Source organism: Platalea leucorodia, assembly GCF_965183815.1.
Source record: "Platalea leucorodia genome assembly, chromosome: 4".
NCBI classification, from domain to species: Eukaryota; Metazoa; Chordata; class Aves; order Pelecaniformes; family Threskiornithidae; genus Platalea; species Platalea leucorodia.
This window is the reverse complement of record NC_138826.1, coordinates 92,564,432-92,708,610: the sequence shown is the minus strand read 5'-3', so window position 1 is coordinate 92,708,610 and position 144,179 is coordinate 92,564,432. Positions and strand designations below refer to the sequence as shown.

At 39.1% G+C, this 144,179-nt stretch overlaps 1 protein-coding gene across 1 annotated transcript; it reads right to left on the bottom strand.

Moving 5' to 3' along the window:
* Nucleotides 1–79,081: 79,081 nt before the first annotated feature.
* On the bottom strand, nt 79,082–122,230 carry LRIG3 (leucine rich repeats and immunoglobulin like domains 3; the record flags this gene model as incomplete). Its single annotated transcript, XM_082308062.1, has 19 exons — nt 79,082–79,675; nt 82,779–83,054; nt 83,139–83,282; nt 84,397–84,555; nt 84,767–85,219; nt 85,826–86,107; nt 86,650–86,970; nt 91,342–91,505; nt 93,877–93,948; nt 94,318–94,389; nt 95,058–95,138; nt 96,511–96,654; nt 97,655–97,798; nt 98,126–98,269; nt 100,485–100,628; nt 101,269–101,403; nt 114,248–114,322; nt 114,596–114,667; nt 122,037–122,230. The coding sequence occupies 19 exons, from the start codon at nt 122,228–122,230 to the stop codon at nt 79,431–79,433; spliced, it is 3,321 nt and encodes a 1,106-aa protein (XP_082164188.1). The 3' UTR covers nt 79,082–79,430.
* Between the last annotated feature and the right edge of the window lie 21,949 nt (nt 122,231–144,179).

The window sequence follows — 144,179 nt, the reverse complement described above, 5'->3', positions numbered from 1 at the left end:
TCTGCCAATAAACACCCTTCTGAATTCAAACATTCTTTTCAGAACAGTTTCAGACTCAAAAAATTGACATTTTCCAATTAAAAAAGGTGACAAGCCTGATGTGATTATTCCATAGACAGCATAAATGTGCTAAATTATGCAGCCATAGAAAATAATACACTATTGGTCATACATTTTAGTCCACAGTTTGTAGGCTGTTAAAAAAATTTAAAAGGAAAAAGCTGATCAGAGAATAACTGCTTTAAAAATATAAAAGCCATAAATGCATACAGGCATATTAAATATTATACATTTTATAGACACAAATATTCTACCATAATGTAAATTTGGACTTTCCAGAAACCCTACACTGCCCATAGTTTTCCCACTGGAAAGATGATTCTAAAGAACACATGACAAGTTTTTAGACATTATCATTGAGTGCACATAACTTTTCATAACATTGAAGAACTCAGTCACAGTGAGACTGAAAAGCAATATAGAAGTTGATATAGAACTGATTCATTTTCAAGTAACTGTAATTATAAAGTTACCTTCTTGTAAATTTAACTGGGAAACTCAGATTAACATCACTTATTTAATTTAACTGTAAGTCTCAATAAATGTATCACATTTGCTTTATTTAAAAAAAAAAATGGTTTTTACTTGAATGAAAAAAAGGATATAAAACTCATTTTCTTATGACTCAAGAGATGGAAGAGAAAGCTTTGCCAGAAAAAAAAAAATAATCCATGGATCAGAGTTACATTTCTTACTGATTTACAGTCAGATTTTGTCAACCTAAATTTCTTCTAAGCAAAAAGATGCTACTGTGCTAATTGCAGATCTTGGCAAATGTCTGCCTTTTGCAAACAAAACCCCCTGATTTCATATAAACGGTTTGCCTTAAACTTTTACTGTTCCAAGTTTCCAATACTCCTTAGCAGGAAAAAAGCAAATATTTTAATGTAAAGTTATTAGACTGAATAAAAGCATAGTGAGAAAGTACAGGGTGATAAATATTTTAGCTCACTGTATTTTCTGCAGAATATTAAATGTTACATTATTTATTGGGAAAAAAATAAAAAGAAACACCAATTGTTTAAATGAAGCCTGAGAAAATCCCAAAGACATTTGGTGTGCTTAAGTGCTTTATTTTTGCATTACTGCTTGAAAATGTTCTTGAGTTTCCTTCTGTAAATGCTTAGCATGAACATCTGCTTCTATTAAGTTACAAGCTGTATTTTAACTTGCAAATTCCTGGCAGTGTGACATCTAATATTTGGGGAGCAGGGCGGCAGAGGTGAAGTGCCCTTGCAGTGCACTGGAAATATCAACATAGCTCTTCTGGCTTAGCTACTAAGAGTATCAATAGCAGAGGCTGTGTTTTTAAATGAAACATTAAAAGACTGGTTCAGTTTAAAGCATTCTTACAGCATCTTGGATCCAAAGTACCCATCAGGATTAAGCATTCTGAAGGTGAAGCTACACGGGACTGATGACCCCATCTGAAAGTTTATCCAAGCAAACTTTGTTCATCTTCCCTTCGCCTGTGTTCACTTCCTTCCCTTGTCAACCTTTTTCCTCTGTTGCACTGGGTCTAGTAGATCGCTTGTCCTTTCTTCACTGAACAAATTCAGCTCATTAATCCCGAGGAAAACCAATCATTTTTATTTATGTACTGCTGGGTCAGTTTTCTTCTTGGTTAGTGAGTTGAATCTTATTATTCAGAACTAACTGACCACTTAACAGTTAATTTTAACTCACGAGGCTCCAGGCAGTAGGAAGCGCCACAACGATGACATCCTAAATTAGAGCTAACCTCCATTAGTATAGCCCTCCAAGTCATGGGGGTTGGGCAGGATGCCAACTACCTCCTCCCGGAAAAAAAATTAAAAGTTACAGAAATGACGAGCATCAACTTTCAAAAAAAACACCGAAATGGCGGAGATGGAGAAAATCAGTAATGAAGTGAGGAGGAGATGGAACTGGATCGGTCATGTCTTGAGGAAAAAACCAACAGAAGACTGCGCTGTGGCCCTTGGGACTCCAGAGCACGCAGCCACAGACCAATCGAAGTGGAAGAACGATGTTCGCGCCTTGTGTGCCTCCTGGCACTGAGAGAATTCAGATCAGATCCATTAGTATATCTTCAGGCATTTGACTTAATCGAACCTTTCCCTGAGAGTTAGGATGTTGGGTGAAAGGGTAAACCAGGATGAAACAAACACCTATCCTTCACCTCCTCTTCAGGTTGCTTCTCTCATGCCAAGTAAGTCTGAATCAGTTTAGGTACCAAGTTCTGACCTGCCGCAGTTCACAGGCAAGCAGATAAGCTTTTAATTAAATATGCAAGGCTGCAAGATGCAGTGGCTCAGGAGCAGCTCCTTTTGCTGTACAGTGCTGCCCTTCCGGAGCAGCAGTGAGGAAGACAGCTAGGAAATACTCACTTCAGCCAATCCAGGTCACTTCACAAAAACATATCAGCTGACGTTGTTTGCTCTAAACACGGTCTAAGATTCCTTTCTAAGTAATAAAATAACAGTACCTTCTTCTTCTCATTAAATAAATGATGAAAAATGGAAAATAATTCATTGGGAAAACAATAGCTAATTTGTCACAAACAGCAGGCTTTTCTTAAAAGAGACTTTGGAAATAGAATATCAAAAGCTCTGCAGTAAGTACCGCTAGCAGCTTGCATTTCATTATCATTTTCGTTTTACAGCACTAGAAGTACTGTAGCTATGTATAGTACAAAGGGAACACGGTCATTGTCTAAAGGTGCTCTGCAGTCTCAAGATAGCAATAAAACCATCAAGAAAAATGCAATTAAATTTGACTCTAGTCCTGTACGTTGAATTGTGTAGGATGGATTTTTGGGAAGTTGGTATGGTTGCAGACTCTCTCTCACTACCACCACCTGGTATATGATGCATATTTTGGGGGGTTGTATGATGAGGGAACTACCATTGCCTTGAGCAACTCCTTCCCCATCCATATCACACCTGCCACAAGTGATGTTATTGGAATCATGGCCACTTCCTGACTGTGCCCGGCAAACATCATTTGATGCTAAAGAAATAAACACTATGATGAGTAGCTCCCTTCAGGAGCAAGAAGCACATTTCAAATTGTAAAAGATGAGATGTTATTTTGTTCAGGATATAAAAATCAATATCAGTATTGTTTGTATCTCAATGACCATAAAGAGATCCCCGCAGAGATCAGAACTGCAGCATGTCTGGAGGACTGTGCACACAAAGGCAAGATCCACCCTAAAAACCACATAAATACATGCGGTAGGTAAAATCCACATTCTCATGAAACACTGAGGAGTAAAAACACTGGGATTCATGTGCTTTAACTTTAGCTGTGCAAGAATTAGGTATCTATCTTCTCTGAGGCAGTTACTTGAATTCTCTTTATGGTCAGGAGGGATGGGTGGAACCCCTCTGAGGGTGAATTAGTCCATTGTAAAATGAATCTCCAACACAGGTGGAATATTTCGCCCTATGGAGGTACCTGCTCTCGTCATTGCTTCTATAAAGAAAGCCTAGTTTGCTAACTTAGACTAGACAATTTCTGGACAACTAAGTGAAGTGAGCTGCACACAAGTCAAAATACAAGGTCACAGAGCAAGTTCCTGCAGGAACAGAACCACACACTGTGCCGTGTCCGAGATGTCAGATGATACATGCACAGAAGAGTTTTTCAAGGTAAAAATAAAAATATAAATACGTAAAATAAAGCATTGCCAAGTACTCTTTCAGTTAACATGGTGTGATAAATAACAAAGATAGGTTTTCAAAGCAAAGCCACATAAAAGTGTTAAACCTATAAGCTCTAGTACTTCTGTAGCTGTCTTCATTGAGCCATTCATGTTCACTGTTATTACATGCATGTAGAATCTCGCCTGGTAAGTAAGTCAACCTTCTCAATCACAAATTATTGATCATAGTCGCTGCAGAGTAAATGTCCAAGAGGGAATTTCTTTAACACCAGAAAATGCCTTAGGGGCATTATTGGTCTATGCCTTCCTTTCTCAAGACATTTTGCGTGTGGGAAAGGGTGATGCTGTAGTGCTTATTCACAGCATGGACAGTGGATGAAGATCTGAGTAGGTTTGTCCCAAGATTGCCTAAAATCAGACAGAACATTGACCTGGTCCTAAGAATCCAGCAATGAAATTGATATAGATGGAACCGTCTGACTGTTATTTCCTCAACTAACATTATGTGATTGACTGGCCTTTGATTCCTCAACTTCTTGGAAAATCTAAAAATCCCGCTATGTTTGGTCAAGTTGCTAGAATCCATAGCAACAGTTCAGTGAACTGAAAACTAAAGGAAAAAAAATCCCACATTTCTAGAGTGGATCAAGTATTTTAATGGTCTCAAGATTCCAACTTTTTTTTAGAAAAGATGGCAGGAGAAAGGGAAGGCCACAAGAAAATGTTAAATCTGTACTCTTAATCAGTGAAAATGTTTCCAGAGAGAAAGCTGTGTTCACATCTTCCTGCAAGCTCCCCTGAGCCGTGGAGTGCAGCACTGAAGACTGGACATCCTTTACCTTAACTATGTGTGCTATGCAGTTAGTAACAGAATGCATTTCTGATGCCCAGCAAATGTTCTGCACTGAGTTAATCCTTACTGAACAAAAGAATACAAAGCCAATATCCTTCCTTGCGAGAATCATTTAGTTTCTCTATGGAACCAGGTAAAAGAAATACTATAGGTCTGCAGTCAAAGCTCAACCTAAAGCCACTGATCTATAAAAAGGCATCTATGAAGGTGTTCAAGGTTTTAAACTGCATAGACAGAGGACTGTCTGAGGAAAAGAATGAAAAAGTACTGTCTCTCTTACACAACAAAGCCCCAAAATCCCAACAGTGAAAAAAAGACAAAAAGGCTGCAAAAAGCACAAGACTCTGCTTGTGAGGAGACAAGACAAAAACCTTAGAATTTAAGTGCCAACAGAAAGAGGGTAGGAACTGTGAAGAAATATGTTATCCTCTGTTGCAATTTCCTCTTGGGTTCTAGGGAACATAATTTGTGTGTTCTTAGTAAATAAAGAAAGATTATGCCCTAAAGATATAAGTATCAATTTTTCCTCCTAGAGGAAATAGCCCATAGAACCCTAAATTCTGGCTAACCACATGGGTTAGACAAAACAAACAGAAAAACCTCTGAAGAACTCAAATAAAACTGAATGAATTATTGTAGTTCTTATATACATATAACATAGTAATAATATAGATCAGTACACGAGACTGCCTTTGATAAAAGACAAGCTGTCGATGAATTGAAGTGTAAGACGTAGAGTGAATAGGATTTAGAACATTGCCTGCTTTATACTTCCCCTGTACCAAAAAGTAGGTAACCGGAGTACTAGACGACAAAATCCACTTCCTACGGAAGATAATGATTTAAGCAGGAACACGGTGTGGTCCTAAAGTCATTGACAGACAAATCACTGGAAAACACATTTGAAAAACCACCAAAACCTGAAAGAACAAAACCGCTATCCCACCAGAAAGCTAAACAGCAATTGTTAGTCATGCAAAATATGGCACACTGTTTCAAAACAGGCCATTTTCATTATCGTAAGACAAAAAGAAATTGAAACCATTACATTTTTTCTGATAGCCCTAAAAGTAGAAGAAGCATAACCAATTGAACCTTTGTTATCCAGGGAAAATGCGCATCTGGGCTATCAAACTGTAGAACATGTTTCAATGGCACGATCATCAAAATTAATCTCTGTATGATCAGCTGAGTCTGAGTAATTTCTCCCCTTCTACCTCTATTTTAACTCCTTGCAGTATGGGCATGAAATGAGAGGATGCACAATAATTAACTATTGTAATTTGTATGCCTCTCTCTAAAAAGACAGGAAAGTAGATCTCCGTATTACAGCAGCTTTGAATACCAATCCAGTATTTCTGTGAAAAGTTTTCCAGGACATAGGAATCATTTAACAAAGCTTCAGCCCAGAGTCCTCTGTTTTGGTTATGAACACACGTGCCACTCGTCTTCTCCAGCACGTAATGCTTTCTAACTTATTTGCAGGAAGGCTTTATAGTCAATAAAGCAATGTTCTTCTCATTACTGTGAGGTTTGTAGCGCGCCTGTCCTTGGTAAGATCTCTAACGGGATAAAGCTGCAAAAAAGGGCCATCTGCCTTCAACAGTCCTTCTGATGATAGTGCTGGTAAAGTATGCTGTTACCATTAGCGGCCAGCTGGCCTCTCACATCATTATATGTTACAAATGTTTTTCAGCAAGACAATATAACATCAAATGACATTTTTAAAAAATCATAGCATGCTTTGAATTGTAAAAGCATACTTACAGAGCGGGATTGGCTGTGATTCTCAAAGCAGCCTATCCAGGTTCATATTCGTTTATGCAAGCTTTTTAATTCTAACTTTGGGTATATTTCCTCTCTCCAAAAATTTAATGGTTCCTTTCACGCATGGAGAAGAAAATGCTGATGGAAGAAAAATGTCTAACAGAAGCTATATTTTGGATTAGAATATAAGAATTACTGCTCACAGGATTTGGCTCTTTGAGTCTTATTTTGCTTAATGAAATGTTACTCTTTGTTTATGTGTCCTGATATGCTAAACCTGTCTACAACTAATGAGAAGTAATCCTGGATGTTGACAGATATTGTCTTACACTATCTACTAAAAAATCACACCTATCTCAAATAAAAAGGAAATATACTGTCATTCTCAGTTTTTGTTTTGGAATACTAGACAGCTAATTTGTAATTACAGCAAAGAAGCCCTATCAGATAAGCAGTGGAAAACCAGCTTTTGGGAAATTCCATATGAAAGTTTTCAGTAACAGAAGAAATACAAGGAATATGCTAATTTGTTTTTCAACAAAAAAAAATTTCGAGAAAAAAATGCCTTTGAAATCAGCTGATCTGCAACAATGTCAATAAACTCTGATAGAAAGAAAATTCCATAAAATGAGAGAGGTAATTCCCCTCAAAAAGTGTAAGCAAAAAGTGGGTTTACATTGTTTTGGAAGAAACTAAAAATTAATCTTGAGATATCATAATTTCTTTCAAATTATAGTATTGCTGCCCTAGGGAGAAAATAATACAATAGCTAAGGAGACAAAGACGATAATTGAACTTATTTAACTTGTTTTGTAACTTCTTGAATTTATTTTGTAATTGTTGACAAAACAGAAGAAATTTGGTGATTCCAGAAAAAAATCTTGACTGGGAAACAAAAATTTTCTTAATATTCAGGAAAAGAAATCCTACTTTGCACTGAAGAAATGTTAGAATTATGTGGAGATGAGATATGGACTCAATATTTTAGCACAGCTCTGTTTAAATTCTGAATAGGTGTCTCACCACAAGTTTGTGATCATTATTATTTTTTAATAGAAGACACTCATTCATGCCTACTCAAACAACCGAGCCATCCTTGAGTGTCCCATAAGTACATGAGTCATTATGCTGCTTTGAATATCAGAGGCTGCTCTTCCTTTTTAAATGACACTGAAGTGCCTTGAGGAACAGTGTCTCTATGTAAGACATTCATGGGCAAATACATGCAGCCACTTTACTCCATTGTGATGAATTTTAGAGGTCATTGTTGTTTATTTCTTTCAGAAGAGCCTATAATGCTGTAGGTACAGTTCAAATATTCAAAAAGGCACATTCACAGCTTATTTGTTTTTTCAGTCTAAAAATCTCTACAGTTCAATGTCTGAGAATAATGGCAGATGTAATGAAGCCAGCTTTTCTTTGAAAAATATCCTGGCCAGGCAGAGATTTCATTTTATTGTTATTTTTGCTTTGTTGTTTAAATAATGCTCTCACTGCTAAAGAGAAAAATAGAGGTTGAAATGGAAGAAGGAATACCTCTGGCAAGAAGAAAATTACCAAGAAATACTAATATCCTAGAGATTCCTTGAAAAGTCTACAAAACCCTCACTTACAGGGGCACAGAAAAATATAGTCCATTAAGAGCCAAACAACCAATTAGAACTAAAGTGTTCTGGAAATGCTGTGAAATGATGGTGAGGTGTTTTCCATTTTTTGACACAGTATAGCTGATGGGAAATTCAGGACTTTCACTGTGCTCATATGAAGCAAAACCAACCCTGGAGTCATATTCAGTATGGCATGTTGGACAAAACCAGACCACAAGCCTGGGCTCTGCACACACTTTTTGCAGTACCTGTGTAACTTTCTTTATTAAGTGAAAATTTTTCAGTCCTCCAGACATGCATTCAACCTTACATTCAAAGCAAATGTACTTTTGTTTTGGGGTGAATGTTGAAGGTTCTTTAAAAGCCATGGAACTGTAGCAGTCCTGAGGAAGTGCCCCAGTTTTGCTTGTTTGTGGCCCTGGTAAATGGTGATAGGAGTGCAAACTGCTCCCTGTGCTCCCATTGCACTGTAATAGGAGCGGGGTTGAGCAATAATAGTCCCTTGTATGCCTTTGTCGTCAAAAAACAAGTTTATTTTCATTGGAGTACACATGACTAGTGATTCAATTTCATAATACATACACCATGAGAAACTGTTGTCCTCTGATATGTTTTACTCCTACTCCCCATAATCTGATTTTTTTTTTCTTTTTGAGTTTGTTATTACTGAACGGAATCAGCTCACATATAGGAATCAGACAAGGTCCAGTGCTGTATGTGAGGAAGCAATGACAATGAATGGGGATGAGGGGGTGAGATCACTTATTTCTCCTATTCATATTTATCATTCTACTTGCTCTCTAGGTTTCTAGACTTCTAATCAAAGAGGAGCTTGGCATTCCTTCTGTGTCATACAAACCACAGATTATAGAAGCTGACCCAAAAATTTCTGAATCAAGTATTAGTTTCTCATTGATTTGGTGCTTGTGCAACTGAAAGATATGCTAAAGATATCTAGTATTGATTAAAATATGTCAAGTGTTAAAATGAAATTATTCTGGCATTAAGTGTATGTTCCCTGTTCCTGATGTGAACTTACCACCAGTTTTCAGCATTAAACTATGTTTTTTGCCTTGTTAGATTGTAGTACTCTAATTTTCACATAACTGCACACCATCCAGTGATGCAGATTTCTCTGTAAAACTGACCTGTTCTTGTGAGTGTCCAGCTGTTGGTGGAAAGCAAGCTGTCTTCACATATTTTATAAGGGACATTTTGATATGTTTTGCAGACCTTTAACAAAGATATTCATTACATTTGAACCAGTTACAGACCCAAACACACTCATTAGAAAGCTCCCTTATTAGTTTTTGTGAGATCTCCAGTCAGTATCATTTGTCTCAATGTGATTTTTCATGTTAATACTCAATGGAAGGCTGTGTTGTACTATACTAGAGTCTGTTATTTCAAAGCATTTCTCTAGTAACCAAACTCATAATCTCATAAACATATATTTAAAAGCTAGTTATAATAGAAACATAAAGAATCGTAATATTTGTCCAACTTGCTTTTGTAAGGTATTCATCAAGTTTATGAGCATACTCATGAAAAATACTGAATGCTTTTGATTCCTGGGGATACACATATCCATCTCAGATCAGAAGCATTTGGAAAGGGTGTTCATTTGCTTATGCTAGCATAAGTTTGCTTCTCAGAACATTGGAATCAGCTGATTTAGTTGGGAGTTGAAAACTGTCAGAAGCAAGAGAAGAAGAGATACAAGACAGAAGACATAGAGAAGCATCTATGGAGGAAAGAGAGGACAAAGAATATCCCATGAAGAGCAATGGCAAATATACCTAGAGCCTTAAGGCCTAGGAGAGAGACAGAAATGAAAAGATCCTTTTTTTTTTTTTTTTCAGGACATGCTTTTCCAAAGATAGAAAAGCATCTAGGACATACTGGATGATTTCATGCAAGATCTGCAAAGCTCTGGGTTATAATCCTCTGCTTTTTCCTCTTACTTTTCACCATAAATAAATAAATAAATAAATAAATAAATAAATAAATAAATCTATCTTTGCAGGTTGCAAATGAGGGTAATCCCTCAAACACCTTCCACCTTGAATCTCAAAGTCATTACAGGTTATCAACCACATACAGCATAGAGTGCATCACCCCAGGTTTCTTGTTCTGCACAGGTATGTTAACTTTGCAATGATACTCAGGCACCTCCCATTTCTACAAGGTATAATGGCACTGTTAAAGATAGGTATCTCCTTTATGTGACAGCTTCAGGTACATAGGCACAAACCCAGGTCTCTGAGCAGTGCATGGGGAAATTATGACTGATGCTTATGCTAGTAAATCAAATAAGCTGAGGCAAATTATCCTGCCCTAATGACAACTGCCTTGGCAGGGCTGTAGCCATACAGCTACAATTTCTTACCTTTCCCCTGAAAAATTGTAGACATCAAAATGGATCCCACTGTTGTTAAACCCCAAGTTATGCTCAGAAATACCTCACTCCAAAATTGTGCCAAGGTTTATGCTAACTTTGTCACTGTAAGGATGGTTTGGGGCCATTACTCAGCCCTAACCCTCATCCTGTTTAGATTACCAAGCAGATACGACTGTAGAATACTTTGAGGCCACTCGGGAAAACCCTGAGCCAAATTTTAAAACCAAAGTGTCACAGTATTAAAGTGAAAATAAACATATAAATGATGAGGCTACTTGTGAGGGAAGAAGAGAGATTTGTACACATCACTTAGTCTGGCTGTTAGCACCACTAGTTTAGATCAATAAAATCTATTCTCTTATTACATCTGTGGCTAGCCTTACATCTTCCCTTTCCAGAGGGAATAAAATACACCATCTGTTATACTGCATCTCAGCTCTCTATCAGTCCCTAGGCTGGTTTCTTTGCCTTGTAGATCTCTGAAGAGAGATGGTTGCAGACTTTGGTTGCTCTCGTACTCTAGTCAGCACTTTCCCATGATGTTGTTCAGGTCTGTGTCTCCTCCGCAGCCGTCTCTTCCTGCCTGCCTGTGGAGGAAGCTCAGGTTGCCTATCATATTTTCTACAGATTGGCCCTCGCTGAGCCACAACCTTCCAGAAAATATGCATATCCTCACTAGAGATGACAATTTTGGTGCCTGTGCTCTGTCATTATGCTCACAGACATTACCTTGTGGCTAGAAAGGCATTGAAGTCACGTGATCCTTTATCAGAATATACATTTTGCATTTGTTGTCTCATTTTGTTTACATCAATTCACACTTGCCATTTTCAGCACGGTATGCTAGGTCCGGAGGCAGTCCAACTTTCAGTCTATACTGCTAGCTTCTTCCCTTATCTAATACTGCTTTTGGCACTTGCCTGATCATAATATCTAAGTCAATTTATTAACCTGGCAAGGTATTATCTCTGTTTTTCTTTGTTAGATTAGTTTTCCAATCAGATGAATGCCAGGTCAGGCACCATAGCAGTGGCAGGAGTGCAGATCAGGGAAAAGCAGGGAAGGGAAGGAGGATTAGGAAGGATGGGAGGTGGGAAATAGGAACAAGATCTCCCCCTTTTGGTTGTGGGGAATTGTTAATTCAGTATTATGTATTATGCTGTGTTATTAAATTGCATTTCTAGGTTCAAGGGAGGGCTGCTATCCCTTTCCTATTAGGTTATTCTGCATTTCTAAAGGTCCTTTTGAAAATTTCAACAACTTTTTTTCATAATACCAAAAGACTGTGTGTCTCAGGTTCTACATAATATGCCTAAATCACACATTTTTTCAGAATATTTAATCTAGTGGAAATGTAACTGTAACCCTTTACCTGTCATTATCATGGCAGGGATGTCATATCTAACAAGTACAGATCTTATGAGATTACCTGTCTGAGAGTCATTTTCTGTGATAATGATGTTTCTTGATGGTGAGAATAAGAAGCTAAAAACAGTATGCAATTTTTTCTTCAGTGTATACAAACAAATGTGTGCCAGTCCTAGACAGGAGAACCATAGTTTCATTAAACTTACCTACCTGCATAATAGTGAGCTAGTAATTTTTTGCCATTTCATTCACATTCTTTAACAACACCAATGTTTTTAACTCATAATTTTCTGTATGGAACCTTTAATGTTTGGGGAATTTTTCTTTTCCTTGCTATGTCTTAATTTCTTTTGCTTTAATTTCTATTTTTCTACATTTTTCTTTTTGTCTTCATGGGCTCCTCACATCTTATAGATGGCACCTCTTTCAGAGGCTCCTTGGGAGGTAAACACACCTTACCTCACTACATCTCCATTACAGACATTTTCAGCCGAACTGACCCTCTAGAATCCATTTATAGTTAATGGAGAGAAACAGGCATATCCTTTAATATAACCTCAGCCATTGATATAACTGCAGTGCCAATACCCATCTCACAAGTAATCAAGATTTCGGTTGTGTTCCAGTTTGCATCCCAGCTAATGATATATCCATCAGATATTCTTACACATAGTTTCTCTTCTTTTGCAAATTTGTTTGCTTGTTTCTTCAGCTCTGTCCAAAGTCTGGATAATGCTTAGCATGTGTTTTCTTCCACACCTGCTGTCTCCTATGTTGCCTCCCTTTGTAGTCTTTTCCTTTGTTTTGTTGACTATTTCTATGATTTTGCTCTTTGGTAACACAGCTGTTTCACACAATCTGGTCTGCCTCTACTCTATAGTCTGGGGTTTTCTACATTTAAGTAATGATTTTCTAACAGTATTTTTTCAGTTGCTGGTCCTCATTTTACCTGATGTCATATTCCATAATACTCTACAGACTGCACATTTGGCTTTACAGACTGAAGTCTATTATAAATGTCCTCGGGGTTGTTCTATCATTTCATTCTTTCACACAAAACTAACAACTTCCAAAAGTTCATTGTTGTAGGTGTGCAATATGCTTTGGGTATTGTGCCATTTAGTGCCATCCTAGCTTGCTATTCATGTGTGCTTTATTATTAAAGAAGTCTAGAGTCTCCATATCAGCAATATTAAAATAAAAAACTTCTGGCAGCATTCACTTTCATGAAGAGACAGAACTCTCTTTTGAACCTCTTCCAATTTTTGCAGAAGAAAGAGTTTTGCTCTTGATACCAGGTGTTCTTTTATCTGGTTAAAGAAAGCTCTGGATTGGCATTAAAACTCTGAGGTATCTTCCTTGCAATGGAAGATAAACAACACAGTGATGAAGGGGACAGAGGCAGGGAGAGTGACCTCTGTTGTTTAACACCTACCAGCTCAAACTGCAGCTGCTTCAAACCAGTATGTTCCATCTCCCTCAGAGAAACTACTCAGGATATCTTTACCATAGTGGCATTTCTTACACCAGTTTGGCTGCTGTGTGAAATGAGAAATAAAAAGATATGAGTTCTATCACATCTCCAATCCAATATTCAAATCACAATAGTGATGAAATGGTTGTCTGAGCCAGGATTTAGCCAGTCACCTTCCTGGAGACGCTGCCTGCTGCCCTGGGCATCACGACTTCAGTCCTGTCTTAGATCCCTGTGTTGTGAACACACTGTATGTACATCACCAAAAGCTCACAGTTTCAGGAGAGAATAAAGATCTTAGAGTCCTGGCCAGAATGGGCCCCAGGAGGTCTCTGCCCCCTTTGCCTTGCAACAAAAAAAATTACAACTTGAATATTCTGGTTGACTTAGGTGAAGGTCAGTTTTCTGAGGGGAGCTAGGAAGGGCAAGGTTCTTGCCACCTAACACCACACATTGAACCTCCCCTACCCCCTCCTCACTACTCTTTCATCATTCAGTTGTTTTCAGCTTTGGGATGGCATCAGAGAGATTTGGCCCCTCAGAGAGCCCAGTTTCAGGCAGTGTATCATGGTGTGCAGTAAATTAAATGTGTTCTCTCAATTTGTGTCCTTTCTGTGCTACAGTGTCCCTGCTTGCTGTGCTGTCCTTGAAATGCAATGTGAAATTAGCTCTCGATAGTGCAGCATGACAGAAATCAATAACAGAATTATGCCAGCACGTAGGACGGGCTGCTAAACCCTGGCAGCCCCGGCAGCACCTCCATGCACGTCATGATGAACGCTGAACTTTGGAAAAGAGCAGTGTCTCTCTTGTTAACTGATGTGGTTCTGGCTGATGTGTTTCCAGAATGGCTGAGATATTGGAAAAGTACTGAAATACATCACCTGGTGATTTCTAGCTTTTATAAGTACATTTCCTGACTATGTAAGCAGACTTTAACTCACTGAGAATACAAGCCTCTGCTTTATTACTACACTGAAAATGATCAAATAAAAGCTTCTAGAGATAAATATTTTGGAGTATGTTTGTGTGTTCTTTCAAGGAAGCAGAATAATCTGTCACAGTAGATGAAACTTCAATCAGATTTGATGGCTTTTACGTCAATTTACTAGGTAATCTGATTAAAGCCTCAAAGTCTTCTCACTATGATACTTAATGACTTGTCCTGGGAAGAATGTAATACTGTCTAAAAAGATGTGATTAGGACTTGTGATTCTTTCTGGTTTCGAAATCCTCTAGGTGCATGAATAAAGATGATATTTAGTGATATAGGTAATAGAAAATAATAATGAAATTATTTGATACTTCTGTGTTACTGTAGCTACAGAGAGACACAAAACTTAGCAGAACACGTTGTTTTCAGGGGAATGAATTCTATAAAAAGGGAATAAATGTTTTAATTGTAATGCAGTGGGCCAAATTCTGTCCTGGCAAGAATCCTTTGAGCCAGATCCCTGACACTTCTCCAGTAATTTTGTGGCATAAAAAAATACACAAATAATTTTAACAGACCTAGGAGAATTTCAAACTGCTGCAGAGACTGCAAAATTAAATTGCAATTTTTTTTAACAAAATGTTCATTCACTGGAAAACATTAACAAACTGAAGACTAAACTATTGGAGGGAAGGTGTTGCTTTGGACAAATAACTTCCATATATTATTTTATCTGAGTACAGATGTTGCACAGCTTTGATAATGTTTATTTCTTGAGCTAGTCTTGTCTTCAAGGAGATGAAGGCAGGCACTTGCATTTTCTCCATTTCTGGTATTATCAAGGATTCCAGTTTGATATTCAGGGCATTTATTTGTGGGTGATTATGTATCTGAGGACCACCTTCAGAGTGTAGTAAAAATAAAACCCAGGGGTGCCTGCAAGGGCCTTGTTTGTTAACATGTTAAACAGCCGTGGTAGGAAGAGGAAAAGGAGAGGATTTCTTCTCCTGTTCTCCTGTCTCTTCCCTCCCCTCTCTTCCTACACACCGTCCCATGTCACCCCTTTGGCTGATTTGGTATAGCCCTATGTTGTAACTCAGCTTCTAGAGGAAAACACAAGAAAACAAGTGGATGAACCGGCAAATGTTCCCAGGCAGGCTGGAGGCCACCTCGTCAGCCTGACTTCTGCGGCTGCCAGGCTTTGAGGACTTCCTCAAGTGACATGTCCTGTAAAAGCAAAAGATGTGAGCAACTTTGTTGGGGTCAGGCAATGGTCAGAAATCCTCTTCAGGAAAAGTATAAGGCTACTCTTACTCCTTATTACAACATCAATTTTTTGGTTGCCAATCGTGCTGAACTGAGCCCTCCAGTGCTACAATCAACCTTTCTAATTTTCCCTCCCATTTTCCTTCTTCTTCCTGACCTAATTGCCATGAAGCACCCTGAAATAGCTCCTGATGAGTCTCTCTTCCCTGCTGACTCTCTTCTGCCAAGTCAGTCAGCGGGGAGGAGAGGAAAGGAGGTGACGTTCCCGTGCCTGCAGCCCCAGGGAGCTGGGGCCAGCCATGGCAAGAGCTCTGCTGGCCTCTGAGGCCTGCACTCACACACACACCTTCCCACAGGGCTGCCAAAATGCTTCAGCGCAGAGCCAACATCCCAGGGAGAAGGCGGGGATGCATCTAAATTATTTCCCTCAGAAAATACCCAAGATGTTTAACTGTAGCAAATCAATTCTGATTACCACCAGGTGGATTTCAGATGGAAATTTGCTCAGCTTTCTGCCAGCCTATCCACCTCCCAGATCCCAAGGCAACCCTGCCAGAAACTCCCATTCCTGGGAAGCCTGCCAGGCACATAGCCAAAGAAGTCCTTTTGACTCTGGCTTCCAGATTCTCCTGCTCTCCAATTCCCCAGACATTAAGGCTCCTGCACCGCCCACCAGGAAAGCTTTTAGTGGCACAAAGGATTCACAGCCCTGTTGGTGGGCTGCCAGGGAGATGAAATTACTAAATACATTGCAATTTACACTTTTCCAAATATTTTTTTTCTTCCCCCCTCAATCTTCGTGGTTGAATTTGAACTAAAATATAGTTGGAAATGCAAATTTCCCAGAGCTTGGAGATTCCAGTTTTTGCACAGATTAAGTTAAAAGTTTTGTTTTGGGATGCCACTTCAAGATACGCATTAAGTTAGCTGCTGATTAGTTTGGCAGATGGAATGGTACGAAATCCCCAGCATTGAGATTTTCCAGGGGAAGGAAATGCTGTAGAAAGACTAGAGAGACAGCCAAGAAAAAGAGAAAGAACTAGAGACAGGAGGATGAGGAGTCAGAAGACAGAGGAAAAATTCAAGGTGATCAGGGGCATAGTTTTTGAACAGTATTATGAACTATGAAGCTTTGGTTTTGTTGTTCTTTTCTTTTCCTACTGTAAAATTTGTTATTTTTTCAGTTAAAAAAAAATCTGAAAAAGAATCCTAAATATATTTAAGACAGGTTTGCAAAAGTTTTACTGTATTGAACCAGCTCTAATTAATGTCCCAGGGAGAGTCTGAATGAGCCAATAAAGTCTGAATAATAAAAATAAAAAAGGTAGAAGTTCAGCTGCTACTCAAAGACAATGGCCTTGATTGCTATACAAACCTTCTTTTGCTACCACTGGAAGAGATACAGCAGTAGATTCACTTTATTCTAGTATACTGAGTTTATATCCTGCCTCCTGGATAATAATTGAGGAGTGAATCCTGCCTTTTTATAAACTAATTTTGACTTTGCTCATATAAATGAATCAAAGGGAAGAAAAGGCTTTTAAACAGAGACTTTATTTGTGCTTGAGAATGAAGGTGTGAAAAATGAGGCTGTGCTTTAAAAATCTGTCTTTGTGCAGTCTCGGAGCTAAATTACAAATTGATTTACATTCTCTCTTAACCCCGTGTCAGGAAATCACTTATAATTTGTGAAACTCTTTTTTTTCTCTCTGAATAGTTCCAAGTGCTGTCTCTGATGATGTCACCCCAATCCCAGTTCTCCAGCTGCAGAGTTCCCAGCAGAAAGAAGCAGATTCAAAATAAATACAGAAAATAAACCATTCAGGCTTTCTTCATTCATCAAAAATCAAGGTAGAATAGGCTGGAGGGGCCAGGGGATGCAAGCATAAACTATTTTTTTTTTCTCTTTGAATATCTTTTAAATGTTTTTATTAAGTGTTTTCTGGTATATTCTGTCTAAATACTTTTTAAATGTGTAGTTCTTAGTACACAGCTAAGCATATAATTCCAAGTAATGCTAAACAGGAAATGAATTTAATCAGTTCATTTTAAGATACTTGCAGCTCCTTGATATGCTTTTGGAAACCTGAAAGTTGGCCAGATCCCGAGTTTGACTATTTAAAGGAAGTTTCATTGATTTCAGCGGAGCTGCACACATTTACACCAAATGAAGATTTGACCTATACTTCCTAATAGGTTTTCTGAAAAAAGCTGCAAATAAAGGTCTGGATTCCTCTAAGTAACTGTTCCCTTTTCTTGGCTTAATATTGCACACATGTTTTCTCACTTAAACTTTGCCTCATTTGGCTTTGTTTTTTTATGTAGCCTTTGAAACCATTTCTAATGGAAAAATGCAGCTGTTAGCAAGATTTCCTAAAATGTACATGGAACTAATTTTCCAGGCATTTCTCTCAAGGACTCTGATGTATCTACAGAAGACATTCTGCCAAAAGGATTTTTAATGTAACTAAATGAGGAAAAAAGAAAAAAAGGGGGGGGGGGGGGGGGAAGAGTAGAGAGAAAACATCCACTTGTAAGGCTAACAAGAAGGAAAAATTTACTTTTAGTAGTTGACATTTACATACTTGCTTCAAAGTACATCTTGAAACTCTCTCACCAGCAAGGTTATTTTGCAGAAAATCAGTGAATTTTTAGTGTGAATTAAAATAATCAGAGATAAAAGGGTGAAGTAATGTGACGTGATCTAGAATTGTATAAATATTATCACCATGGAATCTGATTTTATACGTTGTCTCTCTCTGCATCGTGTTTTCAAAGGCACAAATGACCAAGACTATACAGTCCTCAGCACATAACTTACTAAGAGTAAGCAAGCACATCATAAAGTGCCATCTTCTCAGCCTGTATGGCAGCACAAGGCAAGGGCAGTCAAAGGAGTCAGTCCAGGGAGGAATAGGTTCTCAAGGTAAGAGGAAGCAAGATTCAGCTCATGTATCCTTCCTGTCACGGTTTCTTCTGAGACACCAGTGCTGCAAATTTATCCATGTCTACCTCCACACAAATCACAATATGAACCTCAGTTATCACAGATGAAGGTAAATAACAAAGTTATTAGGGGAAAAAGGCACGTTTTTAAACAATCCCATTGGAAAGACACAGCCATTCAATTACATTTTAAAACCACCATCTAGTCTTGGCTCTGAACTGGCTCACTACCTATTGGGAACCTGTCTTAAATTCTTTGGGACTGATTCTTCGTTGTCCTGAATTTGCATTGTGATTTACAGCTGTTAAAATTTCAAGAAACCGAACAGGAGAGGTTAAACTGGAAGGCTCTAGTCCATTCTGTGGATAAGTTAGAAGTTGCACCACAAAGTACAAAATTATAGAGAATCATAATTTCATTTTTTTATTAATCCCAGCAGTAAAATATATTTAAGATACTGTCTGGCCCTTGTAACTGATCTATATAAACAGATCATGAATTTTAATATGTTTATCCTCATAACAACACAGAAAGGAAAGTGTTATTATTCCCATTTTATCGATGAGTAATTGAGGGCACAGTTTCATGTTAATGGAAAACCAATCTGATGTTAAATTGCTGCCAAAAGGTGTGGTCCTATCCTGCCTTCTGTACCAGCTCGCTGTTTCTGCTTCTTCTCTTATGTAAATCCAAGTGTATAGGTCCCTTATGCAGCTAAAGCTGTAGGAAGCTTACCCAGCAAGGTAGGAAGACTGAAGATATTCTCCTTTCAGCATCATCTAGTCAGTAGATCAATTTAGCACCACCCTAAATGTACCTCACCCAATGGCAAGAAACTATTTTAAAATTAGGGAGCCAATTTCATCTTGCCTCAAAATGAGTGAGGCATTTGTGACAGAGCAAAAACTTAAGCTCTCACCTCCTATGCCACTTTTCTAATGACTTGGTTCCTTGCTTTTGCTGTATCTACTTTAGGAATGATATGATGGGTTTAAAGGGAAGATAAAACATGACAATGACAATCAGAATTATAAAGGTTAACATGCTTTGTTACAAGCAGGAGCAATTCCACTTATCTCAGGAGTTAGACTGAGGTCATAGTTTCATGATACTGGCACTCAAATAAATATGACCAGTTCATGGATTTCATGCTTACTTCCTGCATCTGGTGGCCTCCATTCAATAGCTCTTTACTATTCTATTTTACCGCTGCAACTGTTTGAGGGGGTCAAGCGGCAAATGGAATCAATGAAATGATCCAGGTTAAAGAAAGACCTTTTTCTATTTTGGAGGTCAGGAAAAGGTTACTTTTAAATTACCACATTTACTGCATAGTCCATAGTCATCCGTGTCAAAATAACTTGGAGGGAGGAAGAATAGCAAGACTGATCATGTTGGGAGTTTGAAGGCAATGAGATGGAAATTGTGGAAGTCATATTTCCATTACAACCAGAATCTTGTAAAATGACGCCTTTATACTATCATCAGAGGCAGAGGTGGCCAGAAGCATTTTGTGGACTGTTTTAGATCACTGAAATCCTAAACATCAACAGAAATGTTAAATGTATATTATGTGTGAATGCATATAGTAATAAATCTGGATGATTGTTAGTAATAACAGTTATTTCCAGAATATAAAAATAAAATGTAGGGACAATATCTAAGAGATTATTGAACAAATAAAAATGACATAATTAGCCAACAAAATAGACAGAGGAAAAAAACGTTTGCCGTTAAGTGGTGATCACACGCTAATAGTGGCTTCCCAGTCATATACTTACCGTTCTCCATACAGTCTTTCTAAACGACAACAGCTGGGTGGCTCCCTAAATACAACAGAGAACAAGTCATAACATGCCACTCTCTTTGAAATATACATAGAAATCTCAGGTAGTTAAAGTATCAATTAATATCATGCATGTTTGAGGAAAAGCCTGTACTAATTGTTTTCATGCGTTAAAGATGACAATTATTACAAACTAATGATCTAAGATTGTGGAAATAAAATAAAATAAATTAAAATGTATTAGAGCACAAGCAACCACATTCATCGGTAATCGATATGATTCTGACTGAACAATAAAAAGTTTTAAGAAACTATGTTTATTGAATGCTTGGCATATGCATTTATTAAGTTTAACACAAACTTACATAAAATAAAAGACCTTTTCAAGGACTCCTTCCTTCCGTAAGACAGGAGTTAGAAACATTTCATGGCTATGTCGGGTCTATAAACAAAGACTACCTCACGTTACCTCAAAAAGCAATATATACTGCATGGTGTGGCTGGGAACAAGTACTGGGTACGGGAAGTAACATAAAACTTGTTATTGCCAGAGAGCAAATATTTCATTAATCCTCATCCTGAAGTTCATTTCTCTGCGTTGAGAATGCAGTGATAAAACCTCTCTGCGTCTCATCTCCATGAAATTTTTCATCCTGTTCTCAAATTCTTGATAGTTGCCTTGCTATAAAAAACCTTTTTATTTTAGGGGTAAAAATTTAGCTTGTGTTCACCAAACAAAGAACTGCAGTGGTTTAAGATGTTATGACTATCCCGTTGTCTGTTACTGCTCCACTGGCTGCTACTGACCCATTAAGAAAACAGTGAGAGGGAAAGTGTACCTCTACTACTAGGGTTAACCGTCGGACACAAGGCTCATTCTTCTGTTCCTCTTCTACTTAAAACTGAATTCAGCCTCTTTGCATTATTATAAATGTTCTATTCTCCAAACAGTAGAGCAGAGGGACATTTTAATATTGTCAAATGAAAACAACATCTTGATTCTGAAAGAAATTACTTGGAAACAAAAAATTTGCTTTGGTTACACTATACAAAGGATCATTTATAAAATGGGCCTCAGTTATTTATGGCGGGTCTGAGAGGAGGCAGGCATTAAGATTAGGAAAGGATGTTATTTGGAAAAAGGTCATATTTATAGATATGTGTTCTCCTTGGTAATGTCAATGTAGAGACAGAACTGGCAGTGTTCCTGATTTGACTGTTTAAAGCTCACAGGTATGAGTGCTTTGTCCATTGGGTAATAAACATTATGCTGCCTGATTATTTTTCACAAAAATTTGAATCAACCAGAGATGGTTTCTAACTGTATAGTTTTCAAGTGGTTACAGTGATATAATAGTAGACTAGTGAATGTTTTACATGAAAGCAAAGACCTTTTTAGGGAGACAACAAACTAAAGAATTAGCTATTGACATGGGATCACTATGTCAAGAATTAGGTACTGGCAATGGAAGACTTTGAAGATGTTGATGGGGATGGGGATGGATTCTGCAAGCCTCCTTTTCCTGGCAGGTAGTTTATCTAGCAAATAATTCCTCAGGTCTATACAATCTCCAACTTTGTTATTTGCTTTCCCCATGTCCTGATTAGTTCTTATGGGTGTTTTTTCAGTGATATAGTTTAGACAGTTGCAATATAGATGACAATGTCTGATTTAGTGATTTGTACTCCTTTTATAAAGAAAGGAGAAAACAAACTCTTACAGCAGATGAGTCATCTGACATGTATTTTAGATATCTGCTGTGAAATTAGATGAACCTCATGAGATGCAGGTGTCTCCCTTTGGGCAGATCAATCCTACATGCTGCCGCCAGGTGTTGACTTCAGCTTTCCTTAAGCATACACCAAAGCAGTTTCTGAATTCAATTCAACATGAAGGGAAAGAAACAGAAGAAAATCATGTAATGAGCAGATAAAAAAGGGAGTGAAAACATTAACAAAGCTTTCAGAGAAAGACAGACGCTAATAGAATTATGTGCATTTTAAAATACATACAGCACAAAATGCAAGACACAAAATCCCAGCAGTACACGACCTCAAAAATTCAGTGCTATCTGCAATAGAGAACTTTTTACAGCTAGATGCCATAGTGCTTAACTTGTAGTTCCTATTCCCTAGATTTGAATACAAAAACAAAGAGAAGTAATTAAAATCTAATACCTCTAGGCACTTATGCTTACTGTCATCATCCACTGAATGGGAAGGATTTGGACAGGCCGAAAAAAACTGCAGTTGAACTAGATAGTAGAAAATGCTAAACAGAGGAATGTGCCAAAAAGCCACATTTTCCGAAGAGCCAATATACACAGATAAGGGTGCAAGAAAGTTTCTTCATCCATTTTGAATCCAGGCTTTTACTCTTCTCCTCAGAGAAGGTGTCTGATTATTCTCATCTTCTTAAGGCCCATCTAATTATTTTACAGTGCCTGGAGGAGAAAAAAAGTATTGCTGGTATCTACAGAATACATAGGGACTTGGTCTATCTTACACTCATTATTTCAGTTTTTTAGCCAATGACCGTTGTATGTACAATGACAGAACATTGCTGGGAGCAGAGGCAAGAGCACAGGTTTCCTCCTTCCTAGATGAAAGCCCCAAAATACTGAATGACAGGTTTAGACTTCCTTCTTCAAACTCTCCTTTTCCCTGTTTATGAGTATTACATTTCTTTCTACACAGGCGTGCAGTTCAACAAAAGGAGGTGGACTGAACCTTCTGAGGAAGTCACTGATCCTAGATGTCTTTTTCTGGGTCATTGCTCTAAACATTAGGTTACTTGGAAAAAAAAAAAAAAAGACGACACACCATTTTCTCCTCTAGATGTATATTTGGAAGAAATGTAACTATATCTACATTTTACTTCATCCTTCATTCAGTTACTGATTGTAGTGAGCACATAAAACATCTAAACTCTAAGATTTTGTAGAATCCAGGAATGAGGGATTTGAAGATGGTAAAAAATGTGAACCTACAGACAAAGATATGGTTTAATCTTCTTAACTTTACACATTTAACTGAGGCATACAAGCTCTGATCCATCTTCCAGGCTTCTCTCCCTAGGCAGCCGAAAGAGACACAGGCATCAAGAGCTATATTGTCCTCTAGATTGGAACATTTCTCTCTACAGATGAAAGCTGTTAAATTTGATGTCTCAGACACCAAATGTCTAAGTAACGAAGGATGAAGACGGGCCCACCCATATCTTAGCTTAGATGCCAAAATCTTTATTTTTAGATCACATCATTATTTTTTTGGATCCAGTCCTGACATCTCAAAAGAAAATGGACAAAGTAGAAAGAATGAATTAAGAAGAACAGCAGCCAACAAGAATTTTATTAGTTTACATACATCACGTTAGGTTCTCCACTGGCATATCCTGAGGCAACTCTTTTATTGGAACTATATCAATATGCATCCACTGAGATCCAACCTTATATTTTCAATAGATTATTCTGTTCTTTGAGAAATCTGTCTTTGGGCACGACTGTAATAAAAATAGAGAGATGACAAGAAAACACATTTTTATACACATTGTCAGTTGTTGTATCAGTAGAATCTCCCTCCAACAAAGGACATAAAATGGAAAATCTAAATTATTGAAAAACCGTGTGTCTACTTGGTTAGAGGATGAGTTGCATAGCAAAACAGTAGCTCCTTTATCATGTGACTGGATGCATGAGTGATTATGAAGATTAATATGTCCCTGATATGCCCTTTCTGCATAGACACTCTTCCAGACTAAATCAATTACTGCTCTCAGCCTCCATGGAAATTCTGTATAGATAGTTTTGCAGAGGTTTTTTTCCCCTTGGTCTTTAAAGAAAGTACACCTGTGAAATAAAGGTAGACCATGAACAATAAAGTGTTAATGACTTCCAAACACTTTATCAAAATGTTGCCTGAAAGTTACTTTCAAACTTAAAGCACAGAAAACTTGGAACCAGATGACAGCTCTGTCAGCCTTAAAGATTAGTTTCATTCATTTCATCTCTGTGACTGACATACCTCCGCACAGCTTTTAAGATGCTATCTGCATTTTTGACTCAAATCTTCATCATTCAACAACTACTTGTCTTTATTTTTTTAAATGGCCTCCTGATTTTTCCCACCATATCCCTCAGAATTGTGACAATCTTCACCAATACTCTAAATAGATGTGCATTACCATTTTTCTAGTAGATAAGATCAGAAAGAATAGACTTAAATTGGTGAATGAGGAAATGATGAAGGGCTGGGTGAACTAGATGACCTCTTGTAGTCCATCCCAGACCTAGGTTTTTACAACAGTGGCCTGTGGCCAAAGATAAACTCATGACAACGTGGCATGCCAAACTTGAGCCTGACAGAATTTATACCCTCTGAAGAAAAACTCCAGCCTTCTGCAGAATATCTCATTTGACAATGCAAGAACTGACAGCTGGTCTTTTGTTCAGTAGGTCCCTGAGTTCTCTGTTTGGTTTGCATGTATTGCAGTAATCCAGGGGATAAAGTCCAGAAGGAATGTTTATTTGGGCCTAGAGCTGACACATTCCAATTCAGTCCACATAAAGAATACTACATATATATCACTGTTGTACCCTTTCATCCCCCCAATGTCATAGTGAGACTTTGCTTCAGAAAAGCTTCAGATGAGCTTTCCTGTACCTTCTCTATTTTCTCCATGATATGATAGAGTGCTACCCATCCTCCTCAGGAACTGGTAGCATATATTTCTCTTCTTCCCACCTTAAGACTGTAGCTATTTGCCACTGACACACAGCCTTTTAAGCAACAGAGGGAATAACAGTTTGCTGTCAACACTTTTCTCTCCTCTCTGACGATTTGACAAGTCCATATAGGGGAAGAAAACGTTACCTTAATCTCCTTACAGCTCTCTACATGTGGCATCATTCTGAGCATAGTGTAGCTCATGCATATTTGCAGGCACAAAAAGCTATGAGCATATAGATCTTTCTGTTTCATTTGTACTTGCTTTATAAAGCTTGCTACCACGCTGTTCTCAACTCTCCAACCGTGCACTGGATTCTCTTGAAGGAGAATTGCAAGGATCTCTCTCCTTTTCTTTTTTTTTATGCCAGTCTAGAATTAAAGCAAGTTGGTGAAGGTTGACTATTTTATTTTACATTTTAAATTTAAACTGAGTCATGGGTTAACCACATTTCCACACCTGGGATTTGTTTTTCTTGGATTTAGTTTATTTCTTTAATAAGTGTTAGAGCAAATGTGCTAAGGAAATACTTTCCAGTTTTACTATTTTTATGTTGTTATACTGAACTTAGTTTCAATTTTTGTTTTGAAGTCAGTTTTATTTTCTTAACAAGTTCCTTTGAAAAGAAAAATTTCAATTTCAGTGCTGGGCTCCTCTCCCCTTCAAGCTGCCTCCTGCTCCCACTTCTTTTAAGTCTGGTGGTAATGAATGAATTCACACGCAGGTGGGCACAGAAAGTTCCCAGATCCCATGGTTTATTTTTAATGTGGTTGGAATGGTGTTCCTTACACTCTCTTCTTGCCAAGCTGAGAGTGAAAGTGTTGGGGTGATCTCATCCACAGAAAGGTGTGTCTACATGCTCCCTTTCACAGGTGCAGCAATAGAAACCCTACCCGCTCAGTAACCAAAAACCCATGTTTGCTCAGTATATTGCGGACCCGCTTCTGCTCTTTGGGTGAGTGCTGGAATTGGCTGAAAACCAACGTCAATTTCTTATTCTTGCTTTTTAAGATGAGAGATAACACCAAAATTTTGGGATCTTGATTCAAAGTTTCATTTAACATCTGAAGGAGGTTCCATGAGGATGACAAAGCCTTTCTGTTCCCAGGGATGATATAATTTCTTGTTTATTTTTATGCAATCTAATGCCTTGTAGTTCATGTCATGCCATTTCAGGCTTACTCATGACTGTTTAGTCAAGAAAATTGTTGTGTCAAGTGTAATTTAAAATGTAGCAAATGCCTCCTCTGGGATGTGCTTACAATATACGGATCCTACTCAGATGAGAATTATGTCTTCCTTGCTTTAATCTTATCACTTCTAGTTACAACCCTGTCAATGATATTAAATAATTCTTGTTCACCATTGGTGTTTACACTTAGCAAGCACATATAGCCTTTTATCCAACCTATTAAAGTGTTATAACTGAAACAAATTAGCCCATAGCTGTTAGGACTGGATAAATAACAGGGGAAATTTTCAAACAATTATTTATACCCTCTGTATGCATCCCATTTGCATAGCAGATTTTGCAAATGTCAAGGCAAGCAAAGTTCTGTATGCATAAATGTGAATGACAATGGAAATTATTTGGGAGTTTAGAGGCGAAACCCATTTCAAGTGGTTGCAGAAATCAGGTGGTAACCATACTGAGGTCTGGCTCAGCAAGACTAGTGCAGAAGGAGAAGCAGGGAAATCCCAAACAGTGCACAGCAAATTGCATGCAGCATGCATTCTTCAAGAGAACCAAATCTGCTCAAGTATGACTGGAGACAGTGAGGGGACACCAGCAGTGGGGCTCAAGTTAGGTACCTTTAACATACATGATGGTACAGTTTTGACCCTCCAAGTGAACCCAAGCAGCTGATGGTCCACAGAGCAAGTGCATTGGCTGTCATTCTCCCTGTGCTTTGGGGTCATCCAGCTGCCTCACCTGGCAGGGAGAAGTAGGAAAAGGGTATCCGCTAATTGAGACCTAGCCCTACAACCAGTATGGACAGAATTGTCACAAGGAACCCCATTGTGAACCTGGGCATAAGATCAGCTATCAAAGGCAACATGGATTCACTACCCACTTTGACAAAGGGCGTGTAAGTCGAAAGCCCCCATCAGTTACTGAACTTTGTCCAAACTGTTTTGGCCATGCACATAGGCACACATGTAACACTGGGATGGTTTACTTTCTAATTCATGAGGGCATGATGCAGTAGACATACTCTTCCCGTTTGTCTAGGAAGAGCTAGGTCAGAAAATTTTCCTTCCAGTTTTACCTCCAGCCATGTACAAATCTCCTCCCAATATCTTTGGAGAGTACTTTGGAGAGGAACCAAAAGCAGAGTTAGAAAGAGCCAAGAGGAGAAGCCAGAATCAATACTCGGGAGAGGCACAAACCTCACAACCCAGAAAGGCAGATTTATATCTCTATAATCAAGGCTTCACTGTGCTTGCTAGTACTCTCTCTTTCTCTAATCTCCAGCAGAGGCTTTGCCATTGGACTCCATTTCTGGATGCCAAATCACTGTACCACCCTAGAACTGTAGCTGTGAGACGCAATATAGAACTTAACTAATAGCACAGAGCCCAAAAGGTCAAAAGAGAATTGATATTAGCTTAATTTCAATTTTTATGCTTTTGCTTAAGGACAAAGGTAATGTAATTTTGGCAGAGAGCCATTGTCTTAAATCTGCTCACAAGCTGGAGGGGAAAAAAACCTCGACAAATACTGCATTTTAAAATGTGAAATAATATGAATAATAGCACATTAAATTTCTGTGTGCCCTGTTTACAGGAACAGGTAGGAGGGAATTAATCAAAGGATATTGTGATCAACTGCACTTCAGTAAAACATCTACCATGTGAATGTATTGGCCTACCTGCCTACCTACCTCTTAACTGAAAGTTTGTATGCAGTGAAGGGGGGGAAAGGAGGGGCAGAGGGAGGAAGTGGAAGCAGAAATTGCATGATGGAAAATTGTTTCTGCATGAAATGTGCAGGCCAAAACACCTGCATGATGAGCAGATCATCACCCCAGCACTACAGGGAGATTTATGAGACTTTTAAATACAGCTTTTCTCCAGGCCCTTAATTAACACACAGATCTGTCTGAAAGTAGAACTAAAATCTAATTAAACTTTGCATTTAAAAAGAGCTTACATTAAAAGCACTGAGCAACTGCAAGAGCAATTTTATGTGTTGCCCTTAAAGCAAACACAGTAAGTACATGCTAAAGTAAGGAATGCAGATTCTGTTTCCTTTGTGTAATATTTCTTTCATCCATATGCTCACACATACAGAAGATCCGTGTAGGTCCCTCAGTATGGCTGTATTCTTGAATCAGAGGAAGGACAGATTTACCTGATCTCTAATTTTGAGCATGGCTTCTTATGCCCACCTACTGTTTTATAACACTTCCTTGCCACAATTTATTTTACTTAACTTAATCTGTCTGAAAGCTCACTGCCTAGATTAGTTTTGTTGGGGTTCTCTTTATAGTCAATGAAAAGAGGCACCTCTGTATGGCAATTCATCCCACCTACATCAGATACTTCTTTTGGGACGACAGAAATCTCTCTGTGGAGGTGCCAGTCTTCTTCTGTTCACTGCAGAGTAAGTTTAACACAACCAGCTTAGATTAGATGTTGCCTTTGAGATGATTAAGGTTACTTGAGTTGAATCCCCAGGCATGAATTATGCACATTCGTATTTCTGTCTGTACGTTGAGATAATTTGAGGAGATACACTGTAATGAACAAGTTTGGATGTTTCCAAGGCTAGAAATTTTAATCCATAGGATCTTACCCTGGAGAAAGCTTGCTCCATACTCCAGGGTTTTTCACCTGAATCCGGAAAAGTCTTTGCTGGTTCTCACTAAGAGGAGGTGCTTGAGTTGTGAAGATCTGCATGGAAGAATAGCAGATCTGGGTAGGGTAGATACAAACGAAGGGCTGGAATTTGGGGAGCTGGAACAAAAGCTTCAAGTGGTAACAGCCTAGGAAGGAAAGAGTTAGAAAAACAAGCATCTCTCTATAAATATATACCTGTGCTTTTTGGTAGTAGGTAGGTTTGAAACATGTAGAATGATGCATGAGGGCAGGAAACAGGTTGATTTCTGCTGCCCAAAGATGTTGAAGTCATGGCAACAAAGTACAGCTTACTTTAGGTTAATGAAAATGCACAGGGCATAGTGGAAGAGGCAAGACCCAGCTGTTCTCTTGGGCCTTCTGGACACTGTTTTTTAGGTGACCTAAATATTCTCTGTTATATAATATAACTTCTGTAAATACTGGTCTGAATTTGTGACGTAAAAGGGTTGCGTACCTTATCACCTAGATAAGAGAAAAACAAATTTTTTTGTTCTTCTTGTCTCCTTAAGTGGCAAAACAAGAAAAGCCTGAGGGGAAGGAAAGCTTCTGTCAATCAATCAGTGTTGTTTTCATTTAAATCAATGATGAAGGAAGGGGAGACCTTTCAGGCCTTGGTGCTGCTTGTAAGAGCTGTTAGATTGGTTGCATTTTTAAAAAGAAGTAAGAAGGAAATTTCAAAAGGAGATAATGGTGTACAGTCTTACTCTTCCAAAGATAGGCTTAGACAGTAATATGAAATAATAATCCTCTAAATACCTGGAATATATTTTTCAGTGTAAAATTGTACCCAGACCAATTTTTAAAGTTCCTGTGGAAACATATAGAGGCATTAGCACAGAAAATTTTCCATCCAAGGATAGTTTTACTTGCAATTGAGAAGGACTTCTTGGAATTAGCTATTTGCTTGCAGCAATGTACTTCCTGTAATTAACAAAAATAATAATTTCCAGCCAAGAAAAAGCATTTTCATTACATTAAGTGTATGCAGTGATCATTGGGGTGAGGCTCACATTAGGACAGGTGAATTCATTTTGCCTGTGTTTAGACACTGATGAGATAGATATCTAATTTAAGCTAGTTGTTCAGTCTCCTCCATTACTCCATTTGAGTTCTCTCACTCATCCTTTCTCATTCTCTGTCCCTCTCTGTTGACTGTGGAAATAACTAATTTAAAACCAGGTATTTAACTTATAGGCAGCTAAGGTACATGTAATGCATTTCTGGGTCTGTGTATTTCTCTAGCCAACTGCAGACAAACTCACAGCCTTAGAAATATCATTAATAAATAATGCTAAGGACAAACACATGAGCGAATAATTGTCATACTCCTTTTTATGACTTTGCACTTTTCTTTTTCCTCTGCATTTTTAAATACTCCTAAACGTTCTACAGAGAACATAGGGGTCCATGTTTTATTATTTCAAATAATATAATTATTTAGAAGTGCCTGCAAGAATAGTACCTTGTTTTCTTATACCTTTCAGGGTGTCCTGTTACATTACATTTTACTTTAGAACAAAATCAAGACATTTCAGGCATTTTTACAAAATGTGTCAAAAATCCTATTTTTTTATTTTTAAAAACAGGTATTTTTCTTTGTTTTTTTTCTAACTCTCTGGTGAAAAGTGATTACATAATTCTACACTTCAAAAAAAATTCAGTGACAAGTTTTGTTGAGTCATACAACCTCCCAAAATGTTTATGCATTGCTAAAACAGCCATCATTCATCAATAGCATGTTTTTTACTCCAACCAGATCTACCTATAAACAAGTAGGCATGAAATGTGTTTTATCTGAATAGAATTTGACAAGAAAAAGAGAGATTTGTGGTTGAAGGCAATAACTAAAGATATGGATAATTTTAATTAAATTGCCAAAGCTGACAGAGGCTTGTGTATCCTTAGATGAGTCTGTAATTCAGATCCATAACAGCGTTCGGTTGGTATTCCATGCAATAGCACAAAGTTCAAAATTTTGGTTTAAAAGATCTTTGGCAATTTAGGTGCTTTTGGAAATGTTTGTAAAACAACAGGAGGGTGGGATGATAACACGTGCTAACATCCTTTCATTAGTTTAGACAGACTTACACCGTTGCAGTAACAGAGCACAGACTTCAGCACATGAAAACAACCGAAGTACCTGTCCTGGCCCTGGAGACTGTATGCTCTAATTATGAGCTCATTTAAAAACCGTATTGTCCCAGCTCGACTCCATTTGCTTTCTGACCTAATTAAATGAAGCTTTCACAAAGTAGCAACACATCTTCATGGTAAACATATCCCACATCTTCAGCCTTGGGGAAGCATTTCCTATCTGTGCAGCTGTGTGCCTGTGTATGTGGTATGGTGCGATGAGCCTGAAAGTGCTGATGGCAGTGGAGTTGAGGCTTTCAGCAAGGCTATGATAAGGGGAAACGTCTGGGATCCATAAGCTGGAGGACATCATAGATAATACCTGACCTTCCTCTCTCCCCCTTTTGGCTTAATGCTAATTCAGATTGTGTCTTCCCATACTAATGCAGAAGCACAGAGTATCGTTTTGGTTAAGAGTGATAATACCTGTCTTTCCTCTCTTTCCTTCCCCAGCGCACACTGCCTTCCACTAGGCATCACACGTCCTTTCTACCCAGGAGGAACAAACGATCATTAACAGCCTGGGCCCCTGTTCTCCAGCCAAGGGCCTAAAACCCACCTGGCTGGTGGCTTCACTCTGCAAGACATTTTAGGTGCCTATGGTGGGTCCAGTTCCCCCTGGCAGCATGGCAGCTGGGGTAGAAAGGCTCCCAGGACAAGGTCGTGCGTCACCTGGAGGTAACCAGCTGAATGCAGGCTGACCCAAGGGTCTCAGGATGCAGACCATGAAATATTCTCTTTAGGGGGTGCTCATGTAAATCAAGAAATGGTAGCACCAGCCTGGATGGAATAAAGCGTATGAAACAGCTTTTATGATTTTCGATAAATGTCTCTGCATATTAGCTCATTTCTGAATATCAAGAATGCCTTTCATTGCCGTTTACCTCAGGCTTACCACAGGGTCCAAGTACTCACACAGGCAGTTACAGGGGCCATTTGATACCTGAACTTATCACACATGGTTACCTGTTCATTTGCCCTGTCTTTAGCATAACACCGTGATGGAAATTTTTCTTGTTTCACGTGTTTAATATTTATGTTGGATAGCTGCAAGATATAATGAAAATTCATTTTCACAGCTGGTTTGAACCTGCTTATTTCTGCTCTTCTGAAAGGCAAGAAGACAGAGATGAGATATCTCGCATGGGAAGGTAAAAAAGAAGGGCATCAGTTAGAGAGAAAATAATGAAAGTGTTCTGCAGATAAAAACAATATGCGAGAAAAGATTGATTTTTTTTTCTCTGAAATAAGACCTCCCCAAAGCACGCTCATTTATTTATCTAATGGCAGGGTAGGTCCCTTGCTACTGCTCCTTTATATGTCACCAGTGCATGTCCACAAGGACCTGTCAGCTTGATTAGAACCCATCAATTAGCTTCAACAGGCTTTGAATCAACCCCTGCGCTGCCTATTGGCTCTATTTCTCTAACAGATCTGTGTAAAGAAGCCTCCTGCCAGCAGGGGGTGGATCTGGTCTGGAAACAGGGACAAACCAAGAATGCATCTTAATGCACCAGACACCACCCTGTTTTAATCATTATATTTATTTATAACAGTATAATAGGGAAAGTGCCAAGACATTATCTAATACACAGATGGTGCCGCAACAGCTTTTCATCTTCGTCTGGGAACCATTAGGACATTTTGCTGCCTAAATAACACAGTGAATTAAGTCTTCTCCTTGTATCAGCACCATATGTTAATAACAAACATATTTATAATGTTTATTTGAATAGCTTCAAAAGGGGATATTACAACAGATCAGTTGAACTGTAAACACTATTAAAACACTTTTTAAACTTTGTCACTAATGCCTCTTAGTAAATAGAGAAAAATACTGGTGAGAAATTTCAAAAGTACTGGGGAAAACACAACATTTCTACATATGAACCTTGAATTTCTAACTGCCCTTATTAGCTATATGAATTCACGGATGTCAATAACCTGTATGCGTACAATTCTCTCTTAGACAAATAACAGGAAAATCTGGGCTGTGTTACTAGTCTGTGGTCTTCCATCAGTAAAAACTTCTATTACAGGGAGCTGCAATGCTGACATTTATAAGTTTCTGGGTGATGTATTAGAGTTACCATAAATACAGCTGATAGTAGCAGTTGCTGTGGCCACAAATTAGGCTAGTAAATCAAATGTAAGTACTCACATGGCTATTTTTGAAAGAAAGCCGCAAATTAGCAGATTATTCTATGGAAGTTCACATATCATGGAAAAATGTTAGTGAGTTCAATTCAAGTGACACTAGTTTTTTCCATTCTCCTTGTTTGTTAACAGTACTGCCATCAGCATTTTTTTGTCCTTTTTCAAAAAGAGAGTCACCATTCATTTCCAAAGGCATTATCAAACAGCAGGTCAGATGATACATTTTTTTTTGTGTGCTGTCTCCTTTAAATGCATTCTTGAGTGAACCCTGGTAGCTGTTCAGACAGAGATGGGACTACTCAGTGGGAAAGAATATTCAGCCTTCTGCAACACAAGGAGATGCTGATTTTTTGTATCTATATCCAGCCAGGGTAGTCAGCAGAAAACCTGGCTGCACAATGAAAATGTTTTCAAAGGTTTCCACAATGGATTAAAAATTAATGCCAGAGGTTCATGCATCCTGAGTCAGTCATTTAAAAGAAAAAATCAGTGATGCCAAAGTTTTGATCTAATGCAAGGAAACAAGTAAAATATTACATTGGCTGGGATTCACTTGCCTAAACACAGGCATCTAGTGTCATTTAAAATGTGCTAAGATATGTGAGACAGTTGCATGTGGCTGGTGTATATGATATAGGATCTATAGGGGACTCTTCTATAAAATCAGTTGGAGGTCTGAGAGGATACCACAGAGCATCTGAAATGACATTACACTCCTATGCATCGGCAAATGAATCCTATCCACACTGACAAAACCCCAGTTGCCAGTAAGTACATTTAAATGTCTAGGTAGGTTCAACAGTTCCTTTCTGCTTATGCTGCAGAGACATGTCTCCCTCCTTGGCTATTTCCTGCAATTTCAGTCAGTCTGAGAAACTGGGTTCTTTCTGCATAGTGAAAACCTCCCCACATATGTGACTGGGCCAATTTTCTGTCCCAAATTTGAAGGACTAGTTTTTTGAATGAGGACTGTTTCTGGCTACAGGACTGCTAGTCTCAACTTTGTAAAGGAGTCCAGGAATGAGTTTATGGGCTAAGAGCTTGCTTGCTTGTAGAAATGAACTCACTAATCGTAGTGTTTCACCGTGCCTCACACAAGTTGTATATGCGAAGCTCTTTAAAACAGCTGAGCCCTTCTGCATCTTCCAGTCTTCTACAGTGAAGTTTGTGTACCAAAATGGAGAGCCAGCACTGAAATAATTCAGCTGGACCTGGCAACTTTGAACATAGTTGCACAAGTACGATATTTTCCATCCAAATCCCTGAAATTTCATGACCTAGACATAGATGCTCACTGGCTGTTTCAGCATGTGTGGATGGATCTAGGGCACTGTATTGTATGGATCTGACTTTTAGTACCAATTATATAAACTTTTGACGTCAGTGCAAATTCAGAGTAATAGTAAAGACATTTTGACATATGAACCTTAAAAACAAGCTGTCTGAAGAGCATTAAAAGAATATAATATTGCAAAGTCAAAGACTCCAGAAGTCAGCAAATACCAGAATTGGTCTGGTACTGGCCATATACGACCCTAATTTCTTTTTCTTCAGGTATATTTATTATAGCATGGCGTGTGATTACATTCAAATCTGTCACAGAGCATGAGCTATTGCAGTGCACAGGACAGCACAGGTTCTGAACAAGAATAAAACCACCAGGCAGCTACTTGTGCAGTAAGCACTGTCTCTCAGAGACTGAAAAAGAGCAGTGTAAGGCTTTGTTTCAGTCTATTGGTTTGCTGTGTTCCCAGGCCACAGGTTTTAGCATGTTATATGAGCTATGAAGGTGGAATACAAATGAAGGTTATCACTAGCCATAAACTGGATAAGGGGTCCCTAATCAATCCTTGCACCTTGTCTCCTAACAACCCCATTATTATACTGTATGTGAACTCCCTTTTAATACCTGTAAAAGGTCAGCTGTATGTTCTTTGTCAAAGGTGGCTTAAGATTTGTTGAGTACTTTTCTTGATATCATAGTTTCAGAGTGTGGCAAGAAAAGCTAATACAAAATATTGTGATTAATGCTGCATTTCATATGGGCCTTAATCCATATTTATATTGTTGCAAATAGTTTGCTGCTTTAAGAATGGTTCTTATCTTGTATCTCTAAACCAACAGAATATTTCTGAATATGTGGATGGCATCGGGTTGCTTGGTGCGGTTGATTCACTTGAGGGAAGGGATGCCACCCAGAAGGTCCTGGTCAGGTTTGAGGAGTGGGCCTGTATGAATCTCATGAAGTTCAGCAAGGCCAAGCACAAGGTCCTGCACCTGGGTCAGGGCAATCCTCAATATCAATACAGACTGGGGGATGAATTGATCAAGAGCAGCCTTGTGGGAACCTTGTACTTGGGGATGCTGGTAGATGAAAAAATGAACATGAGCCAGCAATAGGCGCTTGCAGCCCAGAAAGCCAATCATATCCTGGGCTGCATCAAAAGAAGCATGGCCAGCAGGTCAAGGCACATGATCCTCCCCATCTACTGCTCTCTCATAAGACTCCATCTGCGTCCAGCTCTGGGGTCTCCAGTACAAGAAAGACATGGACCTGTTAGAGCGGGTCCAGAAGAGGGCCATAAAAATGGTCAGAGGGCTGGAACATCACTCTTATAAGGACAGGCTGAGAGAGTTGGGGTTGTTCAACCTGGAGAAGAGAAGGCTCCAGGGAGACCTTGTTGCAGCCTTTCAATATAAAAAGGGGGCTTATGAGAAAGACAGAGAGACTTTACCAAGACCTGTAGTGACAAGACAAGGAGTAATGGTTTTAAACTGAAAGAAGGTAGATTTAGATTGGATATAAGGAAGATATTTTTTACAATGAGGGTAGTGAGACACTGGAACAGGTTGCCAAGAGAAGTTGTGGATGCCTCATCATTGGAAGTGTTCACGGTCAGATTTCAACAGGGCTTTGAGCAACCTGATCTAGTGAAAGATGTCCCTGCCCATGGCAGGGGGTTTGGACTAGAAGATCTTTACAGATCCCTTCCAACCCAAACCATTCTGTGATTCTATGAATATAGCAATGTCTAAACTAGCCCCTGATTTCTGTCACTCCTTTCCACTTCCCCTTAGAGCAGCAGGAATACATCTGCAAATGGCATCCTTGCTTCAGGGGCATGCAATAGGTAGGTGCTTCAACCAAACCACAATAAAACAAACATCCATATTGTTTTGCAATCCATGAGTCTGCAGACTGAGACTTGAGCTTTTGAGCTGTGCTACTTACTTATGACACCTAGCTGTGAATTCTGCAGTCCTGCTGGACTCCTCTTGGATCATTGGAAAGATCAGGTCAAGCTGGGGGGTGTGCAGCGGGGGGGTGTCAGTTCCTGAATTTGCCTCTTTCCATGCACTGTTGGACAGGAAAGAACATATGTTGTGACTACAATGGGATTATTCACTTAGCATGGCAGGATCAAATTGCTGTTTTTAAATAATGTTTCCTGTATTAGACATGCTAACATGCAGGAAGGAAGAAATAGCTCATATGAGTACTCAGGTCATCCTCCAAGATGCAGGAATGGCACCAGTTTTGACTTTTGCTATTTTCTCCAGTCTTATAGCCTCTCATGCACTTTTGATCTGATTACCAGAATCAATTCTGAGTGCTTTGGGGAAGTCCACAGGGTACATGGCCAATCTCTACAATGGCAGAGTTATTCTAAATATAGGTTGTAAATATTATATTATTTGGGTATTTTTTTCATTATATTTTTTGAAGTGGAGCCACTCAGTCTGCCTTGTGCAGTCTGCCAATTTTTAATCACAAACTGAAATTTGAAATACTTATTTTATTAGAGAAAAAAATGCCAACATTGAAAATATGATTATTAATTAAAAAATGTTTTAGTTATTTTGCCTCCAAAAATGCAATCAAATTTTCTGTTCATAAATTTAGAAATGTACGTAACTTATTTATTTTGCTTGTTTCTCTAAGAATGTAAGAAGTGTTCTATTGTAATAAAATCTTTACATGATTAGAGACAGAGTATCCAGCAAACATGTTATACCCACAAACAAGATGGATATGTGTGCTACTTAACCCATATTAACCCATTATGTCAAAACATTTAACAGCTGCCTACTCTTCATTTTTGTTCTTCAGTTTAATGGAAATTCCTCCTGCTAAATTCTTTGCTATGCAGACATTTTCCATTGCACACTTTTCTGCCATTGTTCTTTAAAAAGATTCTTTTTACCAGTGCTTATTGATATTTAATGACAGGCAAGCCACCAAAAGTTCAAGTCTCAGAATGACCTCATTACTTAATTTTGGCTTCACTCTACTTCCATATTTGAGACAGGCTAGTAAAGAATTCATTCCACTACCCTATGGATCACCATGACCTCGAAAGCTATATTTTTCCCCTTCATGTCACCACCCATATTTTTCATGCAAATAGACTGCTTTACCGACTTTGCTTGTTGTTTCCTCAGTAAGATACTTGACCAGATCTATCTCATTGTCACATTTTCTGCCACTTTTAGGTCTACTGCTGTGACTCTATGAATCACGTTTCTCCAGTAAATCTCTAATGATACTGGCAATTATATGGTAGGTTATACTACTGACAAGTCATATTCATTTAAACATCTTAAATATTTTAAGGGATCTCACAGAACTTTGCTACTGCCTGAAAACCATCACTTATCTAATGATATAGAGTATATATTTGCATTATAAACACTTTAAGTTTTGGCTTACCATAAGAATTTTTCACTCAGGGTTAAGTGCAACCCATTACCTCAGCTTATTGCTATTCTTAACTCAGGATATGTTTCATGGAAGTCACAGAAGTGATATACCCTTAGATTTTCTTATGCAATTTCTTCTCAGTCCTTCCAGACTTTGACAAAGAAAGCCCAAACACACCAGAAAAGAAAAGCCAAGTGCACAGGTAGTATTTTGCAACTGATGCAGAAGAGACAGAAAGGTTAATGTACAAGAAGCAACATCCTTTTTCATGAGAAAGGTACACCTTTATGGAAAAGTGTGATATTTTCAGCTCCATTCAACAGTGCTTTCCATGCCAACATACCTGAGCTAGTTCCTAGAGGACTAGGTTTTACACCATATCGCATAACCATGCCAGGGCATCCTTCTATTCAGGTCGTGTGGGGGGAAAAAAGGAGACATCTCAGAGTGGGGTTGACAGCAGCAAGAGGCAGAGGAAGCATCCACTAGGAGGAAAACAATAAGGAAAGCTGTGCATAGATCTGTGTCAGTATGTATGTATGCCAGTATTTCCCTGGGACTTAGCTACACAGCACGCACCTTGGGACTCACAGGTCAGCATCTTCTCTTGAGGTAAGCCCTTATGTGCTTCACCCCAGGAAATTAAACATAGAGAACTCTTCTCTTTTTAATAATTTTATGTAATACCTTAAGGGCTATTAACACGGGATATTGGCAATGATTTTGTGAATCCCCTAACCACCTTGAGGAGATTCTGACTTACAATTCTCACTGTACCAGAGGGTGCCCTTACTATTCTGGTAATTTGTGCTCTTCTTCCTCCAGTTAAAAGCCTGCTGCTATGCACTGAAGAACTTAAGAGCTATTGAGTTAAAAAGAAGGAATGAGGAGCAGACTGACCCTAGCTTTCCAAAAGGAAGGGTGTTGGTTCTTCCTCAGGACAGAAATTATAAGGATTCCATAGATCAGAAGCCAGATTTTTCACCTGCCAGCTCAATACCCTTAAGTAGCAAACTGGGAGAAGCAGAGTCATATTCCACTGTTTCATTTCTTTATTCACGCTGGCCCAGGACCATAGTTATTGGCTCCACCACAATCCTACTTCACTGAGAGCAATGAATTGCTCCCTGTCTGGACTACCTTACAGCTTGGTGATAGGGGCATTACCTGGGAATAAAGGGAGCGGAATTTATCTGACGAGGGAACTGAATCCAGATGTCCAGCATGGAATAACAATAACAGCATTCAGTGTCAAAGGTCTGTGGCTCCTTGTCTTTTAGAACTGACCTTCTGTTTCTGTTCCATAAAAACTGTTTTAGAAAATATAAGCCCATATTAACTGATTGTCTCTGACAAAAAAGCCTCCATATTCTGAATCCTGAGTGGAGAGCAGAGAGATACAGGTCTGTGCTTGCTATTTCTTAGTGGCTAAGTCTAAACAAGCCTTCACTCTGGGTGGAGGCTTTCTGGTTCTTTGAAGTGCCTGATTTCCTCCTATCAGCTATGCAAGGTATCAAGGTACTTAGCCTGTTTTAATTGCCTTGACAGTCCCTACATTTTAGGCTTTGCAACATTTTTACACACAAAACAAAATCTCAGGATAAGATACTGACATTAGTGAAAATTTTACAAGAACTAATATTCTTTGGAAATATAACCAGCTGAAGATATCTGCTATAGAACTACACCTTATATGGGATGTTAGGGGCAAAATCACCTTCAAAACACATTTTTGTTTATGCAGCTTGCATAAATACGATCCACAATTATGATTCCATTTTTATCAAACAGATAAGAATAACTTGTCAAAAACATTTCTAAAATCCCTTGCATGATCCTCTCAAGTCTATTATATTCTTGACAACTGAAGGATATAAGGTATTTAAGTAGACATGGAAATTCAACTAGAAATGAAGAAGATATAATTTAGAAGTCCAATCACATTTCCCTTTTAGGGGGGGAATTAAACATAAACCTGCTGAACTCACAGGTTTTTATTGATTAAAAAAAAGGGAGAATGTGTGTCCTTACGTGCATGATTGATCCAATTGCTTGTTATTGAATAAGTTTCTTTTCTTTTCATTAAGAAGTTTCTTCTTTTTTTTTTCATGAATCATGAATGCTCAGCATTTCTGAGCTGTGCTGGAGGCAGTTCAGGCTCGTGTAGTAAAATGAGTTGCTAATACCTATTACCAGTATGGCTTGCTCCGTCTCTGCTGCTTCCTAACCTGGGGACCTGAGAATCCATCCCTGACTACAGGAGCAGCTCCTCATCACCCAGTCTGATCAGGTTCAAATGCAGAATCATATCCTTCAAGACAATTTGGGGTAATTCTTGCTGTTTCCTCACTTGGAGCCCTACACTGACCCCATTTCTTGTCAGGAACAAGCTGGTATTCAAAGATCAGCATGCTCCTGCCTTCTTCCTTTTGTTTTTATTTCCCATGTTTAAAAAAAAAAAGAAACCTTTTTCCTGGTTTGAGTTTATGGTGTGCCTGTGTATAAAGAATTTTGTTAAAATAGCTAAGAATGAATAAGTGTTGAACTCTATGCTGAGGCATGCTTCCTACCTTCCTCAAGCTTGGAAAGAACAATACTTCAACCAACTTGTAGTGGTCAGTCGTTGTAATGATGTAAATAGGCATTTTATATGTGGAATGACAAATAATGGGGCTACAATTTTAGCTCCTATAATATGGGCAAAGTCTAAAATTCATTGGTAATGATCTCAAATATAAAATAAATAGATATCACCCCAAACTTGTTACTAGTTAATCATGATTATGCTCTCCCACAAATAATTCAGATGGTTCATTGTTGTTTGCACAATTGTGAACAGACATTGTTGTCAGAGATGATTGAAAATCTTCTGAAGTGCTCTTTTTTGTCCAAATCATCAACCATGATCAGGAAAACAGAAAATACTAAAGTGGGAGAAGATAATTTATTAAAAAAAATTAAAAGATAGTTGGAAAAAGAAATCTCTAGTTGCTGAAGAATCTCCTAAATTGATGTCTGCATAATGATTTCAGTTTCTTATTGATGGAATTTTTAAAAGTAATTTTCCCAACTTCAGTCTTTTGAAATAGGTTGGGTCATTTTCACAGATATTCCAGATGCAAAGATAGTGACATATCAGCACCCCACCAGAGGAAAATTGTCCCCAGGCTGCAGAAGTCCCTAGACAAAAGTACACCACTCTAATCACAGAGTAGGAAAATTTCATCCAAAAATAAAATACAAGACAAGGAGTAAAGGAGAAAAGCTAGAGTCCATGTCGGACTGAAAAGGCAACAAAGTAAACTCTGCAACTTAAATCTTGGGACAATACACTAAATGTGTCCCTCTAGTGGAAGTTCTTCTCAACTGGGCTAAAACCTACAATGCTTGTAGTTCTCTCGTCCACATTTTTAATGCTTCAGACAGCTGTTCCAGTTGGAAAGAGCTTTAGCTTTGTCCAAGTTCTGAAAAGCTCGTAACTTCCTTTAAATTCTATTCCTTGGTACTTAAATGTATATTTAAATGTTTTGGAACAAATAAATGGAATCATACTTAAAATTTTCTAGTGACTTGTGGTCTCACTAAAGATGCTTCACAAAATCCTTAACTGACAAATTTTTCTTTTGTGACAGGACAGTTCTCTTCAATATTGAAGGAGTCCTTCAATAAGATTACCAGTTGAGATGGCCAAACTCAAACACAAAAAGGAAGCATACAGAGGGTGGAAGCAAGGTTGGATAACCTGTGAGGAATAGAGAGACATTGTCCAAGCATCCAGGGATGAAGTTAGGAAAACTAAAGAGTAAATGGAATTGAACCTGGCCATGGATGTCAAAGACAACATCAAAGGCTTCTCTAAGTACATAGGTGACAAAAGGAAGAATAGGGAAAATGGGATCCCATTGCTGAATCAGACAGGGGATCTGGTTGCACAGGATATGGCTGAGGTAGTGAAAGCCTTTTTGCCTCGGTCTTTACTAGCAAGACCAGCCTTCAGGAATCCCAGGTCCCAGAGACAAGCAGGACAATCTGGAGCAAGGAATATGTACCCTGGGTGGAAGAGGATTATGTCAAGGAATACTTAAGCAAACTGGACACACATAAGTTCATGGGTGCTGACAGAATGTACACACAAGTGCTGGGGGAGCTGGCAGGTGCCATTTCAAGGCCACTCTCAATAATATTTGACCAATCATGGTGATTCAGAGACGTACTTGAAGACTGGAGGAAAGCAAATGTCACTCCTGTCTTCAAGAAGGGCAAGAAGGACGACCCAGGGAACTACAGGTTGGTCAACCTCGCCTTGATCTCTGGGATGGTGATGGAGAAGCTAATCCTGTAAACCATTTCCAGGAACATTAAAGACAAGAAAATCATTAGTAGTAGTCAGCACAGATTCACTAAGGGGAAGTCATGCTTGATCAACTTGATAAACTACTACAATGAAATGACTGGCCTGGTAGATGAAGGGAAAACAGTGGTTATTGTCTACCTGGACTTCAGTAAGTCCTTTGACAGTGTCTCCTAGAGAATCCTCATAGACAAGCTGTTGATGTATGGGCTGGATGAGCAGACAGTGAGTTGGACTGAAAACTGGCTCAATGACCAGGCCCAGAGGATGTTTAACATCTTCGTTAATGACCTGGTTGATGAGGCAGATTGTACCCTCAGCAAGGTTGCAGATGATACATAACTGGGAGAAGTGGCTGGTATGCCAGAGGGTCATCCTGCCATCCAGAGGGCCTTCAGCAGCCTGGAGAAATGGGCTCACAGGGACCTCATGCAGTTCAACAAGGAGAATTACAAAATCCTGTACCTGGGGAGGAACAGCCCCATGTACCGCTATATGCTGGGGGCCACCCAGGTGGAAAGCAGCTTTGCAGAAAAGGACCTGGGGGTCCTGGTGGACACCGAGTTCAACATGAGCCAACAATGTGCCCTTGCAGCACAGAAGGCTAATGCTATCCTGGGATGCGTTAGGCAAAGTATTGCCAGCAGGTTGAGGGAGGGGATCCTTCCCCTCTACTCAACAGTGGCGAAGCCACAGCTGGAGTGCTGTGTCCAGTTTTGGGCTCCCCAGTACAGGAGACACATGAACATATTGGAGAAAGTCCAGTAAAGGTCCTCAAAGACGTTTAAGGGACTGGAGCATCTCTCACATGGGGAAATGTTGAAAGAGCTGAGACCATTCAGCTTCGAGAAAAGGCTCGGGGGGATCTCGTCAATATATACAAATACATGAAGGGAGGGTGTGAAGAGGACAGAGCCAGGCTCTTCTCAGTGGTGCGCATTGACAGGACAAGAGGCAAGGAGCACAAACAAACACAGGAGGTTCCCTCTGAACAGCAGGAAACACTTTTTTACTGTGAGAGTGACTGAGCACTGGCACAGGTTACCCAGAGAGGTTGTGGAGTATCCATTCTTGCAGATATTCAAAAGCCGTCTGGACATGGTCCTGCGCAACTGTCTCTAGGTGGCTCTGTTTGAGCAGGGAGCATGGACAAGATGACCTTCAGAGGTCCCTTCCAACCTCAACCATCCGTGATTCTGTGATTCTATGAAATACTGAAAGAAGTCAAAAATTAATCAACACACAATAATTGTTAGATGCAGGAAGAGAGGTTTACATCTCTCTCTTAAAAGGCTGCTGCTTTCTCAGCTATTTTAATTACTCAGAATGACTCCAGCAATCCCTAAAAAACATAGTGTGGCTCCAGCAGTTTCTGGCAAATTGCCAGTACTCAAAATTATACTGTTGCTGCAATACTGCTATGTTCAGCCTCTCACAAAATTTTCTGGATGAAGTAAAAAACATGGATTATCAAGTTATGTATGAAGGCCCTTAGAAATCTACTTGGCTGTGATAACAACCTACTGCATGTATAGAGCTGGTCTTATGTAACAGTTATTCACCCGTCAGTTCACCTGCACTAGAGTTAAAGTTTGCACTTCCAATATAAGCATTCACAAACCTGGACGAGCTAGTAAACGGATCAGCACAGGACCACTACGCTCCAGGAGCCAGAACAATAAAATTACAGCCACAATCTTCAGGTAAAGGCAGGTGAAATTCTTTTCACACACACATACAGACATATCAGATCGAAGAGAGGGAAATCTAGGAACACCACCAGAATACTTCCTGACATTGCACTAATGCTAGAGCGGTTCATTTGAAAGGAAGAACGCTCTGAGACATTCCAGATTTAAACTGAAATATTTTGGTTATAAGCAATTGTTTGTACTTTTCTTGACTATATTCAAGCTAAAAAAATCATCTTTTGAGCCATTTAGAAACTGCACAAGTTTTTGAAAAAAACATTTGATAAGGGAACATTTCCACTGCCAAAGACAAATAATTTATACATGGGACTGGGACAACTCCTACAGCTTACTAGAAACCCCCTGTGTAACAGTAGTCCCCTTTTTTCAAATGAAAAGACCAAGGGACAAAGTCTCAACTCGCAGTGGATGTACACATTTCATTCACACTAAAATAATATTTAGGCCTTAAGCTGACTAACCTCAAGCATCAAGATTACAGGGGGAAACCATTTTCACAGTCCACCTAGGGGGAAATGAAGATGCACATGAAGTTGTCCACCCATTATCATGGGCATCACTGAAATATTTATATTTGGGTTTCCTTGGCCATTTTTATGTGCCTGTACTCATTGAATTACTATCAGGGCACCACAAGGCCAGCAGCTGCTGTGGGCCAGGGCTGCCCATGGGGTCCATCAGGGCAGGGCCTGGCAGCCTGGGCCTGTCCCACTGCCCCAGGCAGGAGCAGGGCAGTGGGGGGCCTCCAGAGCAGACCAAGCCCCGGGCATCAGGCACCTCCGTAGGGATGGGCAGAGGCCAGGCCAGGACATGGGCTCATGGGTGGGCCCGGCTCGGCAGGGCCCATGGCTGGGAAGGGCAGGTCCTGGGCCATGGGTGGGGTGCAGATAGATCCCAGGGGAGGGAGACAGGGGCAGTCAGGGCTGGCTGTGCATAAAACTGATGAAGTTAAATGTCACGGCTAGTAAATGAGCTCACCAGTAATGCCCCAGACACACACTTCTGCAGTGCTAAGAAAAAACAGGTCAGGATCCATAAAAGTACATTCAGTGCACATTAAAGGCTCCTGCAATAGCTTTACTGTCCCTAGACTCCCAAAAAACATTTGTAGTGCTGCAGCCACTCCAGCAGCAAAGTGGGCTCAGGAGAGTAGGTCCTTCATGCTGGTGGGGCGCACTGCGAAATCAGCATGTCGTGCTCGTCACAGCCCTGCCATGACAGAGATCTCTTCCTCTGATGCTGCCTCTGCAGATGCAGTAAATCATTTTCCCCAGCTACTGCTTGTGAGAATGAAGCCAAGGGAAAACGTTAAGTTGCTACAGGGGTGACAATTCCTGGCAAAGATGAGTTATTGTACAGTAAAAAGAGACAAGGAGCTAGTTTATACGCTGTTCTGAACAGTGATGGATATTCTGCACTAAGTTGTGTTTAGGAGCTGAAAGGAAAGAAAGTATTTGCCGTTTCCTCCTCTTACTCCTTCTTCAGTTGAAAGTCTCTCCAAATTAAAACTCCTGTATAACATGCATGAGATATATACAGCACCTATGTTGTACTGTATAGAAAATCCTATTTTGCATGCATATTTCTTCCATTAGAATTAGTTGAATATTTATTTTTTCTACATTAACATTTCTTATTTTCAGACTGATTTAAGGCTCCAGAAATATTCAAGCATGTAGCAAAAGAGGACTTGCACATCTTACTAATGTATTACATTTGCATTAGTAGAGGGGCTCTGGAGACACAAAACAACAACATACCTATATTTACTAGACAGTCAAGTGGGCTGCAGGTCCCTTTTTGGTGGATTTGGCTGTTATGATTCACCTTCATAAGCCTGTAGCCTACTTTACCCATGCTAATCATGACAAATTGTACTCACTTAGACCTAGAAGTCCCCTTCCCAGTTCTTGCTCTAGAACTGTTTGTCATCAGTTTGACAGTATCGCCTTAACTAAAGTCAGACAGTAAGAAAGTCACCCAAACAGACTTAGGTATGAATGGGCATGATGAGAGAAAATGCAAAAAACTATGAAATTATTTCTCCCACTTGGCAGGTAGGAAGCTAAAGTGCAGTGATTCAGCAGCTCTATTTTCAACCATATTTTCTACCAAGCACCTCCTCTCTTGAGCACCATCCAAATCAAGTATTCTAACAACCAGCATAACTTTATTCCTCTATAGCAAGGCATCTTCCCCTATTTTGATTTACTGCAGAATTATAGAATGCAGTTGAATCTTGGTTACTTGAAATTCAATGATGCAAAATCATTCCTTATTTGAAACAGATTTCTGTTGCCTGAATACAGCAGTGAAATACTAAATCCTTGTTTACCTGAAGTTATGAAAATACCTAAGGTTACTGACAATTCTAAGTCTAACATAAGAAACACCTAGTAACATTTAGAATATCAATAATAAAAATACCTAGCAAAGTTTTTCCCTAATCCTCTGAAGCAAAGTCATGGGACTTTGTTGCAGCTAACTCCACACTTTGTCACCTACCTACCCACGCTTTAATATGACAGGTGAAAAACTAATGGCTCATATTTAAAAACTTCTTTCCGGCTGGTTATTTTTTGGTGCCACCCACTTTACTTTGCACTTAACATCAAAAAAAAAGAGTGAGTGGACTTTAAAATTTATCCAGCGGGGAGTGAAAAATGTGAGGAAAAGTCTTCTAGAGACTTCAACTTCTTAAAGTAATTTACCTGTCCTTGAACAAACTGACTGTAAACCCTCACTTGGAGATTACATTACACAGATAAATTACCTTACATCACATGCACCCAGGGTTTTTGTCTGGTATATGTTTGTTTATTGGTTTTTCTTTTTTAATAAAATCAATCACTTCTATCTGATTTCAGAAAATTGTAGCAACCCACCTGTGCTGTGAAACAGCTGTACAGTCAGAGAGAGGAAGAAAAATGATCAGACAATGTTTTAAGCTACACACTGGCTCACTTAATTACTATTGATATAAAGAAAAGCATGTTAGTTTTGTCACAAAAATCACAACTTTCTCCAGAAAGGTACTCTATGCTCTTTCATGAGCCTTAAAGAAAAAAGTACAAGTGAAAACAAGGCCACAGTACCAATTATTCCTCACAAACACATGTCAAAATTTGGGATGCAAACATGGATTTGAATGTTGCAGCATGGAGTTATTTCCAGTTTTAAAGATTATTTCCTTTTGGGATGGTTTTAAATTTTCCTCCTCCTCTTCTGTAAGTTGGAGCATTGGTTTTTGTTTTCTTTACCACGTTGCCTTAATTTTAAAGCTCATTAAGCTCATTTCTAGCTTTCCAATTTACTTTAAGTGAACCCTTCCTAAATTTACAACTGTGGAGTCACTGAAAGAGGATTAAAGAGAAAGGCAGTTGGTGGGTTTGTGTGTTCTTTTTTTTTTTAATTTCACTTTCTTGATATTCTGATGCAACTGCCCTCCCTTGGGTAGTTGCCTCACAAATATCAGAAAAAGAATATTCCTTTTTCTTTCCCCTCAAGCTCTCAAGAAATTGAATCAGCAAGCCCCAAATAGTTAATAACTTTTTGATATCTCTTTCGATCATTTTAAAAAACCCTCACTTGTCACTGACAGTTTTGCCACTGCTGTCAAAGAAGGCAGAGTTGACTAACAATTATTTTTTTGCTCTTTATCTAAAGATAAATCTTTCTTTCTATTTCTTTCTTAGTCTGTGTTGAGCACACTTTCACCAGTTGGGTAGAGAAACCCTACAGATGATTATTTAATTCCCTAACCTCTAGCAAAATATCTTTACATGTCTTTATATTTGTATCATTAGGAAAATTATTTTGTGAATATGGAATGACCAGTGTGACAAGAACACATGAAACAGAGCAATTTTTGTGACCAAAAGTGCCTGAAACTTGCTCACTCAATAGGGAGCCATTAGGGACAATGACTCTCAACTAGTATTTTAGTATTTAAGTATCTTCTTTAAATTAGTCATCTAGACTAAAAAGTTAAATAAACTATTTGATGGGGAGAAGCAGGCACTCCCAGAATTTGATTCATTTAATTTGTTTCAAATGTATTTAGTTTGGCTTGATGAATCGTGCTTTGGAGGTATTTATAAGAGAAAAGGCAGACTTTCACACAAGTCTAGACAAGCAGACCCCTCATTTTCAGAGGATTAACTGTAGATGACATGGACTCTACCTTCCTGATTTGAGCAACTCCTTGAAGCTTTTCTCATGCATCCAGAATCATTATAGGGTGAATCATTATATGTACAGGCAGATGGACAGGGTCTGTAGTAAGTAACATTTTCAACTATTTTCACCTGCTGAATTTTCTCTTACAGCAGTGACCTAGAACAGAGTTTATGTCATCAGTCCCTCTTGTTGACTTCTGTTTGAAATTTTTGTCATGACATTGTTTCTAAATATCTACAAATGCCTGACCATGATGGCATAAGTAGTTATTTCAAGTTTAAAATTTTTAAATTTCTGGGATTTGGGGGGTGATTGACAATGACAAAAAGGAAAATGTTACAGGTCAGTCTTTAGGGACCAAATAAGCGGTCAACTAAATCATGACATACGCAAAAAATATCAATTTAAGCCTGCTGGTTTTGTTGGCATTATCTCATCAAAAGTGTGATTTCATAGATAAGATTTTTTTTTTTTCTACTGGGGAAGAAAAAAAGGAGAGGAAAAACAAAAAACAAGGAAGAGAAAGATAACAATGGTATGACACATTATGGTCGCTGTAAGTGGTCACGGTGAAAGAACAGAGACCAGAATCATAACTTAAAGGAACCAGAAACGTGGAATTCTAAAGGGCATTAGAGGTTGCTTAGGATGAGAGAAAACCTTAAGAAAGGTACTTCTATCAAAGTAGAAGGAAAACAGCTAGAGATGACAAAAAGATGACAATCTTAACAGAAAACCGTATGTGGGTTCTTTAGAAATGAGTTGGTGGCTGTTACCAAGGCCAGGAGTGAACAAGCAGTAGCAATGGACTTGTGAAGAAAGTAGAAAACATTGAGCTTAGCCATTTTATGTGTGGTGAGTCAGAAGAATTTAGCAACAGTCAGAATGTGGGAATGCCCGACTCGATTACTGGCTTGAATAAACCTTATACAATTGCTGGGGATTGCAGGATTGCACCCATAATCACAGGTTTCGCCATCAGGATTACAGTCTAGAAACTGCTTCTCCAAATTAGTCTTGCATTTATGTGGTCATGTTTGTTTTGGCACTGCAATATGCATACAGTGTACTACATATTGCTGCCTTTAAGTCTTTTTAACAAATATATTATTCGTGGCTTTTCTGAAACATTATTTTAATTGAGTATAATTCTTTGTTAAACTGCACACTTCTTTATTACAAACATATCTAGCTCTGTGATTTATCCATGCTATAATTGTGTTGATGAGTTGTAAAGGACAATAAAATTCTCATTTTGAAGTATTTGATTTACTCCTTTTATTCCTCTAGGCCTTTCAGTCAGCCAATTTTTGTTGTCTATTTTTGTAGCTCCTGCATTTCATATTGATTCTCTGAGATGTGTAAAATTGTTGCATTTTAGAATTCCTACTAAATTAAATCCTATTTCTTGTTGTTTTATTTTAACTGGCAATAACAAGAATATTGGCCATTCTACTTATAGCTAATGACCAAAAAAGAAAACAAGTTAAAAACATGTATTTAGTACACAACCTGGAGTTCATCTTTAGTCTAAGTCTAATCTGTAGTTAACAAATGATGGTACAGATACTATTAGAAAAGTAAAATATGTATTCAAAACATGCTAGTATGTTCTTATGTTGTTTTTCCCCAACAATTCTGTTATAAAACATGCTGTTATGGATTTTTTTTTAATGGCTAAACTGCATGTAACAGCTCATTCCCAAGTAGAATAGTTTTTATTTGTTCTGCTTTGCCATATCTTCACCTTTTCTCTTGCCTTCTCCTGAGACCCTTCTCCTTCCCTGCCTTTGCTCATCAACTTGGAATCTTGTTCTGGTCAATGTTATGCCATTTCATTTAGCTGAATTGACTCCCAGTGAAACCAAGTGAGAATCAGAAATAGCTCATGGAAGCAGCAGATGAAATCCAATAAGAGAGAGCAAGAGTAGGTGGTAGCAACAAAAGTGGGACCTGACCATTTTAGTCAAGGTTTGACCAATTTTGCTCCAGTTGTAGCGTGAAGCCATGGCCAGACTGCCCTTGCCACCTTCTTCTTCCTGGTTTCATATTGTATATTCCTCATGATCTTCTGCACAAAAATCTTATTGTGCATAAATAATGAAATATTTAGAAAACTGGGATACATACGGCCAAGGCATCATTTGGTCAGGGAAGATCTGGTAAAGGATGTCATATTTCAGTTAATGTTAACTAATGTATTCAAAATTATTTATGCAAGCATTTACACTGAGAGACCACTAGCCAAGAATATCAATAATGCTGGAATCAGGAACTTAGGAGACTTAGTTGTAAGTCTCTTCTTTTGTACCATCCAAGGTAACTGCCTTAACAACACATACCTTCATTTTTAAAGATGTTAGAAGATTACAGGTTTGTCTTATTAGGGAAGGAGAATGGAATAAAAATATCAGAAAGATTTAGTGAAAAAGAAAAAAAAAAAAAACCCTACTTTTCTCTATTAATAACACCAACACTACTCATAGTTTATGCCTTGACGTCCCAGGTCTTGGGGGTAAAGTTTTCAGGAGCATTCATAAACTATGACTTAAGCACTATAAAAAATATAAATCCTAAGAGCTGACTGAAAGGGTCTTTAAGCTGTTACTGCTATTTTCAATAGCTCTAGAAAGACTGGAATAATTTCAGAAAGTGGAAGAAACTTAATATTGCACCAGTATTTAAAAGGGATAAAAAAGATGACCTGCCTAAAGATATTCTGTCAGCCTGATCTTGACCCTAAACAAAATAGTGGAACAGATGATGAAAGATTACATCGATAAATAACAAAATATTATTAGTGCCACTCAAACTGGTCTTCTGGAAAATAGATTCTGGCAAGCTAGCGTGATGTTTTTTTCTGGTGGGATTACAAGTTGAGATGACAAAGGTAGTGATATTAGCATATATAACCAAAGCTCACTCAAACCTTTGACTGTGTATCTCAGGATATTTTGGTTAAAAATATAGGATGCTACAAAGTTAACACAGTGAACAGTACATATATTATCCATTAACTAAGTGATAGATGTCAGAGAAATCATCATCAAGCAGGTGTGCTTTTAGTGTGATCCCATAGGTAATATATTTTGTATTTTGCATTGGTAATATATTTTAATGATTTTTTATCAATGACCTGGAAGATACCATAAAAATGTCATTAACAAAGTTTGCAGTTATCAGGAAGTGTTAGAGCTTAGCAAGTAATAAATAAGAAATGTTACTGACAAAGGACAATCTTGATTGCTTGATAAACTAGAAGCTTGCAAACAGTATGTGTTTTGATTTGAACAAGCAAAAAAGAGAGAGAGAGAGAGATTAAAGAATAAAGGACATAAATGATACTAACAGGAGAGGAGACACTAACACGGGAAACAGTAGTTCTGGGAAGATCCATGGTGACATGTCCTGCTCTGGAATGATCAACGTGAGATCTTGTGTTTTGAAAGCCTAACAAGACCCTTGAATTTAGTGACAAGGGGGTACTGAGCAAGTGTAAAGAGTCAATAACACTTATATATTTGTCCCAAAGTAAACATTACTAGAGTACTCAAGTAAATTCCTATGCCTACAGTTCAAGAAGGATTAATATTTGGAAAGAGTTCAGAGAAGATCTGTGAGAATAATTAGATTGTAAGAAAACATGACTTATAGCAAAAAAAAATCCAGGCAGCCTAATCACTTTATCAAAGATAAAATGAAGGTATGAGGTGATCTTAGTCTACATGTACCTATGTGAGGAAAAACAAAAAAAAAGGGGTTATTCTAAAGGTCATAGTCTAGCTACAGTAATATCTAATTCAGGCTAGCCCGATGTCCTGTGTCACAGGTCAAGGTAAGTTAACCACACTGGTCCTTTTTGAGCACGTACTCTTATGACTCATGCACAACTACTTATTTCAAACCAAGCAGAACTACAAGTTGGATTTTAATAATCTGAAGTAAGGTTATATATGGTTATATTGTTGAGACAGACTGCTGTGAGACATTGTATCTTAAAAGATTTGTCTTGACTGAGATAGGACCTACCAAGCAGGAATGAAAATTGAAAGATCTGTTAGACTATAGGAATAATGAGGCTTAGTTATGGATTACATACCTCAAATATATAGTGCAAAGGACTAACATTTTTTTTAGGAAGCAGAATATCTATGAAAGACATACAGTGTTCTTTTCTGTTTTTTAATCAAACTGACTTTTTTTTTTTTTTTTTCAGTTAAGGTCCAACACTTAATTCTTTAAGATAATTAGGAATGAGAAAAGCAGTTCAGTTAGAATATGAAATGAACCACCTCTGTCCCAGATTCTAACCAAACATGGATGACCATGTGAAGAATGAGGTCAAGACATTCATATTCTTAGCTCTGCTCTGAAAAAATAGAGTAAAAATAACAGTCAGAGCTGCTGCCTGAACTACAAGTGCAGCTGCATACAGATATACAGAGGCAGCTTCAGGGAGAAATGCAGCATCGCTTCTGCAACAACAGACAAATAGCTAGTCATATTACCCAATAAGCTGCAATTGTTGTGCCAAAGAGGATACATACTGACGTTCAAAAGGTTGCAGTGCACAGAAGGGAACAATGGGAGGACGGACAATGTCACCATCAACTCTTGCTCAGTTCTAGGACATTGCTTAACAACTTATCTGTCTTAGCATGCTTTGCTTTATGATTAGAAAAGCTAAATTCAGTTCTTTGAACTGTCTGTCCTGTATGAGTGGAGAACCAGTCAGAGATGTCTGCAGAAGGAAGTGCCACAACCATGAAGAGCTGATGATGAGTCTAGGCTCTCGTTTAGGTGGAGAGAGGTAAAAGAAATAAGCAGCTGATAAGCATTCAAACTTTTGAATGCCTTATCCAAGCCTCTCTGGTCTGGAAGCAAGACTGTAAATAACTCAAACAGGATTTCTTGAAAGATATCCAGAAGCACTTGGTTTTGGCTGAGTCAGTAGCACAGCAAGAATAGCCTTTCTGGGATATTTTGGTATTGCTGTTTCCTGTCTCACACACAAACAGAACATTTGGTCTTTTTCTCTTTCTCTTCTCTTCTCTTCTCTTTGCTTCTCTTCGCTTCGCTTCTTCTGTTCTTGCTTTTCTGCCTTCTTCTCCTCTCTCTCTCTCTCTCACTACTTTTAACATTTCCAAATAGTTCGGGTTGTGGTTCAGCTAGAGGTTAGGACAAAAACTTGGATCAGTCCCATTGCTTTGGTTGAAATAGAGTCACCAAATGCCCTACATGCTTCCTAAAGAAGACTGCTACACACCAAAGCCCAGGACTCTACAGAAAAACAAGAACATTTGGTACAGAAAGGAAATGGGAAGCTAATGAATATTACAATTCAGGAAAATATATTTCTCTTTCTCATTACCACTACTGTGTATACAGAGACACATATGTATACATATGTGTACACACACGTAGCCAGATTGTATCCTCAGCTATGCATACACTGTTCCCATTGAAGCACAGAAGCCACACACATGCATCTGAGGGAAAAATGTGGACCCAACAGCTGGATGTTTTAATGTAGCCACATTAATTACAGAGCTCAATGACCACTGCATACAACTGAAACTCTGACCACACTGAGCAGAAGATGAGCCTTGTAGTGCCATTCCTGGCTCCTGGACGGCAGACAGTGGTGTCTGAGAGAGGAGAAACACAATTTGGAAAATTCTCACCTGTTCATTCTTTCCTTGCACACTAGCATTGGTTCCCATCCTTCCTTCGCCAAGGACTAATTGTTACGTACATGGCCACACACAAAGCCTTCCTGGCAGCCTCAGAGCTCATAAACCAAGCACTGTAATCTACTTTGCTGGCAGTACTTAGTGCTATGGATGCAACTGGGATAGTTGTGTTGCTGACTTGGCGAGACTTACTTTAGCTGCTTCTGTTAACATTTCAAGGTTTGGCTGCCACAAGGGCTCCCCAGCTGCCTTCTTTCACTGCCTTCAAAGTGGCAAGTGAATTGAGTGCATATAGACTGGTTTTACTTTGTTCTGGTATGTACATATACACACATAGCTGCATTTATTGAGCCGAAAGTCGTCTGTCCATACGTATCCTTATCAACAGTTAAGCAAATGAAAATCAATTTCCAACTCGTGATAATAAAAATTAAAATACTTTAAATTAATAAAAATTATGTGGTACTATTAAGTACTGGCGAAAAGGATATAATGAAAAATTTGTAATATAAAATGAACACATAAGTGTTCTGTATTTCTGGGTGTTGCATGAGACCTTAGGAAATGCTCACCTGAAAAAAGGCAATGTGCGTTTTTGGCATAGAAAAGAATCTGACATCATACATTGGATTCTAGCCCCACCTTTGGTGTCTTTGACAAAAAACATGCATCTTGGCCTGAAAGTCTAGTGGAATTATAGCAGGTTGAATTTTGCTGTCTGTGATTCATTAACTACTTGTTTGCTTCTTCCTTTGTTTTAATGCAGAACAAAAAAATGTTCATTCTTTGGGTGCATCCCTTCTTAAAAATAAAGGAAATACGAATTACTCTTCCTCCAAGAACATGAACCACTGCACAGTAGCTGAAGAGTTACTTTCTAAGAGTACATCATTGATTTTGCTTTATTTGCCCAATGCTGAATACACCTTTGGAAGGTGAAAGACAGGGTGAAAGTGCCTTTAGAATACAAATAATTAGCTTGGATGATTTCTTTACAGATACTGTTAAGCATCAGAAAGAGTGACTACATTTTAGCAGCTGGAAATCCTACCCTACAAGGCCAGAAGGGAGTAACGCTGCTAGCATGAAGAGGAATGAGACAACAAGGGAAAGCATTGCCACCACAAAAGCATACCACATCAGGGGACATCTGCAGTTAATAACAGCTTTTGGGGGGTAGTTAATTCAATTGTGCACTAGTTGATTTTGATTTTTCTCCCTGAAAGTATTTTATATGTTTATATTTTAAATATTGTTCCTCCTGCATCGAAGAGTTGCAACCTTTTTTGATTTATTTACCCTAAGAAACATCCAATGAATGCACAGGCTCCACTACAGGAGATTCTGTGGCCCCAGATTAAAAATCTTGCTCCATTTTGTAAATTAAAAATAAATTATAGTCTCATAATGTGCTATGAAATTAAAAAAAACCCACGCCACAGAAACAGTGGTATTCCAGTAAGGAAAGAAACTGTGTTTTTCACAGCAAGGAGCAATATCCAGTACAATTAAAGTAACAAAGAAAATAATAAAAGAATGGAGGGTAGCTATGAAGTACTTGCAGCTGAGATATTTCCATTTGCTTGATGTAGGTCTTATATTCCAGATGCTCACTTAGCCCTCGCCCTCAGTCTCTGCTCTTTCATGGGTGAGATTCACTCATTCACTTCTGTTCTCTATACTGTTAATGGAAACTGTCATCCCTTGAACCCGTCTTTGTGTAGGTAAGGTTCTCTATTTTCTTTTGCCCTCTTAATATAGCACTCAGCCAGTGATGAATACACCTAGATTCTTCATTTCTTCACACCTCTTTCACTGTCTTTTAGACAAGGTATTTGTACTTGTTGATTTGAAAAGACAATGAAAAGAAAAAGAGAAAAAAAAAGAACAGAGTCTGCCAAGCAAATGGATTTCACAAATAACCTTCCTCTTGCTGATATTAATTAAAAATAATACAGATTTTTAAAAATAGTGTTACTTTTTAATGATGTCATTCCTAAATGTTTTCTCAGGCATGTCACAGCACAGATTCATCAAATACATGTTCCTCAAAAGTATAATTTCCAGGATATGAGAACTTTTGTTTTGAGGCTGTGATCTTTAGCATTAAAAACCTGATAATGAAGTAATGTTTGGTCTCTGAAATAGTTCTGAAAAAAAAAAAAAAAAAATTAGTTGCTAGCATTTTAAGAAAACATTTAAACATATTTAAATGATGGCTCTTTTTAAGAAAATGGTATTTTGAAACAACGTATGCAGATATATCGAATGTATATAGAAATACCGAGAAAATTCACTTTAAAAAGAACATCATGAAGATTTTAATTTTGGTAGAGGAAGCCAGGTTAAAAATAGCAAAATACTTACAGTTAAATTCTTTTGCTTGCCTTTTTGCCTTGCTTTTCTCCATGGAATATATTTCTGTTGCAGTGATCACATATATATAAACATCCTCTGCTGTAGTTTGGATAAGTCTGCTGAAGACATGGCTACGTGTGGGCAGGGCAAAGACATGTAGAAATACCCATGCTAACTTTAAAAAAAACACCTTAGAGACTTGAGGCAAGAGAGTTTCTTTAATGGGATTAAACGCTGTGGGAAAAAACCCACATCACTGCTGTCCAGTACACAGATTGGCTCATTTAGGACTGGTTCCTATAGCTTAGTTTAGCACAGCCTGCTCTGAGTTTACATTCAGTGAATTTAATGCTTCAATAGACAACCCTTGAAGGATGACTTCCTATGGATTGGTCCAAGTCTGCTCTGTTTAATTTCAATTCAGAATGTATGAAGTTTGGACTGCATCAAATACCTTGATGCAGAAGACAGCACATGTCACTTTTAATAGGGCAAAAGGGAGGATACTGCCTGCCTTGCAACCTGGTCAAGAAGCTGAAGGAGCAGATGGCAAAGAGATTTGCTGCACTGACTATCTGCTCTAATCTCACTCTCCAACAGTGATGGGTTCATATTATACTGCTTTATGATTTCACTACCTCAGCTGCTCCTTTTATCTAGAAATTCTGCAGCTAGACAGATATTAGGGATTTTCAGTTCAATATTTTTTAATATTTTTGTTTTAATTTTAATTCAGAAATTGAGATGGTCAGGAACAATGCAACAAACCCCCTGACATTTTTGAGCAATTGCCAATGTTCTCACCACCTGTTAAGTCACAGATACAAGTCTGAGCCTAAGATAGACTCACAAGTGTACATACATAGATATATTAACTATTAATTTTAACTCCATAAGAAAAATGGTATTTTTTCTTTTAAGTCATTCTTGTGTGTGTCTTGCTACCTTTATTCATAATCTTCATTGATTCACTTACATAAGTATTTGATAATCATACTCAAGCATATGATTAAATCTCTTATCTGTATTGAAGCATACTGGTCAATATTTGATTTTCATTCACTGCAGAATTATTAAGGCTCCTTAATACACAACATGTGCACCCTTTTCATCATGAGGCATGCCATGTTTTGGAACACAACTCTATCACAATATCAAAAAATAGTGCAAGACTTCAACTTCTATAAAATTATAAGTGGGATTTATCTCAGTGAACTTCTAAGCACTGATGCAGCAGGCAGGTATATCTGAGTTACTCAGCTAGATGCTTTTTATTGTTGTTGGAGAGAAAAAGGCATTACTAAATCACATTTTATCTGACTTGTTTTAAATCTGTGAATCAGGATGAGATGAGGTAGTTCCTAGGAGTAGCTGTTTCTTACAGCAGTCTGCAAAAGGAGACTGGAATACCCTGTTAAGTATAGATTTCTACAGCACAGATATGTATGCTAGAGACAATTTGAAAGCTACCATTGTTGTCTCTGACTGTAAAGGCATCTTTTGAAATACAGCCCTTCAGAGAGCGCTATACTGGGCTCTTACATACATACTTTAGGTTGCTAAGTTTAATTACCAATTTTCGCTGTGATTTCCTTCAATTCCTCAGACCTACATCTTGACCATATTTTTTTTCCAGTGAGTAATGCAGATCACGTCTCTCTTTTTTCTCCTCATGAAAACAAACGCAGTTATATCTCCATATGCAAGGACTAAAGGAGAGAAAACTAAATATAGTGAATTCTGTGTAGCAGACATATTCTATTAATATATGTAGGATAAATAGCAAGATAGATAGATGAATGAACTTCTTGTATCCATTACCCTTCTTCAGGTGTAATCTGTTGCTAGTATAGCATAGACTTGTGATAAGAGCTTCTGCTGCCCAGGTAAGATAGATAGGAGCTGAAAAAGAAAATAAATGAATTTGATTTATGTTCTCAAGGACAATTGCCAGCCCAAAACATATTATGCCAGTACCCGATGGTATGTGAAATGGCTCATGTTAATTCAATAGAAACTTAGTCCAAAGACCTTTGCCTGTATCTTTTCCAAGCTGCACTTACTAAACCATTCAGATCAAAATAAATAGGAAAATAGATCATAAAGGAATTACAATCCCAAAGGTAGTTGACTGAGGCTCAGATGCTCTTGGCAGAACTACAAATGATGTGCATATGATCAACAAAAAGCATGGAAAAGATGCAAAGGATAATGACATATTTTGCTATTGTGTTTGTTTTTCTTCTATTTTGTTCATTATGTACAAAATTAGAGGCGGAAGCCACAGCCAGAAAGCAACAACTCAATACAAAGTAAAACATAAAGCCTATCCAAATAGCTGGCTGAAACAAACCAGGAAAAATAAGAGCAGCGACAACACAGAAGAGAGGCCTAGGTAGGGGAAAAACTCCAAAACCCAACCAACCAACAAACAAACAACAAAACAAAACAAAACAAAGAAAACCCTCCATGGCTGTCATCAGTTATGAAAAGATTGCGAAAATAAGTTAAAAAAAAAAAAAATCAGTCATAGTCAGTGTTTAATTCTTGCATCAGCTTCAAGACAAATTCCCACCAGAAATCTCTGAGAGAATACTGCAGCTTCCCTGGGGTCCTGCTCGTTCCCACCTTCACTTGACTGCTCAGCCACCCTTGCTGTATCATCACTACCTGCCGAACAGGATGGTAGGCCCTGATGAGGAACCGAAGCCATGTACACAGGATAAGTACAGATGAACCTTGGGCAAGTGCAGGATGAGAATTTCACGTGCTGTGTGGTAACTGCTAGATGGTGGCTTCTGATAAAGGCTACAAGACAGCACATCACAGAATCTGAATGCTATATAGCAAAATTTGGCAATGGATATAGGTAGAGATAGGTATTAAGATATTGCCTATCATCATCTCATTTACTCTACATTACAGTGGATTCAAAGTCCCACAGAATAGCCTACAATAGCATCATATAAATTACCGTAGCCTGAAAGAGCAAAGATGCACCATTTCAGACAGCTACAGATACACTGAGACTTATAGAAACGGCTTCACCTCAACCCTTGCACTACCATTTCCGCTTTGATTAATGGCAGTTGACTTCCACTATCAGTCCTACTTAAAACTGATGAAAGCATATACATAATCATTTATGCAGGGTGGTAAATTTGTTGGTCCAACTGCGGAAGAGGTCCATCTTTAGTTATTGTGGATGCTCATGAACACCCAGTTGTGGTGCTGATCACTCCTGGGAGAGATGGGAAGGCCTGCCCTCTTGCTGAGCATTGCTGTGGACAGCTGATCTTGCGGAGGGGCTTGGAAGGAAAGCAGCTTTTCTTAAAAGTGGTTTGAAGGATGAAGATTTTCCTTCTTGGGGTCTCCTCCTCCTATTCATATGCCAGTTTGAGTAATCACCCCCAAAACAGGCTAGCCATAGTATGTTATTAACTAAGCATTTTTACCACTCTTCTAGCCAGAATGTTTTAAGTCTTGGGAAAAAAAAAATTCTTCCTTAAAAAAAAAAGCAACATGAATCCTACAAAATTACTTTCTCTTTTTAGAGAAAATGTCTTTACAAAGTGGAAAAAATTGAAAAAGTCAGAGTTTCTGACAAGAAAACAATCTAAAATTTGTTAAAAGATATTCTACGCCAAATAAAATTTTAAAGGAAAAGTTTCCACCGGTACCAACTTATTGTTTCTGTGATCATTTTATACCTATCTTTACAAGAATATTTTGTACTCTTTAAATTCACCCAACTTTTTCTGTGGGCTGTGAAGGAGGATTTAGTGAGTGCAGGAGCCTCACGCAGAAATGTTCATCTCAGTAAGCTTTTGTGTTTTGATTCTAAGGAGATATCTTGGTAGATGTGCTTGTGATAGAGTGTCTCTGAAAACTGCCTTTTGCAGAAATGAATTAATAAAAAGCCAAACACAAACAGTGTTTTGCCCTGTTCTTGTGAACCCCTGCAAAATAACAGCCTCAAGAGCTATCATTCAGATGAGCCTGGGAAATATACAGCAGGTTAAGCACCTCAAGTACCTTTCAGTATCTACCTTTCCACTTCATCTTCTGGGTTTCTCTCTTTATTTCAAAGCTTCCCTGTGAGTGCTATACAGCAGATTAAATAGAGAGTGAAAATAGTGCAATCATGTTATTTTTTCTTCCTTTTGCATTTTAAAGGATTGGGTTTTATCCATTTTTGTATTCTTCCTCAGCTGGACTAGGTGCCTCTGAAATTTTGTGTGCTTCCCTCTGGATTCAAATCCAGTCTGGCCCAATGTGAAAAAAAAAAAAAAAAAAAAAGAGATTTAGGTTCTTTTTGGCTCTGACTTTCCACATGACCTTGGACAAGTCAGTATACAGTTGTCTGATTTAGTTTCCCTACCATCATAATTTTTAAAGACTATTTTCCTTTCTCTGATGCGTTGATATCACAAAATGAATTTACATTATTGCCAGAAAGCCTGTCACAGGAGTTTGGCAAGCAAACAGAAATGAATGAGAGACTGAATCCCTATAAAAATCCTTTAAAATAGCATTGGGGGCTATTCCAGTTTAGGGAAGATTGCATTACTAGTGCTCATGACATCCCTGTTATGCATGTAAGGAGGGAAAATTGCTCTCTAGAACTGACAAAGTCACAAGCTATAAATTCACTACATAAACAGATAAAATGTTAAAGCATGCTTCTCCTTTCTCAGTATGGATTGCACTTGTAGCTTTCTTTTATCAGCTCAGCACTCTCCACACACACACACAAAATTAAGGTGATTGTTAAAGACTTTTAGGTTAAAACCATAAATAAACTATAGTCAATCAATAGTTGTAATGTATCCCATCTTTTTCTTTTATCAGCCAAGTGTGAAACACAGGCACAGTCATTGAACATTGGTTTAATTGAATCACAGTTGCTTAAGTGCTCTCAAGAGGTGATAAATTAAAGAGTATTATGCGTGAAAAAAATAGGTTTCTGCAAGTTGGAGAAGCAATATGGCATGAACCTACTAACAAATTGTTGGTTATCCACTAACACCAAGGTGCTACCAATAAAAATTATCTGTGAGTATTTTAACAAGGAAGGAAGAGTAAATAGAAGATTCTACCCCAGACATGATTTTGTTTTGCTCTTTCTTGTTAAATTAGTGCCAAGTTAACTGGAGAAGTGATCAGATTGTATCTTGAAGACAATTACTTCAGTTAATCTAATTTATTTTCTCTTGAATAAACGTTCCCCAGAAGATCACCAGTTAGATGATTTTATGGCTGTTTTCCAAATTTTGAGACCATGACCTTTTGTTTTGTGCAATTTTCTTTTTCTGAAAAAATTCTTGTCGATTTCTAAAAGGATTGGAATTCAAAATCTAAACTACTATATTTGTTTTCCCAAATCACATGGTACTGGTTATGTAAAGTCAGTGAATATGGTAAAAGGTTTACAGGCTTACCTGCAAAAAACTTTTCTATATTTTAATGCTAATTATTTTTTTTTTTCTTAAAAGCTTTTGGGTTAAATCCTGACCTGTCTAAAGCTAATTAATTTCAGCAAGGGCAAGATATCATATTGCATGTCTTGTAAGTAATTTAGAAATACAATGGAATAAAACAGGAAAGGCACTTAGAAAATATCCAAAAAAGGATGTTATCAATCAGGTAAATTTAACAATATTCCCCAGTTATGATCTCATACTGCCTTTTCCCCCTTACTGGTTTTGGTTGGGACAGAGTTAATTTTCTTCATAGTAGCTTTTTAGTTGCTGTGGTTTGGATTTGTGATGAAAACAATGTTGGTAACACCAGGATGTTTCAGTTATTGCTGAACAGTGTTTACACAGTGCCAAGGCTTTCAGGATCCTCATGCTGCTCTGCCAACTAGTAGGCTGGGGTGCACAAGAAACTGGGAGGGGGCACAGCTGGGACAGCTGACCCCAACTGACCAAAGGCATTTCCCAGACCGTATGACATCGTGCTCTGAAATAAAAGCTGGGGGGGAGAATGGGGGATGTTCAGGGTTATGGCATTTGTCTTCCCAAGTAACTGTTTTGCGTGGTGGAGCTCTGCTTTCCTGGGGATGGCTGAACACCTGCCTGCCGATGGGAGGTAGTGAATGAATTCGTTATTTTGCTTTGCTTGTGAGCGCGGCTTTTGCTTTGCTTATTAAACTGCGTATCTCAACCTATGAGTTTTCTCACTTTTATGCTTCTGATGCTCTCCTCCATCCCACTGAGGGGAGTGAGTAAGTGACTGGGTGGTGCTTAGCTGCCTACTGGGGTTAAACCATGACACCTCCCTAAAATATGAAGCATTAAGGCTTCCAGCATATTTGGCCAACAGTCAGGGCAAAGTATGAGAAGGAATTCAGTGCTGATGGAACTGAATGAAAAACCATCCCATGAGCATAACTGTGCTATACTGGTATACTGTAGAAATATTGTATAGGGTAGAACAGGACCCTGGTGGAAAAACTCCATCCCTTGAGTCGGAGATTAACTCCTCAGCTTCCAGCTCAAGCTAGCTCAGAGTACTTCAACTGCAATCTTATCTAGACTCATTCTTAGCAAACCTCATAATTAGGAAAAACAAACACAACCTCCTTTTGTCTTTGCTGACATGTTGGGTTCTGTAGATGTATTTTTTCCTCTCTTTTTTTTCTGTAGAGACTTTTCACATCCCTCTCCCCACCTTTTCTCATTTCACATATAAATAGAAGTCTTGCTATAGAAGCAAGATCATAGCCACAGCTTTATTAAAAATAAAGTGTAATAATATAATTTCTTCAGAGGCCTGTTGAATAAGTAAGTGGAAACAAACAGATACAAACACAAATAGTCCCAAACTGATAGATGCTCAGAGCTATTCCTCCTTCTCCCCTGCCTACAGACGAAGACTGAGCTGCTACAGCTTTTTACACAGATCAGGCTGTGAATTCATCCAGCCAAAGATCTAAATTGCACTTGTGAGATGCCAGCACTTGTTTCGCACCACACAGAGCCATCCACCCAAGGGATCAATGCCTGGCTCCAGATCAAGTGACACAGGGCGACTTGTGTGCATGCTGTTCAGGACAAGCTCTGCTATAAAACCCTGGCAGCAGCCCTACGGAATAGCTGTAAGCCTGGGTTGCCTCTAGGCTCCATTTGACACCTCTGTGAATTTAAGACATCATTATTTCTGGGGCTTTTCTTTTTCTTTCTTTCTTCTTTCTTTCTTTCTTCCTTCCTTTCTTTCTTTCTTTCTTTCTTTCTTTCTTTCTTTCTTTCTTTCTTTCTTTCTTTCTTTCTTTCTTTCTTTCTTTCTTTCTTTCTTTCTTTCTTTCTTTCTTTTATTTTCTTTCTTTCTTTCTTTCTTTCTTTCTTTCTTTTCTTTCTTTCTTTCTTTCTTTCTTTCTTTCTTTCTTTCTTTCTTTCTTTCTTTCTTTCTTTCTTTCTTTCTTTCTTTCTTTCTTTCTTTCTTTTCTTTCTTTCTTTTCCAGATATAATGCTCTGAAATGATGTAAGCACTGTGTTACAGCCTATCAAACCAATGGTTGTACACCATGATACCAAGGGCATGTGTTGCAAGCCCTGGACCTTGATTTGAACGCATGTGAAGAAAGCTCTGTGGGGAAGAACGGTGGCCCTACTCCTTCCCCAGCTGACCACTGGGAACAGCCTCAAACAGAGTCGTCCCCAGAAACACATCTGAATTTCATCCCACAGGGAACTGATTGATTCATTCCAAAAAGGAGATCAGGCCTGGACGGGGAAACTGAGATGTTAAGACAGTGAAGATATTCTTGCACCCCTGCAGGCTTCCAGCCTGGAAATCTCATTTTGCTGTGCAAGTTTACGAATGCTAAGAGTGAATCTTTCTGATATATGAAAGACAGGCTTTCAATGTATCAGAACATCAGAGATTTCTGTTTCATCCGACAAGCTGATAATGATATTTGGACATTTCTGAAAACTTGAAGACACTGATTGGGAAGCACCTTAAAATTTCACTAAGGAAAACTAAAACTGAAAGATTCAAACACAAGAAAAAAGCAAAGAAACTAAAATAAAATTACTTTTTTTCAGTCTGCAACTATTTAAAAAATTAAACAATTTTTTCAGGATTTATTGATAAGGAACAATATTTTCTGTGGAAAAGAAAAATATTATCTTTCTTTCCATTCTGTATCTTAAGAAACACCTTATCTTTTGTTTATTTATCTGGGTGGTAGTGTACAGTTATAAGAGTTTCCAGCAGCAAAACATAATTTTTCCCATTCAAACCTAAAAAATAAATACCTACATAGTGGAACATTTTATAACAAAACAGTGAATTAAATACAATACTGCTTCATGGTCTTTGGGCTCACCTCTCAGGATTCATAATCAGAGTGAATATATTAGGCCTTTGGGGAGTGTGTGATAAAAATTGTGCCTGTTTTCACATTTGTGTGCTTAAACAAAGAGTTTATAGTTCCATCCAGTTTAATAATGAAATCCTAGCTCTTAGAACCTCATACATGAATACAACATTTCTGAATGTACGTTAGTGATAAATTAGTCTCTCCGTCATGTGTGAGAAGAACAACACAAAGCAAAAGCCCAGGAGTGATTCTTGATAACCCAAGATGTTTCCCTAGGTCTCTGCCCCAAGTGCATTTCATTGTCATTAGAGAAACACGGGCACTTCCAAGGGCCATCTGAACCATGGGCTCAGCCAGCCTCTGCAAGGCAAGGATGACAATGCTTCCCTTAAAGCACTCTTGTCAAGTGTTTCAGGAATGATAGGATGAATTAAAAAAAGAGTTAAATTTTCTTTCTCAATTTGTACAATTTCTTGTATCTCTAGGTGGTTTTGTGCTCAGCTGATGAGGGGTTTGAACAACCTTTTCAATTAAGGAAGGATTAATAGGTAACTAAGCATTCTGTTGTGAGAAAACTAATTCCCTTTAGATGATGTTGGCTGCACAATACGTAAGAACAAAACCCTTCAGCAAATACACAAAAGCAAAAATCAAACCAAATCCAAAAGCACCTATTGAGCTAACACAGATTAATCCCGCAGCTGCAGAGCAAAGCCAACTGCTCTATTTCTGAAAACATGGAAGAGAGAAAAAAAGAAGCATCTGGTACACAAAGCTGGACCTGAGGGCTGAAATAACCTGGAACTTGCGAATGCTCTGCAGGCAGCTGTGAAGCTTACTGAAGGAATGACTCTTTCAAGGAATAACTTGCTTTTGCCTGCTTGGCCTTAGCTTCATGTCAGGACACAGACAGAGACAGAGAGGCATTTAATAAATATCTGAGCAGAGCAGCATGGCAACCATTTCCACATGAGGTTTATAATTCAGGTAATTATAAACTCAGAGAAAAAGCCCTGTTTCTTTCATATGAGTCTCAGTTGAAAGCAAAAGGGAGATAAACATGAAAAACAAGACCACAAGGTTTTGAAGGGACTTTAACTCTGTGAAAATACATTGAGAAAAAAATACGTTCTGCCAAATGTAACTAGGATTCAGACTAATGCATCTCTCAGGCCATATGTGGTAGGTTCTAGCTTCAGGGCATTTTCAACCATCTACCACTTGTTTTGGTATTAATTTCACCCAGCTTTACAATCTAGCAGTCACATATCCACTCCCTGTGGTCATGGAGGTCCCCTGTGAAGGGAGAGAGACTGATCAGCCAAAGCTCCTCCTGGAAATGCCAGTTCTAGGAAAGGCCCAGGGGAGTACCAGTGGTTCCTTCTCATCATTGTGACTGAGGAAAGGCTGGATGGATACGCAGATGCCTTACTTTTAGGCAACAGAAGCACCATGAGGTAAATTCCAACAATATGCAAGTTTAGGGTAAAAAATGTCATCCAGTCATATACTGCCTGTATGGAGAGAAAGGTTCCTGAACCTCTGGATAGTCTGCAGCTGAAATGCTTTGTTGCATTCTTGAACTTAGATGCAGAGCTATTGCAGCAACAACGTTGGACATGGTGGTGGTCTGAATATGACTTTGCTTAGTTAGTTACTCTCTGGGGAAAGTTGAGGTTTTGCTTTTTTCTTTTCACTGCCACTTTCTTGATATATCATTTCAGGTTTAAGGCTAGAGTGTTAAATTGGTACAGTGTAATTAAAATTATTCACGTGCTTTAAACAGCTAACGTTCAGTGCAAACAGAATGGGGATCAGACAAGCTAAAGTGTCAGAGTATGTTCTTGCTTTTCATTAAAATTCTAGTTTCTGAAAAATGACACATTTTGAATGATGATCAGATTGATTTATTTCCATTAGTTGTAAGTGCCAATTAATTGCTTGCTGCATTAATGAGAAATTAGATCATTTTAATAGAAAGATCTAAACCCAGTGTTCCATTGCACTGTTACCAACCTCTCCAGTAGTCCTATATTTAACTGCTAGAACATTAATAAAATCTTAATGTAACTAGGAATATTACCATTGACTTCAAACAAGGCCAACTTGCACCCACTGTAACATGACCTGTATCAGAACAAGCCAGTATCTTTTTGTACTTCTGCTGCACAGAAGTTCATTTTTTCCTTCCTCCAACTACATCAGTTCTTGTAGGTCTGCAGAATTCGTTAGGGCTGTATTATAGGTTTGGTGGACCCTACAAGGGGGTTTTAATCAAACATAAAGGATACACCTAGAATAATTTATTTTGTTCTTCTACTAAAGGGGTTTAAATATTTAACTCAATGTTCAAAATAAAGCTAATTTTTCAAATGATTGCCACTGTTGATTTGCAGTGATGTTTGGTTGATTTATAAATTTTAGAAGAAAGAGATGCCAGAAAAGGATGCTAAATTGATTAAGGAAAAGACAAATCATATTCAAAGGGAAGTACAGCAATTTGGCTTCTTTATCCCAGCAAAAGAAAGGCTGAGAAGGAATATGTTTGGCCTTTATAAAAACATTGGGCTCTAAATATTGGATATGGTTCCATCTACCTTCAACTACTGAAAAATGTTATTCCAAGGAGTAAAACGCCTGCCCTGAGTAAAGCTAGGCTGAAAATCAGAAAGAGGTTCCTACCTTTGTGAGCAAGCAGGTTTCAGGAGACCTTTCTAAACTGATTGGAGGAGGAAAACCCAGATGGCTTCTTCTGAGGAACATTTTCTGCAATAATTTATTTGTCATAGTATTGGCAAAATGGACTGAACTCTGACTATGTCTAGTCCTCCTGTCCTCCATTCCAATTCTGAGCATTTAAACTCAGCAGAAAAAGGTACCATGCTAATGAACTCGGCTTCAGCATCAGATGCACCACAGCTTACAACTAAAAATCTGTTTTCTTGTTTGCAGCTTTTATAAATCCATTTGGGGCTTTCTGAAGTTAGCTGAACTGTGCTCATTTTTCTCATTCCCAGTGAGGGACAAATGTTGTTGTGGCACAGGATTCACTCACTTAACTCTACAGGATCAGAAGTTAGGCTTTTAATTTAATCTGGTTGTTTAAGGCTGTCAGCAGAGGTATGGGCAGCTCTGGACAGCAATGCAGCTCCCCCTCAGATGGCTTTCCAAGACAAGCAGGGAGAAGCATCTCCTGAGATGCCTATTGCTTATCCACTGAGTCCAGAGGAAACCAAGACAGTTACCAGAGGCTAGAGGACCAACTTTCCATCAGCTAAAATGAAGCAGGAAGAACTCAAGCCCTAACTACCACCTGCACAAGTTAAAACCTTCACCAAAGTCATCAGACTGCACAGCATGGGCTCTTCACGGTGCACATGAAGATGTGGGAGTGTCTTTCAGGCGTATGGGTTAGGTAGTGCTAATACAAGACAATGAAAGTATTTTTCATAATGATCTATGGCAGAGCAGTTTGATTTAACTTTGTTCAAAAGAGCTCAAAATGTGCAGTGTAGACCCTCCTTGTGGCAGTAGGACAAATGTCCAACTTTCTGTTTTCCTTCCTCCTAGCCCAACCTCCAGCCTACAAGGACAGCTGCAAGGAGGAGCCAGTCAGACTCTTTCTCCTGTTTTGATCAGACTTTCTCAGGGTTTTTTGGTAGCTGATCATCCCTGTTTGTCCTAGTCCATGCACATCTATGTGGCCCACTCCTTATATTCCTCCCACACACACTCCTCCCTCATCACTATCTTTCTCTTTTCCTGTATTTGCTCCGCTCCGCATTTATCGAGTCTTCCCACCCTAAGCTCCTGACAAAACCAAACAAGCCACCACACAACGCCACGTCCATATTTTAGCCCTTGCCTTCTCTGTGCAAGCTGGAGGTCCAAGGCAGGAGTCTTACCAAGTGGGAGCTAGTCTTGTGTGGCTTCTCGGCACTGACATAAAAGAGGGACCAGGAACAGCAGCAGTAAAAAGGAGCTACCACTTTACCACTTAAGGGAAATTATACTATTTTTGGTCACCTTTTGGACCAATTGGTTTTAAGTTATACAGGACCTAGTTTTTAAGTATGCCATTTTGCAACATGCAGGATAATAATGATTTTTAAAAGCAGGTTGATTTAAATAAAATAAATAAATTTTCCCTTAAATCAAATACTTTGATGGATGAGAGGACCTAGGTTTAAGTGTGCTCTGTTTGGGAAATGCTGGTATAAATACTGATTACCATAAGACCATCTAGATAGATAGATAGCAAAAATAATAAGAATACTTACTGTTTTGTCTTCCCATTAAGTTAGGTGATTTATTCTGCAAATTTTAAAGTCTAATAATCCTTGTCAGTTGACGATCCTGTTGCATATTAGTGGGTAAACGGTATTTGAAATAAATTTAAGAAGTGAAAATATGATATACATACATTACCATATTTAAGAAATCACTTGTTTCCAAGCAGCTAAAGGCAGAAAGTGCATGAAGACATTGTTAAGGCCAAATACTCACTTTTACCTTTGGCAATACCTAATTTTAAAGTCTGTAACTAACTGTGAAAATAAACATTCTTTTAACACTACTTTTGTGCACAGGTCAATGTTAGTCACTGTACCTGTGGATTATAAATATTATTGTGTACTGTAAATTGGTATTTTGTTTTAAATCATGCTTCTCTAGTCACGACTGAAACAATAGCTAAGAAAGAGGTTCTTAGGCTGAGCTTATTATTTGGTTGTTAAGCAGCAATAATTCCTAGCATTGATCATAAGAAGAGGCGGTATTCATAAAATCGTGTTCCCAGAGCCCGGCTTTCCTCTCAGGTGGTTCAGCAGAACCAGTTAATCAAATTCTCTAAGATACCTCCAAATGTTTCGCCCTCAGCTATTCTGTAATAACTCCTGAGTAGTCCTACACTCATGACTTGAAAGGGAGCAGCCAGAAACTATTTATTTTTGGGGGAAGGATGGTCTAACTCCTTGCCAGGCTCAGCATGTGTTCAGGTGAACGCCAGCTCCTGCAGGGGAGACAGAAGGATCGGCATGGTCAGGCAGGCTGGATGGGGTCTGCCTTGTCAGCATGGGCCATTCAATCAGATTAGCTGTATTGCTAAACATGACCCTACCTTTAAGTGGCCTAAGGACAAAAAGAAAAAGGAAATATCCAGATATCTTGCCTCTCGGAATTGATCCCTCAAGGAAACGGGAAAGCAAAAGATGTTGGGACAATGCACATTCCTGTACTTGTCCAGCGCTGCAAACTATCAGCATAGCGCTCCAGCTCACTGCTGATTTCTCTTGAAGGTAATGAGGGGCAGCTCAGCTCAGCCCTCTGAGAAGCAGATGCTCACGGTGGGTAACTGAAATGGCTCTTTCATCATTATCTGAAGCGCTGCAATGAACCCTGGCATGGCTTACCAGGGCCAGATCGTACCCATGGCAGCAACAACCTACTCACTTCAATTTGCACACACATTCTCTCTCTAAAACTTTGTTAGCAAGATTATTTTGATTTTAATGAAGGGATTTATTTTTTTAATTCGCTTCAAGTAGCTGAAATAAATCATGGAAGTGGTGAACCACCTAGGGAATTCTTTAGGAAGAATGTGTACATGTAACCTCTACTCCCCACCCTCTACACACACACGTGCACACGTGCGCACACACACATACACACACTTTATTTATGACTTTGTTTCCACCTGCGCTGACATGGCTGGGAATTTACAACAGCACTGAAAAAGTTACAAGCAGTAACTCAGAAATTCCACATTTTACTGAGCTGCGTTATTATGGCACATTTGTCAGACAGCCAAATGCTATGTCAGCCCTGTAATTGATTTACAGAAACAACTGTATGAATATTTGAGGAAGAGGAGGAAACCAATGTCCACTCTTGAATCCAGTGTTTCAAAGAAACTAATGGTGGTGGGAGATTCACAAACAGAAAACACAGAAATAAACAACATGTTTAAAGGGATTTATGCTAAACGTTACAAAAAGAGGGAAAGAAAAAAAAAGTTCATTACTTTTCAGACAGGAGAATAACCACAGCCTTTCCGGGCATGTTTTAACTTAGCTATATAAAACACCTGGCCCTAAAAAAGCAGACGTTTTTCTTCTTTTTTTTTTTTTCTGAGGAAAATATGAAGCTTAAACAGGAAGCCCACATAGGCTCAAAACTCCTTTGTGAAAAACCTCATTAAAAAAAAAAAAAAGAAAAATCCCTCCAAATTTATATAATAGTTACTTTGTAATTGTTATGAACATACAGTTCAAATATATATGTTCATATAGAACAAATCCCTACTTTCCCATCTAAGAATGTTTTGTGAGGAGAAAAGAGGTCCCACACTATCGAAGAACTGGAAAGGTTTGGGTGGAGGAAAGAGCTAGGAATGCCTTTCCCAGATCACTCTCCTCAGCCTCCGCACCTACCATAACTTGCTTTTCTGTTTGCTTATCGAACATTTTCCCTGCAAGACAGTAAGCTGCTGAAGAAAGCTGGAAAGACAGCTGATATATTTGGGAATGCTGAATATGACTTCCATCATACTGCAACACGGTGCTGTTTAAGTTTTGGTTTTTTTTTTTTTAAAGTAAGTAAAGTTGATCAAACATCATAGACTTTAAGAAGTTTCCTCAGCCGCCTTGTTTGAAAGATGACTGTGTGATGCAGCCTTTTCTTTGCACTTCAGTTCAACAGGAGGGATGATTTGGGCGGTGCTCACACAGCTCCTGAATCCAAGGTGCTGTTTGAAATCTGTTGAAGCAAGGCATGCCCAGGGTGGGAGTCCCCCCGTCACTGTGGCTCCCCTGTCCGCAGCACATGTGGCAGCACCTCTGGAGAGTCCACTCGGTGCTTGTTCAGAAGCAAAACCACCTTGGGTTACGCAGAAAGTGCAGGGACCAGCTTCCTATAATTCTCAAAGTGTACAGAGACCGGAACATTTCTAACCACACAGAAAAATATTAAGCCTGACTCTTTACGACTATAGAAAATTGTTAAGTCAGAACCACTAAGAAGAAATCAGGAAGAGAAACATGCTCTAGCGGCAATGGGAATCAATCCACAGGGACCTGCCAAACTCAGATCAAATGGATTTGGGAAGAGGGATGTGCGGTGGGGAGAGAACAAGCAACAGCTCTGCCCACACCAGCCTCTGCGCCTGGTCTGTGTTGCCCTGATAACCCAGAAGGTTCTGCACTCTGTAGTCTGGTTCTGAATGGAAAAGTGAGAATTTAAAAATAGAAATGAAAATAATTTTGCAAAACAACAAGTAATTTCAAAGTGAAAAATCAAAGCAATTCCATTTTTTCAGATTTTTTTTTGATGTTCTGATTTAAGCAATTTAGTAAAACAAGTTCTGTGGCTCAGTGTCACAGAGCTGCTTTTTTATTTCATCTTGTCTTTTTTTTTTTTTTTAAACCTACTTTGAGTGAGAATGCTGTTTCAGATGAAACTGCTAGAGTGTGCTGGTAGGTGGAATAACGGTTGTTACAAGCTACAGAGCAATAAACAAACACGTTTTTAAAAAGAGGCACTTAAGAAACTCAGTTTATGTTAAAGCATAATTTTATTCATTAAGTTAATACAGCTTTCTGATTAATCATATTTTCCATCATCACCATCATTTTACTGCTTGGCCTACTGTGTGGTCAGTTATGTGAAATTTAATTCATTCTAAGTACTATTTTACACATAGGTTTTTGTCCCCTTGCCAAAATCTGAGAACAGATTAACTTTTCCCTGCTTACTGCAAATACTTAGAAGGCTGCTGCGAGCGCCCCTGACACTTTCCATTCTTTAGCTTACATGGAAGACTGTGTAAGCTAATTACGATGGGGGCCGTGTTTCCCCTTTCCTGAGGGAAGGTTAATAGAGAAAGAAGTTTACGCTAATAAAGAATACGATCAGCGTGTGGCAGAAGCCAGGCTCTGGGCAGTTGGCTGCAGTAGCACTGATGCTTTCTTAATGCTGTTGGCGTACACACCCACAGCAGGTAGCAGTGCAAGTACAGTTTATTTTAAGCCAAGAGTAGCTAGTTTCAGTTATAAGAGCTGGCTTTTTTATATGTCTTTTACCACTTACCTAAACAGTAGCTTCTTCATTGCTGTTCTCGTGAGCCACAGCTGTTAAAAAACTATTGAACAAAAGTCTCATTTGTAGAATTATTATGTGGTACCAGTGGATCGAGTATTTTTTTGTGTGAGCTCTCTGGTTTTCAACTATGTCAGTCAATAGTCTACAATATCTTTCTGCTTGCAAAAAGGTGACTCACGAGAGGAGTGAGGGAACTCCTGATGTCAAATGAAGGACCAAGTCTTTCTGGTTATTTCTAAGAGTCTAGAATCACAATGAGATTGAAAATCAGTTTCAAAAACTCCTCTAACATTTCTGGGGAAAATGTGCAATCTCTTCAGATGCAATTCTCCCTGCCGCCTGGAGGGCTCTTTGTCAGCAACAATTCTGCCATACAGGGACTGAGCATCAGACAAGTATCTCGCCATGTATCTCCAGCTTGAATGTACTCTGCATCCTGCAGAAAATGGCACAGCTGCCCATTCAAGGGCTGACAGAGTGGCAGCTCTAATTTCTTGATAAGCCTACCGAACTCAAGAAGTGGGCCCATGTGACCTTCATGAGGTTCAGCAAGGCCAGGTGCAAAGTCCTGCACCTGGTGGGGGCAACCGCCGGTATCAATACAGGCTGGGGGATGAAGAGATTGAGAGCAGCCCTGCCGAGAAGGACTTGGGGGTATTGGTGGATGAAAAAAAAGCTGGACTTGAGCTGGCAATGTGCACTAGCAGTCCAGAAGGCCAACCGTATCCTGGGCTGCATCAAAAGAAGCGTGGCCAGCAGGTCGAGGGAGGTGATTCTGCTCCTCTACTCCACTCTTGTGGGACCCCACCTGGAGTACTGCATCCAGCTCTGGGGCCCCCAATACAAGAAAGACATGGACCTGTTGAAGCAGGTCCAGAAGAGGGCCACAAAAATGCTCAGATGGATGGAACACCTCTCCTATGAGGAAAGGCTGAAAGAGTTGGAGTTGTTTAGCCTGGAGAAGAAAAGGCTGCAGGGAGACCTTATTGCAGCCTTTCAATACTTAAAGGGGGCTTATAAGAAAGATGGGGACAAACTTTTTAGTAGGGCCTGTAGCGATAGCATAAGGGGTAATGGTTTTAAACCAAAAGAGGATAGATTTAGACTAGATATAAGGAAGAAATTTTTTACAATGAGGGTGGTGAAACACTGCAACAGGTTTCCCAGAGAGGTGGTAGATGCCCCATCCTTGGAAACATTCAAGGACAGGAGGGATGGGGCTTTGAGCAACCTGATCCAGTTGAAGATGTCCCTTCTTATTGCAGGAGGGTTTGACTAGGTGACCTTTAAATGCCCCTTCAACCCAAACTATTCTATGATTCTATGAACGGTGCTATGAGGGAGTAAATGTTAACACCTGCACAAATTATTCCCTTGGAACAAGAGAATTATTCAAAACCACTTTATGATATGACAGGAACTCCTTTCCTCCTTCCGTTCCCTTTACAGTATCTTTGTAGCTCTGACTTACAGTAGCACTGACTTCTTCCAGCACATTAGCAGCAGGACAGAATTATATATTGCTGTCAAGTGCTGGCACATCTAAGAAAATCAGCATAAAACCCCACCATTTGTTGATGAACAGAAGGCAGAGCCCCAAATTCTCCATGTTATAGCAAAACAAAATGGAAGATAGAAGCATCAATAAACCCTAAGGACATCAATATCAATTCCTTCATTACAGTATTTTTCAGTAGATTTCTTAAAAAAAGACTGTACACCAGGATCAGTGCCAAAGGTAGCTCTTTAACTGAATAGGAACTGATGTGGTTTTGCATCATTTTGCCTCAAAAGAAGCTGAAGCCTCACTGTTCAAGAAGATATAATTTCAAATGGCTGTATAATCAATACCTGAATTTTGATTATCCAGCAGTGGACCCAAATCATAAGTCTCCGCTTCTCCATGCACATCTACAAAGGAAGTGCTGCCTAGAAGTAGGAGGCACGTTGCTAAGGCAAATGAGGGGGTCTTTAGACCATGCTGCATACAAGTCTTTCAGAGTAAAGGCATCATAGCCTACAAAATCTCAAAGCCTGTCTTATACTCAGGGGATCTTATTACCTCAGTCAACCAAGTAAAACCTTAATTTCCAGTGCCATCAGATTTGAAATTTGCAGAGTTTAAAATCAGTCACAATTCATTTCAGGACACAGTATATACAGGTGCTCAAATCGGAAACGCCTGTATTGCTTTTGTTGGTGAACAGCCCACGGTCAACAGTCAAGCTGAATGGGTATAACAAGAAAGCACTAATTGATGGCTCAGGAAAGTGACCATGCTGACGTGCTATCAGTAGTCCATAATCTAGAGTAATTTATGGTTCTGTTCTCTGTTGTGTGGGAAATAAAATCCTGGACTCAAGTCACAAAGCCTAAATTTGTTATACAAGCAGTGAACTTAAATTACTATCAACTTCACTCTCAGGTCCTGTTGTCCCATGGCATTCTTGAGTCACATTGATCACAGGCATTCTGACACAGTGGACCTCATGGACCACACGACTCTGAGAAACTATGCATTGCACCAGCAATATTTAGTCATGAACACAAACACAGAATAACAAATGGATCTTGTTTCTTGTCTACCAGAAAAGGAGATTTTAGAGGCAGTAAGACGTAACTCTCCAGATGACATGCTCTTCGGTGCATAGCTGCTTTTGGCGTTTTAGAGCACAGAGAATAAGTGGAATTAAATACACAAAAACTACTGTGAAGAGCATGGGAATGCATGTATTGTATTATAAATATTTTATACCTGTCTCCTCAATTATGCATTTACTGTATATTCATACCAAGAACTTCCTAAAGCTGTGGCTAGCCTGTCTCTTCACGCTTCCTCTCCTCCAGCACCCAACCACTACCGACTTACTGCCTTCAACTACACTGTGCTTTCTGAACTGAATACGTTTGTCCTAGCCTGTAACCACAGTGACAGGGCAAGCAAAGAAACTGGAAACAGAGTGGTGTGGGTTACCAAAGATGGTCCCCAAAGGACATGGGAGCAGTATTGAGCTACAAAAGAAAAACCTGCATGGTAAACAGGAGAGGGCTCCTGTGCTTTTCGGTAAGTGATAGGATGTAGACATACATTGTTTGAGTGCAACTACTGAAGCCTGATACTTAGGCACAGCAACTGTGAGAAGCACTTTACGCCACACGTAACTAAGCAAAGACACTATGGCCTTTATTCCCTGCTGTAATATGTCCCTAAAATATAATAAAGGAAGGTATTTAGTAAGCTCTTCAGCTGAGTAAAACCATATGTACAAGAACTGCACCTTGTTATACATTGGTTTCCTCCCTTCACTAAACAGGCTAAGGCTCTCTCTCCTCCCCTTTACTTTCTTAATATAAAAATTTCATAGCTGCTAAACTAACATCCAACTAGTCAGACACTTTCTCTATGACAATATAGCAATACACAAAGTCAGAAAAAAAGGGAGAAGACTTCAGCAAGACAAAATAATTCTCTGTGACATGTTACATCTGCAAAAAGAAGTCTTGCAAGTGAAATTTTTGCTTACACTTGAAAAGAAATACAATTCCCAATTATTGTCCTGGTTTGTAAGGCTGGCAGAACACAAATGTCTGCAGAACAAATCTTCACAAACGTTTAATGGATCTTGAATCTTAACTCTTAGTTTTAAGTTTCTTCAAAGCAGTTCAAAGAATAAGACCCAAGTGTTCAAGAAATCTCTGAGACTGAAGTGAGAAATGTTTGGTGACACTAATGAGTCCTCAGCTGGAAAAGTAGCAATATTCTTCAGCCGAAAGTTTGGGCCTAACTCTTTGCCATTGTGGCACTGTCAAGATCCATTTACAGTTAAGTGAAGAAAAAAGAATTCTAAATTAAAGCATTTCATTGTGAAACACTGTATCATTCCTTAAGGTTTTATGCATTTGAAACAGTAACATACAGGCTTCAGTTATGAAACAACACCCGTGTGCCACAGCATCATCTCAGACACACCATTTAGGTTATTCAGTTAGGAAATGCTTGCTCCAGAGAGATTCTGGTAAACAGAGAACTCCATTTATCTGTCTAAAATTATTAATATTATTATTCAGGGCTTGCAGAAACTATACCTCATTAATTGTTTGTACGAGTTCCTTGGGTAAAACATTTTGTTGTGTAAAGCATTAAGAGAATACTGCCTTTAAAGAACATTTTACAAGTTTTAAGTGAGCCCATGACAAGATTCCAGTTGCTGCAGGTCCTAACGCTGTAAAAAGTCTGTTCTGTCATTCAGCAACACTTGTTCCTCATTGTAAGACTCTGAGATGCAGTGTAAGCTTTATTCAGTCTTGGCCACAATTTATTTCCCCATCACATCAACTTACGATTTAGCTTTCAGCTGTGTAAATATCAAACTACCAGCTCCCTAATGCCTGGATCTTCAGAAAGGGAAAGGAAAAAGAAAATAAATAAAAAAAAAAAAAAAAGAGGAAAAAAAGAGAGAATGAAGGAAACACTTGCATGCCTTTAAAACAGATGTTTGGTTACAACATTGGTCTTAAAAGAGCAATTAAGAGATTGCAAATATCTTGCAATTTCCAGATTGCCACTGTATTTAAGCACAAACAACTTACTAAACATGAAAACTCAAACTGGCAAAAAAAGAGGACTCAGGAGCATTCATTTCCATTTCTGGGTATTTAAGGCATCAAATAAAATTCTAGTCATTCGTATTTTTAGGATGCTAAATGAAACTTGATGGGATGCATCTAAAATTCAGTCATTGACCCTGAATGTTTATTTGGGTACAGAGATCCATGTCCTTGGAAGATTAGGATCTTTATAGTCTCCAACAGTGAGTCCAAAAAAAAGCATTTAAGGGAGAAGATGAAAATAGAATAAAATGACATTACCACCGTTCCCGATCTTCCCCTGCTACAGAAAACGAATTTAAAGCTTGTTTTTCATGTTGGACCTTTAATATGGAGTCTTAAGCATAAACATTAATTCTGGAATGAAAAACGTACTTACTGTTTTTAACTTTTTTTTTTTTTTTTTTTAAATATCAAAAAGCAATGTCTGGTTACAAACACAAGCTATCACATGGCCCCCTGCTCTCCTCCCCCTAAAAAAAACTATGGTCAGCAGGGGGGAAGAAAAAGGAGAGCTATTCAGTGAATCAAATTTAAGATTTCTTGCCTTATTGACTTACAGCATGTGCTTAACTCAGGAAAAATTAATCTCTTTCAAAATGCACTTAATTATAATCAAATACCCATATCAATGTCTGTCACCACATCAGCACATCTGGCAGCAATGAAGACAAATTAACAATAAGAGTCAGAAAATCTGGCAATATGATCAACTAAAGCACGCAAAATCCATTCTCTACACTTAGACCACCAGTGACTAAGGATGGATTAAACTTCCTGTCTCTAATACTGGCGCCTAAATTAAAGGGAAATTGCATCGCAATCTGGGTACCAGGTTTCTGGCTACAAACAACAAAAAGCTCTTAGCTCAGCTACACCAGGCAGTGAAACCTTTGCTCTAGGTTTAGACGTGATGTCTGTGATGGCCTACTCTAACAGCTGCTTTTAATTTAGTTTAAAAGAAGTGATTTGGCAACCATGTAAGTTTGCACCTTCAAAGTAGACAGATGTAAAAAGCCAATGTCCTGTAATATTAACCGTTTTGGAGTCTCGCTGTTTTAATGCAGTGATGACAGCAGGATTCACAGCTTTTTAAAATAGTAGGCATCTGTACATAGAAAAACAAAATAGAGTGTTTTCACTTAGTTTTAATTACCATTTTATAGTAAGCAATCCTCTTTCTCTGACTTTGTATAGTTAAAGGCATTGGGTTCATTACTGCAAATTTAATCCAGCAAGAATTCACAATTGCTCAACCTGACTGAGCAACTGAATAAAGCACAGATCTCATCTATAACCAGAAAAGGGCAGCTGAATAAGGAACAGAAGCATGAGTTTAAACCAAGGAAAACATCATCTTGTACTTGGATTACCTTCTCATGTTGAGTGTGGAAGTGGTTGCAGAAGCAAAAAAAAAGAGGGAGACAGGGTATGGGAAAGCAAAGACTCAGGCATGCACTGCATATTTGGCAAACGCGAAACACTAAGCCACTTACAAAAGCATGATGCTACAGGCAGACATCCAGTGCCTTTCTCCCCCTTTTACTAAATATCTTAATATGGATTTGTGCATCTACTGTGCATATCCTGCACCCACTATTTGCACACAGGCATGGGCAGACTGTTGGTACTACAGCCTCGTGTGCATGACAACTGAGAATGTGTGCACACACATCTGATAGTGGGAATTCACAAAGTGGAAGATTTGCATACTTATTTTGGTACGAAGCACTTCAACCCACCTTACCAGCCACCAGTAGCTGTGGCAGGACCACACCCGCTCTTAGAAGCTGAACATATTTAACACAGTAAATCCAGAAATACAAGTTTTAGTCAAATAAAGGTGCAGACATGTGACAGAAGGCATCTACATATGCAACACTCCTCTATCTACAAACATAATTCACACTCTTCATTCTTCATACACTAATGTGGGCCAGAGACCACATGGCAGCATATTTTATTAAAAGTAATGTGCAAATAAGATGCATGATACCTGCAAACAGCATGGAGTTTCCACTTGTAAAAAGGTACAAGTAACAGTACAAAATTAGAATGCTTACTACTCATTTCAATAAAATGAAGTCTGACATAGAAATACATATGCTGTATTATTTACACCATTAATTTACAAAAGATATTATTTGCATAAACCAAAGCTATAAAATAATTAGAAATATAGTATTTTTATAAGGAATGTTTTCCCTGTATAAAAACATAGAGCATTTTGGCAATTATGCTTTATTTGAATAAAAATGCATTTATTTGTTCTGAATTCATAGCATCATGTGGTTTCCTTCTTCCCTTCTTCCTTTCCTTATTCCCTTTTTAAATAAAAATCCACACTGAGGTAGTAGTATGTCAAAGTATTTCTTTGGTTCCAGAAATCAGTGGCAGGTCCAAAAGGAGCTATGTATCCAAATCACAGGATTGGACAGTAGAAGTCCTAAAGTTTTCGAAGGACTGTTTGTAAGTATAAATGCTATTTTCTCCTCTAGAAACTGTCCTTTCCTTTCCATCTTCATCTGCCTCTACACTGAAGTCCAGTGAGGCATGAGGATTATTATGGGAGGTTTTCAGTTGGCAATTTGCTGGCTGTCTACAACTTGAAAGAGAGTCCAGCTGAGGCCTCCATAAAGGCTTTCCAAATGTTCCTGAAAGACAGCAAATGAGTAAGTAAGTACAGAAATACTGATGCTAACAGTTTTGTGTCTCACTAGGGGCTGCATGTTAGAATGCAAGCCAAGGATCAACACAAGCAAAAGTTCAAAGTAGTCAGATTTTACTTAACTGTTATTTTACCCCTTAAAAGAAAACATCCGTGTGATCACAAGCATAAGGCAAGATTCTGCCACCTGAGACATTAAAAATATTTCCAAACTAAATGTATAGCCACACACAACTTCATTACTTTTCTTTTCATGACTACTCCCATGCCCATTTTTCTTTGGGGAAGGTGGCGAGGGGGGAGGTGGGCACACAGACCAAACTCCAAACATATTACAAGACACTTTCTAATGCAAAAGTCACAACAGTATCCCTGTTTTGTTCTTCAGTGAACGAATGGCACATGAAATCTGCCATGCAGTTCAGCAAAAATAATAAAAAAAAAATTTAAAACCCCAACATGTATAGGGTTATACAACATCCTCCCAGTGTGCAATCTGAATGCTAAAATGATCTTTTTCTGGCTAGCATCTCCCATTAATAACAAAGGCCCTGCTAGGCAAATTCTCCATTCACACCTGTTCATCTCTTTGCCCACAACTGGCTAGAACAGATGTAGCCCAAAGAGAATTTGGCATTTCAGTTGAATCTTTATTAATAATTATCTGGAATCACTAGCCAGAAAATAATTAGTGTGTCTGTCACTCTTCACCATTGGGAAGGTGTTAGCAGCAACACCTCTGCAAGAAGGGCCTTCTCTTTTTTCACTGAAGAAAGATACGGCTGTCGCAAGTCATAGTGTCTGTAAGTGACACTCAAAAGACTTATTTTCAGAGGACAATGTGCCACAGGCTGATTTTGAAGAACTCAGTTTTTATTAATAACTTAACACTACACTCACTAATAAATTTTGCACCCAAAAAGCCATACTTCTAGTTTTGCTTAGTTGCTAGAAGCGAAGGTTTCAAGTAAAACTGCAATCTGAGAAGTTACTAAAAATGGATTTGGACAACATCCATATTTGCCTCAATGATTTGCAGAGCAACTTTGCTCCTAACACGACATGAAAGGATGTGCCTCACAGCACCAAAGCTACAAAAGAATGCTGTCTTAAAAAAAAAGAAAATCCAAGTTGTGAACTTTCCATCTCATGCATCAACAGTGATGTTAATGCCAGCTGTCTTCTTCATTGTGATTGTAGAGGCAAAAGGGGGGCTGAATTTAAAGACAACAATGCTGAAGAAGCAAATCCACAACTAAAGATAAGAAATCTGTCAAGACTTCTTCCACAGCCATCACCTCCAAGATCTAACCATAGGCTCTTTGAGTGAAGAGTACTAACAATTATGAAGCGTCCACGGCAATGATGATGCAACTTGGGTGGGACAGTAGCTCAGAGAACCGACAGAAGAAAAGTAACTCTGTACAGATTTTTAGGGCAGAAAGGGGAATATGAGCCCTCGAGGTTGCATTAACTCCTGGGTATACCCACATACAGTAGAACTACTTTCTGCAGGAGACATGTGGTAAAGCCCTGTCTGCACAGTCCCACCACGGCAATAGTAGCAGGCAGCCAGAATGTGTGTAGTCCCAGGGCCTCTGCCAGATGTCATGGCATCTTGCAGTGTTTTACAGTCCAAACATCTGGCTTTCGAAGGGGGAAAACTTCAGAGCTTGTACCTCCCTCCCCACCCCTTGAGAACAAAGAGCCTAGTGATGCACATTCCCCCAGGTCCCCTTGCAGAGCCAGCAGACCCCAGGCCTTGATCAACCATGCTGACACACCAGCTGGGAGACAATCCACAGAACCAGGGCTGCACTTGGCACTCAGATATCACAGGGATGAAAGCAGTATGTGGGTTTATAACATTTTAAACCAACCAACCAACCAAACCAACACTCAAAATGTAGAGCTTCAAAGGTAAAGCAATGCTTTTCTTCTCCCCACCTCTCCCTGCAATCTGGATTAAAATTGTAAACCCTGAATTAAGCTTCAGGAACTCTTTTGTCATACACACCATGAGAAAAGAAGACAAAGGAGGGGTAGAGAGGGCATTTTTCTACAGTGCCTTACTTTGAAGGGTAAATAGTTCTGGCTCACTGTGTTATACAATATATCCTCATACACTGGAGTTCAAGTCTCCCCACCTGTTCTGAGCCCTGCTGGGACCTTGCACACCTTTTGCCTGTCAGGCAAAACTTCTGGTGTGCCTGAAGTTTAAGGTGTATGTAAGTAAGTATCCTACCATGGATGGAAATCTGCCATCTATATTAAGATAAAAGATAGGAATCACACCACTGATGAGATTTTTATGTAAGCATGAGCTCTTAAGATCTCTTGGTAATCTAAATATGCACATTATGCAGTTCTACTGTAATCACTTTTCTGTTCCTGAACTTCAAACATTTGGGAAGTTGTATCTAGTGGTTCTTAGAAGTCAGGTTTCCTGAGAAGCAGCAGAAGAGGGCTCACAGTTACACACGGAGGTGAACCACCACACTTGATCTGAGGATTCCTTCAATGTCTCTCAGTTCTGCAGACCAACCCTAAGCTGCTCCCTTTATAACACAGGATAGGGCCCACCTCCTGGCTAACTCCCAGCAGGATCCAGAGGGCACCCTGAGTCCTGGGGCATCCAACTGTCCTCGTGTACTGCAGTGGAGAGAGAACAGGCCTACGGGTACAGCTCAGTTGTGCGAGACTTAAAAAAATAGATACTCTAGTATTGCAAGTTACTCAGGAAGGAACAGGGGGAAAGAAAACAAAGACAAGAACACATGCAAAACGCCAAGGACAACTCTCAAACTGCCTTTCCTCAGCTACTTCCTGTCTCTCCTCCCCTCCTTTCTCAAGTATCTATATTCCACATGCTGTATTATGTTACTAAATTAACGGAAATCTGCAAAAAAACCTGCACAAAATTAGTTTTTCCACAACACTAACTATATGAGCATCTAAATATTACTACAGAATTACCTATTGTAGAAGTGGGAAAGGAAAAGCTGAGAAATCAGTTTTGCTTAGTATTGGAAGTAGGAAACAAGACAGCAAGGATTCCAGCAGCTTGAATAAAAACAGATAGAACATACCCATGAAAGTGCTGTTATTGATAATAGATGAGTGTTCCAAACTTCTGTTTAAATCAAATGTGTCCGAGTTCAGACTTTTGCTTTTTAGTCCAGTTCCTTCATTTTGAGTATAAATGGAGTTAATCAATTTGCTACTTGTAGCCTGCATCCCAATAATGCTAACACACTGGTCAAAGGGATCTTCCAGTGGAGGTGAGTATTGATAGCATTCCTTTTTCTTTAAATATCCAGACTCATAAGGGTCCAGGCATACTGTTCTTTGGTCAGGGCTGCAACCTAAAGAAAATGAAAAATTGTTTTTATATAGATTCATCACAGCACAAGATGAAATTAGGACTAAAACTACCCCTCACAACTTACTTGCACTGTATGCTTCAAAGGCCTCAGAGCCATATGTGTTTCCTTTTAAATACAAAGTCCCTGAAGTCCCCAGATAGTGGCATAGGAATGGATCTGAGACACCCTCCAAGTCTGTTTCACTGCCGTTGTCTAGATGGCAAACGCCTTAAAAATAAAATTGATGTGTCAGCATATGGTCTTTTCTTAAGCTTTAGCTTACAGTTTCTTGAGTAAGTTTTGTTCTTTTAAGAACCCCGCCTGTTCAACTGAATTTCACAGTGTATTTAGAGCTTGCTTAAGTTTAACCTAACCTCTTGATGAGAACTCTAATTCTAGCAAGTGTTCAATAAATTAGCTTGACAGAGAATGTGTCACACTTTGCATCATTATACACTCCCTGGATAACAGAACAAACCCAATCACAGGGATCAGAACCAGGGACTTCCTTCCTCTAAAGCACTGGAAGCCAGGCTCATGCTCTGTCACACAGCCACATTTCAGAGCACAGACTGCTAATCAGAAAGTCCTGGGTGCAAGAATCTGAGGGAGCCACTGGCTGCTTGAACAGGTATACTGACTTTCAGCTCAATGGTTCCTGAAAGCTGTGGACATGATCTGTGGTTCTTGCTCCACAAAGAGGCTGCTCCTCTCACTACCCTACAACTGCAGAACTCTCTCACCACTGCTCCATTCCCACCTGCCCCAACTCCTGACTGTATCTTGACCCAAATCCATTCCCAGCAAGGTGCCTTTTCCTCCCTAACCCAGGTATGTACTGGATTCTCAGGGGCCAGACGATAAATATTAAGTACTGCAGCTTTTAACTTGCAGTCACCTTAAATCCTTTATTGACTCTGACCCTAATGACTTTTCTAACAGGAAAGTTTAATCAGTTATATTATACTAAAGTTACACTGGTATTACCACCCATGCCTACATTCCATTAAAAGCATCCTTTTCGAGCTGTAACAGAGGAAGACATGCTATTGTAATTCCTTTTGGAGACTCTTGTTTTGGAAATGTGATCATCAGTTTCAATTTACCCTTGAGACTAGAGAAAAACGTCATGATTTAAGCAAAGCTATAACATCATTTGGATGGACAGAACCAAGGTTCTGTTATTATCTTGTTGAAGCAATCCCAAGAAATAAATTTCACATAATCTCTTAAACTTCAGCGAAGGTGTTTCTTTAATGTTATTTCTATTAGTGAGAAAGACAATAGCCAAACTGCAGCTACTCAAGCAACATGGAAAATCTGCTTAACATTTTATACCTACCATTACTGTCCCTCTGCTGCAAAAAATACCCTCCCACAGAAGATGCAAGGAACTGATGATGGCTACCATTTTCAGATGAACCATATCCATCCTGCCTTTCAGCCAGTGTCCCCTGGGATGACAGGTAACTTGGAATGTCAGCAGGCAAATTTGTTTCATCTGTGGGGAAGCAAAACACACACAAAAGCCATCAGCATACTTCAGAGTCTGTAGAAGCATTTTTAAACTTGTCAGCAAAGTGCTGAAGGTAACAAGTAATTCACTCTTCTGACTCTGAATCAAAGCACACAAATGTTCCTACAATAAAGTCATTGCAAAGCAACCACAAACATTTTTTTTCCTTTCCAAGGCAAATCTTCAGTTTACACACCTGTATTTGTGATGCTGCAATCTTCATTTCTCCTTCTGGTGTGGTAGATGATGACCACCCACACCAAGGAAGTGCCCACCACACAGCAAACCACAGCTATGATCACAATGCCAACTGTGGCCCATCCATCATCATCAAGTGATGGGGCAATATTTTGAGGAGAATCGCAGGTGGGAGTAGGAATTACATTAAGACGGATGTTGCCACGTTCCGTTCCAAGCGTATTAGACATTTCACAAGTGTATTTCCCAGCATCTTCTACATCTGTATCCACAATAATTAGTAACTGATTGCCTGCAGCAAAGAAATGTCTTTCTGTTACCACGAGAGGGCTGTCATCCTTAGTCCAGTTCAGCCGGGGTGGAGGGCTACCACCAGCAATACACTGCAAGACTGCAGTTTCACCTTTTGTTACAGTTCGATCCAGCAAAGGCCGCAAAAATGATGGTGTTTCTGAAAAGAAAGCATAAGCCTTATATTCTAAATGACCTTGCAAGAATGGGAACATGTCCCTTTCCTTCACAGCTCAAGAGGAAAAGCTAAATTAAATGCATCAGTAAGGCCTAATGAAGCTTACTCTCTCAGAAAAAACACATTCAAGGAATTTGAACTTAGAGCCTACAGTTTACTTGTCAATTGATCAGACCTAAACGTCTGATTACTTTAGGAGGTAAAAAGGCCAAATCATACATGCTCAAGATTGCAGAGAACTAGATTAAAAATGGTTAATAAAACATCAGGAAATTAAAAGTTAAACTAAATCTCCGGTCTCTAAACAAAAATAACAGCCCTTTTTTTTCCCCTCCCTGCATATCAGACATCATGTACATACTGAGAAACATAACTAACTTTTATTATTCTGCATTATATTAGTGACTGTGTGATGGAGTACATATTTCTAATCTATAACTATGTGTCAATACAAATTATTTCAAAATATTTTTATTTCTAGACAACATTTTCATAACAATGTTATTTTTTATCGGCTGCAATTTTAAAAGTGCTTAGCAATAGTTCTGTTCTTCACGATAATGCCATTAAGGATTGCCAATGTCTTACCTAGTACTGTTAACGTTGCGTTAGCTGAAATGCTTCCAGCAGTGTTTTGAGCTGTACAGCTATAAACGCCTGTGTCCTCAATCTTTACATCAACAATAAAGAATACATCATCTTCAGGCATGACATGCATGCGCCTCTTGCGCGCTGCAGGAAAATCTGTTCCACCATCTTTCTGCCAAGCAATCTGTGGGACAGGATGCCCAACTGCAGCACATTCCAAACGTGCCATTGCCCCAGCACGAATGGTTAAGTCCATGGGGATCTTCGTAAATGAAGGCAGCACTGAAGAAAATTTAGTGATACCAAAATGAATGAACGAAACATACTTTTCCTTTTTTTGCACAGAATATTCTTAACACTCTTCTTGGACCTAAAAATTTTGAGAAGCATACAACCTAAATTTATCAGTAGCCAGCAAAGAGAAAGGGAGGGAGCCGTGATGTATGTGAGATGATCTAGATCACAATCTCATTTCTGCTAACAGCCTCCCACATGACCTTTCTGTAGTACCTTGAAACAGAGTAAACTTACCTCTTGTGAAGAAAAGATTAATGTTTTCAAATCTTGTTACATAGATTTTTGTCAGATTTACTAGGAACTGGGTCTGTTATTTGTTTTTTTCCTATACTATGGTTCAACACAATGGGGCCAGATGTAAAACTGAATGGTGATCTTGGAACTAGATACATTTTAAGAAATAATCTCATCTTATTAAGGGATCTTCTAAAAGACACGGATGATGAGAACGGAAAAAAACCTATGTTTACATATCTTGATTAAAATCATTCTACTTTAAGTCCACAAGCAAAAAGTAACATACTTACTGTTTACTGTAAGTTTGGCTTTGACAGAGTAGGATGAACCAAAATGATTTGAAATAACACACTGGTATTTCCCTTCATTGCTGAATTCAACATTGCGCAGTCGGAGGATGGTAGTGTACTCCATCACTTCACCACCCTGTGCCCGGAGGTGTGCATAATTCTCCATTTCAGCATCTTGCAGTAATTCGTTGTCTTTCTTCCATGCAAAAGTCATTGGGGAATCGCTGCTGCTGGCTGCCGAACATACAAAACTCAAATTGGAGCCTTTGATTGCTGACTGGGTTTCTGGCTGGACAGTGATTTGTGGTTTAGGAAAATCATCTGCACAGAAGGGAGAACAGAGAAAAAGAAAAAGTAACACAGAGGAAGAGGGAAAAAAAAAAAAACAAAAAACCCACATATATATAAATGTGAGGCCTGAGGACTCTTTTTAGAAAGAGTTTGTAAGCCTTGTTTTATAGGTTTGAGAGAAGAGTCAGATAAGTATTTATAAAATGGATACACGATGCTTCCATTTTAAATTTTGTTAGCCTTAGGGCATTTAAAAATACCGTATTTATGAGTTTATTGTGCCAAGTCATCTCTTATTGAAGAGAAAGCACATTTAAAAGCAGACTGTGTGTACAGTTTGTTCAACAGCAGCACTAAAGAGGAGAGCAATACCCCCTGACATCCGTAAGAGCTATTCTGAATGTCAGTCATGAAGCCTACTCTTCATCTTTACAACACCTCAGGCTGCTGTGAGTTTTTCTTTACTGAAAGCATAGTTCTTCTGCCATCAGAAACTGCAAGTTAAAGTTGAGGGTTTTCCCCAAATCCACAAAAAACAATCATGTACAAAAGTCACTGTTCCAGTGATTTGTGGCTGTTTGGTCTACCTTACACACACAGTAGTGCTGAAAATCCCTTAAGCACGGCAGCACATAAGAATTTCAAGAGGTCAGTTTCTGAAGGTCCCTTTACTATTGGAAGTTGGCTTAAAAGTGCCATTTTGTGAGTTTACAGAAATAGCTGCCTTCCAAGCTATTTATTCTGCCAATTGCATGTACGTTGCATGTACAAAAGGAGGGGGCAATTAAATGCTTGGTCTCCCAAAAGCAAAAGCCTTAGTGCATTCCCAACTTTCAAGATGCCTCCTACCTCCTGACAAAGACACAAGCACAAACTTCACAGGTATTGCAGGAAAAGCCCTGGGCCCCAACTACTCCTTACTGCAGAGAGTCAGGTTTTACCTAGCTCCTTTGCCTCCCTACGTCTCATCTGTTTGGGAACAACATACCAGGGTCAAAGCGTTAACTTCCTTGAAGAACCTCCACGCTGCATGTTACAAAAGAAAAGGAGATGTCCAGATAGCCTGAACTTGAGCTGCCTGCAGAACACCTGCAAGTCTGGAGCTGCGCTCCAGCGACAGGGCAACATGGATCCTCTGATCTGAGACCCTAAGCGTGGGCCTGAAGAATCTCCCAGACCAGCTGGTTTTCATGTTTCCATGTGTGAAGTACAATTTACATAGATCTTCTATTTTTTTTAGTTTCACAGATATGGAACCCTTGCCTAACACATGCTTTCCTTTAACAAATTTAGGATGATTCCCTCCTATCTCTTAGCTATTTTCAAAAATGTAACTTGGCACGATTTGGAGGATTTATACACTCATTGAATTATATATCATAGATTATTTATTTTAACTTCAGACAGGACTTAACATACTCCTCTTGAAACTTCTATAAAAGCAAAAGTGGCCATTCTAAATTTATAAGGCAAGGTGAGTACACCCAAACATCCAGTGATGGCACACTTTAAAGATTTAATAAACAGTGAAACACTCATTGATTGTATTAAGAGATTCTATTTACTTCTGCATGACAATTACTTTACGTATTAAATGTAATAACTTACTCTTAGTACATCCTTTTTTGCTAATGTATCTTAAAGGTTTTGAAATTAATTCATTAAAAATGGCATTCAGCAGCTAAAAGAAAGATCACTGTCCCCTGTGGTCTAACAAATAAGATATATATATTTAAATCCCCCAATTTAATTTCTTGCCAGAATGAGTTTCTCATAAATAAGAATGTCTACTTCATATATACTCCATTAGCTAGAGTAATCTGTAATTCCCTGCACTATGTTAACTTCTCCTTTTCAGCAGTAACTAGATTATGCACCATCTACTCATTATTTAACTTTAATTCATTAAATGTTTGACTGTTAATAGGCAGGGAGAAAACAACAGTTTTGTACACTACTTTATATTCTGTACCTGTTTTCCCACTGAAAAAAGGGTATGAACGGCAACAGCAATAATTAAGCAGTCATATTTGCTGAGAGGAAAGTTATTGAGAAGACAAATACGGTTACTGTTTTGTCTCTAAAGAACATAAAGTTGGAATTTTCTTTAGTAAGAAAAATAAAATGTATACAGCAAAAATACATGAAATCCAGTTAGCTTTTAATTTCCTGGTATTTTCAAAGTTCCCACTTAATGTATCAGAGCACTCAAACACACATCTTTACTCTGAATGCTTAGCTTCGCTTTGCTTAAAATAGAGAATGTAACATATAGGTGATAACGAATGTTACTATATACACAGAGAAATTTCAGTTTTAAGGCGGATGCTATCACCTCAAATTCTCGAGTCTTAAAGTAAAAATTTTTTACTAGCATTTACTATCTGCTGTACTGAAATACAAAATATCAGTAGCATAACTGTGGCAATCAGATGTTTTAAAATACAGTTTACATACTGGTAGTAACTTACATGGTCCAAATAATTTTTAAAGTGGACAACACGCACACATAAAAAAGGTCAGAGCTGAGGCCAGTATGGGTATTTTACCTCCAAATTTTCTCAGCTCTGGAATAAGCTCAAGACTGATGAAGTATGAAAATCATAGAATCATAGAATCGTTAAGGTTGGAAAAGACCCTGAAGATCATCGAGTCCAACCGTTAACCTATCACTGCCAAGTCTTCACTATACCATGTCCTCGAGCACCACGTCTATCCGTTCTTCAAATACCTCCAGGGATGGAGACTCAACCACTTCCCTGGGCAGCCTGTTCCAATGCTTGACCACCCTTTCGGTGAAGAAATTTTTCCTAATATCTAACCTAAACCTCCCCTGGGGCAGCTTGAGGCCCTTTCCTCTCATCCTATCGCTTGTTACTTGGGAGAAGAGACTGACCCCCACCTCGCTACAACCTCCTTTCAGGTAGTTGTAGAGAGCAATAAGGTCTCCCCTCAGCCTCCTCTTCTCCAGACTAAACAACCCCAGCTCCCTCAGCCACTCCTCCTAAGACTTGTGCTCTAGACCCTTCACCAACTTCGTTGCCCTCCTCTGGACACACTCCAGCACCTTGATGTCCTTCTTGTAGTGAGGGGCCCAAAACTAAACACAGTACTCGAGGTGCAGTCTCACCAGTGCTGAGTACAGGGGCACTATCACCTCCCTGGTCCTGCTGGCCACACTATTCCTGATACAAACCAGGATGCCATTGGCCCTCTTGGCCACCTGAGCACACTGCTGGCTCATGTTCAGGCAGCTGTCAGCCAACATCCCCAGGTCCTTTTCCGCCAGACAGCTCTCCAGCCACTCCTCGCAAGCCTGCAGCGTTGCATGGGGTTGTTGTGCCCCAAGTGCAGGACCCGGCACTTAGCCTTGTTGAACCTCATACAGTTGGCCCCGGCCCAACGATCCAGCCTGTCCAGGTCCCTCTGCAGGGCCTTCCTACCCTCCAGCAGATCGACACTTCCACCCTACTTGGTGTCATCTGCAAACTTACTGAGGGTGCACTCAATCCCCTCATCCAGATCATCAATGAAGATGTTGAACAGGACCAGCCCCAACACTGAGCCCTGGGGAACACCACTCGTGACCGGCCGCCAACTGGATTTGACTCCATTTACCACCACTTTCTGGGCTCGGCTGTCCAGCCAGCTTTTAACCCAGCGCAGAGTGCACCCATCCAAGCCATGAGCAGCCAGCTTCTCCAGGAGAATGCTGTGGGAGACAGTGTCAAAGGCCTTACTAAAGTCCAAGTAGACAACATCCACAGCCTTCCCCTCATCCACTAAGCAGGTCACCTTGTCATAGAAGGAGACCAGGTTAGTGAAACAGGATCCCCCTTTCATAAACCCATGCTGGCTGGGCCTGATCCCTTGGTTGTCCCGCACTTGCTGCATAATGGCACTCAAGATGATCTGCTCCATGACCTTCCCTGGCACCGAGGTCAGGCTGACAGGCCTGTAGTTCCCCAAATAAAATAATAAAATAATAATAATAATAAAATAATTTACAAATAATCAAAACCAAAAATTGCATCTTAAGTTCACCAAAATATGTCTCACTTAAAAATGAGAGTTATCTAAACAATATCCATCTTTTAAATCTAGAGGCATATACATTTACCACCACAAACTATTCAGCTTTCCCTTGCACGCTATGCTATGTACTATGTAAGCAAGCTGTACATGAAATAAAAGTCAGAAAACAGTCACTCCCCATCTTGTACAAAGCCACAAGCTTTGAGCATCTACATCACAGTTTGGGAACACAGAAGGAAATGTTAACAAATATTAAATCCTCTCCATTTTATTAGAGAAATCAAAATATATCAAAGAAACCACAACAAAAAACAATGCATTCAGCAGAATTTGTTCTATGGAATGAGGAATAGAGGCTATACTCACCACAGACAAATCCATCCAGGCTGACAGCAAAAATACTTCTCCCTTTTAGCAGCTGAGGATGGGCACAACTGGCATTTACAAAGCTCTGAAAGTTGTTCTCTGACATCCACTGTGGTAGCCATTTTAACTGGCAGTCACACAAGAGACTCGATGTGTTTAAGTGCCTAAGAAAAAGCAATTCAATTCAAACCCTGTTTGCTTGTTTTTTCTGTTTTGGTCTATATGAGCACACATCAGTAACAAAACTAAATTTTTAGGTTAAATACATATAAGAGAAAGACGGCAATATTATTTAGCTCAGGTGGTGACACCGTTGTCATGACTCCTACATTCTACAAAGCAGACGTGTTATCCTGAACTCCCAGCTTCTGCTACGAATATGAGTCCAGGCAGTCAGGCATGTTTGTAGTGTCTTGGGTACAAAACTACAGTCAGCAGTAGGACACACAGAACGGGCACGCGGAATAGTCCAGAAGGGAGGTGCTCTGGAAGCTAACATCAAAAAATTCTGAGACAATTTCATTCCCTCATTTCCATTTCAGTCAGAATTTATCTTGGGGAAGATATTTAAAAAGGAGAGTGAGGAGATGAAGGATAGTCAAGTGCTGAAATAACAAGTGCAGAACTGGTTATCAGCTTACCTACCCTATGCAAATAGCTACATTCACAGAGGGGGGGAAAAAAATAAGAAAGCAAAGGGATATTCTGTGAAGCATCTAGAATCAGGAGTTGAAGACGGAATAGTTCTCAGTTTTGGCTGAAAACTCAGAATCACCCTTAAAAAAGGGTATTAAAAAACACAGTCACTAATAAAATTCTTCTCTTCAAATCTTACCTGTTCTTGGAGGAAAAGCAAAAATAATTTATGGATCCAGGGAAAGAAACAGCTTTAAAGATAAATGAAGACATACCAATTCTTGAAGAAAAGGAAGAGCGTCTCTGTGCTCTTTTTTCACACTAACACTGCATGGATAAAACCTAGGGATGCCAGCTCACCAGTTCACATTGAGACGAAACAAGTCATCTTTCACGGAAGTTCTAGGGGCATTCTTGTTATTCTTAGGAAGCAGAGAAACCACAGCACTTTTTGCTACCCTGATGCAGTGGGTATCTGTCATAGTATTTTCAGATTTACTCTCTAGAGGCCTCAGAATAAAATTACTAGATGGGAATTTACAAAAAAATAATCTTACTTCTGGGAAAGTACTTGCTACCATCTGTCTACATCTTCCTCAGACATAATGGATGTCTACCAGGTGTTTCAAGAAAAATACAGAAAAAAAAACCCCAACAAATGTTGAATAGTTATTTCACTGAGGTGTTCGGATTCTGGTATCTTATAGCACCTTACACCTCCTGGAGCAGTGTTAGCCTGTCATTCCATCACATTTGATTACTCTTCAAATCATCTATATCAATCCCTAAGTGCCAGCACTGTGCTCCCACTGCTTTTCTTGTGCCAAACGCAGCAACTGCCCTGAAGCCGGCTGAGTGAGTTCAGCAAATGAATTAAGCAATACAACCAGATCCAACTCAAGGATGAGGAAAGACAGAAAACACCTGGCTATGAGTAGAAGCATGGACGTCAACAAAAGGTTGGACCAGACGACCTCCTGAGGTCCCTTCCAACCTGGGCTGTTCTACGATTCTATGAAATATGCAAGGCTCCTCATTACTTTCTCTATGGCACCCAACATGGAGTAATACCATAAGATGAAGTAGAGAGCCAGCTGCTAAGGTGATACTTGATAGGTATCTGGAGAATACACATGAAAAGCTCCAGACAAGCTTCTGGCAGTTTCTACTCATAACGAGAGCAGCACCTTTTTCTTATTCTTTAGTTTGTTGACAAACTACCCACAGAGCAGCTCAATACAACAGATCTGACTAGAGAAGGCTGATATGAATAGAGGAGATACAAGATATATGCAAGAGGAAGAATTAGCTGTGCTCAAAACACAGGGAACAGTGACAGTGTTCTTCTGCACTCATCAACAGAAAAAGAGGGTAAGAGGACAAAAAAAACCCCAAAACTCACTAGAAGAATACATTCTTCCCAGTGACCGCTTCATGACTCCTCTGAAGATCTGCCCCTTTGCTACTACAGGATAGAAGGACCCAATTACAAGCACTGACAACCAGGTCTTTACAAAAGAATTACAGTACTGCATTTCACTGGTCCAGTAAGCTTTAACTCAGTGATAGCACTCCTGATCTTATAGCACATTACATCAAAGTCTCCCTTATCTAATACCTATTAGAGATCAGCCAATTTAAAATAAGGACTCTAGACACCAAATGTAGCAGAAAGTGAACGCCTCCTATCCTACACTATCTCACTTAAATACAGTCATCACATAAAAAATAAAAAAAAAAAAGAAAAACAAAACACTGACATACCCTTTTTACGTGACTTCAGAGAGATTACAGTGGGAGTTTATCACTGCATCAGGCAACATCTTACAAGGCTTTTATTTATATATTTGTATGGATATATATATCTAATAGAGGTGATGTCTTTAGATAGAAACTTACAGTTCTTTGAGTTTCTTCATTTGTGAAAATGCATTTCCTTGAACTGACATAATTGCATTGTTACTTAGATCTCTAGGAAAAAACAAGAAAAATAACATTAGAGGAGGAAAGAGTAATTTATTAAACTGAATGTACTTAAGACTCAAGGAATAGTTTGCTACCTTAGTGACATACAAAGGATCCCTTAGCTCCAAAACTAAAGAGACAGGATTAAGGAGTTTTATAGCATGCTTAATACATAACACTTCCTGCATTAATTCCAAAATTCATCTTTAGCGTAACTCCAAAATAAAAGAACCTTCTCAAGATCACCGAGGCAACCAGGGTAAGTATATTTCATTCAAAGTCATAAGTAAAGCTTATTAGTCCGACTTTTATTGCAATTAGTATCAAAATTCATTTTTTCCCATGTTGAGTTAAATGTGAATTTCTACTACTTACAGGTGTTCAAGTGCATCCAAACCAGAAAATGCTTTCTTTGTAATGGATCTAATCCTGTTTCCTTGGAGTATCCTGAAAAATATAAGTACATGATGCAAAAAAGATAAAATAAAATGGAAGCATTTTTTGAGCTGAACAACTGCATTTTTGGCATTTATTTCTAAACTGTGACTAATATTCACCATTCAACCTTCCCCAATGCAGCAATGTGTCTCACCTCGAAAAGATACTCGTTTATTCCCCTTGAGTAAACATCTAGACTTTACAATGATTTTAGAAGATGTTTAATGTGTACAGTTCAGTGACATGGATTATTCTACACATATACACATAAGCATCTTTTTATTTCATAGATGTGCACTTGAAAATTTCAATGCAATGAGGCCACTTCCATTGGATGCTGCATTACTTTATCAAAGACTATCCCTGTCACTGTGCCTTTGTCATATAATGCACTTATTACTTCCTATTGTGGGAAACTCTCATTCTTTTGAGAAATGTTTCCATAAATAGTAGTAATATTTAAAATATTTCAGATTCATTTGACTTGAAAAATCTGAATTTCTTTTATAGAAAAGGAACATTTTATAGAGAACAAAATGGTAAGGGAGAAAAATAAAATGATCTCAGCTACGGAAAATATAACATCATTAAGTGTTGGGCTTGTCCCTTGAAACACACATCATCTAAGCTCATTTTTTTAAGGAATGATGAGATACAAATATTGTAGCAATACTCACAGCTTCCTAAGTTTATCTAGGCCAGAAAAGGCACCATTCATATCTTCAATAGTCCATGATATTTCATTGTTTTTCAGATCCCTGTTTAAGGGTGGAGGGGAAATCAAACCACAAGAGCTATTAAAAAGAACAAGGCACATACTTCTTCAAGAGCATGTATTATTTAAAACAATTTCTAAAATAGCTTTCTGGTACCTTGGGTTTTTGTTTGTTTGGGTTTTTGTTTGTTTGTTTGTTTTTTAAGAGAAGCTTTTCCTGATTAGCTATTTCATTTAAATTTTTACTGAGAGACTTTGAAGACTATTAGTACTTTTTCCGCTGATAATTTAAAAGATCAAAAACCCAACAATTTCAAGAATTGTTAGAAAACAAACACACATTCCCCTACAAGGGTATTCAGATACAGGACTATCATAAGAGAAGGAGCGTCATAGGAAGGGAAAGGATCAACTGTTGCCTCTCTGAAACAAAATATACTTATGCCTTTATAAGTTCATAATATGAACACACAAAGACTTTTATTAATAAAAGTGAATCATTTTTACATCCTACAACATCCACAACACTAGCTTGATTATCTGCGAAGCATAAAGAGAGTAGGGATTTGTGAAAAGAACAGCGTGGCAGCAGAGAATCAACAGGGTAGGGCTAGAGAAGAAAAAATAAATCTAGGAGGAAAAGTCTAACACTTAGTTCCTAGACACCTCGCAAGTATCTGACTTCCCTCTCTGTGATCTATATCTCTCTGTATACTTAAAAAACATAGCATACACCCCTCTGAATTGCATCTTTTGCTAGATGCCCAAAGTGTGATTATGTGAGCAAACGCCTGAAAGTAAAATGTTAGCACCCTTTTCAAAGCCTAGAGGGAAAGGCAACCATTTCATTCATCTGGCTAACAGATGGGTCAATGGTACGCAGCTGGAAGATTTTAATGAAGCTGAATATATTTAGATTAGTTTACTTCTTTCTTCCCCTTCCATTAAGAAATGCTATTTCAAAAAATGCTCAAATGCTTAAAGTAATTGCTCAGTCATGCCAAGCATCAGCATCCATAGTAATACACAGTTTTGAGTTTTGTCTTCTTATTTCTACTGTGAGGGAAAATGTTGATTCAGTTAAGCCACAACTATCATCCAGATCCCTAAACCTGTGGGCAGCAGTGCTGCTTGCTGCTTTTAAATGGGGACATGCCTTTCCCATAATAATGCTACTGAAAGTTCGTATCGTAATTACCACCATCCATTGTGCACAGCCTTAATGAAAGAGGAAGTCCTGCCTCTCCCAACTATTCTGAAAAAAAAATCCTACTGTAAGAAAAACATATGCTGATCGGGGAAAGCTAACAAAAGATTCTTGTATGTTTCATAAGGAAAAAAAAAAAAAAAGATCTATACACACTGAGGGATTTTCTTAATGTTTTTGACCTTAAAAAATGAGTTTGTCAACTTACAAAGTCTGTAAACTGGAAAGTCCCCGGAAGGCACAATCGGCGATGTAATTTACTTTGTTGTTTCCAATGTACAGTCCAACCAGCACACTTAAACCAACGAAGCTGGAATCATCTAACCTTGCTAAGTGATTGAACGTCAAATCTCTGCATATTCAAGGAAAAAAAGTATTTTAGTGTTTATGCTGTAGTGCTTATTATTCAGTTCAACCCAGGTGAATTTTCAGGGGGAGAGAAAGTTTTTTACCTTACAACTATCACAAAAGCTACTACACCATTTTTGATCACACAGCTTGTGTAGTGTTTCTGACAATTCACAAATTACTGCAGAATGAATTTCATTTGAAAATGACTGTGTTACAGTTTTAGTACAACTGCAACAGTGACATGAAGCAGCTACAGTTGGCTTCAACCTGTTTCAACAAAATGTAACTGCCTGCCCTGGTTTCGGCGGGGATAGAGTTAATTTTCTTCTTAGTAGGCGGTATAGTGCTGTGTTTTGGATTTAGTACGAGAATAATATTGATAACACACTGATGTTTTAGTTATTGCTCAGTAGTGTTTGTACTAGTCAAGGACTTTTCAGCTTCCCATGCTCTGCCAGGTGCACAAGAAGCTGGGAGGGGGCACAGCCAGGACAGCTGACCCAGACTGGCCAAGGGGCTATTCCATACCGTATGGTGTCATGCTCAGTATATAAACTGGGGGGAGTTGGCCGGGAGGCAGTGATTGCTGCTTGGGGATGGGCTGGGCATCAGTCGGCAGATGGTGAGCGGTTGCATCACTTGTTTTTTTTCCTGGGTTTTGTTCCTCTCTTTTTTTGTTGTTGTTTTCCTTTTCACTACAACTTACTATTATTATTTTATTTCAATTCAATTATTAAACTATTCTTATCTCAACCCATGAGTTTTCTTACTTTTGCCCTTTCGATTCTCTCCCCTATCCCACTGGTGGAGGGGGAGGGTGACTGAGCAGCTGTGTGGTGCTTAGTTGCCGGCTGGGGTTAAACCATGACACTGCCTTACGTACAGAAAGTTGCTGTCACCTTGGAAACTTTGTTATGAAAAATTCACAGATCAGTGGTAAGAAGCTCATGCTTTGGCATCTACCATGCTTTCAAAACTGGAATAGAATAAAAGCTACTCACAGCTCACTGAGTTTTTGGCAAAATTCCCAGGCATCAGGACTGATCCTGCTGATGGCATTTTGGCTGAGATGGAGTTGCTGCAGCATCAGCAAGCCATAAAGCCAGCCTTTGGTTACCTCTGTTAAGTTGTTATGGTCCAGCTGCCTACAAACACACACAAACACATACAAACAGAATAAAAGACATAAGGTTCAGAAACTCAGTGGCATGTGTGCTTTGCCGTGGGTCCACGTCTGACTTCATGATACTGGCTAGATAGCTGCAGCCTCTGTTAACATTTAGAGTTGTATGCATGCGTTCAGAATATGCTGTCCTACACATTCACCAATGACTGCTTGCTGCTTTTCAAACTACACTAGAACAATTTAATTCAAAAACATCTTGAAATTTTATCAAGCAATTCTATTCATTTTGCACAATTCTACTTAACATGTTATCAGCAGAATCTATCAGCAGAAAGTTGATACTTACAAGACTTCCATGTTGGTTAATCCCCAGAAAGCACCATCCATGAGCCTATTAACTCCATTTCTCTGCAGTTTTAATGATTTCAAAGCTGGAAGTCCTTGGAAAGTAAGCCCATCTATTTTTTTAATTTTGTTGCGATTCAGTTCCCTGCATCAATAAAATTTACAGTTACAACAGAGTAAGTTTACCTGCATGCCAACAACCTTTCTTCCCCCTCTGGAAACAAACCTTATTTAAATGCTTTTCTTGCACATAAACCAGAAACAAGATGTAGTAAAAAAAAAATCAAACATTTTACTGGAATACATTACGTTTAACCATGCTAATACTGTTCTGCCTTTCTGATACTGAGGACAAGTACTTGGTAGTTCTTTGACTTTCAGATTTAAAGAATCCTTGAAGACCTAGACTGTCATGCTTAGTTCCGTTCGCAAATTCTGAAGCAGAAACAAGTTCCTGGTGTTTATCCAGCAGTAGAGCCATTAAGGTTAGCTTGTAATTGCAATCAATAATCAGTCAGAAAGAAAAAGTTAAAATTTTTAGTTGTGATAACTAGGCAAAAATAAATATCCTGGGTGATCCCTCTCTTCCTTAATCTGGAGTCAAGCATTCATTACACAGTCCTCCCTCATTCCCCACAACTAGTTACAAATAGGTCCTTCCTTCTTTCTCATCAAGTGGTCTTGGCACTCGCCCTTCTGCCACTACACATACCCGGTGTAGGTCAGAAGTTGGGACCCATGTGTATCCTGGAAGGGAGTTATAAGGCATAACTAGCTGGAGGGTAAACTGCATTGACAGGAGTATTCAATATTTTCTATTTTCCTGCTCTCCATAACACTTTCTTGGCTTTGGTCCTCTTTAACTCCAAACCCTACACCAACCCCAAACAGCTTTCAGACTTTCTGAGCTACGTGAAAAGGGAAGTCTAGCCTCACACAGGCACAAAGAACCATGTTAACTGTTTTTTTAACAGTGAATTTTAAACTAGCTATTATTTGCTGAATTAACAGTTATATTTATTACCAACAATTGATATATAATATAAAGAGACAGGATTAGACAATAGTAAGAAAAGGCCCTCATACAATGAGTGATCATCTGCCCCTTCAAGATCTTAGATCTATCAACCTGCATTCTACCAAACCAAGAGGAATCCTCTCCTTCCAAAACTAACTTCCCTATGGGAGGAAAAGGCCTAAATAATTCTCTCTCCATAGTTATACCACAATTACTTTTCAGAGTCTCAGTCTTGTAAGAATTCAGCTTTCCTCTCTGGTAGCCTGATAGGAACTCTTCCTCCTGTGTTTATATGTGCATAAGCACTGAAGAACATTCAGTAAGAACAGTCTTCAGTTCTTCCCCACTCCTCCTCTGAATACTTCTTTCAGGTGATAACAAAAATTTTTGACCTTCATTGCAGATTAGCCACCTAACATAACTAGGTCAGCCTACTGATTAAATTGTGAATGAGTATAACTTTTTTAGGCAAGAATATCACCAACTTCTAAAATTTCAGCTGAATCTGAAGATCAGAAAGTCTACTAACATCATTAACAATTCCTGAGCTTTGAAGGACTGTTATCACACTCTTCTACTGAGGCTTGAGTCAAACTCTTCCTGCATTTGTATACAGAAAAGACACAGTCACTGTTTCCAGATGTGTCAAGCATTCTAACACTTCACTGTTCTTATAACCTTTCACTTTCAAGGTTAACCTAAGAGATTTCATCATTTTTAACTCTTGACTATCTAATATGGAAAATAATTTTTCAGGGTTTGACGAAGTGCAGTCCTAGCCCATCCTCTTGTGAACTTCCTGCACTCTAAGTTTCCAAAAAAAAAAAAAAAAAAAAAAAAAATTCCCCATCCTCTTCCATATTAAATAACTTTATTATTTATTAGGTAAAACATTTATAGACAGCATTGTATCAGTGAAGCTGATGGAGGTCTATTTACTCAAGCATATTGCTTATTGTCATACCTTCTGAAAGCAAATTAATTCCCTTAATTTCACCATGAAAGCACAAAATAAATAAGAGACTGCTGTAGTGAACTACAGAAGTTTACTTCACTTAATATTCTTCCAATGCTTTCTTACAGGAATACTGCAATTAGCCCTTCTCCAGCCATTTTTTTCTTTTAATAGGCAAACACGATTTCAAACACAAAGACTATTCACATCTAACCAATATATAAGACTAGTTTTGTTCAGTACAAAGCTGCAGTTAGTAAGGGTTGTAGTAATATGTTTTCTGTGTCTGTCTCACTCTGCCTCTGATTAAATTAAAGGCTAAAGTTCAAGCATTGGCAGTGCTTTGGAAAACCTGAAAACAATTAGTCAATTGTAGGTTGCACTTACAGGTGCTGCAGATGGGAGAGTTTAAACATCTTTTGAGGGATTGCTGAAATTCTGTTCCTGTTCAGTTTCAATACTTGAAGTGTGGTAGACAAATTGTCAAAGGTACCAGGCTCCATGGAGGTTATTCGGTTACTGTTAATGTACCTGTTGAAACAATGTCTAGAAGGTTAAATTTACAGTTATTTAATAAATTCTTAATACCAAGTAGTGAAACACAAAGCTCTTGCGCTGCCTACTCCTTGATAAATGGAATTTCATTTATCATATTAATTAGAGCTCTTGACAGCTCAGTCTATGGTCAAATAGTATTTCACCACCACCATTTTGCTCTGCGGGAGTGTATTATTGGCAGAAGATAGCATGTTGTAACCCCATTACTTTATTCTCACTCAGTATAGCTCTGGCATTGCAGTACTACTGAATAAGGATTAAGGTAGATTCAAAAGAAGTCCACCAAACTCTGTGTAACTCAAGACTAGCCAACCATGGGGAACTTAAGTTCATATTGTTACATAATTATTTCCCTCAAGAAACACATCTATTTGTTTCATCTCAAGATAATGACCTTCACTTTTTATGAACTAAAACATCTCATTGCAACAACTCATGTATTCAAGTTAGCAGCTTATGTTAAACTCAACAGGTGAAAGTAGGAATAAATATTTAATGCATGTCTAATTGAAAGAAGATTTAGTATGTTAACAAACAGCTGCCAATCTAAGTGTTCCAACAAGTTTTTAAAAGTAACCTGAAAGAAAAAACAGTAATAACATGTTTTACTCACAGATACTTGAGCTGTAATGATGGAAATGATGATATTTTTAGCTCTGATATGTTGTTGTTGCTTAAGTCCAAAGTTTCTAGACTCTGAAACAGCTTCAGATGTTCAGACAAGATGTTGGCAATCTTGTTACTGGTCCTGAAATTGAAAGACAGTAGTCAAAAGACTAATTTCCAGAGTAAACACTTGTTAACTACACAAGAACTGACTTTCGTCAGTCATAATTCCCCCACTTAAAAATAATTTCTAGTGAAAGAAAACCAGTAAAGTATGTTCTCTAGACATAACATTCATTTCTAGCCATCCCAAATCACAAATTGGAATGCTCTAAATAAATGTGTTCACCAACATTTCTAAAAACATATTCCCAGCAAACAAGATGAAAAAAATTGCATTTTAATCCAATTACTGCAATTCATAGCTTTTAAAACAAGACGTAAAACTCTATGATCATCTATTTCTGAACAGCAGAAATACCTAGTATTTGCATCGAACAGTATGTCACAGTATTGTAATGAAATCAGATTAGAGTTGTTTTCTATTTTAACCTAATTAATATTATAGTAGCTAAACATCGTTTTACTTTTTTGAAAACTCCTACAGCAGGAAAATCAGGATGAATCTCCATAAAAACAGAGCTACATTTGAGGAGATAGATGACAGTGTGCCCCCTCGGAAAAACATTTTATAATTTTGCAATTAGACCTAGTATTTCATCTACAGATTTTTCTAGTGAGTTAGCAAAGAATAAAATTTGTGCTTATTACAGCTCATTACAGAGGTTCTGGACTTCATATCTGGTCAAACTTCAGCTAAGCATCACACAGTTCCACAACAAAAATTCTGCAACTGTTTAAAGACATGGGTATCCTAGTCTACTATAAGGAACACCCCTTCTTTCACTTCCAATGAAATGTACTTTTTCCAGCGATCGCATTTCATGTTCATACCCAGCAACCTACCAGTTTTTCCATCCCAGTTGCATAATGTACAGAATCACACACACACACATCAGCAACATTAATCGGATTATTCGTTTGGAGCTAATGGTACATAGGGGAAAACATATCACGACCAATTAAATTAACATAACCCTAAATGATCCTTGTGTACCTTGGGAAGTTCAAGTCAGTTCTGGCTGTGGTACATTCTGTACCTAGTATGATGAACGATAAAGATTTAGGAGCTCTCCCCAGCTCCTAGAGATTGCAGGCAAAGGCAATTTCAGTAAAACTATCAACAAGAATGTTGATTCTGGAAGGTGTTTGCCTTTATTGGAAATACTTGCTCTGGATCAAATAGTAAGCCACACGTTTAGGGTAGCAGGGACAACTCTCACATATTCAAGGGGTGTGGGGGGATTACTGCTCAAGACAAAAAAGTCCTGACTCAAAAACTGAAACAGAAGTTAGATTAATGGGCCTTCTGACCACATGTGGGAACGGGTAAGTGATCTTGCAGCCCCTCCAACGCTGTGCTTGTATCGTGTTTCATTCCTCAGGCTGTCTGGTAGAGGTACACTGCATGTTTTTAACTCTTAGCTGAAGTATTTATAACAAATGGAAACAAATTACTTTAATAAAAAACAACAACAAACACCACCACCATGTTTCAGTTCCACTGGCCAAATAACACTGCAAGTTAGATAACATGTCATAGAGCCTTGCCTTTATGCATTAGTTTGTTTATAAGGTAATTACTAACAAGGTATTAAAACTGCCAATTACTTGAGTGACGAATAAAATTTTCCTTGCAGTAAAAGTGTGCTCCAGCAGAAGTCGGCAATTTCCTGAACTGCACGCCTCCTAAATTGCAGTGTGAAAGTGTTCAGTTATAGAGACGGCTTGCACAGTGCTGTCTTTGTGTCAGCACTGCTCCATAAAACAGAAATTCCTCACAACTGGCAGGATAATAGCCCCTGTATTACAAAGTTTAGTTGGACCTAATGGAACCGAATAAAACTCTTATACAGCCTAGAGATTAGCACTTAAACTAACTGGCAAATTACCTGACACAGACCAGGTTACAACAAAAACAAACAAACAAAAGAACCCAGCTTGTTTCAGCAAACTTTCTTTGTTTTTCATGATGGTAAGATCATATTGTGTGGAGAAAGTAACTTCTTTTGTTTACAGAAACAGAGCTACACATCGAAGTCCTAGTCCCTCTCACAATGAAAAATCAAACCAGCCCTCACTGCACCTTCCTGGTTACTCATATTTGTAGAAGCTACTCAAATGCCAAATATCTGAAGGGTTCACTCCTTATTGCCTCAACCTCCTAGTCCAGTTTTCTCTTCAAAAAAATTTAAGTGGCATAATTCACACCTAGAAGGAGATTATCCAGCACTGAACATATCCAAATAGTCCTGCTTTAAGGCCCAGCTTTAGTTAAAATGAGAAAGTTAAATTCTAATTTGATTTTTCTTCATAATCATCTCTTAAGTAAATCAAATAAAACCAATGTATCGGCTTCCTCATAACTGCCAAATCACCATCAAAATTAGTCAAGAAGGACATGTTTGAAAATGCAAGCCTATTTAACTGTCAAGGCAGAACCAAACAGTATCCGTTGTGTCGGCACAATGGCATACAAGTTTGTTCACTGAGGGGAGAAAAAAAAAAGAAAACAAAACAAAACAAAACAACAAAAAACCCCAAAACAACTTTCCAGCAAAGTGCTGTTATTACTGGGCTCAGACAAAAGGAGCTGCACACACCACATTGGTTTCATTTCACAGACCCTCAAGGGAGATCAGAGCAACAGAGATCCCCTGCAACAAGAGACCCAGCACATCAAGTTCTCACAGAAGCAGACCTGCAGCAATCTAATCACAATTTTTTCATGTTCAAGGACCAGCAACACGCTACAGCTTCCTTAAAACTTCTCCTGTTATACCTAAAGCAGCAGGAGCACCAAGGAACACAGACAAAACCACCAAAAATACCTGCATAAATTTGAACATGCTTTTTGCAATTTGAGTGCCTACACCCTGACTTGCAGCAAAAAAAACCCAACAACCACCCTAGAGTGCATGCAGGCTGATTTAATTATTTTTACATAAGGCTGTGTGAAAACCAGCTTAAGACAGAATATCAGATTTTCATTATGGGTATGAGAAACCTTAGCTTTCCATCTCAGCATTCATGACTTTAACCACCCCACTAGGCCAAAACATCTATAATAGTCCTATCAATCATGATCTCAAGATTCACTCTGTATAAACAACAGCTACAACATATCTGACATATCGACTTGTACTTTCCTTGCCTCTGGGGAAATATAAGGCAGGACAGCAACTTCCGTATCCATTTTGTTAAGGATCTAGTTAACACCATTTAGACATAATAGTTCTTATGTGCTGAAAAAAAACCCCAATTTTTAAAGATCTGAGATAGTATGACTCAGTATCTCTTGATAAAAATTGTCAATATGTAAAGTTACCTAAGTAAGAGAAAAACCTATGCAAGCTTCATTACTCTGATCCTGTAACATGGAAGACTCAACTCTGAAATAGATTAAGACCTGAAGACTTATCTTTTTGTTTCTATTCAAAATCTCAGCACAAAAAAATACTCTTGCACTTCCTTCTCCAGCATAACTCTTTCTTTCAGGTAGATCTTCCAGGTTGATCTGCTGTGTTTTGAGAACCTCTTAGTCTCATCTTACACCATGATCCTGATGAGAAGCACGTGTAGGAGTCTGGAGGTGGAGCAACCTGGTAAAAAGCAAGTTGTCTAGAAAGACAATTTTGGAGAGCTGTGTCTATGCAGCCTGTTCTCCAAAGCTGTTAGATGTAAAATAACTGTTTTAACATCTGTGTGATTCTGGACTAAGACAGTATCTCCCGTCCCTCAACTAAGCGCTAAGAGGCAGGATATATTGAATTTGCCTCAAAAACAGGCAAATGAAATCACAGTAGAGTCTTTGCTAGAGACTAAGAGGGTATGTAAAGAGAAAAATCACTCTGCTAGGGCTAGATATATCTTTCTGAGCAGTGCTGAAGCCAAAGCACTGGGGTTCATAGATGTTTAGTTTGACTCTCTTCTGTTTACATAGCTTCCAAATTAGAGCTGGCTTGGAGGCAGCCATGTCAGAGCACAGGCAAAGCAGACATGACTGTCCACATCCGAGCACGCACCGGGTGGTCTCCGTTATGTGCCACTACAGCTCACAGCCTCCTTTTTCACATTTCCTCACACCTTTGTGGTTCCTTCACCTGTTCTTCCCTCCACTCACACACTGACATCATATGATTCCTGGCATATCATCTATTGTTTCCCGCACTCCCCCGTCCAGCCCTCCCAAACTCCTTTGGACTTTTGGAGCTCTTGTAAGAAACAATGATGCCAAGACACTGAGTGGAAGAAAATTTAAGCAAAAAGAAAAAAAAAATTATAGCAAAGACGAAATATCAATACTGTAATAAACTTGCCCAGAAAGTGCTGGAAGACTCATGTTTTGTGGCTTTTAGGATAAGGCTGAACAACTTTAAGGAGCACATACCAGAAGAAAGAGTCTCAGTAACTCCTACAAGAAGAAAGAGAGAAAAAAGATCTTTTTTTTTTTTTTTTTCTTAAATTTCTACTCATTTGACTACTAAAATTAGCCAGACTAATGAACAATTACATGATTTAAAATATTGTAATTACGGTTTCAAGCTGAACACTACCCTTACAAAAATCCCCTTGATATGAATGGGACCACATGCTCTTCTCACCATTAAGACACCCAACTGCACTGAACTAAGAACCTCCATATTTTTTTTTTTAATCTTTGCAACTGTCAGATACAGAAATATTTCAAGTGAAACTGTTTCTCTCCAAGACAAAGATGCCAGAAGTAGAGCCAGGATTCTGGCTCACTTCCAGTCCTACCGGTAGGCCTACAAGTCTGATGCCTCTTTCACGCACAGTCTTCTCACGTTCCTTGTGGCAAGTAGTTGTTCTTTCTTTTGAAGGTCTCCTTCATTCCATGATCCATGCCTGTCATTGCTCTTTCAAGCCAGATGTCAGCAAATCTCTGCTCTTATTTTTTGTGCTTTTTGTGGTATATAGGCATAAAGTAGAAAATGAAAACTCAGAACTCTGTTGGCTACTGATACCCTGTCCAAAACTTGAGACCAAAGGTTTATTGATTCCTAAACCAAACATGAACTGGGAAAAGGGGAAGAGAAAGATGCAGAATGAAACAACTCTGGGATCAGAGACGTTTCCATCATCAAAAAAGACAGAGGCAAATCCAAACTTTCAAACACATGATACTTCCATAGCAATTCTCTCCTGATTCCAGTCATAGTATTGATATGTAATTAATTAAACTTTCCTTCCAAACTCTTGATACCCTGGAATCTGTTTCCCATTACACTTTCTGGCCTTTCCAAAATAATCACAAGTTACTTAGCACGTGATAGCCAAGTGAACGTGTAAGTTAACTATTTTATTTTAAAGAAGGTAAACAAAAGCAATGCAGGCATAGCTATTTCAGCATGAGCTGACAGCAGGAATAATAACCCACTGCAGAGTTGGTGCACTCAGTGACTGTTAGTTAATGCTAAAGTCTTGGACAATTAGAAGTATGACCTAGATTAAACCCAGCATAATGCCCTCCAATATTATAAATCATATTTCTAATCTGATGTATGGACTTGTTAATTAAAAACACACATCCTTTATTGTTACAGAGCCAATCCTCCCTTTTGGAGGGTGCAGACAGAAGTCTAGGCACTTCAGACTGCACAACCTTCTAGATCTACTCCTAATCTCCACTGTTAGTACAAACTGAGGTATGCTCTCCTGTCCACTTCTGTTTCACTCAAGGCACCGAGTCATTACACTGCACTGCTCTATTGCAATAACCACCTACCACTTCTCTAAGACATAACCCCAATACTTATGCCTAAGCTCTTAACTTCATTCTGACTTCCCTCATTCTCTGTGCTGTATGCCCTATAACTTGGCACCTCCTCCTTGGTAAAATTTCCTACCATTCTTCCATTTTGTCACACGGGAACCGTGTTCTCTATTTTTTCTAATCCATTATTATTCTTTTTAATTCATCTTTTTCTTTAACACTGTTGATCAGAAAATCATGCCAGCTTTCTTCCGCTGCAAATAGCTCATAAAATTTGCGTTCTTTTCCATTCTCATTGCAAAAGCATTCCTCTAGGCTCTCACTACTTTATATTTTTGCTACAACAAACTCTGGGTTTCTAGATACTTCTTCCCTTTCCCATCATTCAGCCTAAATTGCTGCCATAAAAATCTAGTTTCCATGTCTGCAAGTCTGACTAAGACAGGTTCCTTTTCAAATTCTTTCATTTACTACTTCTTAGTCTCCACACCAAATGTCAAAGACTGCAAGAACTAATTCCAGTAAGTTTTTTCGCTCTAGTTTTTTGCTCGCAACTTCAGCCCAAGTCACACATGGTTTACCACCACTCTCATTTTTGGGACCTTCTCCAAGTAGCCTTATGCCTGAAGCCCAGTCTGGCATTCCTCTATCCTTTCTTTCAATCCTTCTTCAAAACAAACTCTTCCAGGCAGCATCCAAATCTTAATCCTTCCCATAATAAAGTGGTAGCTGAAGAGATGACAAGGATGTAAAATATTTGACCAACATTTTCTTAATATTGGGAGCCAGACTTCAGTTTAGTATGCTAGCTTTATAAACACACAATACCACTTTCTCTGGCAAGCGCAGAAGAGAAAGGCATCCACTCCTGCTGAATGTAAGCTTTCATTTTCAGGAGTTGCGTCTCAACTTCTTTCTTGTGACTGTAGCTCTCTAAATGCAAACTAAAACAGCGTTCCCCTGAATTTTAGACACAGCTTCCACTTCCACTCTGTGAGATAACAGAGAGGCAGATTTCTCATACCTACCCCTATTCCAAATAATCTTGCAAACAAGGATTATGAAAAAAACCTTCTGTCTTTACAGAAGGCCCTTCACAGAAGTCTTCCTTATTGAGATACTGCCACACAGTGCAAACTATCACTCTTATTTCTACAATGCCAGCTGGGGCAAATATATAATCTATTTTGCACATTTCCTTCAATTAACTGAATTTTACTTCTCAAGATGACTATTTGAAGCATGATCTGGGAAGCCCATTATCACAAAACATATTTAAATATACTTTTCCACATTTTAAACAGAAATGGACACTAAATAATACTAAAATAAAAATCCCTTCTAAATAGTATAGGGGATTTATCATCACTTTCCTTCAGTACCTACATTTGTGCATGAAGTTAGATACATATTTAAGCTATATGTTGATTAATCAAAGCTAGGATGCAACAGTGCATGCTCAAATTTTGGAAGAATATCTTTTTGGCAACACAGATTATTTTTTTTTTTTTAACCAAGAATGAAAATCAGTGACCAGTATATGCTCTACTATTCCCCCCCACTCCCCAAATAAAGAAGGTAAGACTATTTTATTCTTCCTGGTAAGGAGAATGGAAGCAAGCATGAAGCTGCCTAAAATACAGATGAATTTACAAACCTTTAGTCACAAGCTCAGCATCTTGTTTAGCAAAGATCTATGAGAAGCCACTTCAACTTAAGAGTTGGTTTACTTAGTTTTAAGAGCTCTAAAGAAAAAATCCTTTTTCAGATTACATATTTAAGTTAGGTAGCACGAACAATCCCGTTCATTCTGAAAGCCCTGTAAGTAAAGATACTGACACTGCAGTATCATAAGCTCCACATACTAAAGGTTTGTATCACATTGGCATTAGCTCTGTCTCCGCTGCCTGACAGCGTAATGCTTTACCAATCGCAAGAAACAAACACGTTGTAACCAGGTCTTTCATCAATGGGATTTTATTGAGATTGGATCAAAGCGTGCTGTCCACTGAAGAAATTTTACTGATGACTGAAATCAGGATTAATGAGCAACTAAGCAAGGCAGGAGGAAGGAGCTAATGTAGGAAGACACAAAGCTAAACCTGGGCTCTTCTGATAACTTAATTTTAAAATTACAGAGCTTATTTATGGAGCCTAGTACACACTAAAACTTCCAGATCATCTTCTCCAATAAATTCCTCACTGCAGCTGTGTGGGTTGATGAGCAACAAATAGAACCTCCCATTGAAAGCACACACTACCATCTGGACCTGAAAAAAATTTTTTAGGCATTCCCTGGGTTTTTCTTTGCTTTCAGTGATGAAAATAATAGATTTTTTTTTTTTAAACAAATCATTGTTGATGGCTTAGATAATTTTTTTGTTGTTTTGTTTGGGTTCTTTTCTTTCCTTTGAAGAGAATGACTTTGCACTTTTTCAGTGCAGCCATTGACTTTTAGCTTTTCAGTTTGCTTCTCAGAAGTGCTCATTGAACACCAAAGGCCTGAGATGGATAATGAAGAAATCAGAGTCATTTTAAAGTGGCTGATCAGAAAGCTACATTTAAAGCTGGAACAATTTTGCTTACTGTGAGAACTTGTGACCCCTGCAGTCAATTAAGACTGGATACTTTCCAGTCCTTTTTGTCCCGTTTTATCTCCTGACGAATCTTTTTTGTTAATATTTTTTGTTCACTTACCTTTTTAAACATCCAGGACACAAGACACATGTCTTCAAAGACAATGCATTTAAACTTGGCATATACCAACAGACAGACATTACAAACTGAAGGCTGTAGAAAGCCTTCAGAAAAGTGACTTGTGAATTCAGTTCAGCGCCTAACAAACACGTGGGCACATTTCGGGAAACCTCAATACTGTAAACATTTTTCATCATCCAACTCAAAACTGAATGGCCATGCAACTCCTTGTTTTAACTGTGTTAAAGACTTCCTGAGTAGATGGGGTTGGAGGATCCTCTCAGGGTAGCAGAGGAAAACCAGTACTATGTTGCATATTCTATGTGTCTCTTCTGAAAAGAAAATTTCACATTCTGAAAAAAGTGAAGTGGGAACCTAATACAAACCACATATTAATGTAAAACTTGAAAAAACATTACTGAATTGTGAATCATCCATGCTCCTTTATTTCTGCATCACAAACTTTGTATTTTCCACCCTGGCAGCTTTAGTAAGACTGAATACGTTTGTGTTCTAGACTAACATGATCGGTCTTTACAACATAAGCTACAAGGATATTTCCATCTAAATCACCTGCACCATAAGTACTAGTTGTTTTAAATAATTTCCATTCAATAAAATGTAAAATCACAAATTTATTTAAACCACTCAGTCGTTTAAAGCTAGTCTAATGTCAGAATTCCACTATACGCACTAGAAACTTTAGCATGTACAGCTTTTCTAGTCCCTACAGACAGCAAGATGATTACTGTATAAGATATCCTGGATGTGGGTAATAAGAGACATGTTTCTTAATGTTAATTCTAGTTCTACATATGCATTTTGATAAGAAGAGTAAAATTTAGTTGGAGAGGCCAGATGCTTTAATACTAAAGTTGTTCTGTCTCTGTACAGTCACTGCTGCCTTCCATTTTCCACAGTACTCAAAGATACAGTGCACTGATGATGTTGGATGGTGTAAAAATACAATTATGTATTTTTAAAAATTCCACAAGTAGTATGGGTTTCTTATTTGAACTGTACATCCTTAAACAAAACCTTAAATAACGTTGCAGTATTTGCATATCAGTCTCTTTCTGCACTAATCACACTGAAAGTACTTAATATTTTCTGAAGAGTTTTTAAGTGAAAACCCCTATGCAAATGGTAATTGGTAGTCAAACACCATGTAAGACTTCCATACAAGGCTATTCTACTTATATTAATTGGTTTCAATCTATTTCTGGATTCAACCTAGGTACAAAACTTTACAGCAATGACATAAAAGACAATAGCAATTTTCTTCTCCTGTACCAACATCACAGATTCTAGCAGTGCGTGCGTGCCTGCCTGCCTGATACTTTTCTCTCCCATGGTGTTCAACTCTCAACTGGCATCCATAAAAACAAAATGGCATTGTTGTTTCATGTTACAGACAGACCATGACCATGAGACTGGGAACACCTACTGCTCTGGGTATATTTACCTTGCATAATTCAACAGTATGTAAATATCTAAGTTAGACAAATATCAATTAGATAGCTAGAAATGAGGTAGCTCCAGAAATGGAAACTACACTAACATGATAATCCACCCATGCTTGTTTATACTGCTTAAAGAATTTAGACATACAGTGCTGAATGGAGATACCTGCACTATTATCCACTGTAGACATACCAGCAGTGTAACTTCCTAAGGTTCCACAGCTGAGTGACAAGTACCAAGAAGTGAAAAAAAATTCTTGCAAGAAGAGAGTTTCTTCAACAATGAAGATTTTGGCAAGAAAGGAAGGCATCACTTCCACAGCATTGCTTGAAGACTCCTTGGAAGAAACAACTGGCTTTTCAACTGATAGTAATGAACCAGCATATATGTATCTCATAAGAAATGCAATCAAATCAAGTTTCAGAAGACTAGCACCCTCTTTTCTGCTATTATTTGGAAGTCAGAACAAAGACTCAACAAGGAAACAGTGGTTTGTTTTGGAAAGGCTCCACAAGCTCCTTTCATATAAAAGTTTAAAATCCTGAAGAAAGTCATCAGATGTTTCAAGTACAGTTTTTCACTGAAGAGTGGTTCTAAAAATTATATTCTAATTGTTCCATATGTGTTCTCCTCACATGAGCTAGCTATCACATTAACTCAGTTTAATTCAACCCCTCCAAATAACATCCAATACAGAAAAAATTAGTGAACATATTTTTTCACTTCTAAAAAAAATCATTAGATTTAATATTTCTCCATCTATGATATATTTTTATGCCAGACAACTGCTGTATGTTTATTCCTCTTTATTTATATTCTTTTCTGTAAAATGAGATTTAACATCTTTACATAAATAACTTCCAACCTGTATGATGTTTTAAAGAGAAACTTTAGCAAAAGAAACAAGATGCTTTATTTGTTGAACAATGCTATACCACTCTCTAATTTTATGTTCTATGTACATCCATCTTGATACGGAACAAACAATTGTCTTAACTATTATACACTGATATTCATAAGTTAACGTAAAACCTTTAAATTACTTAATGAATTATTTCTACCACATTCATCTCAAGGAATCTCTGCTGTGGTCATATAATAAGTATTAAATCTCAGCTGGAGCACACTAATATTTAGTAATCTCCCGACATCACACAGAAGTAATGGAAATTAAAACAAGAACAGGCTAGCATCCAACCAGACCAACTTTAACTGCATTGGTGTTATGATAACAGCTTTTAGAAATACTTTTTTTTTTTTTTCCCCTCTTTTAAGTGTCAGTATATACAGTGCAGAGCACCAATCTAACAAAGGTTTTTCCATGTTTGACCACCCGAGTAAATGAACCAAGCTAGTGACCTAAGGATATGGAACAACCAATCCAGCAGTGACTGATTTTCATATATTCTCTCAAAGGAATACAAAAATCTTTGCACAGCTGCAGAAGGATGATTTTAGGTTCATCTAAACTAGTTAAGTTTCCATGAGAAGGACCAGAGGAGATGCTAAGACAAATTCTCAACTTTCTATTCATCAGAAGTAAGGTAGGAGGATATAAACCACTTTATTATGCCAGTATTTCCAACCTTGTGGTAAAAAGAACCTTAGCAAGGTAAAAAAAAAAAAAAAAAAAAAATATATATATATTCTTTAGATCAATTAGATGCTTAAACTACAGAATGCTATGCCAGTGTAAAAATAACATCAACACTAATGCAAAATAGAAGATTTGTTTAAATTCAACAGTTATTTGTCAGACACCATCTGCTTTTTCTTTCGTTCTTTTCTGATTCTGATCTGTAAGAAACCACATCAGTATCAAATGTCACTTAGTTCTTATTCAAACAGAGCAGTCCAGACACAGCGGCTGCACCAGCTGACTTAGCTGACCTAGGCCTAGAGTAAAAACAAACCCCTATAAATCACCAGATGTAAGCAATTGAATAGTGATCAATTTAATTAACTGAACAGCTTTCCAAAGTTTACTGTATTGTTTTAACCCTTCAGGCTTCTTCAAGAAAGGTAACTTGCAATTTGTATTCAAGAGCAGGGTTTGGCCGGAGGGCTACATATTACTAGCTTTAGACACTTTAGATTCCCATTGATAAAACCCAAATCCCACACGTGAAAATGTGTCTTTTCTTTTTTCCAATTAATAGTATAATAGTAACTATTTTTGTTAGCAGTTCCTTGAATATTTAGAGACATTAGATCACAGAGCGGGGGGGAGGGGGGATCAAACTGATTTCAAGTTAAATCCTCAGGAATAAAGTTTCTTTTAAAATCAACTGCTTTGGTTATGGGCCCTATTTGCCTTTTACAACTTTATACCCATATTACAGATGCCACATCAAGTAACCTACTAATTTCTTTCAAACAAAACAATGAACATGGACATAATCATTTGTCACAATTGTATCTATTAACTGCAGCTGTGAAAAAATTATGCCATGCATTAAAACGGGCTCAAAAAGACATTTTAAAGATATTGGCAAATAATCTTCTAGCCTAGATACTTGTCCTGAAGCTGCGTCTTGAGGGGATTTCCCCATGTTGCCCACTGAAATCAATGGAATTCTGCCATGATTTAATCCAAGTGGGATTTCAGCCAAGATGCATAATGATAGAGTATAACTCTTGTTTTAAAGTCTGCATTGTACAAGTTTGTATAACGTTTACTAATGTTTGTACAGTGCCTAGCACAACAGGGCTGAGGCTTCTGGGCACTACCACAACATAAATTAATTCTAATGCAGTCTTTGTATCTGAGGGAAGCATAAAAACTACAAGGATTAAGCTCAATTATACACATTTTAAACAACCTGCTAAATAATATGACATAATCCACTTCCTAACCACAAGCTGCTCTATTTCCAATTATTTCACTTTAATCTCTGTAATGCACATATTTCCACGAACCCTGTAGAGTTAGTTCCACTAACTAGGGACAAGAGTTAGATCTACTTACAAAGACAGAAGAGTTATATTTGCAGAGACTGGTCCCAGATCTGGAATGATCTCCAGTTCATTGTTGTTCAACTTCCTATTAATATGAGAAAAGGGAGAGTAAGCTTTGATGTTAATCAGAGGTATGTACATTGGATTTGCTAAATTGCTGAAGTGTCACCCCAAAATTAAAAAATAATTCCAGTTTCACTTAATGTAAAATATCAGAATAGCAAACATCTTCGTTGTTCAACCAATTATCCCGAGAGAAATAGCTATATAATTAGAGAAATAGCATACACAAACACTGGTTGAGGGGGTTGTTGTTGTTGGTTTTTTTTTTTTTTAAAATTAAGACAAATTAACTTACACTTCCCGAAGACTATGAAGGTGATCCAAGAGACTGGTTTTGATTGAAGATAATTTGTTGTGACTTAAGTCCCTATGAGGTTACAAAAATAAACAGCCTGTCAGTTTTGCCACGAAATATTGGGTAAAGCAATACAATTTTTCAATCCAAAATACGCTATCATTTGTTTCCAAGTACATAAAAAGTTTTTTTTTTTATACTAGTAAAATCAGAATAGAAACTCATTTGAGTATACAAGGTATAAATAAGTGTAAATATCTTGATCAATTCCAGCAGTGTCAAAGAATTTCCCCCATCTCTGAACAATTTAGAACTGTTCATTGGGGCGTGTGTAAGATCCATGAAAAACATCTTAAGATGTTGACTCATATACACCACCAACAACCCCTCTTCCCCATCCCTTCACAACAAAAGATCTGGCTAAAGCAACCTCTTTGCTTTAGCCTATGAAGGAAAATTCATAAACCAAGACTCATGGCAGTCTCATTCTTTGAGTCAATCATACTATTTGTATCATTCACTCTTCTCACTTACTTCTCTAAAGCAACGCACAGATGGTGAGTACACAAACGAGAACTGTCCATAAATCTCAGTTCTATTTTCATGCTTTCACACAATTCAGGGCTCCATTCCTACATAACCAAAATTAATGGGGATTTTAAACAAGCAATATCGGAAGAAAACAGACACAGGAAGGCCTAATTCTATTCTGAGTTTTAAGATATCTGTATGCTAGTCGCCTTAATACCACACTTAATGGCACTTGAAGTCGTTCGAGCACTTAGCATGTGCCGCTCTGTACTGAAGATCCCAAACATATATTGATGCAGTTTACAAGAAATCTTGTTAGTGTCTTTGCAGCATTTGCTACAAAACAAGCCAGGGTACTAAGAGTGCAACACATGTTCTTGAAAACTGTCAAGAAATTATTTTCCCTACAGACACCATGCATCTTTACCATATGTCCTCTAAAACATTTGACACCGCCATAAAATAGAATCCTAAGAAACTTTTGCTGTAGCCTCAGAAGTACTGGAAACATCACAGAAATAAAAGAATAACCACATAACAGAAGGCAGAGAAGATAATTACAGAAACTCAAACTCGCATATCTATAGAGATCTGCACAAGCGGTACAGATTCACAACTGATCTTGCAACCTTGGTTAGCCCTGTTGAAGACCTTCCCCTTTTTAGTCACCCATCCACCACAACATGCATCTTCCTGCTCCCACACTACCGCCTGTCACTACCTCACCTGCACCGATTCAGCCATCTGCGAAGCACTTGCTGGACATTATAACACTAAGTTTATCCAAGCCAGCAAACAAGAACTGCACTATTTTTAAGGAGTTCTTAAACTCACTCCAGTGAGAGTTTGCAATACAGACACAAAGAATTGCATCGGCACGCTTCAGCAGTGAGCTGCTGTAGCATCAGTTAAAAACAAAGAAATTACTCACACTTCGTAACACTTTTCCCCATGGTAATTAAGCACTGAACAGTTATCCAACATGCCAGGGTCCTTATCAAGCCATGCAGGCGTGAAGTGTATTTCAAGTTGAATCTACGAGGAAACTCTGGGATTCCTTAACTTTTTCTGGATGACTCAGTGCAGTCACCTATACTGAGCATGCCAAACACAGGCCTGACTGCCATGGATGATATCTACTCTCCACCTACAGTTCTGGAAGTAAAGAAACCTGATGATCAGCATATCCTTCCTGCACGCAGACCAGAACTGGGTTAAATGAAGCCAGGTTCAGGGTCTGTGCTAGGTGTTCTGCACTGTGACTAAGCCCTGAACAACTGCAGATCCAGAGAACTCCAGTTTCTCTGCACCCACCATTGCAGATCCTTGGACACAGGCGTAATGCTGCAACCCAGTCAGGCACCTAGGCTTCTTCAACAGCACATGGGGACAGTAAAACCTTGTTTAAGACTCCCCCAACTGTTTGGTGCTTTATGCAGTACTTGTTGAACGTTGCCAGGACAATTCCATCATCCCTTTTGTCCTCCCCTGGAGTGAACAGCTAAAAAAAATAATAATAAAAAAATCAAACATTAAAATAATCCCAGGCACGTACAGACATTGCAAGGGGTACCACACCAGTACTCAGTTACGAGGTGTGCTCTGAGCCAGCCAACTTGATCAGGCCCAGTGGGCTGCAGAGCTGTGGCACTGGCGCTTGGCTCACAGCCATGGGCAGGGAGGAGATACGTGCTACATTTCCCAAGCCAGGGCTGTGCAGGAGCGTGCACGGGGCAGACCCACAGGTGCGAAAGGCATTTTCCAGCACAAAAAAGGGAGGGGTGAGGGTTGGGGGGAGCCACCGGAGAAGGGGAACACCCTCTACCACCTTCAGGTGGCCACAGAGGGGATGTTTTCTGGGACTCAGCTCTGGACTCAAGCACCTAATACATATCCGCACCTTCTTCCAGGTGTATAAACCCCTATAGATTTTCCTCTTAAAGATGAAAAACCAATACAGTGTTAACATTTCCAAAAACCCACAAATGTTAGTTTCATCATTACAATTTCGAGTTCTCCTGTAAATGAGATTAACCACATTTGAGTTAGAGCACTGCATCATTCAGTGCTTAAAAATCTAGTGCAAACATTTGTCTGGCCATAGACTAGAGAAAAATCCCTTTGTTTAACACCTGAAGACATTAGCTGCACAGATTTGAAATTCTCATACTACATTCTTAAATGTAAAGACTGAAAAAGTATGCTGTTACAAAGATCTAGATGGGAATCTAATTTGGTCCTTTAAAGCAGACAGAGTAGAGACAATTTTTACCCTTAAACTTAATTCAATATTTGGCTTTAGTCTGTAGGGATTATAAGAACTATGCAAATAAACAGCCAAAATTCAGTGAAGTTATGGCTGTTAGTGCCTAATATGTTACTGTTCTTCATGCTTCAGACAAGACTTAGGGATCAGTAATTATTTCAACACAGAGCTTTCAACATTAGTGCTAAAAACCTGCATTTCTTCATTTCATCTAAAAATGCTGCAAAAGGTTTATTTAAAACATGTTTGCCTAAAGGACCTACCAGACAGTAACAGACGTGAGTAGATTTGTTCTGCTGGAGTTATAACATGTTAAAAAAAAAAAAAATCTGGCAGAGTCCTTAAACTATAAAAATCCTGCAATTACAACCACTGCTGTGCATGATCACCACACTGGAGCCAGACACTTTCACTCATAGCTCAAGCTCACATCCATCTGGAGTCTATCAAGGCAACCGTGAGCGTAACAACTTACACGAGGTTTCAAACCATTTTTTTGTGTTTGTTTTTTAACACTAAAGATACCCACAGATTTTCCACATAGCACCTACTTTAAAAAATACATACATACAAAATCCTTATTCCTGGTTTACTTACAGCAGGTTGTCATATACAAGCTGCAAAATACCCAAAGCAAACCAACAACAACAAAAAAACCCCAGACAATACTGAATTGCCTGTTTCATACAGCTGTATACATGCTTGTCTACCAATTGTTGGATAAAACATGAATTATAAATATTTTACTAAACATTATTTCAGTGCTACTGGCATGCAAAACGTCACAAAAAAAAAAAAAAAAAAAAAGCCTTGCAAGTTACGTTTTTAAGTTAAATCAGAGTGGTTGGAAGTGAACCGAAAGTTAAAATATTTGTCTTTTACTAATATTCTAAGTGAAGCTTAAGCCTATATAAGTTTCTGAAACTTCTAAGCACTGGATCTGAGGCATTTTTTAAATATAAAAATCTATCATCCCTGTGCAAAGCTGTAAGTACATTTCAGTCCAATGCATTTCTCAACATATCTTAAGATAAGTATGAAGAAAAAGTTTGAAAACGAATCGGTATTTTTCCTTCACAGAAATGGAACTGACAACGTTAAAACACTAAGATTATTACTATGCATTTTCCATTTCTGAATTTTCCTTGTCTGTTAAAACCACATTACAAGTGAGGAGAGAATCTCCTCTGTGATTACTTTTGCTACTAGAATTTTAGAAGCCGTGAAAGATGTAACAGTGAATGCACTCAGAAAGTTCAGAAACTAGACTTATATTAAGAAATTCTTAATAACAATAAAAAGTATATATACCTGTTCTTCACCTCAGATTTCTAATAAAAGTGATTGAGCATTTAAGTAGAATTGCCTCCACTTGAAAAAGCATGCCATAGTTTTTGAGGTCCTTTAAGAACTCGTTTTATGAAAGAAACTATTTTCTATATTCCATTACGTTGGTATGACCATCTTTTGTAACTCACAAGTCTCTGCGTTAGAAAGCTGAAATGTAACTCTGAACATCAGTGTTCATGTGATAAAAAATTGAAAGTAAGGCCTAATGCATAAGGGGAGAAGGCGAGTGTTTCTTCACACATTTTATAAATATAACTTTCAGACTCTAACTTAATTTACAACACTTAGTCACAATTATCATCTTCTTCCTTAGAGAACTCAGAAACCTGAGCCCCAAGTCAAATTTTAAAATGCAAATCCAGCAACAGCTTCTTAATCAGTCCCACTGGGGCCTATAGAGCTGCTAATTCAGCAGAAATCAGGAGAGCTGAAAAACAAAAAGCCAGGCTGTAGCTGTTTTAAGACACTGATCCAAAGTGACTCATAAATCAGCTTGCTATGTTCAAGTTTTAGTCTGGAAAATATTGGAAAACAGCTGTGAAAACCATACGGGCCTTTTTTTCTGGCAATTCTGGTAGAGAACTAGAGGATTTATAAAATGTAAATACTAAAGATGTAATACAAACACAAGTGAAAACCATCTTTCAGACTTTCCCTCCTGCCCCACCAACAGTGTTAGCATTCCTCGGTGAACCTGGCGAGGGGTACGGCAGTGCCACAGGGAGTTTGCACACACGGAGGACACCAGCCAATGCTCAACACTCTTCCTCCCTCCCTCTGCCTCCGCCACGCCAGCTCTAACAAAGCCACATTCTTGCAATCTTGGGACACACATCCTGGAAATAAATCGAAATCTAACTGCAAAACTATTTGTACACAAAACCATTACAAATGTTCATCAGTTCTCAGCGGACTGTTATCTTCCATGAAGGCAGCGTCACAGAAGATGGTATTTTGGACTAAAATCACAGTAAAGCTGGCAATTATGCCCTATTTACACCCCATTTTGTGAAGCAATTTCTGTACAAAGCAGTAGCCTCACACTTGCCACCAAAAAGAGGGGGACGCAACTAAGTATTCAGGCTCATTTTCTTATTTCCCTCCTTGCCCACTCTGGGGTCACACAGCCTTCCCACGTTAGGCACCCTCATTTTATTTCACCGGGGGATTTGAACACAAAAGGAATGAAAGAGTCATACTGCTTCAGAAAGCCAACTTCATCCGACCCGCTCTCCATCTGGGTGAGTAGAAAGATGGGCAGAGTAAAGTGTAATGCCTAAAGCGGGCCTAGAACTTCTGAGGCACAAGAGCTTTCCTTCTCTTGGAGATCTTGGGAGATCTCGCCTGCATATGTGGAGAACATGGTGTAATGGCTGTTGTTTTCCAAAGAGGATTGGAAAGCCTGCAATTAAACTCCTAGCCTTTGGCTATACCCGCTATGGACTTCCATGGAAAACACAGTAAACATGTACCAATAAAATTCATAAACAGTCTTTTACAATTTGTAAATGCAGTTTGTTGCAACAATAATCCAGGCTATTCAAACCTTTTTTGCGTATGCAAAACTGAAACGCATTATAATCTTAACCATTGCGCAATCCCAGCTCCAAGTACTGGAGTAGCTGGAGGTAACAGACAACGCGGGGCTCTTCCTTGTTCTCTTACCAAGAGGGAAGGAAGGAAGAGCGGGGTACTTCTAACGCATCTGACACAAACAAAAGAAATATTTACACAAAAGCGGCCAGACCACACGGTTTGGTGACACCTACAAAGCTGTACTCCTGTAAGTTTAAGAGCAAGTGACACAGCTGTCCAATGAGTAATCACAGCAGGGTTTCTTACAACAGACCAAAGCTTATTTATACAAGTGGAACTTATTTTCTCACACTTTTAAAGGAATGTGAACTTACATAAGGACAATTTACACTACCAAGGGAATTCTAATTAGAAAAACCTCCCTTGTGCTAACAAAAAAGTCCTGCAATGTGTTTTGTTGTCTCTCAGTAACACAAGTGGAAAAGACAAATTTGGATTACTGCTAATGCAAAATGCCTTTTAAAGCAACTCCAGGAATGAAAGCTCTGTGATTTTTTTCCCCTTGTTTTTTTGTTTAGCATGCTGTCACACCTGAATTTTAACTTAATAGCGCTAAAGTAAGCTAAGAAACTAAGCTATGAAGCTTAGCTTAGTATCAAAAAAGCCTTAGGTTTTGTCAGAAAACTTATGTTAGCATACTAAAATAGTTCAAAAGAACAGGAGGGATGAAATTTAATAGGAAGCAAAGCCAGTTGTTGAATGTAAAGCAGATCCGGTATTTGATTCATATGCTTCAATCACATAAGCCAAAAGAAAAAAAAGTTTCTTTCCCCTCACACTTTCCTATACCACTCCTGGAAATACTCATCTCCCAGAGCCATTCCTATGCTGAGTTCCATATGGTGTCAATACAGCCATCCACATTTCATGAGTAAAGCAGCATGACCTCCAGACGAGCCAATTGAACAGAATTAGCCACAACTAATTGAAAGTCTTCCTGTTTACTTTAAAGTCTTTATCTCAATCTGCTTTGGAAATGTAATAGAAAATTAATACGACTAATATAGAAGATCTTTGAGCGACAAGAGATTAAAAACAAATGTGAAAAGTCCCTCAGCTATTTTCAGGCTTTTAGAAAGCTCCCATAATTTATGCTTTGTTCATAAAAGTTTGTCACTGAAAGTAAATTTTCTACAGATGGCATTTCAAGTACGCGTTACTGCAGATTCACTGAATCCGTGCCACCGGACCGAACTGGGCAAGCTCCAGCGTTAACACAGTCATCAAGCCCAAAACTATCGGGGAATGAAGAACTGCACAAATAAAACCGAGACCTGTTTTCCCGACACGCAAATCAATAGTAACTTAGTGATTATTGCACGTTTTCCAAGAAAGTCATCAGAACTTTTCTCCTCGCCCTCTCAAAACCCCGAGCAGCGCTCCGGGGCCCGACTTCAGCCCGGGCGCTGACGGCCGCCTCCCGGGGCCGCAGCCCGCCCGAGGGACGCTGTCCCGCCGCCGCCCCCGCTGACAGCTCGGCCGCCGGCCCCAGGCGCTGCCCCCTCCCGCCCCACGCACCTCGCCGCCGGCACCTCCCGCTTCGCTATCGCCACGAAACCCGCCCTTCCCTCCCCAAAACCCGTCCGCGGACGGGACCGCGGCCCCCGCGGGCACCCCGGCCCCCAGGGGCAGAAGATGGCGGACGGGCGCGGGCCGGCACCCCCAGCCCCCCGCGGTGCCCGCCGCCGCGATACTCACAGCTGCACCGCCCCCCGCGGCAGCCGCTCGGGCAGCCGGCTCAGCTCCAGGCGGCTGCAGGCGACGAGGTGCCCGGCGCAGCGGCAGGGCGCGGGGCAGCGGGGGGCGGCGGCGGCGCGGCCCCCCAGCAGCAGCGGCAGCAGCAGCAGCAGCGCCAGGAGGGCGGCGGGCGCCGCGCGGGGCCGGCGGGGCATGGCGGGCTCGGAGCCGCTGCCCGCGCTCCCGTCCCTGGTGCTCCCTCACTGACAGAGCCGGGCGCGGCGCGACCTCCCGCCTCTCAGCGCGGGTGGCGGCTCCCGCTCATGCCCCGGAGCCGCCGCCAAGGGGGGAAGGCGGTGGGAGAGCGGGGGGGGGGGGGGGGGGGGGGTGTAGAAAAAAAGTAAAGGGAGAAAGCGGGGGCCCGCCGCGCCGCCCGCCGCCAGCCACTCCGCAAACTTTCCGCCGCCTCAGCCCGCCTCCGCGCGGCCGGGGGAGTCCCGAGCGCGGCCCGCCCCGCCGCAGCCCCCTCCCCCTGCCATGTGACAGCCGCAACCCCCGCCCGCCCCGCCGCGCCCGGGGGCGGCCGGCTTGGCCCCGCGGGGCTGGGGGGTGTCGGGTGGCAGGCGGGAGGGGCGCGGGTGGGCTGGCGTCGCGGCCCGCTGCTGCCAGGCGGCGGCGGCGGCACCCCGGGCCCGCTGCCCGCCCCGAGGGGCAGCCGACGGCCGGCCTCGCAGCGCGGCGGGCGCACGTGTGGGCCCTTGCCGCCTTCTCCGGCCTCTCTGGGGGCGGGCGGGAGCGGGCAGCGGGCCCTGGGTGCCCGGGGCGTCGCCCACCGCGCGCGGGCCGAGGCGCGAAGGCGAGGGCACCCGGGGCCTGCCCGTGCGGGATCTCCCTTCGCCGTCGGCCGGTTAGCGCGAGTCGGGGCAATCCAGAAGCTGCTCCAGAGGCCCCAGCAGGTTCCCAGCCAAGCCTGGGGTCACTGGCATGTAAAAGGTGAGGTGAGGTTAACTCCTGCCTTCCGGGTCCTGCGCGGCTAGTCCAGACACCGTAATTAAGCCCATTACGTTCCCCACAGGATCCCAGCTCCAGAGGTTCAGGGAAGTGGGCAGGGCGTACAGATTCCACATCTCTGAGGTAATCTATGTAATTTAAGTAAATACCTATTGTTCACGTTCCATACGTAAGCCGGGACCCTGCGATGGATTCAATTACCGTAGGCTTCACACACCCCTACTCGGCAGCAGCAGGCGTCAAACTGCTCACGGACACTCTCTCCCACCTTTATATCTATATGTTTCACTTGAAAGATTGTAGACAGCTTAGACACCGGGGACGTGGAGCCTCAAAAGCCTGACAGCTCTGATACCAAGATTTGTAAGGCTGAAACTTTGTCCCTGTTTTTATTGTTCCATGTGCATCTCGGGACACAGGCTAAATTAAACAAACAAAACTACATTTTATTTTAAGTCAGGAATCGTGAATTTGCAAGCCAAGCAGGCAAGTCCTGAGTAACCACAAACGTCATATGCCACTGTCAAGACGAGTGTTTCAGGTACCTAGGGTGTGCAGAGCTGTGCAGTGTTTTGTCAGCTTGTGCTCCATTGAACGCTGGTGCTCCTTAAGGAAATTACTGCGGCAAAACAAACAAACACTGCAGGAACACACATTTTTTCTACACATAAAAGCAAGGAAGCAAGCGAACGAAATACCGGATAAAAATTAATTAGTATATATTTACAAGTTGCTCTCATTTATTTGTTGTAAATGAAAACTATCTTAGCAGCATTGGTGTGTCGTAGTTGTTCACTTTCTTTGCAGCCTTCTTCCTTTCAAAAACGTTAGGTTGACATTAAATTAACAAAGCCTGTGAAACACTGAGTGTTCTAAATATCCAGTAGGACAGTGCCAAATTCGGATTTTCAAAACTATCCATCATTAGCCTGTACCTGTTCTCACTGAAGTCATTGGGAAACGTCCTTCTGTTTCAAAAGTGCCAGCATTTTTTCTAGCTGTCCAGTTGTTTCACACCGTTATACTAACATACAGAGACACTTGAACATGTTGTGTTCATATTCAGGTAAAATATGCTGTACTTGCTACTCTTGCAAAGTAATAAAAAATTCAAGAGGAAAACCTTCATATTTATTGAGCACCTTACTAAAATTAAAATGGATTTCTTACTAAAATTAAAATGGATTTAAAGTAACTAAGCCTTGTACTACAGTTCCCAGGCTGCACAGCAAAGGGCCTCTTTTATTTGGGAAAAGTGAGCTTGTCTTATCTTGAGTGTTGGCAAGGGCAGTGATTCACTGGTAAGTGGCAACAGAGTCATTAAGCTGTCAGTTTTAACATGCAAGGAAAAGAAAAAATATAAACAAAGCATTTTGAACTTTTATCATAGCACTCAATAATATACACGGTGCATATATGAACTACAGAACGAGAGAATCTGAGAAAAGCAGGAAAAAACCATTAAAATGTTGAAAAGGGCAAGAACTTCTGGTTTTGTAATTTTGAAAACTATTCATGCAGTCATGGAATACTGTGCCCTAGAAAAACCTAATGCATATTTAGTGCTAATATATGAAGCTGTTTTAAATTAAGCAAGGTAAATCAATTCAGAAAATTAATCCATTTGTCTTTGCAGCTTCTTTTCTCAGAATACTCAATAAAACATTTTAGAACTGATTATATTATGAATTCTAAATGCTTAAATGCTGTACTTCAGAGCCTATGGCAGAAAGTCGTTCTGCCCACAGGGAGATTTGCTCTCTTCAGAACTCTCAGGGACCAATTCTGCACCTGATACGAATGCTGCAAGAGCTGGCAGCCCCCAGTCCCAGAGGTCTCTTCATCATTAGTTTCAGGTTGAGAGTGCACCATGATTGTACATAAGCAAACACAAATGTCTCCTTTATGGGTTTGGCTGGACTATAGGTGCCCTAAGTAAGCTTATATCAAAACGAGAGGGCTCACGTTCCTCTACCCTGTTATGTCCACACGTAGCAAGGGATTTCTGCTGACCCTCATTTGGTGTCAACATTGGCGTAAATGCATATTCAACAGGATTAAGGGACTGATTTGACTGAAACGCCATCAAAAATAATACCACCCCCCCTTTAGTTCTGAGTTGGAATAATTCCCTCATCCAGTTTTCCATGTAGCTGCACAAGGAAGAGGGCTTATTCATGGTGCTTGCGCAAAGACGGGTGCTTTCCACGGCAGCCTGAATATAGGTCAGCCTGAGGGGATGATGTTGAGGAGGGGGAAGCACAGCTGCAGAGAAAAGTTCTTGTAAAACTAGACCCTTGAGCTCTCTGTTTGGCTTATGAGATTAGTTTCCTCCACAAGACTACTGAGCATAGTAGTCTGGGTGAGTTGGGAGTGCAGGAAAGGAGGTTGCATAGTGAACTGTAGACCCTTCATTGGGATGTTAAGGGTTGACTCTAATGGTGTCTTTTTCAATCCCTGATTATTTTAAATCAGATAAACACAGGTTTACAGATCAAGTCCAAACATATGTTGTTTAAAATATGTGTTCACTTCAGGCAAAAGGCACACCCAGAAGCTAAGTATGATTTTTTTTTTTTTTACATATCATTAACGCATTGAAATCAGGCACTGCTTTCAAGTAACCTACCTCCAGAAAAGGTCAACCTCAAATCAGGCTGGTCTTAGCAGATTTCTAAAAGTAATTTACCTATTGCTAAATTAAGCAACACCAAATTAAGATACTGTACATTTTCTGTTCTGAGTTAAATTTAGAACATCTTTTATAACATTAATAACTTGTAACAATTTGATTAATTTAAATTCAGGTTTTTTAGTCAGTTTTCAAAGGAGTCTCAAGCCACTACAAGAGGCAATTACATATAGTTACATGTAGTTATGTATAGTTAAATCTGCAGGATTTATGTCAGAAAGTCAAAAGGAGTGAACATCTAATACAGTTACATCTACTAAATTATTATGTCCATTAAGGCCACCCTGGGAATTAAAAGTCTCCCCATGTACTCCTGCATCACCAGATAATCCAAATCTATGTCTAGTATTCGTTTTGGATTTTCTACTTTTCATGGGTAACTAAAGTGATTTAGGTAGTGTTCAGCAGCAAAAAGCAGAAGCAGAGCAGAACAACATTGCTTATGCTCTGACACATCTCAGGTCTGATGGAGTGAGATAGAAATCAATGGTCCATCTATCCACTTTCCTATCAGTAAATGGCCCTGTAGGAGTATTGGCAGAATTAATGTCTTGTCTATTTATTCCTAAACCTTCCCAGTTCCATTTTATTTCTGGTCAAAGAAGATGTGTAGGACTATCTCGGAGAAGGAAATGAAGAGTTCATCCTCTCAAGATTATCAGTCACTAATGCAGGTTCCCCAGTTTAATCAGTTTAAAAAAAAAAAAAACTTAAGGCTAACAAAACTTTTTCTAAAGCCACAGCTGGAGAGAGATGAACCAGTGAGACCCATCCTGCTTAAAAAACAAAAGTGGAGCAGGACATGCTTTTTGTGGAGACTGCTTGCATACACAAAATAGCTTGCAATAGGCAAGTTTTGCCTCAGGCACATGTCTGGAAGTTTAACTAGAGTCCCGTGAAAGCTCCGTACTGGATGCAGAAGACCCTTTCCGCTTCTTCTGTTTGTGTGTGTAAACAGGAATCTCACCCAATATCATGGAATATTTATCATGGAAATGGCTCTAAATGCAAAGGTTTCCCACCTACTCTTCCTTCTTTTCTTCTGCCCATTGGGTATAGCAATTGACATTACTTTTAGTTTATAATAGCACTAAGATTTCATGACCATTTATTTCAATTCCTGTGATTAACTATTGCAATTTCACTCGCATTTGAGGAAAACAATAAAATGTTCTTAAATAATTTCCTAGTAATTGTTAATCTCCTACTAGTGTGTCATAAGTCCATGGTGAACATCCCAAGGTGCATACAGAAATTTATTTTTGGTAGTAATTATACTTGACTTTATGCGATCCAGCACTGAAACCATGAAAACCAAATTATGCATAATTTGAATGCTCTGATTACAACCAGAAAAACCATATGAACTCTTTCTGAAAACTTTGCCTAGGGCAGAAAATGTTCAGCTTTTATAGAATTCATCCAAACAGCGAGTGTTTGCCTCCATTACAAATAAACTTAAGCATCCTAAGGCAATCCACATTAGTGAGGATTGTTAATGTCTTCAAGTCATGTCCTGCATGGGGCTAAGTGGGAAGTTAAGTGCATGATTGGAAGGACAATTAAACAATCAACATCTACAATGATGTAACTTCAAAGAGGAAAAAAGAAGAGTTAGTTTTATGTCATTAAGGAACACTCAAGTTGAAATGTTGTCAATTTGAATAAAAATAAGTAGATGTAATTTCAGGATGGTGCTACTGTAATAAAACACCTGCCAGGTCTGTTCTACTCGTTGTTTTAGTTTGTTGGGTTTTTTTAAATAATCTTTTAAAATAAGTAAACGTTTTGTGGTAAGAAAGATCAAGAAGTGGCCAAAAATGGAATCTAAAAGAGATGCTCTATCTAATCTAGCGGTGGCTCTCCCACACAGTAATGTCTCGAGCTATTCCCTCCTCCCCTTCCTTGTGGTGGGGAGTTACTGCACCTGAAGCACAAACACGTATCCCCTTCTGCAGTGGGGATGGAAATTTCTGCCAGAGGAGAGGCATGGCTGCTTGCTCGCAGTATTTGCTTAAATTGTCACGGGCAGACTTGATAAGATTTTTATCAGTGTTTTTGCGCCCTCCCCCTCCCCCCGCAATGTTAAGTGTTCACCACGTTTAGATGTGTAACTCTCATTGAAGTCAACGGCTAAAAGAATCTCACACTGGGAAATCAATGGCAGTTAGGGCCTAAATCTTTGAAGAATTTAGGTCTGATTGTCTGTTCTGGGGGGGAACAAGCTGCAGCTGGGACTCATCTTGTGTAATTTTAGCAATTTGGAAGTTTGGTATCTATTCTAAAGCAGTTGTCTTGGTTTCTTCTGTAGTCAGTGAAGAAAGACACATCCAGAGAGTGATTACTACCTTTCTAAAATAAGCAATCAAGGCATTTGGAAGGAATCAGCCTCTGGAGGTTTTTCTCCTCCATTGACTAGAAAGAGCCTTATGACTAATTTAGACTCAGCCCTGCGTTTTTAGTTGATTCCCACTCTGTGCCTTCAAACATACACATTAAATAGCTAAATAGACTAATATATATACGTATTTCTCAAACTTTTTCAATTATAGGTACCTTAAATGTTGTAACAGTAATAAGCAGAATTTCTCACAAATATGAATTATAGTTTTTAATTTTATTATACCCCCATAATAGTTTGCTTTGTTGTCTGCTGATGTAACAAGTTGTATTAAGGATTTATTAACAGAGTAAATCTTATAAGACTTAGTAAAACAAAGGGGAAGTGCTATGCTTAAGTGAAGAATCATGTACAAATACAAAATGAGGACCCTGTAGAAAACGACGTAGTAGTGCATCACAAACTAAATAAGTATGTGTCAACAATGAAACATCAAAGACAACCTTCTGGGGTATATCAGAGTTTTCTATGTGAGGGAAAGAAATAATGTTCTGTTGAGGGCTGAGATGAAGTACTATATCCCATTTGGGGATCAGCTACAAAAAGGAGAGGAGAGGAAAGGAGTGGGGAGGAGAGAGCTACAGAAAGCTGGTAACAGGGTCAGGAGGACACAGTTTACAGCTCTCACAAAATGAATGCCCTGTGTTACAGCACAGCGAGCAGCACTTCAGATTTTGCACAAAGCTATCCTATTGCCATCATTGGGAAACCAGGGAGTCACAGCAGACTGTAGTGTCATCTGGACTTGCTCCCCCCTTTCTGTTGTCTGCTGCCTGTTGCTTGCCCAATTATTATATAAAACAAAATAAGCAAGCACTGTCCCGGTAAGAAGTTGGCCAAACACACATTGCACCACTTCCACAGCTGCTCAAGTGGTTACTTGCAATAGCCATGTTTGCCAATAAAGTCTGACTTTCTGAGCTGGAGCATCAAAGAGCAGGCTGGATCAGACAGCAGCAAACACAGCCTGCTGATCTGGATGGGCTGGGCGCCAGCTATAGCCCAGCAGGAGTTGCAACAAACACCAGAGCTGTACACCAGCTGGCCAGATTGGTGAACAATGGTCTGCAACACGCTCTTTGTATTGATCTTGTTAATACGGAATTGGGAGAAACTGCAAGGGATACTGGTATGAATCCTGTTCATGGCTCTGACACTTTTTGGAAATCTTATACAAGCAAAGCTTTCTATGGCCTCTTTTACATCTCTCACATGCAAGCAACATGGTTTGGGAAGCCTCTGAAATGCAGATGTCACCTTCCAAATAGCCCTGTTAGCTGCCAGCTAATACTAGGAGGCTGAGGTTTGTCCATTTCCTAGTGGTCACGGTACTTCTTCTCTTGGCCCTCAGTGACTTTCTCAAGTGGGTTTTCTGCTAGGGTAAGCTAAGAGAACCATCAGCCCACATTTCCATGAATGTTGTCGTGAAGATTTTCCTTTGTTGTTTTCCCTCCCAGGTCTGCAGCTTAGTCACCTCCTCAGTCGCTGCTCCCTCTCACCGGCCCCTCTATGCTCTCCGATCTATCGAAGGAAATGTTTAGCAGCGCAGAGAGTTGGACGTGTTGAATCTTGAAATACTTTTCTGGTTGTGTGCTGTCATCTCCAAACAAGAAACTTCTGGATCAGGGACTCTCTTTGCATTTGTGTTCTCTATTGCTGTTGCAGCTTATGGAGAGGAAATAAATAGGATAAAAGGGTGCAATGCTTTAGCATTGCTACAAGGCAAATAGCTCAGTGTACAGTTCTCTTTGGACTGTACTGACCTTAGCATTAGAAAAAGCAACCTTCTAGACAGATGCCAACAACAGTGTCAGCATCCTACAGTGCCTCAATGTTGGTTATTAGGTGCCTTGGCCCACATGTACAGTGTCAAAATCAAAGCAGTACTACCACATACATGATCAGGCTGGGCACAAGTCTGGCAGCAGTGATTAAGAAACCATGGCTTTCATTCAATTGCAGACACTTGATTATTGAGTTATACTTTGAGTGATTTATAATCAGAAAGGTTTCCATAAGGTTGGCTAAACTACTTCTACAGTATGAATTTCCCAATTTTGCAGGGGAAAAAAAAAAGCTCGAAACTAAAGTAAACAGGAAGAGGTTTGCTGATCATTTTAAACTTTGGGAAAATTACATCTTATTTTAATCATAATAAAAAAAAAAAAAACCACCACTAATACACCATGTTATCCACACTAATATTTTTCATTCTGATTTTTTGTTAGAAAAAAACAGCTAATGATAAATACAAAATTACTTTCCTAGAATTTTGATAAAATCATACACACACTCACCTACTACCACATGCGAGCGATATTTCAGTTATCCCACTGATGTCACTGAGATGGAATTAAAAGTGCTGAAATTTTCAATGATTGATATTTCACTGCAGCTGTGAGCAATGTGTTCCTCAGAGACTGTAATTATCCCAGGGCAATGTTAAACCCTTGGACTTGCATCTTATTAGTAAAATAATACAATTTAAAAATAGTATCAAAAGAAATCTAGCCAAGAAACTTAGCCTTGTGTATATTTCAGTCCATATATAAATTAATCTCTTAAATTATAAATAAATGTGCTTTTTACATATATATATGGCTGCATGTCATAAAAATAAACCATAAAGTATGTTAAAATAAAATCAACAAGAAAAGGGCATTCAAAGTTAAAACTAAAACCACAATCTCTTACATGGCTTTTGAATGTATGTCGTTGTCTAAAAGATGGCAAGTTAAATATGAAGTGGTAGGATTTTTTTAAATTTGTAAGTATAGTTGTCTGACTTCTTTTGCATTTCAAGTCTCTTAAACTTACTCTAATGCTTTCGAAATACTTAATTCTCTAATTTATTTCCTTAAATGGATGTTTTTAAATTAAGTATATGTATTTAATTATAAAATACGTTAGAGCATCTCACACAAATGAATAGTTCTACCAAAGAAGCTACTACTGACTACTCTGCAAATGCAAACAGCCCTTTGTTGTTGTCATTATTTAGTGGCATACACCACTCTCCAGAGCTGCAATAGACTACTGTAAAAAGCTCTGATTCAGAGGAGCACTGGAGCGTATATTTAAGAAGAAGGTTTGGACACAAAAGGGAAAGCCTGGTGGGGTCAATGGTGAGAACTCTTCCTGACCAGGACCCCTTAATGAACTGCAAGTGTTTGGTAACCATGAGTAGCTCAAAGCCGTTTCTAGCACTACTCCTTCAGCAAATCAGATGTGCCTGAATAGCCTTTAGCCTGTGGCCTGAGTACCTTTCCATACTCATGGACAACTTTTTCAAGTGGGGAGGATGAGGGATTACAGTGCAGAGTATCCCTGTGAACAGTTCCTCGTACCATTTTCTCAAGCAGCGGTGGCTTTAGATTTTCCCATCCAGCGCGCTGCCTGCTCAGACCTGCCCCTACCACCCTTTCTACGGCGTGAGCACAGCTGCTTGTGGTGCCTCAAAGGAAGCCAGGTCATGATTTTTTGTTGGAGTTATTTTTAACCTGTCTCTGTTTGTTCGTCATTTGGTTTGTCATTTGGCCCCACAAACGGTGCCAGGTGCCATGGTATGGACCAGGGAAAAAGTGGCAAGGCATTAAGGGTCCTGAGTGCACCTTAAGCTGTTGTTACCAATGAAAACAACATATCAAAAAATATTGTGGCTTGAAGAATCTCATTTGATGTGGTGGTAAATCCAGGTTTTGGGCACTGAGTCTGAGATCAGAAACAGCACAGTCCCTTGAAATTACAAAACCTCACTCTGCCTCTTCAAATGAATTCATTTTTTTTTCCATAGGTATCTTTGTCCTTGAAACTGTGCTGGCTCAAATGTTGCATTTCTCCACTGGTTTAACTTTATGCTGGATCAGATCTGATCTATCTGTAGCTCAAACAAAACGAGTATAAGATACTAAAGATAGCATTAAACATCATACTGTCCAGTTTATCAGAATGTAATTGCATATTCACACCTGATCTGGCTCCACTTCCATTTACTCCAGTAATGTGCAGGTCTGGTATTCATGATCACGGAACTGGCAGTACAAGGAAAACAAGCTCATTTTCATAAGCCTGACAGACATTCATATTGCCAGTAAAAAATGTATAGGGGCTCAAAAACTGAAAAATAGTTGAAAGCAAACCAGACAGCATGCATTGTACCTTACGTTCTTCTTCCATTTCTAGTGCTGTAAAAGCTTGTCTAAAGCCACAAAGTTTGCATGTATGCTACAGTTCTTTAATGCACATTTTTCATCCTGCGTTCTGAATTTAAATTATGTGCAGTTAATGCTCAGACCCCTGTTTTTGCATTGTACATGTAAATTCATATACACACACACATACACACATAAATATATTTTATATGTACTTTAACTTTCTGCACACATGATATTTAACTTCATGTACTGCACGCATTTTTGTCAGGAGGAGTACAGTAGGTTCCAAGCACAGCTAGCGCAGCCTTCAGCTGAGACTATCTATGGCAGCCTCAGGCTCAACAGCCTGGCAGGAAAACCTGCAAATCCTGCTGCACCCCACAGGTTTCTGTGACTTGCAGTGCTGATAGAAACATCAGCTCTGTTGAGGCATTAGAAGTTCGCAAATAAGGAACCTTTGCTTCACTCTTTCAAACTCACCAAATCGTTATACAACTGCAATTTTGCGTCTCTTTGATGCTAAACTTGCAATATGTGTTATTGCCACACGTACAGTAAATAAGCATCAAGTAAGGGGGCTAACACTGGAGCTAATGGGAGCTTTATTGCATGACTTTAAAGAGGCTGGCATTTCTCCCCAGCAGAAAGATGCTGTTCTGTCCCACAGTTAATTGTACAGTGCTATCTCATAGTGTCCAACAGTGACCTTAAACACAGTCCTACAGCTGCCACGGATTTGGTGAATTATTCTGGGAACATATTTGGTCCATTCTGGGAAATGAAGTAGAGGACTCCGTACACTGCATCGCAAAATTTGATGTATTAGTTTTTTTAAATTGATCTGTCACAGATCAGATTTTCAGCTGGAAACTTCAGGAAAGACCAACAAAGGGTATGGAGAGACACTGGAGAAAAATGTCCTGTAGGATGTCAAGACTTGTATTCCTTGTTTTCATTTGTGGTCTGAAAGAATGGACAAAAAGTGTTTTATGTATATTTATAATTGGTAAAGACTGTGAGCACAACAGAGGACAGCAAATAATAAATGCAACCTGGAGATATTAGAAATAGAGATGAGATAATTTAGGCCTCTGTTCTGCAAACAGTTATACACATGCTTAATTTTAGGAGTGTGAGTGGTCTAATTCTAGCAGACTACTCCCATATCTAAAGTCACACAAAGACACAAGAGCAGTGGGTATTTTTTCTGAAGGAGATTAATAGTACAAAAGTTAAATCAATATATATAGTGAATTGTACTTGAAATTTAGATTGCCGTAAAGGAGAACACTTAGAAAGCAAGAAAATTAACACAAAAGTAAGTGTACAAATGAAAAGATCAGGGAAGTACACTTCTGAGCTTACCACGCAGCACAGACAAAAGACTCAAACCTGTTTCACCCAACGGGACATTTGACATTTTCCTTTCATTAAAACCGTATAAAGACGTGGGTGTGACAAGCCACTTAAAAGTTAAGAAGCCTTTGCAAATAATTATGTTTATTTGTAAGAAAGAGCCAGAGTATTCCTATGTTAGGTTGAATAATAGTTATAACTGGGCTTTTAGAAAGGCATCTATCTGCTATTTATTTGGTTTTTGAGGTTGCCTTCGACTGAGAGATCACAAGAAGCTTTCAAGAGCCATAGTCAATGCATAGTACTAATTAGAGCTCGAAAGAGCAGGCCCATTAGCGCTTACTTTCGCAAAGTGCGAGGCCATCCGAGATGCTGCATGCCCCCCGCGGCTTGGGGTTTCGGGGCGGGGCGGGGCGGGTGGGTTACGGGGACGGGGGCGCAGGAGAAAGCGGCTCTCACGCTCCGGGGGCGGCGGGGGCGGCGGGCTCCCGCCTGCCCTCTCCTTGAAGTCCGTGGGCTGTTTGCTGCCTGCTCCTGGCAGAATAAGAAAACCCCGAAATAAAGTGTTCAGCCAGACAATAAATGTGTTACTAAGCACTTTTTCCTTTCTGAAAATAATAATATTTGTATAATTACACACTTAAGATATTAATCACTTTTAATTTTTCAAATACCATTATCATCTACCAGCAAGTGAAGGCATTCCCTTTACTTGGAAAGACCTACTCAAGGATCTTCACTATTGAAAAGCTGATTAATCAGCATATTAAAGGGGACTAATCCTTCTACAATGTCCCTTGGTAATTACTTTTTCAGACCATCACTGGCAGCTTCAAGTCTGTTTATTCCTCTGAACTCGGCACACCAAAAAGCTTTTAGTATGGTGAAATGTTTGCACCTTTTCGCGTCAGCTGAAAGAGGTAATAAAGATGTGTTTTAACTAAACAAATGAGACACCTGTTGTGAAGTCTCAAGATGTTTATTAACCCTCCCCCCCCCCAAAAAAAAAGTCTTTTAACACTTCTCTTTAGGTGCTATTTCAATTTTAAACTAATTTAGGATAAATATAAAATATTGAAAGGAAATAGAATGAGGAAATTAGACCCAGAAAAATTTTGAAGTCAATAGGATGATTATCACTGTTAGTAATTTTAAAAATCGTAAACTTGTAAAAAACTTCTTTTCTCCTTAAGGAATAGAGAAAATGGAATAAAAACAACTGCATTTAGGTACTGAAGAGAGGCATGATAAAACCAATTTAACTTGAGGACTACAAAGGCTTGACCCTGACAGATTTAAAGGGAACTTCAAGTAAGAGTTATTGAGGGAAAAGATTGTTCTTATGAAAAATAATCCTATCTCTGGTTGTGCTGGTGGGAAACTGCCAAGGAATGTTTTAATCAAGTGTTTTACTTGCCACCATTCTACCACTAAAAGGGGAGGACCTTGTTTAAGGCAGCAAGGTTTTGCATTTAAATAATGAGAAAAGAGCACACAGACGTTTGGTAATAAAATGTCGTATTTAAAAAAAACACCAATTCAAATGCAACATGGGGTACCAGTAAGGAACTTGTAGTGCGTCAGTTCAAACTAGTTTATTTCTTTGTTTTGTGATCAAATATCCTATTGATCTGACAGAGGATGGTACCTGGGAAGCAAACGGAAAACAGGTCATAAACCCCTGAGTCTGGAGGATGAATTGTGAATAGGCAGATGCCCATTTGCTTCACGCAGGTTTTGTGAGTGCTCAGACTTATGAAAGGATGGCATTCATGGCAGGACTAAGGCCCATGTGCTTTAGAGGCAGTGATTTCATAGGAAACTTGTCAAGGCTGAACAAAATAGATGTAGTTCCTCCATCAAACATATTTTAAGCCTTCTTAATGAAATAAACAAGAAAAGTAACTTCCTTTGCTGTTTCTGAGTTGAAATTCAGTAACTGAATTACTAGGACATAGGTTTTTTTCAAACTAAACAAGACCCATTGCCTGCAGAATAAATGTGGTAATTTTCAAGTCAATGCAAGTCAAAGGTATAAAACAGCTTAAAAAAGAGCTTCATAATGGATGCAAACCTAATTAGAGGTAGTCTATTGCCTCTCCAAAATAAACACCTAATAAAATAATAAGTAATAAATATGTAGTAATTACCTCATACCTATGTATAATAAATCAGGTATTTCAGTGCAGTGACTTATGGTGCTGTCTGGAATCCTGTAGCCTGTGGAGGTGTAAGTTCATTTCTGGAATAATTTTGTCAAATTTCAATAACAACAGAAGGTTGTGCTTTGTTTGCGTTTAGTAGGCAGGTATTTTGTGATTCGTTGATTCACAGGAATGAGGAAAGCTAGGGTCCGGTTTAGAGCCTGTTCTTCACCATGCTCACCATGCAGTCCCTGCAGCATGGCCACAGAAGCTGGCTGCCACATGCTAAGACCCCTGGCAGATCTGGGTTGCAGCCAGGTAGAGTGGAAGCAAAGTTCGCTCTGCCTCAAGCTTTGAAGCAGGCATTAACTCTTCCTTGGATTTCCAAGTGGAAATATGTGGGGTCAGCAGGGGAAGATCCTGTGGCTAGCAGATGGGCTTCCTCTCCTTCTGCTTTCTGTCTCTAAAACTTTGTGTTATCCAAAAGCAGGAGCTTCCACAGAGTGAAGAGACAAAAGGTCATGGAGAGACTATAGATATCTGTAGACAGATCCAATGGGTCTCAGTTGTCTCCCCTACATAAGCAGAAAAGACTGTCTTAGCCTCAGGCAAAATGGATGTTACAAGTTGATCAAAATTTTATGTACAGAAAAGTAAAATCTGTATTTGCAAAATAATTTTGAACGGGAACTACTGATGTCCTCCTCCTCTTCCCTCCTTCCCTCTCTCCCTCCCTCCTGCCTTCCCTCCCTCCCTCTCTCTCCCAAAAACTTAAAAAAAAATAAGGCACGTACTTAAAAGTGATGTCTCGAATGAAGTCACTCTCAGAAGAAAAGACAAACAGAGTTTATCTCTGCTTTAAGATAAGCAAGGATGCTGTTCCACATATATTTTCTAGATTATGAACATTTCCATTCAGACACATAAGAATGGCCTCAGCACAGAGTTCTAGTATATAAGTCAAAACTCAGTTTCCAACTCTGCTATTGACTTCAAATACACCTTTGAATAAGTGACTTAGGCCCACAGAAGCAGTCAGGCACCATAAGTTAAAATTAAGTTCCTGATCCCAAGACTACTGTTATCAAAATCCTGCCTAGGTTTTGATTGCTGGACGCTGTGCACACTGCACACTGCCTGGAGTGGCATGCTAAGAACAGTTGCTTATTTTGCAAGCAGTGAATTCACCAAGCAAGGATTCAGAGATTCTTAAAGAACATAGTTACTTGTAGACAAACATCTGCAGCCAACATTTGAAAAACTTTTGATGACTTTCTTAACCATTTCCTTGTATGTCAGCACTCCCTTCATTGATTTCCTCATTTGGTTGCTGTAAATCTGCTTCAATGTAATGTAAATCCTAATATACATATAAATAATTTACTCTGGTTTAGTAATGGATGCTCTCACACTATTTGTTTGCACTTCTGGACGAAGAAGGAAAAGTGCTTTCTGCCTCCGACATGACCATCAGAACTGTCTGGAGAATTTAATGGACAGACCCAGAGAAAATCCTCTCTTAGCACTAATGCGAAGTGTGAGGTCTGGATTAGAGGTGTTTCCGAGATGCTGTTTTTGGAGGATACACATCCTAATACCAATCCTTTTTCAGAGCAAGTATAAATAGTCCTCACTGCATGCTGTTTATAACGTATCCCCACTGAGTTAGTACAAGCTCAGCATATACTTCTTGAACAGCTTTGCCGTAAGGGAATCTCTCTCCCCAGCTTAAGCAGCAGCTAATGAACAGTTCCAGGCTGTATTCCTCCCTTTGAGTTGTATATACAAGTTCCTTTAGTAACTATTGTGTGTCCTCTGTGAAAGCCTTCCTTGACTTGCTGGGGCCAGACATCAGCAGTGTGCAGATGTTCTGGGAAGCCATCCTTTCCCTTCATGCCGTCATGGTTTTACTAGTCATTTCTATGTGCTTGTTTGGGTTCTATTTAATGTAGCCTCTAGCTTGCTCCTGATGTTGCTTGCTATTATCTGATGTTGTTTGCAAGTCTTGGAGAAAAATCAGAAGTGTTGGGTGTCACTGATCATTGAGATTCTTGTTAAGTTCAGATCCTGGCCTTGGCCTAACTGAATATGAGAAGACTGATCACCGATAACTCTTCATTGCTTGCCTTGCCTACTGCAGAGCAATCTGCCACGTCTCCCATGTTCTCTGCTCCCATACAGCTCAGGCTTTTGCATTTTCCCATTCCTTGAGGGCTGTACCCAGATCTGCTGACCTGAGTACATTGGCCTTGGATCTTCGGAACATTATCATCCCCTATCATTTACTGCTTTTTTGTTTTGTCATTCATTCTTCTGTTAGAGCGTGAAACAAAAACATTGTTATTTGATGCATCCTTTTCTGAGGTCCCTCCTTGTATGGTTGATAACTACTCTGACACTCTAGGATGCCTTGCATCTCTCTCTTCATTTGCTTTCAAAGCACCTATTAGATGATAATTTGTGCTTAAGTTCCCAATTGACACTGACTGATTTGTGTTGTACTGCGGGGCATGGAGGCCTGTTGTCTCAACAGCTCAGGTTTGCTACACATCTTTCAAAGATAAAAAAGAGAGTCTCTGCCTGAATTTGTGTGTAAGTGGAGAATCAGTGCACACAAGTAGAAATGATGACAAAGAAACTATAAGAAACTCTTGGTCAGTGTGGTGTTAGTGGTCTCAACAAAATCTGAGCAACCCGTTGACAGGCTTTATAAGCATCACAGGCATTTTTGCCTGTGACCTTAGTTTTGCCCTCCATGCAGCGCACTTCCTAGAAAACGGAGTACTAATCTGTTGCTGTCTTGTAATTTCTGTAACTTTTAATAATGAAAAGATCTATTACAGATCTCCTGGTTCTGTTGGTTGCTGGACTATGATTATTTTTTCATAGATCTACATATGCTACTGATTTAGCATTTCTGCTTGTGAAGTACTTGTTCCCCCAGCTCATCTCAGACGTATCTCTTTCTCCACATGTGATGAATGCATTTGTGCAAACTTCCAAATCCTCTGAAACTACTGCTTTATCCCTACCTTTTTAAAGAAAACTCCATCTTGTAGCTTTGTCTATAATAGGGACTAACTTCTGAGGCGTTTACTCCTTGAGACATGGCTAGCTCTGGAGTACGAACTTTTCTACTGTCTACTGTCTGCCATTCTCAACACTCGCAAAAGAGAAACAAAGGTATTGCATTTTGCATATATTTTCTATTTTATACAGCTGGAACAATACTTGTCTCCAGAAAGCATGCTTTGATGTGTATCTCTGTCATTAGTAATGCTGTTAGTGAGTTGCTCCTTATCCTTGCAGCATTGTGCTAGCGTCTCAGTAACGTGAATTGTGCTCAGTCTTGCAGTGTGCAGTGTTTTCTTTGTGATAGTGACTGGTGATGAGACCACGCATCCCACTCACTCATCCATTTCCAGAGAACATGGCTTTGGGTTTTCATGCAGTGCTGATGCTGCTCTGGGCAGTGCAGTTCTAGATGTCCCATAGGGACTGTTTACCTCAGGACTAAAACTTTGCTTATGTTCTGTTCTTGTGCTTCTGTCTGCTTTTACACTGCATAATTAATTGTCTGAAGGATACATTGATTTCTCATAGGTAATTTAAGTATCTGAGAAGATATGTCACCACAGTCCATTTTCATTTTTTCTTCGGGCACTGCACTCATGGCTTTCCGTGTCTCACTGTCTAACTGGAATCTGAACATAATTTTCTGCCAGTTTGCTTTCAGCCCAATATTTCTATCTTAGCATCTGCTATCTGCGTAGGCATCTGCTGAAGCTCGATGCCATGATTATGGGCTGCTTCTCTCCAGATGTCTCTCCTCCAGTAATGAGAATGTTCCCAGCTGCTGTCTCAATTTGTGGGAGTCCCCTTGATGGCTGCTTCAGTTTACAGTGATCACCTTCCGGGGTTGAGATGATGCCCATTGGCATTCATAACAAGTGCTACCTGCCAAAAAGTGTGGGAAAGGTTGTCAGGTGGTGGGGTGGCTCATCTGGCCGGACAACCAAGAGCCCATTCTTGATGAGAGCTGGTTGGGAATTTTCCAGTGAAACTTGCTTTGTTGGAAAACATAGAAACTGGTATGTATTGACCAGGTGGCAAGTCTGGTCAAAACCGAAGGCCAAGAGATCCACCACAGAATAATCTAGGCTGGTAACACAGCAATGCAGAAGACTATCGTTCATACCCATGCTTTGCACAACTAGTTCTTTGCACAGCCCCGTGGATGTCTTAACCACAGGATCACTGAGTACTCAGTCACACCTCTCAGCCCCTCATGGTGCAGCTGCTCAGATTTGTATAAGCAGTTCAGGAATTTAAATCCAGAGCTCTTACGCTGTAAGCTTTTTGTTAAAACTTCATTTTCTGTCTCAAGAAAGATCAGAAAATGTATGATATTTTCTGTAAAAATCTAAAGACCTAAAAATCCCAGGTGAAATTTATCAGTGTCCTCATCACTGGATGCATTGCTAATTTCTAAACTCTTAATATGTCATTAAGATATCGTGGAGTTCTGGTTTTCATAGTTTCAGTATAGGTCATTTTTTTTCTGTCTTTGTTTTGCTTTCCACAATATGGAATTATACCATCCTAGCCAAGACATTTGCAGTCAGGCTGTCTCTGTCTTGCGTTCCTTTATCCTTGCTTCTTCCCTAGGAATAGCTTCAAATTGAGGAAGGAAAGTCTGCTCCTTGATTGCAACAATTTGTGCTATTTTGACAGATAGATCAAGAAATCATCTCATTCTATAACAGTAATATTTGTTAATGTCATTACTTCCAGACTGTTCCATGATACTTTGTTCTTACATAAATGATGTATTTATAAGAGATACTTTCTCAATCATCTTCTAGCATATGAACTGCTGCTGACAGAAGCTCAGGAAAACCAAATACAATGAAACTTTTGAATCATGCCGTAAAATATTTTCTAATTCCAGAGGAAAGTGACAGAAGTGCCTTTACTGTGGTATATGAAACTGTAACATACAGCAGTAATGATTCCATTTTCCATGCAGGATATGCTTCCAGGACTTTGGTCTCTCCCGGGGTAGCTGCAGTTCTCAGATGGAACTGGCGATTTGATTTTTTTTTTATATTTTTCTGGTTTTGTTGTTTCATTTAATGTAAAATGACTTATTCCAGAAAAGAAAATATTGTCTCTTTTTCTCTGTGGAAAACATAACACTTCACATTTTCTTTAAGTTTGGAAACACTGAGCTGTTATTTGAACTGGTTTAATAAAGGGGAATTTCTGATACTGGCAGAGAATAACTTTGTGGAAATATCTTTCTCTCTGCAGTAATCTGTAAGGATTTAAGTTGCCCAAGATACTCAATACTTTCAAAGCACCATTAGCATTTTCACTTTTCAGATTTCCACTTGTGCGAATATAAGAAAATGAAGGAATGCCTTTTTCTGGTTTGTTCCTTTGCAGAATTTCAGTGCCTCTTTGCTTCAGCTCTGTTCTTTTAGCTCTGTTTGCCCGTGTAACTTAAAACCAAAATGGAAGTGAATAGTTTGAAAGAAAGATATTTGCTTAACAGCTAGTGGCTCCAACTAAAAAAATCTGCAGTGTCCCATTGCTCTCACACACTGGGTGAGGCAGCCCGGGTTTGACTGCAAAGCTTATAAAGCATTGGGTATTTCTTGTTTAAAAACTAGTTACTTTTTGAGTCTTCTGCTGTGATTTTGGTAATGTTTTTTATGCTTTAGCCTTTGTTTTCCTAAAGAAATGAAGTTTAGAGGGTTGAACAGTCCTGCATTTTTGTCTGTCAGATTGTCCCCTATCATTTTTGAATCTACTATCACTTTTAACCGAGATAGAGGACCAGCAGCTTGTATGCCACTAAGTTTCCAGAAAATAGACAGAGAAAGAGGAGAGGGACCATTCTGAATGGAATGAAGAAATGGGTTGAGGGAGCGGTTTACATTTAGTGGTATGGAAGAACTCACATAGGGCAATGCTGTTAGACACTGTTGGACAGCATTGTCATCTTCTGAGATGGAAAACATGGCATTTGCTTTCCTCGGTTTAGAAAGTTACAATATGCTCATCATGTCAAACTCTCACTACAGTCAAAAAGGAAAAATAAGCACTCATGGAGCTAGACTCCATTGATTTTGTTGACTAGATCTCCACTAATCATAAGGAGTGCACTTTTGCCCCCACTTTCCCTGCGTTAGTTCACATTGCAGATGTATTCCAGGAATGTGCTCGGGAGGCTCCAATTGTTTAATGGGCATTTGGTCCACAGGACCAGACTAGAAGATGTCCAAAATAAACACCTCTGAAATATGTACAGCACCAGCTTGCATCTATTGGTCCACACTACTTGCTTATGTAGTGTGAATGTAGAAAACAGGTTTTTCTTTAATAAATGATTGCAAAGGCATCCTCTTTGTGCTTTATTTGTGGCTAGATCATGTCAATTTATGAGCAATGTGTAATAGCGTTCTGCTGTGTTCATTCTACCTAGCATCAGGCAAATCAATTAGAGTTAAACTCTCAGTATTGGGGTATTTTCCTATTTTCCGTTGCTCTGCTGCAATTTCTAGAGCAAGAGAGGATATGTTGAAGTTGTCCAATTAAAAGGATTTTAACCACATTCTTGGGTCTAAATGAATTTAATTGTAACAAATTTGAGGTCGATTTATTATAACTCTTCAAGTATTGCTACTTTAACAGAATAAAACCAAATGATTCTGGTGTCAACAGTCTTTGGTTATAGTGTGGAGGAGACTTTTCCACCATAAAAAGTCTGAGATTTTTTTAGATCATCTTCTTTGTTCAAAAAGAGACCTTTTGCAGAGCTGATTTTTGACTGAAGTATCTAGCTTGGGTGTGATTCAAAAGTACACACTGAAAGTAGAAGCCTACATTTGTTACAGTTAACATAATATCTTAAAAGAGTTATTCAAATCACTTGTATTAGACTCCATTCTCATACAAGGAACATGTGACGGGGAAGGACTGTCTGGCTCATAGAGTCCATTCCCTTGCACACAACTGAATGTAGATTTACAGTCCCTAGTTTCCAAGTCTTCAAATAAATTTTCCTAGAGTTGAATGTTTAGGCCCTTGAGAAAATGGTGGCCTGAAGTTTCTCTTCTTTCTATGAAAGAGATGCAGATGAATATTCTCTATGTATATATCCACAAGTCTTATACGATCCAGGAGTGGGTCACCGAAGCTTTTCTTGTTAGCTGCCACCACTGGCAGCGTGATGTCAGGGTATATCACACGTAGCAGTGGCAGCTCTGCGCGCTGTACCTGCATGTATGCTAACTTCAACATGTGTGACTCAAGGATCATGTCCATACTACAGCTTGATTGATGCTGTACAGTGGGAAAAGCCCTACTTTCAGGTTCTCTGGTGCAAATTTATAATGACTCCACACATTTCAAAAGAGGAAGAGAGTTGCCAATGCAATCTAGAGCAAAATTTGGTTCTTTGCCCTCGGAGTAATAACAGAATGACTTGTGTTTATAAACTGTTGTTTGGAAAAGTCTGTTGCATTCCAGATTAGGTTACGTACAGCGTGAGTAATGTTCTGCATATACCAAATACCCACGTGGGCTATTTAAGGAAAACTAGTCAGCATTCAAGCAACACATTATTTTGACATAGAAGATCCACTGGTAGGAATGACAAAGAGGTAAATAGCTACGCAATTAATTTTTTTCATTATAGGGCTTTTGTGTTTCGCCTGATTAACATGGGGACGGTTAAGTCACTGGCCTTGAAAAGTAAATAGAATGTAGAATGAAAAAGAATTTAGGGAGAAAATTGTGAAAAGAAATTATTTCTATTATCTGTTCTGAAATCTTCACATATTTCTCTATTATTTTCCAGTTTTCATTACTACTTTTTTTCTGGAGTAAGTTCACTTGACTGCATGTATACCTCTGATAAGCCTATATTTCTCTCATTGATACAATAAAAGGTCAGAAATATCGAAGACCAAATTAATCAGTTAGACTGTTTGCTTCACTTGCCCAGTCCAATGTGGCAATCTCACCACATGCACATTGTGTGGTTGCAGGTAACCAAACAAGCTTCTCTCTAGGTCAAAACATATGTTCAATTAAGCTTGCATTTCAAAATAAATGATGTGTTAATCTTTTATAGCTTTTTAATTTAATGTGGTTTTAGTCAGTTAATACCTTCAGTAGTAAAAAAGAGATAAATATATGTGGCAAAACTGGTTAACATGAAGCCATGAATACTTTTGGAAACATGGAGTAACTTGTAACTGAAATTGTTGTTGTGTCACTCACGTCATTTCCTCTGAAAATTAAAGCCTTAAAAAACCCCAAAACATAGTAGTTCCTCTTGCCTGAATAAAATAGACTTAATCTTCATCTCTGAACATCCCGCGTTTGGTACAACCC